General features: G+C 40.0%; 11 protein-coding genes and 1 non-coding gene across 15 annotated transcripts; 8 read left to right on the forward strand and 4 right to left on the reverse strand.

Annotated features, from left to right (window-relative positions):
- Nucleotides 1-1150: 1150 nt before the first annotated feature.
- rprd2a (regulation of nuclear pre-mRNA domain containing 2a) lies at nt 1151-19136 on the reverse strand. Its single transcript, XM_062435905.1, has 10 exons — nt 18734-19136; nt 10945-11074; nt 10535-10686; nt 10290-10342; nt 9976-10102; nt 9671-9846; nt 8712-9054; nt 6539-6739; nt 3966-4154; nt 1151-3856 (listed from the first exon to the last, which is right to left on the reverse strand). Exons 1-10 carry the CDS (start codon nt 18888-18890, stop codon nt 2148-2150), a joined length of 3237 nt encoding a protein of 1078 aa, XP_062291889.1. The 5' UTR covers nt 18891-19136; the 3' UTR covers nt 1151-2147.
- A 2026-nt stretch (nt 19137-21162) lies between these two features.
- Nucleotides 21163-27706, reverse strand: ciarta (circadian associated repressor of transcription a). Its single transcript, XM_062435944.1, has 6 exons — nt 27481-27706; nt 24444-24794; nt 24274-24349; nt 24071-24149; nt 23811-23958; nt 21163-23524 (listed from the first exon to the last, which is right to left on the reverse strand). The coding sequence occupies exons 2-6, from the start codon at nt 24792-24794 to the stop codon at nt 23141-23143; spliced, it is 1038 nt and encodes a 345-aa protein (XP_062291928.1). The 5' UTR covers nt 27481-27706; the 3' UTR covers nt 21163-23140.
- Nucleotides 27707-30333: 2627 nt separating this feature from the next.
- On the reverse strand, nt 30334-32936 carry mrps21 (mitochondrial ribosomal protein S21). The gene is made up of 2 exons (XM_062435988.1): nt 32836-32936; nt 30334-31242 (listed from the first exon to the last, which is right to left on the reverse strand). Exons 1-2 carry the CDS (start codon nt 32916-32918, stop codon nt 31062-31064), a joined length of 264 nt encoding a protein of 87 aa, XP_062291972.1. The 5' UTR covers nt 32919-32936; the 3' UTR covers nt 30334-31061.
- An 11473-nt stretch (nt 32937-44409) lies between these two features.
- Nucleotides 44410-47885, forward strand: crabp2b (cellular retinoic acid binding protein 2, b). The gene is made up of 4 exons (XM_062436029.1): nt 44410-44627; nt 46887-47065; nt 47348-47464; nt 47582-47885. The coding sequence occupies exons 1-4, from the start codon at nt 44546-44548 to the stop codon at nt 47630-47632; spliced, it is 429 nt and encodes a 142-aa protein (XP_062292013.1). The 5' UTR covers nt 44410-44545; the 3' UTR covers nt 47633-47885.
- Nucleotides 47886-53242: 5357 nt separating this feature from the next.
- scamp3 (secretory carrier membrane protein 3) lies at nt 53243-63181 on the forward strand. The gene is made up of 9 exons (XM_062435655.1): nt 53243-53689; nt 54034-54114; nt 56991-57104; nt 57532-57652; nt 57769-57897; nt 58935-59094; nt 60038-60139; nt 60703-60820; nt 62261-63181. Exons 1-9 carry the CDS (start codon nt 53636-53638, stop codon nt 62396-62398), a joined length of 1017 nt encoding a protein of 338 aa, XP_062291639.1. The 5' UTR covers nt 53243-53635; the 3' UTR covers nt 62399-63181.
- Nucleotides 63182-64189: 1008 nt separating this feature from the next.
- rnf115b (ring finger protein 115b) lies at nt 64190-70730 on the forward strand. The gene is made up of 9 exons (XM_062436003.1): nt 64190-64478; nt 65867-65925; nt 66049-66106; nt 66192-66403; nt 67198-67266; nt 67379-67457; nt 67666-67759; nt 68907-69022; nt 69255-70730. The coding sequence occupies exons 1-9, from the start codon at nt 64401-64403 to the stop codon at nt 69375-69377; spliced, it is 888 nt and encodes a 295-aa protein (XP_062291987.1). The 5' UTR covers nt 64190-64400; the 3' UTR covers nt 69378-70730.
- Nucleotides 70731-72451: 1721 nt separating this feature from the next.
- ash1l (ash1 (absent, small, or homeotic)-like (Drosophila)) lies at nt 72452-103376 on the forward strand. Of its 4 annotated transcripts, none has more exons than XM_062435504.1 (27): nt 72452-72572; nt 73633-73730; nt 76923-77725; nt 78499-82918; nt 86015-86684; nt 86859-87032; nt 87171-87265; nt 87788-87861; nt 88026-88071; nt 88308-88413; nt 88589-88795; nt 88991-89137; nt 91306-91414; nt 91538-91687; nt 92191-92258; nt 92987-93153; nt 93340-93492; nt 94228-94282; nt 94640-94772; nt 96391-96657; nt 97086-97172; nt 97336-97426; nt 97781-97919; nt 98059-98231; nt 98352-98518; nt 99086-99566; nt 100863-103376. In XM_062435504.1, the coding sequence occupies exons 3-27, from the start codon at nt 77120-77122 to the stop codon at nt 100952-100954; spliced, it is 8877 nt and encodes a 2958-aa protein (XP_062291488.1). In that variant the 5' UTR covers nt 72452-72572; nt 73633-73730; nt 76923-77119; the 3' UTR covers nt 100955-103376. The 4 variants fall into 4 exon arrangements, with proteins under 4 accessions (XP_062291488.1, XP_062291487.1, XP_062291490.1 ...); XM_062435503.1 differs by having other exon boundaries at nt 72458-72674; XM_062435506.1 differs by having other exon boundaries at nt 72458-72674; nt 99086-99539.
- A 1280-nt stretch (nt 103377-104656) lies between these two features.
- Nucleotides 104657-109858, forward strand: lrrc71 (leucine rich repeat containing 71). Its single transcript, XM_062435412.1, has 17 exons — nt 104657-104726; nt 105672-105707; nt 105811-105945; nt 106288-106395; nt 106943-107018; nt 107110-107196; nt 107390-107458; nt 107570-107729; nt 107820-107903; nt 108027-108113; nt 108229-108297; nt 108391-108454; nt 108539-108612; nt 108731-108757; nt 108866-108977; nt 109537-109628; nt 109739-109858. The coding sequence occupies exons 1-17, from the start codon at nt 104657-104659 to the stop codon at nt 109856-109858; spliced, it is 1470 nt and encodes a 489-aa protein (XP_062291396.1).
- Nucleotides 109859-110926: 1068 nt separating this feature from the next.
- On the forward strand, nt 110927-113449 carry rps27.1 (ribosomal protein S27, isoform 1; the record flags this gene model as incomplete). Its single annotated transcript, XM_062436202.1, has 4 exons — nt 110927-110968; nt 111592-111700; nt 111805-111915; nt 113215-113449. Coding segments are annotated over 4 exons (291 nt in total), but the record flags the coding sequence as incomplete, so codon positions are not given.
- On the forward strand, nt 112797-112926 carry LOC133997104 (small nucleolar RNA SNORA35). Its single transcript, XR_009927257.1, has one exon. It is a non-coding gene; the product is annotated as a small nucleolar RNA SNORA35 (small nucleolar RNA).
- Nucleotides 113450-114492: 1043 nt separating the features above from the next.
- On the reverse strand, nt 114493-120626 carry LOC133996176 (small conductance calcium-activated potassium channel protein 1-like). The gene is made up of 9 exons (XM_062435752.1): nt 119760-120626; nt 119066-119161; nt 118270-118557; nt 117506-117627; nt 116652-116793; nt 116414-116524; nt 115854-115981; nt 114867-114936; nt 114493-114720 (listed from the first exon to the last, which is right to left on the reverse strand). Exons 1-9 carry the CDS (start codon nt 120624-120626, stop codon nt 114493-114495), a joined length of 2052 nt encoding a protein of 683 aa, XP_062291736.1.
- A 5111-nt stretch (nt 120627-125737) lies between these two features.
- On the forward strand, nt 125738-139004 carry chrna11 (cholinergic receptor, nicotinic, alpha 11). Its single transcript, XM_062435904.1, has 12 exons — nt 125738-125789; nt 127657-127796; nt 128227-128271; nt 128662-128771; nt 128867-128946; nt 131860-132027; nt 132113-132307; nt 134509-134595; nt 136603-136712; nt 138267-138418; nt 138515-138551; nt 138642-139004. The coding sequence occupies exons 1-12, from the start codon at nt 125738-125740 to the stop codon at nt 139002-139004; spliced, it is 1539 nt and encodes a 512-aa protein (XP_062291888.1).
- Nucleotides 139005-141986: the final 2982 nt, after the last annotated feature.

Raw genomic sequence — 141986 nt, forward strand, 5'->3', positions numbered from 1 at the left:
GGTGTGAAGGATTTTAAATTGGATCCAAATGACAGAATTTGTGCTCGAAGTTGTCCGACTGCTTGAAGGAAAAGTACAATCAATGATTTTAAAAGTCTATTTGTTGACACAGAACTTCACTTCTACATTTTTTTTTAGAACTATTTAGTCAGTGGAGAAATAACTTCACCTACAATATCAGGCAAACTGAAATCAGATGCACATATCTACACTTGTTTCCTGTCTAGTTTGGAAACGTACTAATTTGAATGCATTGATAAATAGGAACTTTCACTCTGGAAAATACTGCAACAGGTGACTCCACCTACATATTCTGTAATGTTTACTACACCGAGTAAAATAATTACATTTTTAGGGTCGGTTAAATAAGCTGCTCACTGTCAAATTTTAAAGATAACCGAGATCTGAGAAGTCTTATTAAATGGTTTAATTCTTTAAACAAACACTGATATTAAATAATGGGAATGTTCACACAGGTAGAAGCACGCAACTCCAGTGTGGACATTCCCTCCAGGTATTAAGTGTCATTTCCTATCTTACATACATGTATATTTGAATTGCTTAATTTAAAAGACACTCATTTACTGATCATTTCTTAAGAGCAAAATCAATTTTCAGTGTTCTTTTTAGAGGATTTAAACGTGTTTAAATATTTGCTTTCCTTTGTAAATGGTCATGTCTTCTGTGCAGGAACAGCAAGTTCCTAATTTGCACAAAAAGCTATTTTCAAATGCATATTATTCAACTACTAGTTAGTATTTAAATACGTCATTACGTTAGAGGAATTAGATCTATTTCTGCCTCTGTGGGAAATGAAACGGTGAAGCCAACCTATTAAAACCTTATTGAAAACTTTGGTGGATCAAACACTGACCTCTGACTCCTACAGAATTATTTTTGTAAGTATTCAAATTGAATATTTCTTTGACTCGCATGTCAGTGCGTAATTCTATGAAATGCATTAAATTGGGTGTAATGTATTCTCACTTTTACAAACTTTTAAGAGACTGGTATTCTGGTATTTATCTGTTAATGGCTTAAATGATCATGTTTTAGTTTTTTGGCACACTCAAATGTTGTGTAGAGTTGATGGCTGATGGTTTCAAACATGGGGAAACACGGATCAGAGGAAAGAAGAAACAACACCACATTTCAAACTCAGATTTTTATTAGTAAGCACATTTAAAACGTAACTGAAGACTGAAGAGTATCTTCATCCCCTCCAAAGCAAAATGCAGCTTCTGCGACGGTGTTGGGAGTTTGAAAAAAAAACAACAAACCTCTCACACCTCTCGCTCTCCTTAAAAAAGAACTTAACGAGACGTGAAACTACCGCCGAAGGGATCTTGCGCACTAGTGGAGAAAGAAGTGCTTCACAAATATAACATTCGGAGTTGGAACAATGAAAAATAATTTCCCCAATAACGTGTATAGTAGAAGGAACAGAAACTCTATAACATATACACTGTTTTTTTCCCCCCCAATAGTTAAATTTAAATTGATGTTTTAGCTGCTGGGATACTGCTGATATGGAAGAGAAGTAGTCACTGAAAAACTAAATGACAGCAGAAACATTGCAGCAACTACATTCTTCTGCTACTCGCTTAGCAAAAATAACAAAATTTTCGGACTTAACTAAAAATGAGGAACGGTCTGTGACTTTTTGACTTACACTATGACCGCATGCACCCGCGCATACCATGCACACACTCTGACCTATGTCAAACTGATGCTCAATTACACATTTAATGCGATGCTTCATAATGGAGCAAATAACACAAAAAGTGAATTATATATATCCACCTCTTATTTCCTTTCATCTTCTGTCTTCACTTTTCATCCCAGCAGCACTCTCAGAGCCCCCGGTTTCTTTTACATCTCTCTCGGTGTTCGTCCGCTGCCGTCTATACATCTTTTATTCTTCGCCGTTTTTTCGGTCATATGGTTTCTGCTTTCCTTCAGGTAGCTGTTGGTTTCTTTCTTCGTCAGTACAATCTTATCCTCCTCATCCTCCACCTCAGTCTCTGCACCTTTATGCACCCACTTTTTTACTTTTCAGATTTTTATTTCAATGCCAGGATGTGGACCTGAGCACAGTCCTGGACCACAACCGCAGCGGTTTAAAGAGTTCAAAGCTTTAAGCTCAGTCAGTACTGCGGGGGTAGAAAGGGTCTTTTTGGGGGGAACATTGGACCAGGGTTCCCCCGTCCTCTTAGAACTGGACGTTTGCCTCTTAACCTTGGATCGGGCCCCTGGAACTGAGGAAACAGTGCCCCTGGGGGCCCTCTGGGATGAGGGTGGAGTGCTGGGTGTACGTGGTGGGGGGGCCGAAGTGGAGGCCGCATGCCAGGATGACGGATCTCGAGATGAGGTGGTGGTCTCCTAGGAGTGTAGTGAGGAGGAGGGGGGCTATGCCGTTGGTAATCAGGGGCATAGTAAGGATCTTCTGAGGGTGAGTGTGGAGGAGTGAAGCGCCCTCGATCTTGGGGGTAGTGGTGTGGAGGGCTGCCTTGCCTGTAGTACGGATCCTCTGGGTGGCAGTAAGGATCGTCTTGATAGAAAGCGCCATCACGACGGCGCAGGTCATCATGGTACCGCTCGAGATCCCCCTGGTAACGCATGTCGTCTGCGTGAGGGTGTAAATCTGCAGGGTGATGCCGTGGTTGGTCGTGGTCGAACGGCGGGTCGCCTGGATGAAACATGGACTTGTGTTGATGGTCGTGGACCACCATCCCGCTGATGACACTGTCCCCTGTGTTGGCGCTCGGCACTGGCTGCTTTGGGAGAATCATTGCGCCGCTGCTTGCGGAAGTTGGGTCATCAAAGACAAGAGGAGGGGGAGGTAACTTGGGGACAGGAGGAAGGGTGTTTCTATAGAAACCAGAGGATGAGGCGGAGCCCTGCTGGGACGCCAACTCTTGATGTCCCTGAGTTTGTTCTGCTTGGTATGGATAGTGTCCTGATATCTTGTTATCTCCAGCCCCTCCAGGCATTATCACATTGTAGCCTGTGGGCTGCTGAGAGCTCCCCTCTGGGTAAGTGTCACCATACCAACCCCCTTCATTTACCCCCTGAAAGCCCCCAACTGTCTGTATGCAACTGGCACTGCCTGGGGCTCTTTCTCCAGGCACAGGTCCCCCACTTTTTGCAGGAATTGGTTGGTAATGTGCAACAGGTGTTGTAATGCCATGCTCTGACATCTCCTGTTCACTATATGGGTACGACTGGTACCGATTGCCGTTTTGAGTCACAGCCGGCTGTAAGTGGGCTCGCTGTTGGGAATTGTTTGGGCTCTTCTGAGTTCCGGCTTTATAGGCAACAGGAACTGTTTTTACAGTTTCTACGATAGATGGCGGCTTTGTGCTGGAAGCGAATGGGAGCCCTGCTGGCTTGTCCATAATCTCATCTTGGGTTGGGGTGCCTCCACCCTCATCCCGCACTGGGGTCCCATCCTGAGTATCTGTTCCAGGTACCGGGCTCAGGTTATCCCCTCCGACAGCTGGGTTTGTGGAGAGACCCAAGTCGAAGGTGTTGAAAGCAGGGTTACCGTGCAAAAATCTGTGGATTTTAGACTCTAAACTCTTAGAGGACACGGAGGGTTCTGTCTCTGCTGTCAAATCCATGTCTCTGTGGAGAACTTGCACGAGAGCAGAAGCTGGGTTGGCAGACTGAGGGGGAGCGTGGGAGTTTGTGGTCTGCTTTACAGTGGAGCTGGATGAAGAAGGCACAGGGGCAACAGAGGAGAGAGACAGGCTCTGAGAGGGCACTGCAGATGCAGAAGAGGGAGGAATCTTGCCTGTACTTGAAGAGTCTGAAGAGACATTTGTAGTTGAGCTGCTCAGAAGAGAAGTAATGCCTGGGTGAAGAAAGCGGAGATACAGAAACACATTTTAAGTGATGCATGATATAAAATAGGTATGTAATCTGTAATATAAAATTGTTGCTGTGTGAGTCCTTATTCTCACCCTCAAGGCTGCCTTGACTTTGGCCTTGGACTTTGGACAGAGCACCGAGGATATCTGCAGGACTCACGTCCACCTTGGAAAGGAGGTTGACCAGAGAACTGGCATCTTGAGAGGCCACAGACGCAGCTGGCTTGGTCTTCACTGAGGAGCCAGTGAGGGCAGCTGCAGAGGGACTCTCCACTAATGGTCCTGCATGTCGGAGAAGGACACTATTTAATAATTAATCCCCACAAGTTATCATTGAGATGTTAGGAGTTTAGTGATAGCACTCTGAAGTTTCAAAGAAAAGATAATGCTTAAAGAAAAAGTTGAATAAAATTCAGTCCCATACAGTTCTATATTGACAAGTTATTTGGGTTTTGTTCCCAACACACATTATATCTGCAAAGTTGGTTAGTTTTAATAGTTTCAGATTTGTTTTATTTTAGCCACGCAGGTGACAAGACTCTAGGGATTACAACATTGGTTGGTCCACCACTTTGGTCCAGAATGACGTATCTGGATGGATTGCAATGACATTTTGTACAGAATTTAATGGTTCCCGAAAGATAAATCCCTCTGATTTTGGTAATCACCTGACTTTTTGTCTAGCGCCACCATGAGGTTGACATTTGCAATTTTGAGTCAAAGTCCCAACAACTACTGGATGGATTGTCATGAAAAACAGACATTCGTGTTCTGGAAGAATGAATTGTAGTAACTTCGTAAATCCCTTAAGCTTTCATCTAATGCCATCATCAGCTCAACATCTTTATCATTTAACAATTTATGAATAAATACTCACAAAACTACTCATGTTCCTTGAGCGCTAGCTTGTGTTTAATGCCAATTAGCAAATGTTAGCATGGTAACAGGCCAATTTAAAAACATGGTAAACACTATACACATAAACATCAGCATGTTAACATTATCATTTTGAAAATGCTAGCATTTAGGTGAAAAACTAATCACGAATGGCTCAGTGAGTCTGTAGACTTATATGGTATTCGTTTTTTTGTTACACAGGGAGTCCTGCTGGGTCTGGTGGACCCATTGCATTTTGGGGCTTTTAATTCAACATAATCAAACCTTTTTTTGTTAAAATACTCAGCAGATCTTTACTTCATCCCAATTGCAAGTAATATAAACAACACATATGTTAAATGTGTTCCCTTTACCTTTGTTAAATCACATTTATGAATAGAAATGTCACTCGTTTTTTTCAAAATAACAAAATGCATCATAAAGCAGGCATAACTGGAAAATAATCAACACGTACATGTACAAATGAAGGACATTTTTCCAAAACTAGTGTTTTATTTGAATTTTATTATAAATTTAACCTTACATCTGTCTGAGCAACACATTAGCCCCATTGAACACGGCCATTTTCATACCAGAATATACCATACAAAAGGTGCAGAGTTTCACCGTGTGTGTGTTTCAGAGTGTGATCCTCACACTCTGAAACTTCATCGCCATCTAAACCTTCTCTTTCTTCCAAAATCAATTGTAAGGCAGTCTAAACAGAGAATCGCTTTGCCATCTTGATCAGTTGTTGTATGGAACCACGCTGACACAGCTATTCATAGTGTCAGGTCCCCAAGATTGGTTCCCGCAAGACAAAGGGTGAAATGTGTGGGAATGTAGGTGCAGACCCGCGTCCAGTGGACCCGAAGACCCTGTATGTAATATAAATGTGATGGGGGGGTATACAGGGGGGGGTCATCAAAAATGTTTTCGGATTCATGTTCCTCACAGAAAATGAGCCAAGGCCAATGAATCTAAGTTTAAAAAAATTATTATTTGTATCATTTTTCTTAAGCTTAAAACTGAAAACGGGTCCCACAGACCCGAATACCTTATACGGGTTAAGTCTGGTTTCCTGGTAAATGCCATAATAAATACTGTGTATAAACTACTTTATACACTTTATTTTATTTTTAAACAATGAAATGTTATGACATCAGAGAAGGGCATGAAGGCATTCTGTGTCTAATGCCATACTGATCAGCAACACGGGTTCATACATCACAAGATCTTTCACCAGAAGGAATGCCCAATGAATCCTCAAAGTTCCAAAAACACGTGAGATGTGACACAGGCCTGCTTGTACTGTAGTTCGGCAAGGACGACAAGGTTAAATACAGATTACAAAGTACTGACAAGCTTGTGTGTATGCCACTGTGTTCTGATAGAAACTATATTATACAGCAGTAGTTGGTCTGCTGTCATCACCTGCTGACTTGTGCTGATTGCCGCCCTCATTGTGAGTAACAATACATTTAATACTACAGGATTTGAACTCCCCGACAGGTCCAGTATTTAAAATATCTTTGTGCCTTCTGTGAGGCATTGGCGAGTAATCGGATCTTGTCTTTGAACAGTTTACACAAAGTGATCGAGTGCCAAGCAAAAGCCGATTTGCCCTAAATTTGGGGGTTTTGTCTGTGTGAACTCAACATTAGATGTCTTAGTGAAGCATGGCCGTGAGGTAAAGACACTGGAACAACTGCAACATCAGTTTAGTTCAGACTTTTGTTCAGTTTTATTATTTCACAATTCAGCAGGTTTATAGGTTTACCAGCACTCACCGGTGTTCTTCATGACTGAATTTAAACTGTTGAGGATGGATCCAATTTTACTCAGGTCAACACCTTCCACACCTGCTGCAGGAGCTGCTTCAAGGGGCATGGCCTGTGGGACAGGCTTCTGTGCTGCTACTGATGGTTCAGTGTTTGAAGAGACTTGAATGGAGACCTCTGTGTGGGTGGGTTGTTCAATCTGCTCCTCAACTGGAGAACAAAATATGGCAATGAGAGCAGAGTTTAGTCGTTTTAATGTAAGCACTCTTGTATTATTAGACTACACCATCTGCTGTTATATATTTGTTGTTAGGCAGCAAAAATAACTTTGTCATTGTTTTCTGAAGGTCATTTTTAGCCTCAGAGATGTCACTGCTGATAAATGAATGACAAATAATCTTAAAGGGGAGGTATCATGCACATTTCTAAGTCTATATTTATATTAAAGGGCTCTACTGGATTATCCGTCAGTGATTTACACTTAAAATACTCCTTATTTATCTTACACTGGCCTTTTATGCACTTCCTCAGTTCAACCTGTCTGAAAAAGGCCATTTTACCTCCCCTCTTTTAATGGCACCCCTCCAAATGAGCCCACTCTGTTTCAATTGGCCAGCGACTGAAAGCTGCCCCGCAGCAGACTTCCGGCAGTTCAGAGGCAAAATAAACACACAAGCGGGAGGATTGTACTCCTTTATCTCATTCTTTACTCGAAGAGGAAACTTCTCAGACACATCCACATATTGTTCTGATTGGAATCTGATCTGAAACATGCAAGTAGACACGAAAACAACCTTCACAACGAAGGCTACTGAACAGACAGCAGTTTGTGGGCGTGCACAATCTGACATATTCACAAAATCATGATTAATCCCCTTTAAACAAGATATTGCTGTTTCATATTGAACTCTTATTCACATTATGACTTGGGCATGAAAAGCAAATAAACGTTTGTGGTATTCAACGATATACAAGAAACAGTACTCCAAAGCACATCGAATTAATTATGAGCAAACTAGGTCCAATGATGAAGAGCAGGAGATTTGGCTGAAAGCCCTAGACAAAGCTAGTAAATTAACTTTTAATTTATTTTTGTAAAAAATGTAAATCATCTTTACATGTGATTAATGAGAGTAAGTCAAAGGTGCAAAAACAAACTTAAGTACAATTAATAATTGCACTAATAACATGTTTTATGCGTATCAAACTGAGCCAATAGAAAGAAAACATTTATGGCAGCCTGTAGTTGTTAAAATGTACTTAATCTTTTGTTTGTTTGTTTGTTTGTTTCCTCTCTTTTTGTTCTGTGAGCTGTTTTATCCCTTTTCAGTCCTGGCATGTGTGCGGATGAGTGCAGACGTTTGGTGGGTGGGTTATAGGGACCCTAGTCCTGGAAAGAGGTTGGAAGTTTAGGTTAGGTAAGTTTTATTTTTCCGATCATTAACAACATAAATTAACAATAATTTCCATGAATAATTTCTTGAACCAATGTTCATGCAAACAAAACAAAATAAACAATAACAAAGATAAGAGAAAAAATGATAAGATACATAAACAAAACACTTAATATATATCATCATTCTTTCCTCATCCCTATATGTTTCTCTTACATATTAATTCATCTCTCTTTCATTATCTTTAGTTTTTTCTTTGACTGAAATAAAGGTGTAGACTGAAGCCTGAGCTTATTTTGTCTACCATTTTTAAAACATGAATTACATTTCTTCAAACAAAACTTAAGTCAGTAGCAGTGACTTTTAAACATGACATGACAGTAAGTGACTATGGACTATGGTTTTACTGCCACTTCAAATCTGTTTAATACTCTACTTAGTATGTGAAGGCTGTTATCTTTGCAAAAAAGACAATAAAGAGATTTTTTTTTTTTTTGGGGGGGGGGGGGGGGGGGGGGGGGGGGGGGAGTACCTCATTTTGGTTAGAAGGGGTCGGCGGGTGGTGAAAAGTGTTGCAGGAAACTGGCTGCAACTCAGATTTGAAGTGTAATGCTTTGATTTTCTTCACTAATACGTGGAGGTTGTGACTGATTCAGTGTCCAGCCTGTTCTCTGTATTATTTTAATTATGTGAGCATATTTTCTGCTACAGAATACCAAGAAGAATAATAACAAATATTTAAAAGAAGCCCTAGCCATTAAGTCACTATTAACATCACACTGGCTTACCTATAATACCCCCACCGTCCATTTCTTCATCAGAGAGCTCCATGTCCTCCACCTCACGGTTATCATTCTCCCCGAGCGTCGCAGTGTGTTTGGGGGATCCTCCGGGTGAGGACAGAGGGCTCGGAGCCGGCGGCTCTGCTTCATCATCCATAGCGGAGCCATCCAGATCTGGATCAGGACTAGCCAATTCTAGACCATGGAAAGGAGACTCGGATCCTGTTGGAGACGGTGCGTCTGCAGAGGGTGAAGGAATGGGTGAATCATCCAGGTCTGGTAAGGTGGACTTCAGGCTGTCCAGCTTGCGCTTCAGGTGGGACACCCGGTTAGCAAATGTTTGGTAGGCCTAAAGGGGAAAAGTAACAGAGAAGCAATAAATTAACAGAACAATAAAAACATAAAACAGCTTTTATCTGCTTACAATTCTGCATATATTTATATCTGTATGTTTGTTACATTATGTTTTACAACTTTCCAGTAATGTTTATAGTTGTCATGTTTGCATATAATCTACAGATCTTTTTTTTTTTTTTAACCTTTTCGTTGTACACTTAGAGCTTTTACACATAAACTTCGCACATTTCATCGCATCTTGAATGTAATTTATGTCCATACTGCCAGTTTGTCGATGTACATCATTGTCATGTTTGTTCTGGATGTATACGCGGGTCTAAAGTGCTTCTCTGCAAGTAGAATGACTAAAAGTGCAGCCTGAACAATAGTTTCCAGTTGGGCTGGACAACCAAAGTTGGCATAATTCAATTTCAGTCAGTGTGTTTCATGTATAAGCATGTAGGACTGTACATTTTGATTTAAATCAGAGCTGTAAAAAGCTAAACAACTAAAGATTCAGGTTATTTTTCAATTATAGAATTAATGAGTGAATATGTCATCTAAAGCTGTGAGCACTAATATACAAACAATACAACAAATGGCTGACTACAAACCCGTCAGTCACTTACATTTGCAACAATCTTGACCTCCTTGTACTGCATCTCATAGAAGATATCTGCGTTGGTCAGGGCCTCCATGAGAGGAGGTCCCACTTTGCTTTTTTTGTCAAAGAACTTCACAAACTCCTGTAGCTGCGCGCTTCCTTCCTCAAAGTCTCTAGAAAACTTCTTTCCTCCTGCCTTATCTGAAAGAATCAAAGATGTAGGGATTATTATTTTTGCAGGGTTTGTTAAAAAAAAAAAAAAAAACAAAGACATGAAAAAATATTACATAACAGTGTGTTGGAGAAGCTTAGACTATACAACAGTTGCACCTTTGAGTTTTTTGAGGGCTTCAGAACTGCAGATATCAACCCTCATAGCTGTCAACTGTTTTTCTCTCAGGTCCACCTCCTCCAGAGATTTCTTGTACTTGATCAGGTGCTCTATTAGTGCCTGGGGCTGAAGCAGAGGAAATAACACAACATATCTGAGTGAAGCGCCTTCTTCACATAAAAATTGGTGTTTTGGATAAACTGGGTGAACTAAAAAAAAAGACAAAATATACTAGGATTTGATTGCCGTTACTTGTAAAATAACCTAAGCGTGTTTTAGTAAGGAGTCCAGTTATACTTAAAATGTTGCTTACCACAAACTCTGCGACAATTTTGGACTGCAGATCTGCTTTGGACTCAACTGGAGCTTTAGAAAATAAAAAATTAAAATTAGACCTCACATCAAATAGCAGAATAAAAACAATCCGTAAACAGCTGTGCAACATATTTGCTTTTGACGAATAAGACTGCGTTAAATAGAAAAATGTCAGATAATTAAAAGGGGGTTACATAAGAATACAACAACATGCTGTAACAATTAAAGCCCAAATAAACTTACTTTTTTGCTCCACAGGTGTCTCAGGAGGAGACTCTTCTTTGACTAAGCTACTTCTGAGCTCGGCAATGAGCGCCCCTGAATAAACATTTCTCTCCTCCCAGATGGACAGTATCCTCTCCACCGATTTAACCACCTTGGCGTCACCTTCGATGCTGGGAGAGTGAGAGGAGAAGACAGAAATCAGATTTATGTTTTTGGAGCAACGACAGCTGTTTTATTTATTTGTGAGACGTTTCTTTGATTGAATAAAAAAACGGCAAGGACAAATGAAGGAAGGGGGAGAGAAGGAAACATTTTCATTGCTTCTAATACATTAAATCAGGACGGTCTGACATAATAGAATAATAAGGACAGTGATTTTTTGACGGAGGTGACCCCTCTATAAAATCACATCCTCATAAATTACTTACTTGACCTGCGAGAAGGCTTCAGGAAGCACCTCGGAAAACGCAGTGCGGTAAACAATGGCGTTTTTCCTTTTACAGTTCTGAATGACATCGTTAGCGAGGTAAAGCAGGTTGAGCCTGTGTGCGGCATCAGCTGTCGGAGGAAAGAGAGACAAGAACATCAGTTTGACTGGAACGGAAATGTAGAGGTTATGATTTAGGAGGAGTTAGGTCCACGTCCATGTTTGTCAATTAACAACAAAACGCCACTGTTTTTAAAAATGTTACTCTCAGGCACATTCACCTGCTGGGCTGCAAATTAAACTTATTTTAAATCAGTGGCCTCTTTCACACATAGTTCCTGTTAAATTACTGTGATCAGTAATTTAACACTGTTAGTGATTTTCACTGTTCACACACAGAGCTACATTCAGGAACATTTCTGTGCCGCGCCTTCTCACACATGTCGTGGCAAAGCTGGACTAGATGACACAAGAGACAGTCCAGCAGATGGTGTTAATGCAACAGAAGAAGGCGAAAAAAGAGAAAGGCTGAATGGACGTGTGTGCAACAGACAACTCCTCTTCTTATTTTCAGGAACATGGAGAGCGAGGAGCTATTTTTGTTTGGTGCCAGTGTTCCTCTAAAGCATTTAATATTCAACAAGTTTGTGAGAAATTTAACTCTATTACACCCTCTGTGCAGATATTTTCTGAATCTGTCCAGTTTCTTTGCAAACAAAAGAACTTGTATTTCTTGTTAGTTATCAAATCACCTGTGAAAGCACTGACAAGACAAAACATATTCATATACATCAGCAGCGACTGGTTCACTTGCTCCACATGAAAGTGTCTTTCATCAGATGAATATAACCCTTCACATGTTTCTCCCTGTAATGTTACTGCTTTCATTCACAGCTGAACCAGCATTTATTTTGAATTGTTACAATGTCTTAAGGTGAGAAACTGAGGGTACACTTCCCTGAATATCGATCCCTGCTCCCTTTCATACATGACCCCACACAGGAAATGTTCCTGAACATTTCAGGGATAGACTGCGTGTGTGAGTAATCACTTTACATGTCACTTGTGTGAAAAGGTGATAAATACAGTGATTATTTTTTAAAGATCAATCAACTAATTATTTAAATTATTATTATTATTATTATGAATTTGTTTCACTAAAAACAACAAATGAAAAATACATAGTGATATAGTGATAGTTTAGCTGTTAATCAATTGACTTGTTTCATCAATAATCATCAAAGAGTCAAAGTGATGACAAGGGACAAGAAACAGCAATTAAGGAAAAAGTAAGTCAATGGCTACAACATATTTTATTGACTATGTGACATAAAATTACACAATATTCAAACTTCCAGCAGGGCGTTAAACAACCTCCTGCAGCTTCAGCAAACTGAGCTGAAAGTGACAGACTGTAGTTGTTGACTGAAGTTTTAAAAGTTAAATTTGACAGCATTAACACATAACGTTTTTCTGGTGTGTTGTGATGAAGACCGAGCTTTCAAGAAATAATCACACACAAACAAATTATTCAATACTGCTGCCAATTCATTACCCACGTTCTTGTACAAATACCAAACCCAACTTTTACTCACACAGTTTCCCTTTTATAAAATGTACTAAAAAGAAACCTCATGAATTAACAAATTAATGCAAATATTATATACTAAGCAACACTAAAAACTGGACCAAGCATCTTGTGCCAACTTATGCTACCTGGCAATTCTTCAAAACACGGTGCTATGGACACATCGTTGTCTACTTAAGAAAGGATTCACTACAGACTGATTATCTTGTTTAAAATCAGTTAAAAACAATTTGATTCAACACACAGCCGATTAACTTAAATCCAACGGAACAAAAGCATTTTCTGTTGCTGCACCCGTCTCACTCAAATCTTCAGGAGTTACAACGTGTCCTTTTTGAGGGTTTACTACTGGGTCAACCATACAAATACACTTGAAGGCACTCACACTGTCAGCCATTTGGATTTAAGTGTTCACTAAAATAACATCACCTGAAAAATGTTGCTGAATCAAAAGATCAGCTGATCAAAAGAAAAATATAGCTCAAACCAGTTGGATAATTAAATCTTTAAGTCATTTAACAAGCAAGAAATGCCAAATATTCTCTGATTGCAGCTTCTCAAATGTTAATATTTGCTGCTGTTCTCGGTTTGATATCAATGTGAATCTTTGGTCTTTGGACTGTTGATCTAACAAAACAAGCAATTTGCAAACATCACCATGAGCTTTAGGAAAATGTTTTGTTTTGTTTTTTGTTTTACTATTTTGTCATATTTTAGCAACTATGCAATTAATAAATCAATTGAAAAAGTAGATTATTCAGTAATGATAATAATGGTAAGTTGCTTCACTTGCAATACAAACAAAAGGGGGTCTGCCTGCTGATCTGCTCTGTGGGGGCGGAGGATTCACTCTCAGGAGCTTTTCACACTTGGTATCTTAAATTTAGTGTTTACAGAAAATGTGAGAATGTGTGAAAACCTGGTAATGGTATTTATTGAATATTACTATTGGACAACACCCAGAAAATACATTGTTTCGAGTTACTTGTTTTTATTTTAATGTTTCAAAGGAGTTACCCATCCTGTACTTTGTTGCTGCTTTAGTGATATTTGTGTGCATATTTTTTTTACTTTCTTTTTCTGTAAAACTTTAGCATATTGTTGAATAAAAATGTTCAGTTTGAACAACACCTGCTTTGTTCTTGATTTGAAGTTTCCTCCACACAACAGTGACGGGCAAATTTGCATCCAAAACATCAAAACGGTCTCAATGTTTGGCTCTGTACTAGTCCTGCTGTTCTAATAGCTTACATAATGTTATCAGCTTGTGTAAATCTAAATCACATTAAATACTGAATGTTATCTGGTCAGGATATCTATTACTCCAACAGTCAATTTCACACACACAAAAAGCAAAATTTTCAATATATGCTTTACTTATATAAAACATGATTTGCTAGATTTCTCATATATCAACAGACAGGCAAGTAACTGTCAGCTTTTTGTATTTAATTCAGCTGATTACAGTTTAACAGTCTGTCTGCAAAGTGAGATGATGACTCAGACATTGTGAATAAAAGGAGAACCGAGCATTTGTTGATGCTACAATAACAGAACAAATCCAATACGTTCAATATTTAAATAATACTGCTACATCAATAACTACAATTATTAAATCAATATATATCGTTATGTTGGAAGTCAATAACTTTACATGCTATGTTGACAGTTGTATCTCACATAATCATAGATACTATAACATTATTGTGCTGTCAGAATTATTTATATTTATATACAAATTGGTAAAATCCTGTTAAAGAGCAGCATGTATTTGCTGTGACAGCTGATAGTTTCCAGACAGCGGAGGTCGTGTCTTGTAAGGTTTGTTTTATTTGATGGTATTTCCTGTCCTGACAGAGGAGACTGCAGCAGAGTGTCTCCACAGAGGAGCCCTGCAGGCATAATATCTTATGACAAACCGATAATTACATTTATGTCATGTATTACGCTGATATTAGAGTTTAAATTGGTGAGTCACATACAGCAGTGAAAAAAAAACAAGCCTTACTTTGATCTGTTCTTAGTCAAATTTGGGTTTTTCGTAACTGCAACTCAATTTCTGAGGCATTCACAACACAGTGAAGAAAGGTGCAAAGAAGCAGGTAATAATGAGCCATGATCAATGGAGCAATGTAACCAAAAAACAATCAACCTTAACACAAAAGTCCATGAAAAATCTCTCATCTCACGATTATTCGAATGTCAAAGACAGCAACAAGTCAAATACACAAACTTCTTCAGATTCATCAGAGAAATATTGTAAAAACTCAATTTCTTTTTTGTTATCAAACTAACAGTTGAAAGAAACATTTTAATTACAAAATGTGCACATTTTGAGGACTTAATGGGAATAACTGGTAATAACTACATCACCAGCAAATCAATTTCCCCTTTATTTAATTTCTTTGAAAACCAACAACTACATCTATAGTAGAAACCAGACAAACCACCAAATATTCTACACAACACAAGAACCTCCTCAGGCTGCTATAATAACACATAGTTATAATAATAACATAGTTGTCTGTTCGACTGCAAGCAGCTTTACGTGACATGAAAAGGATGAGCATTAAAACCACATAAACTCTCCATCAAATGAAGGATAGGAGATGAAAAAAGTTGCACTGAAAATAGTTTATATATAACAGTAAATGTGTAAATATTATCAGTACACTTATATGAATGTAAAATCCAAACATCTCTGTGGGGTTGGTCATCACAGCCTGCTCATTTCAGAGTTTTAATAGACATCTCTTTCACCACATTTATTCATTTACTGTCAAATACTTTTGCAACACATATGGGTCAGTGACAAATAAGGGTTGGCAAGATGAGCAATTAGAAATAAAAAATAGTTTTAAAAGCAGCATCAGGTTGGTTAAAATGTACATTTTTTATCTTTGTTGGTTTTAGGTCATTTGAAATGACATTTGCACTTTTTTTAACCAAAAGTAAGACTGGATGCTCCTGAAAACGTCCATAACAACAAAAGAATGATAAATATTAAATATTTTATCCACCTACAGTGTATTTAAGTGTACTAATAATGTAATAATTACTTCATTTTAAAACATCAAATGAGAAGAAAACATTTTTGAAATATTTCTACATTTAAATGTTAATCAATTTTGTCAATATTGAGCAGGACATATCCTAAAATATTTTCTAAATAATTGTGTGTTAAATATGCAAAATGTGTTAAAAACCATAGTGTTGCATTGTTAAAAGTTGATTATATTTATTACACATGTTAGTTTACATTTATTTTCCTATATATAAAATGATTTTTATGAAAATATACTGGTTACACCATTTGACACTGGGTTGCATCAAGTCATTGACCCATAAATCAACATTTTGAATTAAATTAAATGTTGAACACAGGTAATAACATTACAGAGCCAAGCTGGACCAGACTGGTGACACACTTAATGGCAAAATTACAGAAAGCTCTACTATTCTACTATTTGATCTTGTAGCAAAGGCTCAAACAACATTTTATAGAGTAAATACATCTAACAGTTCAATATAATAAAAAGAGATGATGTAACCATAACAAACACAAAGACATCACCATAAAGCAACTATGGACCTTAGAGTGACGTGTTAACGTTTATAAATTCACACACTGATTGCAGCGGGACAGCAGACCTTACTGCCTCGCTCAGCAAAAGACCAACAACAAACTTTATGATGAGCACATGAAACCAAACCAAAGCAGAAACAAATCCAATCATTGCCTCATCTCAACAGAAACAATGCACGGGAATGTCAAACAAGAGCTGGGGAAAGCTAAATCTGATATCATGTGGTTGTTGTAATGTATCAATTAGGAGAAATCTCAGTCTTTCCCTGCTTTAAAAACACTTCAGTGGAAGAACGCAATTTTCTAACTAATCACACTATTACCACCAAAGCACCAAAAATGTTGTTATATTATTAACACTGAGATTCACACGTTTTCTGTCAATATCACCCAGCTACACTTTTAAATTGTTTAACATCAAGAAGCATGGTTCTACTTCACATCCCAGATCTGCCAAAGTTTCTACGCACCTAAAAATGCTGGCAAGTCTCACTTTATTATTAACTTACATATTGGTTAACTTTATGGTCTATCAATCTATTAACCACTCTATGAAACGCTACGAAAGTGAAGCAATCAGATATCAGTTCAAACATTTTATAATACCTTCAACTGAAGGACAGACAATACTTTAATGTCGGAAGATAAGCCTTTACGCAACACTCAGTGTAATTATTTATCAACCTGCAATTAGAGATGCAAACGTGTGAATGCAATGACAGAGGGGATGATATCTTTAAATGTCACTTGTACTGTTTTTTTCAGTAGGATAGGTTATGGCTGCTATTTATTCTGTTTAATCATTTACTGTATTGTACTCACATTTTAACCCTTCTGTTTTTGTCCTCTCAGGTCAAAATTTAATTGACCCGGTTTGGTATGACTGTTTACAAAGCATAAGGTATAAACTACCGCCCAGTTCTATGTTAAACCTTTTTAGCCAAGTGCATTTCAACCTATTACCACAAGTTTTACACATATTTCATGGAAATTATGGTCAATAGCCCTCATTTAAATGAAAGAATACCAAATTTTTGAGTTAACGCCTTTTGACCTAAGGGCAACAGGAGGGTTTATGTCTTATTCCTTCTATTTAGTCTATGTTATTGATCTTTCCCTGTTTTATCTAATATCATTATTTTATTTTACTCTATTGTTTTAATTTTTAAACCTTTTTGTGTACATTTGTTGCTTTTACTATTTGAACAGTGATGTTTTAATGACAATCATATAAGGATAAAAAAAAAAAAAAAAAGTTAGTCCCACCAAATAAATATTATATATCCAGTCGTAAATAATCCCACTAGAAGCACCAGAAGGCAAGGCCTTTAGTGTGGCAGCTCCTACACTTTGGAACTCGCTCCCTCAGGACATTCGCCAGGCACCAACTCTGGACTCTTTTAAATCAATGTTGAAAAGGCACTTGTTCCTGGAAGCTTTTGCCAGCTAAATGTGTGTTTTTCTCTGTACTGTACTGTTGTTGTCTGTGTTTCTTGTTCTTGTTATTGTGAAGCGACCTTCGGTTTCATGAAAGGCGCTATACAAAATAAAGTTATTATTATTATTATTAGAGACACACCAGATACTGACCTACTTTTCTGACCCCCCCAGACCCCCTCAATAAAGCAAAACTGCACATTTCAGATTGGCCTTTTATTGTGGCCAGCCTAAGGCACACCTGTGCAATATTCATGCTGTCTAATCAGCATCTTGATATGCCACACCTGTGAGGTGGGATGGATTATCTCGGCAGAGGAGAAGTGCTCACTAACACAGATTTAGACAGATTTGTGAACAATATTTGAGAGAAATAGGTCTTTTGTGTATATAGACAATGTTTTAGATCTTTGAGTTCAGCTCATGAAAAATGGGAGCAAAAACAAAAGTGTTGCGTTTATATTTTTGTTCAGTTTAGTTTAACAAAGTGTCCTCCCCCAGAACATTTTTAACAGAGTAGATGTCATTTCCTGTATTCTGGTGCCTTATAACAGGTGTTTTGACACATTTTGTTTTGGGGTTTTTTCTTCTTTTTCTTTCGTTTGTCTCTCATTTATTATTACTGTTAATGATCCTTTTTATGCCTTGACATGACTGTAAACCATGTTGTTGATATTGCACAAACTGTGAACTGTAATGACTGATTTCTTTTTTGTACATTGCAAACTTCCATAAAGTTTTAAAGAAAAGAAAAAAACAGGTGTTTTGACACTTTTTAGAAGTTTTGACATATATTAGAAGACATTAAAAAGCTAAAAGTATAGAAGTTGATGATCAGTATATTCATATTAAATGAATCTACTGACATGGTAAAAGTGGGGGGTCCAAGTTCATGTAGCCTGTCTTATATCTGTTATCTTTGATATCAGATCAGGCCATCCCCAATTCAAAACTTTTCCAAAACATTCACCTAATTCCAAACCATTTCCGGGCCTGGAAAACAGTTTTTCTAATTTCATAACTTTTCCACGAATTTCATGACCGTGGGAACCCTGATCTTAAGCAGTTAAATATAATTTCATCCTCATTTAAACCCTCAGAAAGAACAGCATGGTTTGAGTTTACCCAGTCACCCACTGTAGCATCAGCAGCTAGAGAGGCAAAGCTAAAACTACTCACATTTCTTTAGACACTTGGACCAATGCCGCACGATCAGGCTGTGGTATTTCTTGTTGTCGATGCACCACGTTGACAGTCCTTGAATTGAGTCCATCGTGTTGCTCACATTTTGAAACTTCCTGTCTAAATTGGACTCCAGAGAGCCCCCCGCTGCCATGTCCAAACACCAGCTGAAGATTAGCCGCGGCTATCTCGTAGCTTAGCCCGCTCAGCTTGACGTACCGCAGACACAGTCACATTCAGCCGACATTGTAGCGTTAAAAAAGGCATAAATGTTTAATAAGCTGCTTCTAATCACTTTCTATATTTAGAAAACACCCACAGTGACCTCCTGTTTTAAGGCTAATCGTTTTTAATCATTGAATACTTGAAGCTAAAACTTAGCGCCGTGCGACATCCTGGAGGTCTGTTTACTCGTTGCTGCTGCTGATGGATGAAGGACGCTTCCGCAAACACCACACGATTATAGCGCCACCTACTGCAGCGGAGGTTTCAACACAGCCTGAAAAAGGAAGAATGGTTGGAAACAGGGTTATGATAGTGAACTAAAACTTAAACTAAAACTAGCATTGAAAAAATAATTTAGTTAACTGAAATAAAAATTAAAAAGAGAGTTTTGTAAAAAAAACAAACTAAAATGAACAATGTAAACTAACTAAAACTAAACTGAATTGCAGATAAAATCAGCTTAGCTTATTTTTATTTTCGTTTTCTTTTACTGTATTCTGTTCAGTTTGACTTCTTGAGATAACGGGCTAGTACCAGTAGATGTCAACATGGTGGCTGCAGCATAACACACAAGAAGAAAATGCTTAACGTGCAATTTATGATTTTTCTAGAAAGAAGAAAAAGTTCCAGGCAGAAAACGTCACAGCCCAATATGTAAATATTTACACTACAAACCCGCAGTAGATAAAAGTAAAAGTGTGGTGATGAAGAGTGATCGGAACATTTGTGGGATACAGCTAAAAAGGGAAAAATCCCACTAAAGTGAAAGTCCACCTTTGAAGTTCTCACAGAGAAGCAAGAGACCACAAACACAGCAAATTTTACCTCAGTGTCAGCATTATTTCATCCTTTTGAGCTTCTACCAATCAAGGCTTTCCTCCTAATACCTGAAAAACTAAAACTAAGACTAAAACTAAATAAAAACTAAACTAAAACTACTTAATCACTTGTTAAACTAACTAAAACTAAACTGAAATTTAAAAAAAGCAAACTGAAAAACTAAATAAAAATAAAAACTAATGAAAATTTCAATATTTTAATAACCCTGGTTGGAAAATAAACAAAAAGACATGACAAAGACGAGCAAACTAAATGTTGTCTACATGTTTTATTTTATTTTATTTCAATTTAAAAGTAATTTACTTTCAAATTCCCTGCTGATGATTCTGGTTTTACAAAGTTGGGTTTTTTTTCTTACTGTTTTTGTATGACAATTATTGTTTTACCCTTTTGTTGTAAATACAGAAAGTTTTGGGGGTGGAAGCAAACAAAAAAAGCTTCTCTTGATAACGCCACCTGCTGCATGTTATCTGTAACACAGGGGAAAAGTGATGGAAGTATTAAGATGTTTCAATGAAGTCAAACATGGCAATACAACCATGTTACATATTAATTATTATCATTATTATATATAAATATATATTCATATGCTGGTTATACTCAATAACAAGTAAAAGCCCTGCATTCCTAATTTTACTCAAGTAGAAAGTGCAGAAGTATTATCAGCAAAATGCAGAGAACTTTAACAATCAGTAAGTTTTCATCATGCTGGCCCCTTTCAGTCATATTCAATGACATGCTACCATTAGATTATTGATACTGATTAATATTACTATGTTATATACTGGTAGAATAGTTTAATCTATAGGGATGTTTCATATTTTCTAAGCAGATTTATTTTGAATTTAAAATATTTTTCCCCAATAGCCATAAAACTGAAATACTCAACTTATGTACGTTTTTTTTATTACAATTATTTAATAATGAAAAGTAGTTATTAGTTACCTTCCAGCACCAAGATGGTGTCTTATGGAGTTAGTGTACCGCAATAATAATTATATTTTTAAATTGGTTAATGATAATACAGCAATTAATTAGCCAATTTGAAAAAGTTATTAAAGTGATGAAAAAGTTACTAAAATGATTTATTACAGTGCATTTATTGCATTGCATTATATAACTATATCCTTTATTAATATAATGCATAATATTAATCTGTCAATGTATTTCATTCCAGAAATCAATGAACATGGGGCATTTTGAATTTTAATTGATCACATCATTTATTTAAAATATAAAAATACAGTCTCTGCATTTCTCACCCAATCAACAGTAATGGCAATTTCATTATAAGAAACATTAGCCAAGAACAAGAGGAAACACCAAGAAAGAGAAGACACATAACTCACAAATAAAAAATGTTTTACTCTAAGTTTTCACAATTTAAAAAGATGTAAAAGCTCATTGCCCGTACTGTAGGGTGCAATATTTTCTGTACCCAAAAAACATAAGCACAACACTACTCCATTGTTCTTCACCATATGAATACAATTTCAATTTTAAATACTATAACTTAGTGCCAGTGACAATGAACGGCGAAGCATGAGGAACATCTACACAGCAGCACATTTCATTTCAATGTAATATGTGGCTGAGGTCCCAATTTTATCATCCATATTAAAATAACTTTTCACATGATTGAATTCAAATTAATGATTACCTCTCTGTATTACATATATGTAAGGCTGACTGGTGACAAAACGCCAGAGATGAAACGCCATTCAACATGAATGATATGTAATTTAAAAAGAAAAAGATGATACAAAAAACCAAATATTATTATCAAGAAGAAACTGTGTGTTCAGGAATGGAAATAGTTTCATCATGTCTCCATGCTATTCCATGTTTCATAATTAATAGTAAAGCACTTGGAGTGATACTAATACAATTTATAACAGTAAGTCAGTAATCCATTTTCATGGTACACAGAAGCTGCTTTTTTTCCCCCCTCGTAATGACACAGATCTCATTTGGAGCGTTTTGAAACAACCCCAAAATACTTCATGTGAACAATAAGCCCGGGAATTCAACAGCTCCCATCTTTAGTGCCAAAATTATACATTTTCAAATAAAAAAAATTATCAAATAAGCATGTTTTGCCTATAAAAATCGATGAGTCAAGCAACTGTGAAGCACTCATCTAAGGGGTAACAAACACTTGACTTCATATGTCTGCTGTTAAAAATCAGTTTTCAAGTACTGATCCTTGTGAGCAGATATAACTATCACAACTCTTAAGCGTTGATAGATATGCAACATTTCCTCATTGTCATCCAAAGTGCAGAAACATCTACCTGTATTCCAATTTACACAAGACTAAACATATTTTCAAACATTTGTTCTATAATTTTTAATTTAAAAAAGGAGTTGCTGAAAACTCACATCCTTAATAAAATGTTTTGTTTTCAAGTCTTCATATAAAAAAAAAAAACAAGTTCACTCATTGGACTAACTTAAGGTTTGAAATCCAGTCAAACGTTTTTCCAAACATCTCACAAACTGCAGTATTTCCTGTGCAGTGTTTCTCTGCTTTATCAGAAGTGCAACTGTATCTATTCTTATTTAAATAGAGTCAAATAATGTGTGCTTGTTAAGGGCTCTAAAATACAGAATCATTCTTTGGGGAATGGAAATGCAAAATATTTTTGTTGGCACTTTTGGCAGCAGCTACTTGCCTTTGTTTGACCATATGTTACAATGACTGGTGACAATTTTTTCCCAACTGTCATTTTAATCACGAGATTTAAAGATTTTATGTAACAGTACCAGGGCTGCAACTAAGGATTATTTATATGGTTGATTAATAAGCCAATTATGTTCTCTATTAGTCGCTTGGTTGACAAAATTGTAAAAAAAAAAAAAAAAAAAGAATTGTTTAAATCTTTTTTAAAAATTAGTCACTTCGTCAAATTACCTTTTTTATCTGACTTATAGTCATTGCTGTTCTTCACTACTGCCATGAAATCTTGTATTTTGTGCTGAAATCTTGTACTTTGTGCTGTATTCCATGATATGAAAAAAATATAAAATAGAGCACAGATTGCATTAACAAAAAACATAAGTATTTCCATTTTTTAACTTAGTGAATACAAAACTTACAAACAATATATGTACAGTTCATGGTAAAATAGTGCAATACATCCAGTGTAATTGTAAGCCACACTGGGTAGTTAGGGGTTAATGAATGTCTCTCTGCATTTCTCCTCCTCTTCTGTTTTACGTGCCTTGCAGCCATCACAGACTGGCTCCACGTCAAAATTCATGCTTATGTAATTTAGACCACGTTTTACCCTCACTCTGGCTGGCATGCTGTGGCACCTCTATGTGGTAGCACTGCAGCTAAGGCCAGCTAAGGTGATCTGTAGTAATGTTGGCACTTGTGGATACTGAACCGTCCTGTGTAGCAGCCATTCTGCCACGAGGGGAGGGTGGATCAATCTCAGGCCGCTTCGAATTCTTATTTTCCGTCTTGCTGCATAAATATGATGGTCTGCTTAAAGTGCCAGTGGTCTTTGTAAACTCAAGTCGCGCTGCCCAGCAGTGTACAGGTGTTTCAACTTCTTCTTCTTTGGGAGCTTTCCGTTTTTTAAGTGCTCCGGGTAAACATGTGATATCAAGTGATGTCGCAGGCTGGCAGCTCCCCTGTTTTTCATGATCATAGTGTGTATGCCTGGGTGGGACCGTGCCAGAGTAGTCGGGTTCTGACCAGGTCGGCTTTCGTTTCTGGAATGGGAAAATGAGGCCAAAAATAACTACCATAACAAACCAAGGTCTTATACACCTTATGAAAGCTCTCAGATAAACAACAGGCGTGAGGAGTCTGAATATAAATCTAATCTGTCAAATTAAGCCTTTAACCCTGTTGTCAGCATGCATTATGTAGCTCCTCCAATTGTTTTGCTTTCTCATTTCATCTTATAATGTTGTGCTTCCTTCTTATATCTAATTGTATTAATATATTTCACATGTATTCTTTGTTGATGGTATCGACATCCATTTTGAAACTCACCTTAACTGGCATGTGGAGCTGATTTTGGCGCCAGCGTGGTAAGAGTCTGGGAGTGATGGTTTGGGTTAATGTGGGCTGAAGTGCCACCTGAGGGAACCATATTTTGAGCATCATCTCTATCTGCAGCAGGTTATGAAGGTATCTCTCACTGTAGAAAAAAAAAGGAAGTGAAGGAAAAATCATTAATATGAATGCTGTTTATTAGTGACAATGATAATAGCCCAATTTTCACTTCTATTAGGCTTGCTTCTTGGTCTCACCCCATTTCAGGCTTCTGTAAAATTCCCAGAATCCTGTGCAGTCTGTCCATGGCAACACTGTGCTGGAAACTGGTTAAACCTGCCAAAATTTAAAAAAGATAGTGTTCAAATGTAAAGTCAAATAGAGGGGTTGAATTGCAGGATGCAGTGCATTAAAAATGACAAAACATAATAAGAATGTTGGATATTTCTCAGACACTTACCTTTGTCAAATCGCCCAGCCTTAAGTCCGCGTAGAAGATCAAGCAAAGGGCAGATAAACTTGCGCAAATCTGCACACTGTAAAAATAAGGAAAAGTATTAGATTACTTCTACAACTGATCGGCTATTCTTTTGACAAAAATACTTTAACAAATGCGTAGATTTTGCCCACCTTCTGAGCGAAGGCCAGATCTCCAGGTGTAGCCGATGATGAACCTATCGTGGCGACTATGGGAGAAGGTGCTGAGTCTGGATGCTTAGTCTGACCGGTGCAGTCTCCAGACTGGTCATTCAGAGACCCGGAGAACAACTTAACTGAATGATTTGGGAAGTCATGGCAACTCCCAGAAAGCGTCAACACTTCATCGGCTGAGAAGGATTTGTGTGTTCCACTGTCCACCTCTCCCTCGGAGAAGATGTCCGCCTCGTCCTCGGTGTGCTCACTCTCGCTGAGGAGAAAGCTCGGAGTGGAAGGAAGCGAGTCATAAGATGGCCATTTGGAAGAACTGCCCAGTGAATTCATCTGTGGACAAGTAAAGATAAAAAAGAGGACATTGAGATTCAGATAATAAAGATAAATCTACAAATAAATCTCTAGATGCAACATGAAAAAGGACAAATGACTTAATGACTTAATTAAAAGACAGGCAGAGGCCCAGGCCTCCAAACAATCTAAACTGGGTCCCCACATACTACTAAAGGGCCAATCAGTAATGTTTTTTATATGGTAGATTGTTTTGGTACCATATAAACACAAGCTAAGTGTGTATTTCTGGAGTTTGCATAGGGACATTTGGATCCAGATTTTTTGATTGCTTTAAAAATAAAAAAAGTAGGGTTACAGTTTTCAGATCACATACATAAATCACACACTCTATATATGATTTTATCTTTATTGTGCGAATCAAAGCATTTACAAGGCCCAGCATCCAATCAGTCATCAATAAATCCCTCAGTCCTTAATTATTACAGGCCATTTTCCAAACTCCTCTTTCTTTCTAAAATCCTTGAAAGAGTCATTTTCTCCAACTGTTGTTCTGACTTAGTCAACTTTCAGGGAAATTAATTGGGGACAGCGCTGTTCCAAGCTGTGTCCCCAATTGGGTTAAAGCTGATTTTGGGGTCAGTGGTTGTAGTAATTGTAAGGTAAAGTATTGGTAGGGTAAGTCTCCTGGAAATTAAACTAAAGTCTGTGTAATACCCCCAAAATTGACCCAAATGTGTGGCTCAAGCAGAAACTCCTTGGGAAGAGATGTTTATAACCACTGTTGACGAAGTGGTTACCCCGTGTGACCAATAATACTTAAAGAATAATCAACATTTAACATGATATATAATTTGACACGTGAAGGTGTTCAAGTCTTGTTTTCAGCATATTTGTGGTGAATAGCATCATTTCTAGAGCAATGTGTCGTGGATTAAGAAAAGACTTCTCTAACAAGCTATAAAACTATCTTTATGAAAAGATCAAACAAACAAAAAAAGAAAAAATTGCAAATATCTTAACAATTATGACATAAATGACCACTGGGTGTCGGCTCCCTCATTCCTTGAACAAAATCCTCTTTATGAAAACAGTCTGAATAATTGCTGCCAGTCTCTCATCCTGGGCTGTCAGGTCTGGTGCTCCTCGTCCTTCTCCTGTTTCCCTATTTTTTCTGTTCTGGCATCAACTTTGTGGTCAAAGCTTTTTTTTTTATTTTTTTTTTACTTGTGCCACCGTCCAAACCTCTGGGGGCACAGCATTCGCTGACCCAGTTATTGCACAGCAGGCTTCTTTTGTTGTTGTTGTTGTTGTTTTTTTAACATCGTCACTCTGGAGGACACACTACATAAAAGGTGTTGGAGCCTTTTCTGGCTTCCACCTGCGACACATTTATTTCAAATTCCTGCTGTTGTTAAATTCTTCTGATTTGTACCTTTCGGGATCATCAGCTTATAACTCAACTTCTCTGTTCAGCACGGTGCTCTCTTCATGATCCACCACACGGATGTCCTTATATAGAGCAATGGAGGCGTGGCGGTATGCTTATTGCACATACCGGACACGCGCCTGTCAGTTTAAAATGATGCTGATTCACTAACACGCGCACGGTGCTGAGAACCAAATTGGCTGCACGTGTCATGAATCCGTTGGTGATTTTGCGCAAGCACTTATTTTTTTAGCAGAGTAAGAACATTTCTGGGCATATATTAGTGAATGTTTGCTTTCCTCTTATTATATTCTTTACGTTGTTTGCTCTATGTCTATGTTATTAATGCTGCAGCACTTCCACAGACTCCTTCACCCAAAGTGTGTGAAGGAGCGATATCACAGGTCCTTCCTCCCTGCAGCTGTCAGACTGTACAACCAGCACTGCTCCCAGTAAAACCACACAGACCCCTCACTTGGACAATTTGACAAACTGCACTTTTTCAATGTACATGACTGTGCAATATCAGTATTTTGGATATTCTACTACTTCAGTTCAATTGTGCAATATAAATATATAGATATATGTATATTTTCACTTTAAAATCTGTGCAATAACAATATCAAACTCAGGTATATTATCACTCGACACCAATACATATATATATATATATATATATATATATATATATATAATTTTTTTTTAACTACAACTGTTTGTGTACTTATTTGTTGTTCCTATTATCTCTATTGATGCTCTTCTATTCTTGCTTTCCACTTTGCTGCTGCAATAATGTAAATGCCATCACTGTGGGATTATTAGAGGGAATATCTTATCCTCATTATTATTAATCATTTCAATATTACTATAACACGTGCAGTACTAATGTAATACAATAGTATGCACACTTCACCACGTCCACCAAATCCTGGGTTAATTCAGCAACAAAAATGTACTCATATCCAGTTTTATGTGTATCTTATAGTATCGTGCCCCATGTTTGACGTTCTTCTTTTTTATTCTGTACTATATTGTATTTATTGAGCTGATGCAACGTACTTACTTTCGTTTTTTCCTTTTTATTTTTTAAATATTTTAGTTGTAAACACTGTGATATTTGCATACGACAGTTGTTCTAGCCTGTCTATTTATATTGTATCTGTTCCCTATTAAATAAACCATAATAGTATCAATAATTATAACGTCACTTGCTTAACGTTTAACAGAAAACAAGGCAGCACTTAGTGTAATATACAATTTGGAAAGAAGAAGTGTTAGTGAAGAGAGAGCTCTTACCTTCAAGACTGAGCAGATGCTGATTCACGAAAAACGACGAAACAAACGATAAAGAGGAAGGCACGTAAACGCTTCTTCAACAAGTTAAATAAATTCAAGTCTGACAAAAGTTACTTCAAAACCAAAATATATAAGTCAGTGGGCACGGACGTTTACTCTTCTTAGCTTGTTTACGCTGTGTGCCTGCCTGCTTTTTCTTCTCCTCCTCCTTTATTCTCTTCTCTACTCCTGTGTAGTTTACTTTTGTCGGGTTTCTCCTTCAGTCCGTACACAAAGTACACAAGCGGCACAGCAGCCGTTACACGTGCGGGAAACGCTCCAGCTCCGCGATTGGTCAACGAGGAATTCCATATTTTCTGATTCGCTGGGAGGCTTGACCAATTGGCAGCCACCTCGGTGCTGATTGGCTGGTAAAAGCGTGGAGCCCTCTGCGCCTCCACAAGCCGCACGTGTTGGTGGTGTGGCTGCCGAGCAAGACAGGCTTGCACATGTCAGCTGCTGGCATCTGTTGTAGTGGCTGTATCACGTTTATCTTTCTGTATCAGACCCTAATGCATCTGCAGTAATACTTTAAGGGGGGTAGGGAAATAACAACATGGTCAAGCTACTGAGGAATACATAAACACACATGATGTCTGGGAATAACTCTGCCCCCTGATGATTTGTACCTTTTGCCACAATACTAACTCCTGGTTTGGCCCTTCTCAGTTAATACTGGCATCTGACTGTCTGAGAACCACCTTCTCACCCTTACTAAGATGACCCTGGGTAGGGCCCTAGGTACACCTGCGCAAGCTAATGGACCTGTGCATTATATGGAATGGTGTTTTAATATTTTTTTCACCCCATGAACTTATACACTTGCAGTATAATGCACTCCTGTACAACAGCACCACCCACTACAACCTCAATAATAAACATTAAATATAGTTATCACCTTTCTATTAATGTCAACAGAAACTGAACATGTATAAGCTTCTTTATGGTATAATTTATGGCAGAGCTGTTGTATTGGATTGAATAGGATTGCACATATCTTTGTCCTTAAACCCCAGCATAACATCAAAGAGCAACAACATGTTTTTTTAATGTATTCATGGCTGCACACTTTTAAGGAGCAAGTGTGCACCCTCAGCAAATGGAGCCACATGTGACTTATAGGTTTCCTAATTGTAAATGTTATCCTGAAGCAGTTTTTGTTTGTGCTCTTGTTAATGCTCAAGTACGTGCGACAGACAAAGATTACGAGATATCGGATCAGAGACATATTACATCCAGAGACTGAGAGCTTTGAAAACAGCATTATATAATTGCATAACAAGATTGCTATATCCTTGAGGAGTGAATCACTTCTTTGGTCACATGCAAAAACTATAATGCTGCCACCTGCAGGAGGATGTAATAATTATCCAGTGAGAGGGCCGCTTATAGGGGGATAATGATAATGTTGACAATAATAATAATCATTATTATTACAAGTTAAAGGTTAGGGAGCAGCTGATATGGCAGAATAAAGAAGGGACTGTCAGTGAATGCAACACATGGAACAAATCAGATGCTGCATGCCACAATACTGGCTGTGGAGGGAGAGTCAGTTTCAGTTTGACTCTCAGCCAGGTGGTGAAGCATCTTTGAAGACTGGTTTAAACTTGTGCTCAAAAATGGCCACAAATGACTTAATGACTTAATTAAAAGACAGGCAGAGGCCCAGGCCTCCAAACAATCTAAACTGGGTCCCCACATACTACTAAAGGGCCAATCAGTAATGTTTTTTATATGGTAGATTGTTTTGGTACCATATAAACACAAGCTAAGTGTGTATTTCTGAAGTTTGCATAGGGACATTTGGATCCAGATTTTTTGATTGCTTTAAAAGTAATTCAACTTATTTATTGCACCAAGGTGATATTTGAGCACCACTGCTCTCCGGCTAGTCTAAATAAGTTAAGTGGATTCTGGAGTCCTGCAGTGTGCAAGCTATTTACTTTATTTCTTGATTTGCTCACTTGCAGCCCAGCACCTGGCCTCTCTGATTTGGCTGTGTGCATACTCCTATTTAATGTAGATACCATAACCATGCAAACAGCAACAGTCAATACTATCTGCTCATAGAGATACTACGGAAACAGCTGTGGCTAATACCAATAGCTATCTGTGCAGAACTGTTATCACTTTTTAAACACTTATGGACTAGTTCTGCTGACTGTGTGGACATGTCTACTGCTGTTAGCCAGCTTATGCAGTGAGCATTTGGCTACAAATAAGTCTGCTAAATGGCATTTTTGTAGACGATATCTATAGGAAAATTAACAAAAAATTATTGACTCAAACTTTTTGACACTATGAACAAACTGAAACCTTCTGTACAACAACCTACTGATTTAAAAGGTGATTATAGATTCCACTAATATTAAAGTATTGATCAAAATATTACTACATCGTGATTAGTCAACAGATACACCTGATATCACCTTTTTTCAGCTGAGCCCATACATTTTAACTCTTAAAGGGTCAATTCTCCTAATACAGAAAAAACTATCATTAGCTTCTCAGTATGTAATCATGCAGATTAACAGTTTTCATAAGGACTGTTTCTTTGTAAGATAGTAGTTCCCATGAAAACTGTTACCAGTGAGGTCTGTGAATTATCCAAACATTTCTTGGAACTTTCTTTGGTTTTAATGTAATTTTTCAATGCTTTAAGTGGGTGTAGCTGCTGTAAACAAATCAATTTCCTGTGAAGGATCATTAAAGTATCTATCTGATCTATCAACTGGAACAAATGAAACCAAAACTAGCTGCACAGCAACATACCACTAGAAGTATATAAGATTTTTTATTTTTCCCCCAAAATTTAGGTGAACCGACCCTTTAAAAAAAAAAAAGGGGGTCAGACCTCAGCAGTCGTTCTCTTTTAGTTTAAAATATCCCTTATTGACCATACTGTTTCCTCTCCCGTTGACTGAAACCTCTGGACAGGATATCAGCATGAACTGGTAACATCTGAGACAAGTGAGCATGGTGCAAATCTTTAACTCACCCTGTGGGAGAGGAAAGAGAGCAAGTGCACACAGTAAAGCTCTCTAAAGGTGAAAGCTCTTGCTGATATGGGAATTTGCAGGAGGTGGCTGATACCACACTGAGGAGTAGTGACCCTTAATTGATTGACTGCAAACTCCTGCTGAGACCACATTCACACAAAAAACAGTTTGACGTTGAAAGCAACCAAAACAACCTATTTGTTAATTAAAAGTTTGACTGGTATAAATATTTCTTCACCAACTGCAGTTTTTTCAGAACATGTTATACATTTATTGGCTTCTTCACTACTAACATGATGTTGAAAGACAATAAAATGTTCAAATAACCAAGTGTGAATATTTCTCTTCAAGCACAAGACATGCACAAACATAACAAAAAACTTGAGTCTTCTTTCTACTAAACAAGGGAAAACATGAAAGTCACTTTTCATTCAGACATGATAGTGACATTGTGCTGATTTTGTTCGCTTCTTCCACTTTGCTGGCGTTCGTCTTAACCAGTCCGCTGATACCATCTCTGTTTTATCATGTTCCATTTCGCTAGCAACCAACCCAGGGGTCATCTCTGTTTGTCCTGGAGATGAAGGCGATCTTCCTCGCCATTTCAGTGTGGTAGATTCGTTTGCAGGCCTCAAAGTTCTTCCGCTGTCGCTCTCGGCAGGGCTTCTCGTAGTAGCGCTTTCGCTTCACTGTTTCAATAATCCCATCCTGGGACAAGATCCTGGAATATGTGGAGAAAATGTGTGAATAGCTGGGACTTGAGTTGTGGTCAAGACTGTCAATTCAACAAGTAAATAAATAATACTAAATAAATAAGAGTGCTCATTCTAAATCTCCAGATTCTAAAAATTGATAGAGTAAATTATTTTCATGTTTTAAACATAAAAGACCCAAACCTGCTTGAATTACCAGATATAAAATGGAGCTTTATCCGGTCATGGAGAGGCTAAATGCATATTGACTGTATCATAATGTCTTTCAAGATTCAGCTGCAACATACCACCGGAGGTGTTAAAGCTTTATGCAGTGAACTAGAATCTAAATTTATATAAACAAATGGTGAAACTTCTTCATCTGCACGGCACTGACACAATCAGACATCCAGGACACTAAACTCTAATGTAGCTGAAAACATAGTTCTTTAAATTACCTGACAGTATATATGAATTTCAAAACTCATTACAGAAATCCAAACAAAGAATTATATTCATTACACACTTAGAAATAATGTTTAGACCTCAGAATTTATGATTTATATACAAGCTATTTATTTAATCAAATCACAAGCTTTACTTACCAACACATCATAATCACAGTCTAGAAAGCACTCAGAGTTTTTCCTTCAACAAATCAAGACTTTATAATCTTTTATTTTCACTAGAAATTCTGAATCGGCACCTGCATGAAAATGTGGATTGTGACAAACCATGAGCCAATTTTTTTTAAACCCAAAAGTGAAAGGATTAATGAGTAAATGTAACAAAGCTGTCTTATCTTATGAAAATTACTGGCTCTGGATCCAAAGCCAAAAACCCTGTTGAGGTGTGAGGTACCCTCTTACTAACAGACAGAAAGCATAACCCCATAACATTTTTTAAGGACTCTGAAATAACTATATTATGAAATAAAGATTGAGCATATTATTATAATATTATGCCTGTGCAGCCTCCACTTATGACTATTACTCTCTGCAGAAAGGCTGAATGGAAAATGGAGAAGAAAGAGGTGGAGAGCATGAGCACGAGGAGGCACAACAGCAGGAGCAATGCAGACAAGGAGAGGAGTGATAGAGGGAGCAAACATGAAACGATCAAATGGTTTTGGTTTTATTAACTTTAACTAAGATAATCACTACTAGATTCTAAATGTACTACAACTTTGGACCTGTACAGCCTCCACTTATGACTCTTACTCTGTGTCATGGAGTTTTTTGATTTTTAATTTGCATTTTAGTTATACATTAACTGGCTTCTTGAGCTGTGTTAGTGGAAGCATATAAAAACATAAAATTGCTTGATGTCAGATTTTATAACCAGACAAATGCTGCTGGTGCAACCTAAATTTGTGATACTACAGGTAACAGTAATTATAAGGTTGTAGATTCATTTCACTTTCACATTTTAACAATTTCTTATGTTATTTTTTTTTAACATACTCTTGCAAATATCAGACCAAGTTAAACACCACTGCGCATGCGCACCCCTCTGACATTGAGCGGAAGGCTAACTTAGCTAATGTTAGCCACTGTTAGCGTCTCAACAACACATCACATCTTATTTATCTACTTTAATAAGAATAAAAACAAACGTGTCACCTGTTTAAAGTTGAGTACGCAGCATCAACGTTGCCCTCTTGAACCATCACTGTCCGAGCTACGAAGCGAAGGTGTCTCGCCATGATGAGACCGGTGCGAGCAGCAACACTGACAGACTGGAAACAACTAAATATAAAGAGTTCCGCTTACAAGAAACCCTGCATCAATCAACGCCAGGTGACGCTGTACTCAACTGCTCTCTGAAATAAAATGTGCTGTTTTTTTTCTCCACATTTATTCGTTATGAAGTTTGTTATTAGGGCCCGAGCACTGACAAGTCAGTTTAATTGGAATCAATTAAGTAATCACTTAACCCCACAGGTCAATTTCCACATCTGAAATCATTATCAAATCTATTTACACCCATTTACCACACAAAGGCAGTCATCAAAGCATTCACACAAGGCCTCAATCCAGAAATGAACCCAGAAACCCATTTCAACCCCACAGTTGGTATTGTTCAGTAAGATGGACTGAGCATGCTCCCTACAAGTTACTCAGGCACTATAAAAGACAGCCTGAAACAAGGTTCGCTAGGCCTAGCTGAGCGACAGCTAGGCAGAACTTTTTTTCGTGACTAAAATCTGAATTAAAAGAAACATAAAGCCAAACAGTTTGTTAGTCTGGTAAAGATAAGACAAAGCCGACTCATACTTAAATCATACAGCACGATGTGATTCAGGAAGTTGTTTTTTAATCTGGTTTTAAAAACTTTTGTTTTTGTTTGCGATCTACAGGTTATGATTCTGCTGCTTCAATGAGCACAAATGGGGAAAAACCCCAGTACTTTCTGTGTTGTTGACAGTCACAGATGGCCATGTAAAAGGATGGCATTACATAAGTTGAAACTTGATCAACTTGGAAGTTCTTTTGCTTCAAAAAGCCACATAAAAATTCAGGAACGTTCTGATACATAACTGAGAATAGGGAGTTGTAAGAAGTCAGTATTTTTTTGTGTGTGTGTTTTTTTTTATCATGATTCAACCAAGAGGGCTGTTTTTCTTCTGTATGTTTTAACTGATGATAGTTTATTAATTTGGGATCGATAGCTTGTTTCAGAGTTCATGAAACACCTGTGAGATTAAAATAAGAATGCTGAATGTGAACACAACTCTCCTTCATGGTTTATTGGGCTATGATGAATCATTTAGAGGATTTTCAGGATCAGAGTTTAGTTTTTAGAGTTGCACAGGAAAAATCAGTAATGAGAAATATCATTTTTGAAAAGCATCTTTTTAGTTATCACTTAATGAACTCAAGTATTCTAGTGTGTGTAATCATGTCTTCTTACAGATTCCCTGCAAAATACTGTCTTTTAAAAAAAATGTTTAACCCTCACATAATAATCATATTCAAACTTTCCACAGCATCTCTTCATAATTAGTCTCAGTATAAAATGTATGCACAACAAATCATCCATGAATACCTAATCAAGGCCAGGCATGGCAAGGAGAAACATAATTTACTATCAGACTATATGATGGTCCAATTCTACACAATAAGGGGGAACATAAGGAGTTATTAATTATTAATTAGTTTTTAATAAATATTGGTCAAACACTCAGCTGCTTTTCCTATGGGATCAAACTAGGGCCATAAAGATTGTGTACCTGTAGAAATAATTTGTGCGTCTGTAAAAAAGTTTTGTACCTGTGGAAATAATTTGTGCCTGTGCAAGCATTTCTTCGACAGACAATCAAATGTCCTACCTTCCACGTGCGACATTGAAGTTAAAAGACACAACACTCAGGGCCTCAGCTGTTGCAGCTGCATTTATCTGGCTGACAAAAGGTGTTTTCTCTTTGTCTCTGACTCTCTCTCTCTCTCTCTCTCTCCGTATGTGTGTGTGTGTTACCTGTGTGTCTATGCACATTAATATGTCGCATTTCTTTGCTTTTTTGTACTCATCATATGTGTCTGTGTGTGTACATATGAGTGTCTGTGCATGTTTCCATGCACGCATTGATGTGCATGTGTGTTGCAATGTTTAATTTTTCACTATGCATGTGTGTGTGTGTGTGTGTGTGTGTGTGTGTGTGTGTGTGTGTGTGTGTGTATTGCAGCTCAGGCCTCCTACGGTGATAGGCCAGTTCCACACCTTGTTCTTCGGCTCGGTACGGATGTTCTTTCTGGGCGTCCTTGGCTTCGCTGACTATGGGAATGAGGCCCTGCACTTCAGCTGCGACCCTGATCGCAGAGAGCTCAATCTCTACTGCTACAACCAATTCAGACCCATAACACCTCAGGTATGACTAAACTAAAAGGTACCACAAATTGACATGGAGTCGTAGTCTACTGGTAGACCCATTTTGGTACTCTAATATTACAAAATGTATAGCACTGAGGTAAGCTAAGCTAAACTACGCTAAAATAAGATGAGCTAAACTACCTTCAGTGGTAGTATCAGCAGATATTAGATAATTTCACATAATGTACATCTGTCTCTGCACATATGTCGGCTGATAAGTAGCAAAAGAAACTGTAAGGAAATGACAAAGATATGTTTTAGGTAATTTAAAAAAATAGTGCCATCACCTAATTTGTCCACGAGAGAGCACTGACAAGTATAAAAGGCCCACAGCGGACCAATATTGGTCACAAATCTTTAAAGGAAAAATGTTTAATGATATTGGTGCTTGTTAAAAATATTTATCTTAATTTTTTAAATAGTTAAATTTAGCTTGTACATTCCTTACATATTGTATGAGGCAGCTGGATTTGCGAGATCACAACATGAGCTCACGTGAAAATCCATCCTGTCAGGCTTCAAGTTACACAATTATGTCCGAACTACCAGTGGTTCAATCAAATCAGTGTCACGCATGCAGCTGCCCCTCAAGGTAACACAGAGATAAACAGATGGTTAATTCACCCGCCAAGTATTTTTAGTGCCTGCACCTTTTCAAACAGTTTCCATGGGCGACTTTTTAGATGGTTCTGTGTAACCAACCATCTGGCATGTAAGGTTACAAAAACATTTGCAAAGTCAGAAAACAGAAAACTTTCAAAGGTGGTAATCAGCATGATGTGTTTTCCAAATTAGTAGAAAATCCAATTTAGGAGAGATAAAACATTGTAGCAATCATTAAATTCCACTGGGTTCCTGCCAGCCTCAGTTACAAAAGACCATACCATATTTTATTTCTTCGTTCTTGTTGTCTTCCATTTTATATATCCTGTAATCTCTTTCCACAGGCTTTTCTCATTTTCCACCTTGCCTCCTTTCTCCAGGTCTTCTGGGCGTTACAACTGGTAACAGTGCTCGTTCACGTTCTTATGCCGCCACTTCAAGCGCATTTTTGGCAGCCTTAACATACATGAAAACTCATGAAATTCTGCACACACGTCACAGCTGGTAAAAATGTATTTAATTTAATGTGATTGGACCCAAGCGTGGTAAGGGGGCTCTATAGCGCCCCCACACGTCGGGTCATGTGACCACAAATCCTCTCGGATCGGCTTGAAATTTCTATATGTGACAGCTCTCATCGGATCATGTGGAAATTAATTTTGTGGAATTTTTTTACCAAACAGGAAGTTGACCACGCTGCGTGGCGTGCACCGACTTTACGATGTTCACAGAATCATGAAACCTGCCACGTAGGTTTAAAATCATGAATTCTTTCATCTGATACCACATTTGCCCAACATTTTGCCCCAACAGCTCAGTAGCGCCCCCTAATGCCTTTTCCCACTTAGTATGTACTGACAAACTCTAAAACTCACCAAATTGGACACACTCATCAAGACTCACGAATATTATTTTTTGGTATAAGCGCAACCTTTTCAGTGCCAAGATGACTCTACAGCGCCCCCTAGAACATTAAAAGTTGAAGCCCCGCCTTCTACATACACGTACATGAGTGAAATTTAGGATTCATATATATCATGACCAGACGCACAAAAAAGCCTCTTGGACCCATACCGTAACTCCAACAGGAAGTCGGCCATGTTGGATCACAGGTGCATTTTTTCCGCCATTATCCCCATTTTCAGGCCTCGTACTTTAAAAAACTCTTACTACAGTTTTGACTCCAGAGACTTCAGATTCGAACTGTATCATCCTCAGACCTTGATGATGTAAACTTTACGACAGATTTTATCTACGTTATACCAGGTGGGCGTGGCAGTCGTTTGTTTGTATAAACAAACAACTCCTTATAATTCCTCCATACATTGTCGGATGTTTATACATGCAGCGCGTGAAATGTCACACTTGGTGACGCCGTTTCAATTTCAACATCATTGGGGATGGGTGTGGCAAGGGGTCTCCATAGCGCCCCCCTAACAGCAGGTCATGTGCCCACAAACTTTGTCTGATCTTAGTGAAATTTACAGGACTCATAGCACTCATGGGTAAACCCCCAAATTATTTTTTCTAAATTTTCACTCTAACAGGAAGTGAGTTATTGTGCATTTCCTGCGTCAATTTTCAGTTTTTCCCACATAGTTTAGACAACTTTCCCGTCTTCAGGAGCACTTTTATTTGAGACCATAATTGCCCCTGGGCGTGGCACAACAGCTCAATAGCGCCCCCTAATGCCTTTATCCATTTTGTACATTTTACCAAACTCCTACACTCACCAAATTGTACACATACTTCAACAGTCACACAGATTGACTACTGACGAAGTTTGGGATTTTTAAGTGAGAATATGACTCCACAGCGCCCCCTGGAAGATTTCAAAGTTTAAGCCCCGCCTTCTACATTGACATAGAAAAATGAAATCGACAACGCCTATGTATTATGTCCAGACGCACAAAAAAGCCTCTTGGACCCATACCATAAGTCCAACAGGAAGTCGGCCATCCAGGCAAAAATGCTCAATCTTGATGATTTTTTGGCCCTTCACCCACATTCCTTTGTGCTGAGAAGTCACCCAGACTCATTTGTTGTCTTAGTTTGCCATCTAGTGGAGACATTAACCGCATCACACAATGTTCAATTAAAGGCACAGGAGCAAAGACATCTACATGCCAGTTTTGACAGCCCTGCAACTGCCGCACGCACCAACGTGCACGTACGGCGCGCGTTGCAGTTGGGGGGAAAACTGGGGGGTGCGAGGGCCCTTCGACACTGCTTGCAGTTTTAATTTTTATTATTATTTAGAGATGTGTGTGTTGTTTTTTTATGATTTACAAGTCAGAAGAGTATTATAAAAGAAACTGTGTTTATACTTTTGGAAAAATTAACTGCAATATTTAATCCAAGTCATTTAGCACTCTGACAACCCCAAGGCTTCAAAGAATCTACTGTAACCTATGTAACATCATCTTAAAGTCCCCCTCCACTTAAAATTGAGTCCACTGTGGAGAATGATGTATTTATAAGCTTGTTTTCACATTCATCTGCTAAAAGTGGAAATTTCTCTGTGCTCTCTGAAAATCTGATATTAAGAGATGGACCTACGAGCATGATTTATGATGTCACAACTAGTTTCCTGGTCCAATATTTAACTACAGGTGTGATATGGAAAACTGACCCCTCCAGTGCACAAACACTGAGAATGGACTTTACAGTGAAGCAGGAGACATTTTGTGTCCAATAGTTAAACTTCTGAAATGAAATATTTGCATATTTACACATACTGAAATTTTTAAATGAGGGAGAAGATTAGATTTTAAAGTGGAAATTAAACTTGTTTTGTGAGAAAAACATATCAGAAACACATTATTGATCCAAGAAGAGTATTTTGATATGTCTGGATACTATTTCTATACTTAAGAAAAGGAAATAGCATACATCTCCTGAAGAGACAGAAGACACATGTTTTGAGGTTAAAACGAAGTTTCTACGCTTAAAGGTGACACTAATAAAGAGCAAAGAAAGCGAAAGACAGAACAGAAACACAAATAAATATTCTGTTCCATTTTGCACAGGGAACCAAACAGCGGTTATCATAGTAACTAAGTAAAAGGAGATGGCTTTCAGTCGAATCACAGCTTCATGAAGCTGTTGTCATAGCAACGGGGACAGAGGTGTCCAGTGTTATCCTTTCATCGGGGCCATTCTCTTCTTCTTCTCATTCCTGGGCTGCTGTTGTCCTCGCCCTTTCTCCATCTGAGGTCAGCCAGCGGTGAATGCTGGCCTGGATAGTACATCTAACTTGAATTAAAAAGTGCCTTTAAATGTCCTTTCTCTTAGTATGAAACACCCGGTGAGGTTAATTCCCATGTTGCTTGTAATTCTACACTGTACTGTATCTGCACGGTGCCACAGAGAGGAAGGCTGAGACAACCTGCGCAGATAACATCATGACTCCTTTTGTTGGGTGAATACACTGCATCATGTTTCCAGAGACATCCCTTCTGATGCAGACCCGATGAGGTATTCTTGGCAGTGTGAGTATGCGTGAAAGAAAGAAAGAAAGAAAGAAAGAAAGAAAGAAAGAAAGAAAGAAAGACTATAACCAGATGAAGGTTAAGTTTGCAATAACAATTTGTATTCCATTTGGGGATCAAAATTTCTCCCTGACATAATTTTACTGATATATTATAGTTTTTAAATGAACTATTAATTTATTTTAACTTTATTTGTTACTATTTCTTTATTTTGTTTTGTTTATTTTGTTTGTTATTCCAATTTGACCATCTACCATAGTTAGCAATAGTATTATTAAGTCTTAAAATGTGTGATTGACCTATTTTTTATATATGATTACAACACATGTACAGTGGATGGGATGGCTTGTGATAAAGAGTCTTACTGGTGGCTTTAAATTCAATTGTGCAATCCTGAATTTGTATTTACATTATCGTCGGTGCGACAATATAAGATACAGTCAAACACTGTAAATATATTATTCATATCAGAATTGAAATATTTCAGCATTAGCATGATCTATTCTGTAGAGCTGAAATGATTAGTTGATCAAATGATTGAGTTAATTGATAAAAAGTTTAGAGCCAACTATTTTTTTATTTAATTATCTGGTTCCAGCTTCTTGAATGTGAATATTTTCTGGTTTCTGTAGTCCTCTGTGAAAGTAAACTGAATATATTTGGACAAATCAAGACATTAGAGATTGTTTTTTGGTCTTTTGGAAATAGTGAACGACATGTGTGACCAATTTCTGACATTTTATAGAACAAACAAATACTACTATCGATTCATCGAGAAAATAATTGACAGATTAATTGATAATGAAAATGATCATTAGGTGCAGCCCTGCTATTCTTGTATACATTAACATGAATTCTGAGTTACACACACAACAGATTACAAGTTAAGTGTCTCAGAAGACTTTTAGTGAGGAAGTAACATGTCTCATATTTCTGTTTGTTTATAAACATAACATGTAGCCCTGAAGATATGAAACTTGCATCATCTTATTTAGATAGAGATAGAGATAGCAGCAGGAGTCAGTGTGTTGCTAATAAAACTAATATGCAGTTTGATTATAATAAACTATGTATGTCTCCTCTGTCTGGTTTCTTGATTGTTTAATTGAAGAGTCAAAATTGGTGATTTGCTGGATGGTTGCCTCCAGCTGGATTTCTTATCTTTAGCTCTTTCATTAGCAGCTTTGCAACAGGTTAATGTCTTCAGGTCCAGTGTGGGACTGGACCTGAAGACATTAACCTGTTATCTGATTGCACATTCCAGATGTTTGAAAACTGAACAGATAGCTTCAACTTAAAAAAAACAAACAAAAAACAACAATAACAGAAGAACATTTAAAGGACAGTTTCATCATTTTTCGAGTCTGTCTTAAAACAGCACTTTCAATGTGTCGAGTGATGGGGGACAAAATCCACAGTGTTTCCACACAGTCTTATTTGAAGCATTTATGAGGCTTCAGCAGTCTGAGTTAATCATATCAAATGGATATCTGCCACATTTACAGTGTTTTTACCATCAAATTCACTCTTTGTGTTTCCCTGTTGAGCTGCGGTGGAAGTATAGTAACAAAAAGAGGGACTTTGGCACTAAAAGCCTATAAAATTAAAATATGTCTACTTGATTCGACTCGTTTGGACAGCTGAATACAGTGGCCTAAGGGTCAAGTCAAGTCAAGTCAAAGTTTATTTATATAGCAAATTTAAAACAACCTCAGTTGACCAAAGTGCTGTGCAGGCCACGAGACAAAATAAAAGAACAATTATGAGTATGATAAACTATAAAAACACAATACATAAAACTATAAAAACACAATAGATAAAACTATAAAAACACAATACATAAAACTATAAAAACACAATAGATAAAAGCAAATATAGTTACACAATAAAATTCAGGACGTCATGCTCAACTAGGATTAAAAGATAATGCAAAGAGGTGAGTCTTAAACTATATATTTGAATTGGCCCCGATACTACACATTCTTACATAAGTGAGGCCTGGCAACATCATGGCTTGACCATTGCATTAGCATTGCTGATGCACATGATATATTAAGATCTATAGAGATTGTGTATGAGGCATCCAACTCTGATCATATTCCTTTTGTCATTACAATGGATTGTTATAGTCTCACTGAGCTGACTCAGCAGGTAAAAAACATCTACAAAATGGATTGGTCTAAACTCACTCATGAGAATAGGCTTTCATATTATGGAAGGCCTGATGTCCTCTTGAGTAACCTCTGTTTAAGACGCTGTCTTGTTTACTGATGTAAACTGTAACCTAAGATCTCATTGTGAGGATCTATGTGCTTTGAATGATTGTGTTGTGGGATCTTTATATGAGGCCAGTAGACCATACTGGACCAGCTTGGATTCAGGCAGGCAGACCAAGAGGAGGGCCTGTTCTTGATCTAAAAAAAACTCACTACTGCTAAATATAAATATGCAGTTCGATATATTAACAAACATGAGGAAGGAATGAGAGCAGATTCCATGGCTGAAAAGCTCCTTGATAATGATGTCACTGGTTTCTGGAAATAGGTGAAAGCTCTGAACAGGAACAATACATCATTACCTTGTACCATAGAGGGGTTTTTTGGTGGTGACAATATAATGTAGGTGAACTATGGAGGCAGCACTATTCCGTGTCAAGAATGACCCCTACATCATAGGAAAAATCTCCAGCAGCAATAATGTGCAAATCACAGCTAAAGAAGTATTACAAGCTATTTCACTGTTGGCTGATAATAAGGCAAGTGGCTCAGACAAAATTTCAGCAGAACATCTTAAATATGCAAGCCCTAAAGCAGCAATTCTTTGTTTTATTTGTTTTACCGGTTTTATGTCCCATGGATTGTTACCAGATTCAATGATGTCTGTCACTCTGGTGCATGTCATTAAAGACAAAGCAGGCAAGGTGGGCAGCATGGACAACTATCAACCTATTGCTTTAGCCAGTGTACTGTTTAAAGTCCTGGAGAGCATTTTATTAGATAGATTGTCTGCTTTTATATGCACCTCTGATAACCAGTTTGGATTTAAGGCTAAACACGGCACTGATTTGTGTATCTATGCCTTAAAGCAAATTGTTGATAGTTATAGAAGACAGAATTCTTCAGTTTGAATTGGTTTTATAGATGCATCTAAGGCATTTGACAGTATAAATCATTATGAATTGTTTTTAAAATTGAGTCAGAGGGGCGTGCCTGACAGTGTTCTAAGGATTCTGGTCTATTGGTATGCTAATCAGTGCATGCAAATCAAATGGGGAAATGTAGTCTCTGCTCCTTTTGGGGTGAGTAATGGGATCTGTCAGGGAGGTCTATTGTCACCTTGCCTGTTTAACGTTTATATGGATGACCTATCTGCCAGCTGAGAAGATGTAAAACAGGATGTGTGGTGGGTAACACTATTCTTAATCATATTATGTATGCTGATGATTTGGCAATCATTACTCCATCTAGTGCTGGGTTTCAGGAGCTGCTGATCATATGTTCAGACTATGGGGTAAAATTCAATGTGAATTATAATGCCAAAAAGAGCTCTGTTATGGTTTGTAGACCTAAAAATGGTAAGGAATTGATGTTCCCATTGTTTTATTTGTCAGGTCAAGTGTTACCTGTTTGTAAAAATGTAAAGTATCTTGGACACATCATCACTGATGATTAATCTGATGCTGAAGACATGTATAGGCAACGCCGTGTGCACGTAAATTCTTCTGGTGTTCAGACAATGTTATAATTAATCTCTTCAGAGCTTACTGTACCCCTCTTTATACTGCCCCTTTGTGGGTTAAGTTTAAAAAGGCAAGTATTCACAAACTTCAGGTTCTCTATAATGACTGTTTACAAATTCTGATGAGAAAACCTAGGTGGTGCAGTGCGAGTGAGCTGTTTTGTCATGTGTGAGTTCATTCTTTTCATGCTCTGTTGAGGAAACTAATGTATAAATTCATTTGTCGATTGAATGATACTCATAATGCTGTCATAATGCTGTTATCCAATCCTGGTGTCAGTGATGTGAGATATCAGTCAGCCATGTGGAAACATTGATATGACTGTCTCCTGTAATTTTTAGGTGTTTGTTTGTTTGTCTCTCTTTAAATGGACCTTGAGTCTAATTAAATAAAGTCTATATAAACTAATCCGTAGGCTCGGGACATCGCAGGGACTAAAAGTCAGGATATCTTGGCTTTTGTTGCTTTGAGTCAGTACCTTTAATTGTGTCAATTTCCAATGCTTAAAACACGAGTTACTGGTTCTCAATGAAATGATGCTGAAGGCACAAAACAAATATATATTCAAACTATGGAGGATTCAGTGTGACACCCGTTGCTATCAGCATATGGATTGGAGTGCAGGTGTTCTGGCTGTGAAACCGGCCATGTGTGCAGGTGATGAGCAGATACTTTGCAGTGCACATAAATTACAGATGAAATGTGATGTAACTATGAAAAAACATAATGCTAAACACAACCAAACTCTTAACAGTATGCATTAACAAACAAATTACTTGCATGGTTAGAAACAAAGTGTAAATTAGGTAAATTGTGTGGTGTTTGTCACAATTATATGCAAATACGCAATGAAAACCATTAGATTTACCTTTGTTCAGTGCCAATGAGTGATGAGATTCAACTTATTCTACCTGATAAAACGCCCATAGCAACAACAAAAAAAACTACTGTGAAATGTTGGGGCTGAAGCTTCATATTAACTTCAGATAAACTTTTAAATACATATTTATACAGAAGAAGCACTGTGGATATTGTGTCCACAATCACTTAAATTATAAATGCATTATGAGGGGATCTTCTAATGGTTAGTATGAACAAGAGGAATGATTACAGCAAGAAAATCTTATTTCAGTGTTCATTTGGACACCTGACTGTTAAGACAGCGTTGAAAAATTGTGAATAAATCCTTTAATTATCTGCTTTATCTACTCTCTTATTAACTTTCTGGACTTCTTGACAAGTAATATCACTAATATAGCATCATCCAAGAAAAAAAAACAATTAACACTCTTCCTTAATATCCGAGGTGGCTGCTCATCAACATCAAATGACTTACTGGAAGTGCATATTTCCATCTCGTATCCAAATCTTTCACCATGCCGACAGGGGTGGAGGGTATAAAACAGGGTCTGGGGGGAAAGTCCCTCCCTGACAGCGCTCTCTGCATTGGCTGGACCAGCATCGGATCCAGGCAAGCCGTCAGCCAATGAGAGGGAGGCGCAGATGCAGGCAGAGAGGAGAGGGACTCCACGGACCGGAGGACAGACACGAAGAGGGAGTCTGCAACTACAATTAGAGGTTTTTTAATCTTCTGCAGGAAAAAAAAAATCATCAGGCCTTTGTATCAAAATGGAGAAGAAAACCACAGACTTTTCAGGAAAATGGAAGATGAAGTCTTCGGAAAATTTCGAGGAACTTTTGAAAGCACTGGGTGAGTAATAAAACATTTAAGGTAATTATTCTTTCATTGGCAAGGTGAAAATGCCAAATATGGCAAAACTAAACAAGACATGGTTGCATTCATTCATTTCCTTGTATGAATAAAAAATGCGTTACATGCAAAACTCCTCTAACGTGCATGCAAGTTTGCATTTAAACAGCATATTGTTATCTGGTTTATCATCAACCCTTCAGGTCTATTGTTGCAATGCAAAAAAGCCAGAAAAGGAAATGAATGCATCCTCTGCACAAAGACCTGCCAATCATTTTGTCAGCTTCATTATCAGATGGTGATCCAGCTGGCTTAGATGTTAAAAGGGGTGCAACAGTGGTCTGAAGTGGCTCTCCTGTAACTTTCTCTGCTAACTCATGTCACTGGTATTATTAAACTACATGAGGCTGGATAGCCTCAAATCCTTTTTTGGGGGGAGAGCAGGAAAGAGAAAGAGATGGGTCAGGTAAGGGCCAACCAGTGGCATCCATTAAAAATCTGAAGACAAATAGCCTGTGGAGGAATGGTAGATTAGACTCATCTGAAGCAGGGTCCTCCTCATGCGGTTGTAATTAGAGCCAGTGTAAACGGAACTAAGCCTTGACATGGGCCCCTGTAGCCAGCCAGCTCTGAGACTGACTTTCCTTCACCGTCCTGGGCCTCCATGACCCAATCTAGGGTTGTGTGAGTGTGTATATGTGAGTGAGTGTGTGTATGTGCGTGTATTACCTCCTTTAGTAACGCTACATGAGCAAATATGGTCCGAGCTGAATGAGATTTGTGGGTTACCTCTGATCTCTCTTCAGTGAGTCCGGCTCACATGAATAATGGCAAAAACTAAATGTTCACCGGGCAGTTTATATTTGTTTCACATCCTCTCTACTCACCAGGCACACAGATGTTGATATAAGACACTTATACCATGTTTTAACCAGGACTACCATGTTTCTTTTGATGCATAAATCCCATGCTGTGTATGTCAATGTGAAGAAAACAGCACTGAAGTTTTCTATCAAACACAAATCAAGTTGCCATTGTTCCATCTTAGCCTTTTACAAAGCTCTCCTCTTTACTGGGGTCATTTATTTACAGCTCCAAACAATACAAAAGCTTCTTTGCAGCTGTGACAAGATGACACTTCAAATATGGGGCTGATAAACAACATACCCACTTCACTTGAATTTTTACTGACAAAAAGCTGTGTGAATGGTGACTGAATCATTTTGGGGTGAACTAACACTTTAACAATGTTACAGTAATTAGCGGTTTAACCATCATACCAGTGGTTTTGCATGTTGTAAAACTCCCATTTGCTTTACTGGCAACCATTTTCTGAAGCATACCACACATTTTAAGATTGATCTCCTCGGTTTCAGCTCACTCAGTGCAGGATTAAGGTGCAAAGACAACTCATTAATCAGGCCAAACATTTCTTTTTTATTTTATTTTATTTTTTAAATCATGTTTTCATTGTGTGGCAATTCAGCAGCGCAGACAGTTTTGACAACTCCTACTTGGTGTTGCATTCAAGTAAATTCAAGTAATTTAATAGTTGCCAAAAAGGCTTGGCAGTCACAAGCTGCATTGTTGGGAATAAAAAGATAATGACAAAAATAAGCAAGCATGGACAATGCGAAAAGAATGTGGTGGATATGGTTGTAACTTGTGCAAGAAAAGTTGCTCGGAAATGTTGGATAGTTTCATTGAACACAACTTTTCTGAATGTCCCCTGCTTATAACTGCATTAACAGTAGAGCTGCGAGTTGCAAAATCAATCCACAGGAAATAGAAAACTATTTTGATAATTGATTAATCGTTTTCAGTCTTTTTCTGCCCAAATTTTCTTATTCTTCAGAAAAGTGACTATTTTCCAGTGTCTTTAGCCCACTATGACAGCAAACTCTTTGGGTTGTGGACTATTGGACAAAAGAAGACATTTAAAGATGTTAGGTTGGGATTTGGAAAAAAGTGATCTGTATTTTTCACCATTTACTGACATTTTATAGATCAAACAATAATCGGTTAATTAAAAAAAAAAATCTTTACATGCATTGACAATCACAAAAATGTAACAAAAAAAGTACATGCGAAAAAAAGTTAACTTTGATGGATTAACTGTCTATAGAAAATATAAAATCTCTGCACATTAATGTTCGTACTGTGGGAAAAAGTTGGAAATTTCTTTGGAAATAATGCAAAGCCTGCCACAGCTGCCAGTTTGACATTATTATCTGTTTGTCTTTGGTCCCCTATGCTCAGGTGTGAATGTGTTCCTGAGGAAGATTGCAGTGACAGCGGCCTCCAGCCCGGCAGTGGAAATCACCCAGCAGGAAGAGAGTCTGTCCATCAAGACGTCCACCAGCGTCCGCACCACCAACGTCTCCTTCACTGTGGGTCAGTCCTTCAATGAGACCACAGTGGATGGACGTCCCTGCACGGTATGAATCGCTGTAACATTCCTATATAATGTCAATGCATGCATAACACTGGGCTGCCTGGCCAAGCACAGCAGCTCAGACACAGTTCTTCTGCATAGAAAAAAAAAAAACATGTGGAAATCATTTCAGTGCAACTTGAGTCTTGATGATAATACAGGGATCTGTTCTTCATTTTTTTTATACTAAGTGAGTGGTGAAGGCCAAGATTTACTAACCTTCACAGTGTCCAAAGCGTTCCAATGATGTCAATTATTCACATTCTTCACATATGAATCCCTGCAGAGTATTCCTAAGTGGGAAACAGACAGCAAGATCAGCTGCGAACAGACTTTACAGAAAGGCGAGGGACCCAAGACAATGTGGACCCGAGAACTGACCAACGATGGCGAGCTGATACTGGTAATACGATTTTTCTGGAGAGTGAATTTATAAAAAAGTTCAAAAAGACACTTAAACTAAGCTGATTGTTTAGTCTGAGACATTTACCATGTTAAAATCCTTTCCCTATTCTTTCAGACAATGACTGCCGGGGACGTTGTCTGCACCAGAGTTTACGAAAGGGAATGAGGAAATCCCAACACTGTCATACAATACTCCTGTTTTGTGCCTCACGCATGGTTTACATTCATTCTACTTGTTTTCCATCTTTGTCTTTGGTTCCTCTAGCCAGTCAGATTTTTTTGGGGTCAGATCATGCTCAAACAGTGAAAGGCTTCAGTCACCATTTTACTCTTTATGTGTAATATAGAAATTTCATACATTCCTCTTTTTAAAAAGGTTTATTGCAGTGTCTAAATCCTTTCTCACGTTGTTAATAAACTGTTTTATATGACTTAACTCCATGATGCTCCGTTTTTTTCCTTTTTTTTTGAGAAACCATATTCATGTTCCAGGCGTTCTTTATGTCATCTCCTCCCATTCCCTTGTCTTCCCTCTGCATATAACTTTACATCACTGTCTGCTATTCCTACTCTCCTGATTATTCCACACCCTCTCCGCTCCATCTCCATCTTTCCAGCCCACCTTGTCCTCTGTGTGCTCTCTTGTCATCGTAGCTCATAACAGTATGTGCTCAATTAGTCTGAAAAACTCCCAAAGACAATTCATATTTTGTATTGACGCCACTTTGAGAGACGTTCTGGCAAAGACGAGGAGGAAACAGGGAGTGGAGAGGAAATGAGTGAGGGAGAGAGAGGGAGAATATTTCATAGCATCAGGAGAAAGTCTGCTTCTTTTCCTCCCTGTTCCCAGCTGTACCTACTTACTTACTGAACGAGCTCAATAAAAAAAAAGTCCCTCTCCCATTCTTTCTGGCTTTGCACCCAGGTATAAAATGTAAAGAGGCTTTCTTTTCAACATGATGGATGCAAATAAAATACAGAAACAGCAGTCTTTGAAACGTGAGAAGTTGTAACCATGAGCTAAAATGATAGATTTAACAGCCTCCAGATTCCTTTACAGGCCGAAAACTCAATGCCATGCTTCACTCTGGTGCGCACTTCACCTTGTTGTGAAAAATGGACTTTCAGGGGTCTCTCAGGCACTTCCTGAGGAGAGTGCTGCGACGGTTCACAGGCAGTGATGATTTTCCCAGGTTTTCAAACAGTGCGCAGACACGCGAACCTGTGAAGTGCTTTCCAGTGTATACACACAGCGCTGAGCAAGCAGCAGAACGACCTGGCCTCCTCCAGGATGAATGCTCTCAATAACCTCATCGGTCAAATGTCTGCACAGATTTTATTTTATTTTTATGTGTCCTTATGAGTGTGAGAGAGAAAGAGGAGAGTGAAAACATTTTGTGTGACCAAGTATGCATGGCTTACACAACTTCCCCTCATATGCTCTTTTTTGTCTCACAGGCAGAAAGTATGTTTTCAATGGCCTCAGTGAAGCCTGTGTTATTGTGTAAGCGCTTGTTGAAACCGCAGCACTTTAACTGCACTCTGGGGTGGATGGAAAGTTCTCTGCTATTTGCTCAATAAGAAAATTGGCATTGAACACACACACACACACACACACACACACACACACACACACACACACACACACACACACACACACACACACACACACACACATCAAAATCATCCATGTACACTGTATTCTAAGTCTAAACGACCCCTTTGACTTAGGGTTGTTATCCTCACAGGAGCAGTCCGAAACCACCCAGTCCCTCCTTGTTAGTTGGGTCACTTTTCCACACACAACTGTTATGCCAGTTCATTCCTCAGGCAGTGATGTCATGGAGCATTGCGTTACTTGATTGGCTGAGGAATGCTGCGGTTTTTGGAACCAGGAGGCGCCCCGAGTCCAGCTTTTGATTTGGGGCCATCTGGACCAATCGTGATATGGCCTGGAGAGGAAATGATGAGTCAAAGGAGTCAGGAGCCAAACACAGATGCTGTTAGAGAGAGGGCATGATGATAAACGACGCTAAACCGACAAGCCAAGCGGGCCGAGGCAGACAACACAAGTGGTGATACATGCCGAGGCCTTCATCATTAATTATGCTGTTCAAGCTGTCAAAATGGCTTCTCATTCCTTGGTATGCGTGTCACCGCTATTTCCACCCCAGCTTTCACATGTGGGCTTTGTTTCTTTATGGCTGTCCATCAAGAAAATCTCATTGGTTGCACTGATCTTTAAAGTGCTGATTCTTAAATAAAAGTTCCTTTGACTTGCCATTATCACTCAGGCCAGTATCAGAAGCACCAATTAGTCATGAGTTCTTAGTTCTTCTGTTTTTCCTCAATATCATGACGAATGAATAATCTTTAACATTTATCCTGCCAGGACCCCCAAGTCAAAAAACCCAAATTGGGGGAACTGGCAGACACATTATCCTTATTCTGCTACGCCTTCCAATTCCTGTATTCTTTCCATACAGTGTATTTCAACGTCTCCTATTGCACACAGTTTAAGAGCACTGGTTAGGTCATTAAACATAAGTTCGCCTAGTTTTATTCAAACTTTATACCTTCTATATATACCTTCTCTTTTGTGGGACAATAAGGGGGGACCTCATCTCATGGGTTACTTATACGTTATGAGTGAGCAGTTTAACATAAGACTTATTTTTCCTTTATCAGATTGTGTGCTACGCCTGAAATGTAAAGATATGCCTTATTTTAGAAGAAAATAAAGTATTAGAAAAGGTCTAAAAATATAACTATTAAGCTTGTGTACTATAAACATGTTTTTCTTCTTCCACATTCCATTAAATAATCCATAACTTTTCAGTTGCATCCTTTTAAAAGTGTTCAGACACATACTGTGCAGTCAAAAGTTATTCAACTCCACAGAACTTTGATTTAGACTCTAGAGGAGATCCTAAAGTTTGAAGGAGATACCAAATATGTCAGGCTGAACCTTGATGTGCAGTGATGCACAAGACATCAAGAACATGCCTTGTTAATGGTGCAGCCATAAAAAACATGGAGTCTTGTGTTTGAATAGTTCAATCACTGTAAATGTATAAATTAAGGCGCGCAACAAGCTGATAAAGAATATAAATCTGACAGTCGGACAGTGTCGAGATAAGTCAAAGGAAACTGGATGTTGCAGCATTATGAATATCACTGGTTAAATGATCTAGGTCTTCTAGTTCATATGACATATAGCACTAATTTACAAGTAGTGTATTAATGTGTAGTGTGTTAATTAATATGTGAATTTTCATGTATAAATGCACCGTTCATATGTGTGGAGATGTGTTCATGGATGATCGGGTGTACAGTAAAAGGGGATTTTACAGTATGTGCACTAACAGGTATGTGTTTGTTCTGTATGTGTGCATGTCAAGCAGTCTGAACTATGTGTTTATAATGGAATCATATGACTGCCCTCATCCATGTGACCCCATCATAGGGTCACATGTGACTTGTAGGAGAAAATATATTTTTTAAAAGTCCTGCCTGGATTGTACGAAGGCATTAGGCCATGAAATAAGTATAAACCAGTGAAACTAAAGGTGTAATCCTTCCTGCTGCAGCTCAACCTATGACTTCAGGTTCGTACCATGTATGAGAAGTACAAAGAAAAAAAGGATCAAGTGCTCCTTTAATCATTTATTTTGTATACAAGCCATGATCATAGGATAACGAGAGCTGTGCTTATCACTGTGCCACATTATTAATTCCAGGAAAGTCACATTTAATAACTCTTGCAGGTAAAGACATAATAAAATATGAGGAGCAAATGTAACAAGACACGAGAAAAGGATTTTCCGTGTTTCACCTGAGGTGCTGCAACTCTCAGTTACCTGAGGTTTAGATCCTATTTCTGGATTTCAGAGGTCAAAGCAGTGTGAAATTATTCCCTCAAGGCACAAGAGTGACATCTACTGGAAGAGGAGGTAAGTATCTTTATATTATCAAACAGCATGAATGTAATAATTAGCTAGCAGTTATATAAACACAGCCACACAAAGGCAAAATCTTGCTTGCGTTTGTTTTCGGTAAGACTTTAGAGTTTGAAGCCTATATCAGGATTTGTGTGTTAATTTGTGTGTTAACCTTTCCTTACACATTGTTATTATGACAACTCTGAACACCTCAAATTCAAAATGAATATTAAATTATACGTTACGTGTTTATTTGAAAACAGTGGTTTGGATAGTAAAACAATCATGCAATCTGTTCACTTGCTATTCTCAAAAAATAATGTGTTTAAGAATAAACTGTGTAATAGGTGATATTATCTTGCGCAGTATTTCTGACACTGAACTGAAGTGTCTGCATTGTCCTTATCTCATGTTATCTCAAAGCTTAGAAGAGACAAGTTGCCTTGTCTCACTTCCCATTCGTGTCTGTTTCATTTTTAATAGGAAAAACAGAGGAAGTCCTTGTGATTGTGGGCTACTGATTAAACCTGCCAGTCTGATCCTGACTTTTAATTTGCATAACTAACTGACACACGGCAGGCCATTGTGAAATGTCTGATAAACAGACACCCACGACATGTAGTTTTAACCCTACTGTTGGGTCACCCTTTATCAAGTGGATACAACAGTGGTAAAATACTCTGTTACAAGTGCCAGTTTAAATTATTACCAGAAATAATAACTTAAAATTATTGAGAGTGTTAAAGTACAGAGTGTCCAAACATTTATCTTGTGCGCACAATTTATCATCTAATTTTCAGGGACTTTGGTGGCTCCATATTTATATTATGACATTAATTGATTATTGTTATTATTTATAAGTTAATATATAAGCAGCTGGTTGAGGTGGAGCTAATTTGAACTATTTTATCAGCTGTATTGTTTAAAGAACCTGCACACCCTTGCTGCAACCCCTACAGGTGTCACTCTCTTTGAATGTGTAAATCCCTGCATACTCCAAACTCAAGTACTGTACTTAAGTACAATTTTAAGGTACATGTATTTTACTTGAGTATTTCCATTTGCTGCTATAGCTATATAGTTATACTTTATACGTCCACTCTACAACATTTCAGATAAGAGGGGAATATTGTACTTTCTACTCCACTACATTTATTTGACAACTTTAGTTACTTTTTAGATGATGATTTGACACAGTAACATTCTGCTTACTCACTGCTTCACTATTAATAATCTAATGATGTCATATAATAATAGGCTATATGAGTCAGAAGGACCAAACTATTACTTTACTGTAATAATTTAACTATGGTGGTTTATGGTAATGGGGGACACTTTTTGCAATTCTGACTTGTTCACCATATTTATATATGAATCCAATGAAATCTCTGAGATGTTTCCTTGTTTTTGCTTTCTCATCAGAAAGGTTAAAAAACTAGTAGCCTGTATATTCACATGTGTAATGTTACACAATATAACTTATACAGTTATGTGTAAGTTATATAACTGTATATTAGTTAGCTTTAAAATAACTGAATAGAAAAAGTGATAAATGCACTGGAGTCTAGTTGTCCCACATTAGTCCCTAATAATCCACCCTACATCAAGCTCATAATACTTATGTACTTTTACTTGAATAGGATTTTTCATGCAGTTTCATGCACTTTTCCTTGTAATGAAGTATTATTACACTGCTGTATTGGTGCTTTTATTTAAATAAAGGGTCTGCAGGTGTGGCCCCGCCCCCGTCAGTCCCCCACGTGTTCCTCTGCCGCAGCAGCAGTCACATGACCGCATCTTTGGCTCAGTACTTCCTGTACCACGGAGAAAAAAAACAAGAGACCAGCCAGCCAGACAGACCCCTGACTGTCGTAATTGAGGAGAAGGGGGGCGTGAAAAGAAAAAAAACCCCAACCAACACAACCTGTCTGTAGCGTTTCAATCTGCGTTCACCTGTTTTTGTTAATTAAACTGCGGAGAAATGAACATCTGCGGGTAGCTGGAGCTGACTGGACTCACCGACACACACCGCCCGTCCTTTCGCTTTCAGAAAAGAAACAAACGCCAAGATTTAATCAGCAACAAAAGGAAGACCAATTTAACCCGCTGCCCCCTTTTCATTCCTCTCCTCTTCCTCTGAGGAACCTTAACATCAGTAGCAAGTGGTGGCTACTTGACATTAGCTCCGTTTTTTCCCCCTCCGGCTCCGTCTCCATCAATACAACAACATGTCAAAATATACGAGCTTCCCTGAGCCCACGGACGACCCCAACCCTTTTCAGGTAGGTGATATGTGACAAATAAAAAGCTAATATTAGCATCTAGCAGGTCTGTAATCACGATGAAAGGCACTCATGTTGGATCTGTGTAATAACCGGCGTGTTGTTGCTCATGTGACGTGTGTGTGTGTGTGTGTGTGTGTGTGTGTGTGTGTGTGTGTGTGTGTGTGCCTTTTTTCTTAGGCCTGTCTTAATCTATGCTCCACTTGTAGCTCTTGTTTAACAATGAACGCATGATTAAGAAACTGTTTTTGTCAAATGATGGATTAATGCTTGTTATGGCTGTGCTAAATTAATAATTGTTTTGCTTGTTTTGTTTATTTTTTTGTGTGCTGTTTGTCTGACAGGACCCTGCAGTGACTCAACACAGCAGCAACACAGGATATGCCACACTGGACCTTTACAACCCATTTGATAAAACCACTGGGGTGAGCAACATTTGAGCCTTATCTATAAGATAATAGGAGGATAATTATTGGTAATGCACAGATCATGTTAGATATAACTCTCTCTTATAGTGTCGCGTGGGGCTGGAAGTAACCTTTATGTCACTTATGAGTAATCAGTTATTTGTGTGGTCAGCAAATTGTGAAAAATGTAGCAAGAGCACAGAATATCTTGTTTTGTCCAACCATAGTACACAACCCTAAAATGATCAGGCGTATAAACTATAGAGTGCATTATTGATTAATCTGTGGGTAATTAGTTGTTTGGTCTATAAAATGTCCAAAAATGTCAATCACTGTTTTCCAAAGCTGAAGGTGACATCCACAACCCAAAAACATTCAGTAGGGGTATAAACTATAGGGTGCAACTAATAATTATTTGCATTATCGATGAATATGTTGTTAATTAGTTGTTTGGTCTATAAAATGTCCAAAAATGTCAATCACTGTTTCCCAAAGCTGAAGGTGACGTCTCCCGTTGTCCCGACAGCCCATACAGTCCATAACCCAGAAATATTCAGTTCACTCTCACATAGGACTTAAAAAAGAGGATATATTCACATTTAAAAAGCTGTTATCAGAGAATTTGGGCATTTTTCCTTAAAAACATGACAACAAAACTGGCAAAATAATTGGCAATAGACTTATCGATTAATTGACAAATGGTTGCAGCATTTGGGGAGCTGGAACCAATGAATGTGAGTCATTTTTACTCAAACAATGAGCTTAATCAAATCAGTATTTGATGATCCAAAGACTACCTGGCCCCAAGATATTAAATATATTTAAAATAATGTGACACGTAAGCACAAAACTGGAAAAAATGTAGCTGTAGATGTAGACACAAAGAAGGTTTGTTCTATTGGGGATAGAAAATCAACTAAAAGAACCGGCTGCTTTTAAGTTTGTAAGTCACAGCAGAGCTTTATTACCCTGATAATCCGACTGAATTGCCATTTCGTTTCACTTCTCTCACTTATTCTATTTCAATCGCTGAACAAATCAGAGATGTGAAGCAGCGATTCAGAGGTTTGAAACTAGGGTAGAAAAATAAAGAATGTCCTCTTCAAAAACCTCAAGACTGAGTTGCAGAGCAGGACCCACCTTGACACATGTTTTATGTCAGTTGATCTTGTGCCTTAGTGGTAGAAAATTCAAATTAAATGAGCCCAAATCAGTTGACACACAGTAAAAAGCTCTCAGGGGTCGCTTGGTTGGTCATCCAGCTTTGAGTATAAAGACTGGATTGTGCTTTTATAATAATAATAATAATAATAATAATAATAATGCATTTTATTTAAAGGCACCTTTCAAAGCACTCAAAGACACCTTACAAGGCACATAAAACACAACAACAGTACATCAAAGCATATAAATCTGGAAACATTTAGTGCAAAGATAAAGAATAAATATGAATGTGACTATAAAGTGCATCAGTGCAACAAATAAGCAAGAACATGATTGCATAGTTAGTGTGAGACAGAGTATGCCACTCTGAATAGGTGCGTTTTCAGGCGGGATTTAAAGGTGGAAACAGAGTCAGAAGTGCAAATGTCTGGCAGGAGAGAGTTCCAAAGGCGGGGGGCAGATCGGCTGAAGGCTCTTGACCCCATGGTAGTTAAGTTGGCAGATGGGGCAAAGAGCTGGTTGGCAAAGGAGGATAGGAGATGTACTATGGTTGCATAAATACTCAACAAATCTAAGATCAGGTGCCATGAAAGCAGAAAGCAGACAGAAAAGCTGACGTATACACATTGTTATGTGAGGTACACCTCAGCTGCATTTCATATATTACACTGAGTGCTTTTGTTGCTAGGAGACAGCTTGGATCCCTGTGAACATCCTGTCATCTGTTAGTATTGCTTAATACCACAGCGACAGGAAATAAACTCTGACTTTGGTGAGGATGTTTGATCAAAATTAAGCCGGTCTACAGTCATTGTGAAACTGTGTGCATGAGCAGAAGCTTCGTGTCCACTCCCAAAATTATCCACCGTTAATTTTATTGCACGCCCTTTTGTAACGATGTTTTGACAGAACGCAGACTCACCCACAGTTTCTGTTCTCTGTCTGGGACTGTCACTGTCCTCTAGCCGTTATATATATCCGTTAGTTACATTGACATGTTGTGACTGTGAGCCATAACAGCGTAATGACTTACGACACATGGTTAAGGCAAATTTATGATGATGAAAGACGGACAACACTCTGTGATAAAGGAAACAATACATAGTCTTTTTACTTGTGTTAGAATAAATCTGTGCTCCTAGTTTTAGGGAAGTTATCCCTGAAATCTCTAAATGTTATTGCACGGGAGCCAAAAGTGTCTAACTGCAGTATTTTGGTGTACAAATGAAAGCTCTTATCTCAAAAGCCTGGAAAAGAAAACGAGATGGATTATTTACTCTGTATTTTTCTGATTTCTCAGTCCCCCCCCCCCCCCCCCCCCCTCCCCCCAAGTTTGTTGTAGACATTAAGGTCTAAAAATAGGATTTATTTTTGAATATATACACGCAGCTGTCTGGAAGTGGTTTATACACATTTTGATGTCTTTAAAGTGTCTGGGCATAGCTGTATGCATAACAGAATAATAAAACTTCATTCATTTATAAGGTTATTCATTCATTTTAAAGTTATTTTATCTACTGTGCTTCCTACATGTGAAGTTACTCATATTGTCAGTGTGTTTAAAAAAGGAAGACCAGTTTCTGTCTGGAAAGTAGGGCATGCATCTCTCTTCTAGCCTCTGACGTTATGACACAGCGCTCAACCAAATAAATCCAGGTTTAGCTCAAAGCTTGTGCCACATGATGCCAAAACTGATGTATGATGTTTGTCTTTTGCTAAATATTTTCTAGCCTCCGCCACCGTATGAAGCCACCTCTCCCTCTGCTCCGTCTGTGCCTGCGCAGACCCCACCCAGCAGGACCACTCCCACTGAGCCTCGCAACTATGGCTCCTATAACTCCCAGGTACACATCCTGCTGTGTAAAGACACTTGTTGCTGCACATTTTGTCACTTTAGATCGAGGGTCAAGCGTGTGATCCTTGAACCTCGGTGTCATGGAAGAACTTAATTGTAATGATTTATTATTGCAAGGTTTTTCATGGATCCCATTATGATTATGGGAAGAGACAGAAACATGTCCTTTGCACCTTCACCTTGACCTCATTCGCATCAAAACTGTACCTAAACTTGAGCATTTCTTACCTTGTACCTAAACATGAGGGCTACATAGAAAACATTTGACATTTGACACATGAATTCATACTCTTCTGTGTAGTTTTGCACATAATCCTTTCACATAATTCATTATTTTTGACACAAACAGAAGCTTTCTCTTCAAAGCGTGACATGCAGTTCTGATACATTAATTAACTTTTGTCTTACCGTGTCAGACTGCAGTAAATGCTACCACAGCGGAGCTCTTGAAGAAGCAGGAGGAACTCGAGAAGAAAGCCCGGGAGCTGGAGAGGAGAGAGCGGGAGCTTGAGTCACACAGCTTGGGACCCGGAGCCAGTAAGAGGCGATAAAGACAGGGTTTTGGGAATGATTAAATACCTAAAATAAGCAAGATTTTATGTATTAATGATGGATTTTTGATTGTAAAATTTCCGCTTCGTTCTCTGTTTCAGCTCGTCAGAATAACTGGCCCCCGCTGCCTTCGTTCTGCCCCGTGGGCCCCTGCTTCTACCAGGACATCAATGTGGAGATCAGTCAGCGCTTCCAGCGTACCGTCACCGTCATGTACTACTTCTGGATGTGTGAGTTCCTGTAATTCCTACTATGTGAATTCCCAGCATATTGCAGAGTCATAACGTTGGCGTCATTATGTAATATTAATGAAGTCTTGTAGCTCTCTCTGGGTTTTTGTTACGGTGCGGGTGGAGGAGGGTTATGTGGAGTGAAACTACACTAACGATAAAATCTGCACCTGTTGACACTGAAGATCTATCAGTGGTGGGTAGTGTGTTGTTTTCAAGCAAGAGATGCACTTATGCAGGCGAACTAAGAGCTGACTCACGTCTGTGTGTCCTCCGCTCTGCTCTCTGGAGTTGTAATGTTTGTGCAGACTCTGGCACTTAACTGCGAGATTGAAGACTTTGGCAGGAACCATTTGAAATCATCGTTCACTAAAGGTTGAACTCAGACATGTGCGCAAAAAACATTTTAAATTGTTATGAATTAATCACTTTTACTTAGTGAAAATGTGTAATTTTGTGTACTTGTAGTGATGATTAAATTGTTGAAACAGTTTGGTTAGGTCGTCTCTAGTAAGAACTGATATATAACATGCTTCCTGTCAGCATTTTGTGTGTGCTGCTATGTTTTAGTTAAGTATCATTGTTTTTGGATAACTGAGTTCATTTCAAAAAATCTCTAAAGATCAAATCTCTAAGATCAAAGTCCTACAACTACAGAAGTTAACCTGAAGCATTTTTATTGTGGTTGTGAATGTGTCTTTGTATAGAATGCCTTTTCAGTCGTAAAGGGAAACGTGAATGAGAACATTCGCAGACAAAGGGAAACGTGATCATGAAATGAACAAAAATGAGACCAGCACAGGATTTTGAAAAGTTAGCAGGTGTAAAACAAATAAAAAGTGACATAAAAGCAGGTTATAAAACATGAGATATAAGACATGCTTGAAAAAGTAAAGCTTATTCTTCTGACCTTTTCCTGACAAGGGTTTTCTTCTTGGGTGCGAGAGGGGCAGTTTGAATTTGTGATTTTATTCTACCAGTCTTGTTCATCTTCTGAACACTGTGTTTTCTTTATATCCCTGTTTATCAATGTTCAGTCTGCACTTGCACGCTGCTCTTCAACCTGATCTCCTCCCTGGCTAATTTCTGCGTGAACCCCTCCGGTGGTGTTGGCTTGGGCCTCGCCATCCTCTGGGCCCTCCTCTTCACCCCCTGCTCCTTCGTCTGTTGGTATCGACCTGTCTACAAAGCCTTTAGGTGTGTACGACCATCTTTAGGGTAAAAGAATGTGTTGAGGAAAACTTTTACGTCTAACTTTCATCTTTTAGGAGCACCCTGATAGCTGAATGGTTACTGTGCCTGTCACATATCTGTAATGTCCCTGGTTCAGTTCCAGCCAGGGACATTTGTTGCATGTTGTGTGTCTCTCTCCCTTGTTTCTTGATTTCCACTTCACTATCCTCTGTCTAATTAGGTCAAAAATGCCCCCAAAAAAGATCCACCTATTTTTATTCACTTTAATTTTTCAAAAACTCTAAAAGCACCTCAGACCTGTTCAGGCCTTAGAATAGTTATATATTCAGGCAGGTACTCAAAGGAACACTAAAACAGGTTTTTCTTGTTGTAATCATTCCTCCTGACCTTTTTAAAAGATCAAATTGCACTCACAATGCAATTCAGCCTTTGTTTTGAGCAAAAATGTATTTAAAAGTTTATCTGTTTATTAATATGAGGATTCAGCTGTCAGAGTTAGTCAAATGAAGTGAATATCTTCTACAGTTTTTGGTACAAATTTCTATCTGTGACTTGAAATTGACTTGATTTGACCATTTTGGACAACTGAAGCTTCTTATTAGCTTTAAATGAACTTTAAATACATTTTTACATGAAAGGAGGACTGTGGCTTTTGTCCTCTATCACTTACATTGAAAGTACATTATGAAAGGATCTCTCAATGGGCCCGAATGAACAGGAGGAATTATGAACCTATTCTTTTAATATGTGTCATTCACAGCACAAGAAACATGTAAAGAGAGAGAGAGTTACCAGCTGATTTAATGATAGCACACTCACATTTAACTTTTTATTGAGGGTATTGGTTTCTCATGAGTGCATAAGCTTGTTATTAAAGCAAAACTAGAATAAGTATTTAGTTGTTGCCTCATTTTGATCTGTAATGTCTATTGTTTCCCCTTTCTAGGACTGACAGCTCCTTCAACTTCTTTGCCTTCTTCTTCATTTTCTTTGCCCAAGTGGTCGTCTTCGTCATCATGACCATTGGCATCCCTGGATGGGGTTTCAGGTATGATCAGTGATGAGCAGGAACGGCACAGTTGTAATTAATAATCTAAATGATGGCTTTGCTCTATTTAAATGACCTAGTTGTTCCAGTATGCACAAAACCAGTTCCTTGAAATTGAATGCAACCATCATTAATGCTATAAATCACTACCTGTGCTTTTCCTGCTGTGATATCAGTGTCATGGGGGGAAAAAAGCAGTGATCATATCCTCCAGACTTCAGGTGGAGGTGGTCGGTCTCCACAGTCAGTGTGAAGTGTAAATGCCATCTGTACAGCTAGCTCGTGTCCTTTCAGGAAATATCCACAAGTCGAAAATGGCACTTAAATGTTATTTGTCACCTGACTGGAGATTTCGTTAACCCGGCCTGTCGTCAGTGTGTGTATGAAGATAATGAGAGCACATAATTAATACCAGCTTTAAATGTCATTGTCTAGATAACTTTATTCACACATACTGTAGACTAGCTTTTAATTTCCAGGTGTAAATGAGGATATTAATTGCCTTTTTTTTCCTCCCCCTCATATCTTTTTATAATCTCTCCCATACTTCTGTCTCGCCTCAGCGGGTGGATTGTGAGTCTGGCTGCTCTGAAGACCAATACCGCTGTTGGTGCGATCATGATGATTAATGCCATCTGCTTCACTGCCCAAACTGCCATGGGGGTTGTCATGCTGAAGAGGGTGAATGCTGAATTTATTTGTTTAAGATTAAGGTTTTATTTTGTTTGTGAAAAATACTGGATATTTAGAGTATGAACACTGGTTTACAAATTACATAGAGTATATGTAAATAGGGACAGAGTATAAGCCTTGTATAGTGTGATTGAGCACATCTACATGTATGTTGGGTCCAGATTTTGAGTTTTATCCTAGTATTGATCTGCCAGAATTCAGAGTGTGATTCATTACATGAAGCATAAAGAAACCTGCTTATTCATATCCTTGTTTTCATGATTACAAGGTTTCTGATCATCTGGAATCAAGTTTGACTTAAATCCTCAACATGTCTGCGACTGATTACTTGAAACAAGTTTCGTTTCTGGCTGACTCAATTTGCTGCATTTAATCTCTCCATTTGATCATCAGTAAAAGAACACAAGAGCATTAGTTTTACTGTCAAACGTGAGTTGATAATTCACCTGCATACATTACACAATAAGATCAGAAACCTGGATATGGTGTTTCACCTGCTAAAGTATGAGAGAGTCCAGCCAGTATATCCGGGTTTCTCAGAACTAGGACTCTGGAACCAGGATGTGATGATTACTTGTGTAGCTCAATAACCAGGATACCCTAAAAACCGGATACCAGATGTTAACATATAAACAAATAAACCCCTGGAAAGTTAAGGAAAAGATAGAAACTTGATTCAATTAATGTAGTTTTCGAAATTAAGGCAACTGCAAAAAAAGGCAGGGAAAAAAATGTATAATTGTTGAATCCAGGACAGAAGTGAAGTAGAGCTACAAATATTAATTGATTAGTAGAAAATGAAAAATTAACTACTTAAATGAGTATTTTCTTTCTTTTATGATGTTAAACTGAATATCCTTGGTATAGTGGACTGTTGGTCAGGACAAAAAAAAGACATTTCAGGATGTATCGTAGGATTTGCCAGACGGTGATCACCATTTGTCAGTATTTTCTGACATTTTATAGATCAAACGCCTCAATGATTAATCAGGAAAAATAATGGTCAGAATCAATGATGAAAATAATGATCAGTTGCAGCCCTAAAGTGAAGGACTAGTTGATCCAGGCAAAATAATACTCAAACCTTAACGTGCATTGTGCTTGTATATATAGTCAGTAATGTTGAGTAGTAAATAATAGAAAATACTTTGACATGATCTAGTTGGTCATACTTTCTGAAATAAGGCAAAGAAAGAGAGGAAAAGCAAAACTGTCGAGCTCTATGTGCAGTTTCCACCTGCTCCGTTCACCCGCTGTGCCCACAGCTGGTCCACCTACCGTGAAGCAGTCAGTAGATAACAAACGGTCCAAAGAATAGCCACTATATCAGGTTCTGGGTATCTTTTCCACCCTCACAATGCTCATAATAAGATGAATGAATTGGTGTGTGTATCGAGTGTCAATGCGCTGTGTTCTCCTCTTCTTCAGGTCCACAGTATGTACAGGCAGACCGATGCCAGCTTTCAGAAGGCCCAGGCCGAGTTCGCCACCGGAGTCATGTCCAATCAGGCCGTACGCCAGGCCGCCACCACCGCTGCCCAGGGGGCCTTCACAGCACCTCGATAGAGAGGGGTAGGGAGGGTAAGAAGGGGAGGAGGGAAGGCCCTTTCACCCTGATAGAGGATCTGTTTGATATTTATTTCCCCACTGGTGATTAGAATTTGAAAAGGGGGGGGTGGAATCTGAGTCTATATAATTACCCCGGGGCAACTTAACACCAGGGCACGTGCATGAGACAGAAGTGGGGTTGTGTAATATGTGAAGGTGTACAGGACAAGTTAGCTACTTTGCCAAACCAGGAGTCAACATATCGTAAGTGTTGGTTCGAGGCACGGAAAGACGGTGTGAGATGTGAAAAACTATAAGCTGTGAGCTAAACCAAGTGTCAGTTAACACAGGGAAAAAAGGTTTTTATATAAGAAGACGAGCTGTGTGCCAAGTCGATCATGTTTGGACAGTACTAGCCTGGATATTTCCCTTTTATAAATGGCTTGGATGTACGTTCTGTTCACGAGAAGCCAGGTGTAGAACAAAGTGTAAGAGGAGCTGAACACTGAATTATTGCCATTTTAACATTTGATCCATAACTAAGTGGCTCAACTTTACCCAAATGCTACTTTTTGTTGCATTAAGTGTTAAACTAACATGTTGTTGTTGTTTTTTTTGCGGTTACTGCATATGAGAATGCCTATTTACCTTATTGCCAAAATCTCTCACACTGTAATGAATACCTGTTGTTTTGGTTACAATATCTCTGTCACTGTTTTCGTTGGTGCTGTCTGTGGTTATTATGATTATTACATGTCACTGTCTTGGTTTTAATAAAAATATACTGTCATGCTTACAGAGTCTGCTGCAGTCTTTGGGTAATGTTGCTGATCAACGACAAGGTACTAAAAGGTCCTCTCCGTAGTACTGGACTGAAATGCCTATGTCATGTTAATGTCACATTCTTTATGTTATGTAATAGACTTTTTAAATCTCACCAATATGTTTATCTAAGGTGAACTTAAAGTGTTTTATTGTAGGACTGCAACTAACAACCATTTTTATTATCGATTTAATCTGCCTATTATTTTCTTCATAAATAATAATAATAATAAACTTTATTTTATACTACTTTTCAAAAAGTTACAATGTGCTTCACAAAGCAGTAAATACACAAATGATAAAATACTTACATTTTAAAAGAGAATTAAAAACAGTTTGATGAGTAAAAACCAATTCAATGCAGGGAAAAGACAAGAATAGACCCCATATTTAAAATTAAAAAAAACTTCAGTTAAGAGTGAAAATTTCCCTTTTTAATTTCCCAGAGTCAAATATGACCTCTTCCAATAACTTGTTTTGTTTGACCAACAGTCCAAAAACCCAAAGATATACAGTTTACTGAAATATATGATAAAGACAAGAATTAAATCTTCACAACTGAGGAGCTGGAACAAGCAAATATTTGACATTTTTGCTTTGAAAAATTGCCTAAAATGATGATTTGATTGTCAAATTTGTAGTTATGTTTTAACTGAGTCAAACCTCCCATTTTAAGCAAGACCAGTCTCTTAATATATCACACTGTTTGTTTTGGTGGCACTGTCATCAGCTGACATTTCATACAACCTTTGACTGTAATTCTGTTGCTAGGAAACAGCTTGGGTCCAGTATTGTGCTCCCTCTCCATTTAAAATAGCTGTTCATGTGATCCGGGTATGAAATTGAACCACATTTTGGCTTGGGAGAGAAATGATCCCTCTGTAAGCATTTTTTATTCTCTGGCGACACCCAACACACTTGAAGCAAACTGCATCCATGATGTCATCCTGACAACTTGTTGCTTCTGTGGCTGTGGGCAACCAAAGCAAGTCCTATATATATATATGTATCCTTTTTAAACGTTAGGTATAAAGTGACTGTGAGGATGCTGTGTTGCCTTCTTGCTGTTAGATGGCAGCATTATATCTTATATTAATGTGTCATCTGCGGCACCTTCCTGGACTGAACTGGCCCGTTGGACAAGCGTCTGAGACTTTTATGGGCACACCGACGTCAGGGACTGAGCTTCACCGTGAAGATGGCGGAGGCTGCGGACAGACCACAACACCGGTTTTTCTGTCACTGCTGTAAATGTGAAACAAACCCCAAACTCCCGGTGAGTCACTTTGGAGAGTGTTTTTCTTCCACACATGCTGGACTGGGATTGATCATATGGCCCACCGGGGGAGGAATCCAGACTTTACGACTTCTTTCTCTTTTTAAGATACGCAAAAGTAACTTTGATTTATTTTTAAACTGTTTGCTATAACAATATATAACTGCTGGGATCATTAAAGTCGCACACATGTGACAGGCTGCTGATGGCTGTTAATGTACGCACAACATGCGCCAAGATCTTACATTAGAGAGAGAGAGAGAGAGAGAGAGAGAGAGAGAGAGAGAGAGTAAAATCTGGCGATTCACGTTGCCATATTTAGAAGCACCACTGTTGGCCACTTTTGTGTCCAGTTGTCTACTGTCAACTGCTTGTGAGAGACGTCAGAGGGGGGCTGACTGGCAGGGTGTCACCACATGCGCCACCAGCACTTAACAAGCTTCATATATCCTATACCACAGAGCCGCAAATAGATAGCGTTTTAACTCCTATAGACCTATATTTCGCCGAGTTTTTGTTATTCATTGAAGCCCAGCTGGAGGACATAACTGTAACTTTGACTTATTTTGCTGTAGATGTTCAGTATATATCTCCTGAATGAATGGCACTATAGAAATCACTGCTGGGGCGCATTTGTTGAGCAACTGAGACTTATGGCATGCTATACGCACCAGTGTTGTTGTAGCCTATGAAAGACCAGAAGCGCACGTGTCTGTGTGCGTAAGTGAGAGATTGGATGTCAACACCATATGGCTAAAATTATGTAAATACCTCTGTCTACATACTTTTGTTTACTACTTTGAAATGTTTTTCTTTGGGCCAGCCATTGTTGATAGTTGACAGTAGAGACATGAAACATGGGGGGAGTGGAGGTGCATACCAGCATAAAAATGGTGATGATGGTGCACCTGGAACCACTATTCCACAACATTTGAGTACTTTTAGTCTGGGCGCACTGTCATGGTTTGAGCAAGGCCCCATAAACTGTATTTGAAGTAACTCTTAATGTTACAGCATATACATATAATAGTGTGCTTCCAACTTTGTGGCTACAGTTTGGGAAAGGCCCTTTCCTGTTTTAACATTACAATGCTCCCATGATCAAAGCAAGGCCTATAAAGAAGTAGATGATGATGACTGAGCCTTGACCTAGACTCTACTCTGTATTTTTGGGATGACCTGGAATGGCGACTTGGAGACATGGAGTTTCCAACATTAGTGCCTTACCTCACCGATAGCTGAATGGGAGAGTGGAGGCTCAGAAGCTGTTATGAAAGCAGATTAATGCCCATAGTTTTAGTATGAAATGTTTAGTAATCATATGTGTGTGTTATGTTTGGTTTGTCTACCTACATTTGGCCATTTAGTACATTTCTTTTATCTTCAAGGATTTAATCTGCCCCAGGTGTGAATCTGGCTTCATTGAGGAGGTGACAGAAGACTCCAGGTCAGTTTTGAGATTTAACTCTAGTTTAGTCTTCTTTATGATAATAATACAAAAAACAGTGATTTAGAGTGTCGGGCTCTTGTTTTTCACTATACTAAAACTGATTTTTGTTTTGGTCCTCAGCCTCCTGGAGAACAGCACATCAGTGGCCAGTGATGATTCAAATTCATTGTTCTCAGAAGTATGTCCTGACAAATGGCATTTTAATAAGAACACTCCTCTTTCTCTAAAGCTTTGACACATTGCTTCTCTGGTCTCCCTCCAAGTTATGGCAGCTGCTGTTTATGGAGCGCTCTGCCCTGCTGTCGCATCCGCCCTCCTCAGAGTCCGACCCAGGTGACAGTGAGCAGGTATCTGCTGGTCAGAGCCGTCTTTCACCGGTGTTGGCAGGAGCTGCTGAGGTCACAGAACCGGAGGCTCCTTCTCAACCTGAACAGGAGAGGTCAACCCGGCCTGAGCAAAGGCCTGCAGTGGAAGGGTGTGTGGACAGAAACAGCAACATCAGCATTGTGTGCTTAACTCTGAGAGTGTAAAAATCCCTCAGTATGCCTTTTATTTCCATATTACTTTTATTATTGTGCTGTGATAAATGAAGACGCATAAAACCACCAACTTACAGTATACATTTTAAAAACAGAAAGAAAGAACAAAACCATTTTTGCTGTATTGATAGGTTTGTGTACTACAAGTTTCTACAAGTTTGAAACTCATTTTCCAAATGTATATACATTTTTACATTGGATTGATTTACTTCACACAGTTAATATTACATTTTAATACAAATATAAAGATTACCAGCCAGGTTTTAGGGGTTTACCCTCAATATGTGTCAGTATTCAAATTAAAACAAGTTCTACATTTCTGATGGTTGAAATGTTTTCTTTTTAAACAGATTCCTAATTCCTGCTCCCATTTCAATAACAATAATACAACATAATAATACTAGGTTTTGCCAGTTATTATATTATATATTCATAAAGCTTCAGTATGTAAGCATCCCTGTGTAATAATTAGAAACATTATTCTTTCTCTTGTGTAAGTGTGGGGTCACGAGTACTTGGTGCAGTTGGCTCAGTATCAGACTACAGTGTATATATGCTGTATAACGCTCCTTATCTGACGCGTGCTTTGCATAGTCACTTGCAGCAGCTGCAAGCACCCGATGATTTATAGCCTCCAAATAAAACCATGCAGGCATGGCATGAACAGTGACTGTGTGTAGAGTAAACCATGTTTTCTGAAAGCACATTTTCTGTTTTTGCCCTGTCCAAGGATTGTGCAGCAGTTTTTGGCCGGCCTGTTTGCCAACAACGGAAACCCCGGTGCTGCACCAGCTGCACTGTAAACGCGCTTTTTACATTTTCGATTCACATCATTTGCTTTTGATTTCATCTCACTTTTGGGTAACAGCCTCTCTTTTTCCTCCCCCGCTCTCTTTCTGTTTCTTTCTCAGATCCAACATGCTACAGTTGCACTCAAACCCTGGGGATTATGCGTGGGGTCAGGGAGGTCTGGACGCTGTCATCACAGAGGTCAGTGATGTCAGAGATGGTGATTTGTGACACTGTGGGAGCGTTACTGGTTTTCTTTCCTTCTGCCTATTGTACATTTTATAAGGCACAAACTAGAAAGCAATTATTACCATCTTCTCTCCTGATTTTGACGCAATCTTTCTTTGGTTTCCCCTTCATAACTCCACCAATATATCCATAATCTTTGTTTCTTTTCCCATTCACCTAGTTATTAGGACAGTTGGAGAACACAGGTCCACCTCCTGCTGAAAAGGAGATGATCTCCTCCCTGCCTACAGTTTGTATCTCTCAAGAACAGACAGGTGGGAATCCCATCATGACACACTACATAACGTGATCAGTACATCTCATATTAGGAGCTCAGGTTGGTTTTTACATTGAAATCCTTTGTTGGTATAATACGGTGTACAGTAAGGAATTTATAAGCCTATCTCTTTCCTATCTGGCCCTTTCCTCCTTTTTCTTCCCCCCTTTTATCTTTCCTCCTTTGATCTTCTTTTCTTCTCTCCTCCTATCTTTCCTTTCTTTGTCCTATTTTTCCTTCCATCATCCTACCATTCCCTCCTTGATCCTCTCTCTCTCTCTCTCTTTCCTCTCACCTTTGCTTTCTTCCCTCTTATCATTCACTCCCTTCTGAAAACTTTCCTTTAACCCCTAACTTTCATTCTCTGGTTTCTCATTCCCTTTCCCCATCTTGCCTTTCCCCATCCTTCTTCCTTCCTCTTATCTTTTATAGCCTCTTCCCATCTTTCCTGTCCTCCTCCACCTATCTCTCCAGAACTCCTATTATATTCCCTTTCTCCTCCTAAGTTTCCTCACCTCCTTATACCTTTTCCTTCCTTCATCGTACACTTAACACTCAGTCAAGAGGACTGTCGTTATTAACATTAATGATTCATCAGAAACCTTTCAAACGTTTAAAGTCCAGGATGTGCTGGAGACTGCTTGAAAAAAAAACTGTCTTAAAAAGGAGGTGTCTTTGATTAATAAGGAGCTGCTAAAGAAAAGTCAAAGCAAGCTCTGTTGATCAAAGTGAAAGATGCAGCTCACTTAAATTTGGACCTGACAAGAGAAAAATGTTATTGATGCATCAAAATTACTTATTCTATTACCTATTATTCTGAAAAATGACATATTGACTATTTATAACATTGAGGTGACAACTCATGAAGACTGTAGAAAGATGACTTGTTGTACTAAAGCTGCTAAATCTTTACTCATGTATCATTAAACTGGGTCAGCGACACAAAATGATGGAGGACTGCATTACAAATGTATCACTTTGTGACACTGTGATAGCGTATAGACTAGACCTGCCCTTGTCTTACACATCTGAGGTGTAATGAATCATTCAAAACTTTATGACTGATCTACTTCTCCCTGTCTGTCTGTATCCCACGCACACGCTCACACTCTCTGTTGCTGTGTCTTCTGTTGTGTTTTTCCCAGCCTGCAGACTGGAGTGTCCAGTTTGCAGGGAGGAGTATTTGTCAGGGGAATCTGTCAGGAAGCTTCCCTGCCTCCATTACTTCCACAGTGAATGTATAGTGCCTTGGCTGGAGCTGGTAAGGATGAGGAGTGGCTGTGGTCAGTGGGCTGAGGGTTGAAGTCCTGTTTGATTTGTCATGAAGGTTTTAACAGTGTGTCATACATCCTCATTGAAACCCACAAACTTTTTTGTGACTAAAAAATGTATCAATGTTTTTACAGGGCGTACCATACATTACAGTTGCACTACTGATTTTTGATTTGATGGTTTGAAAGGCTCACACTGCTCACTGTCTTTCCCTCTCACAGCATGACACCTGCCCAGTGTGCCGCAAAAGCCTCGAAGGTGTCGACAACAGCCTCCAGCCCACATCAGATCCCCTAGAAGCTCGCTCCATCAGGACAGAGCAACAGGAGAGGCAGGCGATCTGAGAAACGGGCCAAGCAACTCTACCTCCTTAACTGTTTTCAAAAGGACACGCTTCTTTCTTGTCTCAGACCTCAGATTTCCCTCCATATGAGCTGACTGCTTTTTAGATAAAATACATTACACGCATCTTTAACTCTTACTTGTTTCACGCATCTCTGCTAAGGACCTTAATGTGTTTTTTTCCTCCATCATATTCTCCATTTTCATGCTACACTACACTAAAGGACCTGGCAGTTTGCTGACAAGATGTGGAGGTGATGTGTCCTTTTCGCTACTCTGCTCTCTTAGCTGGTTTTCTGAATGGCTGATTCAGATGTCATGAACTAATCACCACTGAGCTGCTGGTTGTTTTCAAAATAACGGGAATTCAAAGAGTTATGGAGTAACACTATTATACGAAGACTGGCGTTTGAAACAATTTCTCAGCACTTCTGAACTTGTACCCTTCTCCACCTGATGTGATTCAGCATCATCCTCCTCTTAATGTAAAGCTGTTATTAAAGCCTAACCTCAGTCTCTCCCCCTCCGTTCTTCTCCCTTCTCTGTTCAGTAATCAAGATGGGTTAACTTTTGTTTGAACCTTTGTACTTGAAAATTGTACTTTTTTGCACATTGAAGCTTTTCTGTTTGGCAGTTGTGTATTGTGACCAGCAGTGCATTGTTGTAACTGTTTAATAGACAGCTGGTTCTTTTTTTCTGATCTCAGACCTCAATGTAATGAAGTGGAAAAGATGAGTCAAATATCCCAGTACACGTATAATACTGCAGAATATAACCCAATAGATAATAATTAAATGGAATAACGCAGTATCATAGATTAGAAAATAGGCTGCAAATCTTGATTTCAATACTCACTAGAATATAATTGTATAAAGCAGAATACAGCAACATACAATATAGTGCTGAAACAATTAGGAAATCGTCCAGAAAATTGTCAACAGTTTTGATAGCTGATCCACTGTTAAATCATTAATGAAGTGTAAGTGCCAAACCTTAATTGGTTTTGGTTTCTCTAATGTGCAGACAATGTGGTGATGTGTCACTTTTGGATCTGGGAACTTGTGGTCGATATTTTATTCCTTTTTTGTGTGTGTGTGTGTGTGTGTGTGTGGACATTTTACAAATGTGCCATACCACATTATTAATTTGAGTGGGAAAAGAGTGCTGCATCACATTATTATGTTCCCTATTGATTACCTTTGGGATTAATCTTAAATCTTAAATAAATTGTCAGAAGACTGAGTCCAGTGAGGCCTGACCAATACTGGATTTTTGGGGTTGATGCCGACACTGATATTAGCGAGTCAAAAAATTCCAATATTGATATATTGGCTGATAATCTTACACATAGTACATGAACATACATTTTAAACATACACTTTTTGCAATGATCCCTCTAATGTGGTTATTAAACACTTATGACAAGTATATGTGATCGGGGCGTGATATTTTACAGTTTAACAATAAACTTTATTGTAGGTGGAAAATTACATCAGTGCACTGAAACAGTAAATTTCACTAGGAAATATAAATATGAATTACCATAAATAAAAAGCAGTAGAAAAAGGGGGGATGTTTCTGGCACAACTTCACCTACTTCCAAAGTGCATGAAGAAGGAAAAAAGTCTGAAGACAGTCAAAGCTCCAGCAACACTCGTAGTATAGGAGAACTTTATTAACAGACCAGCAGGGTCCCTGATGAAGGGCACAAGCCAAAATGCGTTGGTCTGTTAATAAAGTTCTCGTATACTACAGGTGTTGCTGGAGCTTTGACTTCCTTCTATAAATAAAAAGCAGACAGAACAAAAAAACATATATTAAACTTGAATTAAGAAAAATAACCCAAAAGATAAAGTAAGATAAGAAACACAGGATTTAGTATTTAGTATGTTTGCTTAGAAAATGGTTGAAAATTATCCTTTATTAGCTACAGTTCAGTTTAACAATAAACCTTATTGTATAAAATGACATCAGTGCACTGAAACAGTAAACTTCTCTGGGAGATATATTTATAATTTACTATAAATAAAAAGCACACAGAATACAAAAAAACGTATTAAAACATAAAATTCTGCTTATATAAGATATATTACATACCAATCTGAGACAGGCCAATATCAGCTGACAGTTATATCGGTCGGGTTTGGACTCAAAACCCCAGAGATAAACAATTTGTAAGATAAGAAACACAGGATTTAGTATAAATGCTTGAAAAAGATTTGTATTATATTTCAGTTTAACCTTATTGTATGAAAATTACACCAGTGCACTGAAACAGTAGTAGGAAATATATTCATGAATTACTATAGCCTAAATAAAAAGCACACAGAAAAAAAAACTTGAATTAAGAAAAATGATCAAATAGACCTTTACATAAATGTTGAGTAGGCTATATAACTTTTTTTGACAGGCCAATATCGGCTGACAGTTATATCGGTCGGGTTTGGACTCAAAACCCCCACATATAAACAATCAAGTAAGAAAAGATAAGAAACCCAGGATGTAGTATTTGACATGTTTGCTATTTGATCTATTATATTAGAATAGTTTACAATACATTTTCCTTTTCAAACTAATTGGGCTCAACTAATTGATTAATCGACTACAGTCTCTCAGCTCTGACACACTGCAGCGTGATGTTTTATTTACAGATCAAATACTTGTATACTGTATATATATATATATATATATATATATATATATACTGTAACGTGATGTTGACACTGTGGCTGCTGAGAGAACAGGCACTTTGACAGTTGACTGTTGCATTCCTCCCCACCTCCTCCTCCTCTTCTTCTCCTCCTCCTCCTCTCCTCCTCCCCAAATCACAGCTTTTCCGCGGCAACCGAAAATAGTGAAATAATGTGAACACAGACATTTTTGTCAATGAGCAGGGAACCGCAGCAACCGCGTAGCCTACAACCGACATTTGCTCTCTCCTCCTCCTCCCTCTCTCTCTCTCCCCCTCCCTCCCTCCCTTTCTCTCTCTCTCTCTCTCTCTCTCCCTCCCTCCCTCCCTCTCTCCGGGACTGAGTATGCCCGTGTTGTACTGACACAGTAGCGATACGGGGCTGAGCAGACATGGAGGCCCGACTAACGAGAGAGGCCCTTGCTGACACATCCAGGCCCAGCTAAACACCGAGGCGAAGCGGGATTTATCGGAGCATCTCGGGGACATATCACGGATACCAGTTGCTGTAAGGGAAAAGTGGATTTATCTTGTTAAGCAGCGAGGAAGAAGAAATAGAAGATCCATTTCGGGTCTCTGTTGATTCAACGCAGCCGCCATTTTGTTGACAGTTAGTGTTTTTTTTTTTTTTAATAACCTACACGGCGCTTTGCATTTGTTTTTTTTTTTTCTCACAACCATAATATAACTCGCCACCTTTTCAATTTTTTTTACGGGTGTATATTTCAGTCGTTTTAATTTATTACGCTTGTCTTTTTAAGGCGACCTCGGGGGGGTATTTTTCTTGCTTTTTAGCTGACCCTGCTAGTGCATCGTTAGCCGCCGTAGCTGAGATGTAGTAATGTTAACACGAGTGCCTGAGATAATGTGACCGGAGATGTTACATTATGTACATCACTCGTGTTGTGTCATAATCGCTCGGTTTACACATACTGTAGAAAAAAAGCTGTAGGCATTTACTACACATTTTGCAGCCTACACAAACACTGTATAAGTTGAAGCCTTGCGGTGTGAAAATGCACCTTAAAATCGTCCCTCAAACCGGGCTCCTCTGATAGATGGCTAGTTAGCCATTGATGCATAATGTAGCTCAGGCTGTCTATCAGTGGATGGTAGCTACTAGCTTGTTACAAAATAAACACATCTTTTCACAATGCATGGTGTTATAACGTTATATTTAATCACTAAAGCTGCGGCGGACATCCTCGATATTTAACCACCTTTGCTTGTTGTTGTTATTATTATAAAATATGATAACTATATATATATTTTTAGGTGGGATGCTTTTGCACTGTGCTTACAACATCTGCAACTAGGGTTAATCAATATTTGCAGGTAGCTGAGAGCTCCGTGCATTGATTTTGGGTTGAGATTTTTGTGGCCACTTTAAAGCATTACCACTTGAAAACAACACACACACACACACGTTTTTGTTATGTTGTAATAATAGTGTCATAAAATGTTAGACAAATTACACATGTCAGGTTAGTCACTTTAGCTCATGGTATCAACACTATCTTATGTTTTTTTCTTTCTTTCTTCATGTTTTTTTTTTTTTGTCACTTTAGCACTTGGGGGGGGGGGGATAATGTGGCCACCACGTTGATACACACGAAGGGAAGACACAGCCAAATAATGTGAAAACCGTTTCTGGACATTTACACAGGTGAGTGCAATACCGGTGTGATACACTCTTTATCATTATTATTTATGTTATAGAGTTGCTGTTGTTATTGTTGACATAATCACTCAAATTTGCTCATCTGTCTTGTTTTATGAGCCCTCTAAAACTTGACTTTCAATAGCACGAGTTAAACCGTGTGTAAAATAATTTCTCGGCTGCATGCTAAAGTCAACCCCCTAAGGGCGTCTTATAGCTAGCAAGAGCATGCCTCAAAGCCTGGGTTTCCTTTTCGATTAAGACCGGTATTATGATTATGACTAAATAATCATGAATTTGTAGTGTAGTTGCTGCGAAAGATTGAGAAGCATGAGGGGCAATTGTTGACTGCACAGGAAACCGAAAGCAGATAACGTTATGTGGTTTGTGTGCAGCCCTCCGCTTGTAAACCACGTTTTTTTCTTCTTTTTTCTTCTCTTGTTTCTTGCATGACTGGGAAACCGTAATTGATTACATGCACTTTATTTTAAGCCAGTTGACAACAGGGAATAAGCTTCACAAGGAGGGCTCCTAACATGCATTAAAAAAGGGGATGTTTTGCATGCTGCTGATCAGACTTACACCTGTCATTCAAACCGCACTCCTTCATTTCTCTCGTGTTACAAATGATATTTTTATAAGCCACATGCTTTGAAGTGGAGGGTGTGTGCTCAGGTTAAGCGTAGCAGCGATAACAAGTTGCATTTCGGGTCAAAATTGGCATCTGAAAAAGACGACTGCATGTGGGGAAACAGTTCAAACACAGTGCCTACCTACCTACCTGTCCGATTTATTGCAGCTTTTACTGCAACAATTAGTCGCTCGTTTATCTTAGATTTAGCAACCAGTATAGTAGCCTCTTTACATTAAAGCCACGATCTGTTATACAATTATGTTTGAGCACTTCCTCTGGAGGATGATACAAAACTAATGGTAGTAGTGAAGGAATTTGGCTGCGTGCCCTCCTCCGTACTTGGCTCCCCCTTGCTAATGCCGATGGAGTAAAAAGCCCATGAAAGTGACACGGAGACGCCAGCCCTCATGTGAATGATGTGGGGGGTGGGTGGGTTTGGATACTATTGCTATGGCCAAAGGGAAATCAGCAGTTATGAACAACGTGTGCAAAAAAGTAAGGAGGGAGGGAGTAAGGGAAGGGGAAAGAAGAGGAGGTGGGAGGGGAGGAGAGGGGGGGGGGCGCGGGAAGTTGTTTACTACGTTCCTGTCTGCGCTGCCATTTCTTAGCCCCGTTGGTCTGATATTGATTATTGATTGTGCATTTTTTTTATACTAATTTCTTGCATCTTGTTCTCATCTTCAATGCCCATTTTTCTCCCCCACCTCTTTCTTGAACTTGTGGCTATAATAATTCAGAAAGTGAAAGCAAACAACAGAGAGTCATGACTAATATCTGTCTTTTTGAAACCAGTAGTGTTGTTGTTCTGTTGTTTTGCATTATGACTGTAATAAGGGCAACGGCTGTAATGCGTCACCTGCTGCGCAAATACAAAAGTATGTCTAGGTTAAACGTGAAAACAATATCCTGTAGTCTTGAAGCTTATCAATCTCAAAATAGAAAGCCGTTCAGCTTAGTATCAGATAATTTGCAGGAGAACAAGTGCCGGTAAATGGCCTGGCTTAGCTTGTTAGAGGTGAGAGGAATGTTTTGACTCTGTGAGAGGCTTTTCTCTAGATTTGTGTCAGTATCCTCTCACAGAATTAGGTGCCACAGTGGCTTGTTTTTTGGCATGGTTGCTGTCAAGGCAGCGGAAGTAGCTAGTATCACAGCAAGCGTTTCGTATTTAAGAATAAGGAGAGCATTTGTCACTCTGTGAGAAATACACAGACCGGAGTTTAGGGGGATGGTGGGTGAAATGTGTTTTTGATTAAAGTAGGACCACAGTGACTTTAGTTTGTGTGCTGTTCCTGCTGCTCTCCAAGTTTGCGAAATAGAGGAGGAATAGAAACGGAAAAGCTTAAAGAAAACGGTGAAAGAACACAGAGATTGATGGAGTATTGAAGAAAAGAGGGAGGTGTGATTTGAGTGTGGTATGTGTAGCAAGGGGGTTGGGGGGGGAGTGTGCAGTTTTGAGGCGAAATGGGGTGAGTAATTGAAGTAAACACAGAAAAGAGGGCGTGGAGGGGGGGAAATACAGACCAGACTCCAAAAAAATTGGGCTGCCTTCTTTATGATGTGGTTCAACAGAAAATCTCTACTACTGTTTTCCACAGTCATAATCCAAAACAAACAGTCTAAGACTCTAAGACCCCCCCCCCTTTTTTTTTTTTTTTTTTGCTGTGACGTTTTACCGATGTGACGACTTGTATGACTTTCCCGGCGCTCCATTAAGTGGCTCCTTTAGTTCTCTCCACTAATGTAGGGCGCAGAGAAACCGCCGGCACGTTGACGCTCTATCACTCACTCTCAGTTGCTGCTGGCAAAGGCTGCGAAAGGCAGCCAGATCCTCTGTCTAGTCCCAGAGGGCTCAAAGTGCTGAGGTCACAGTTTTGAATTGCCTCAAAATGACTTCACCCAGAGAAAGCACCTGCTTGGGGGCGAATCTGCATTAAATCACTCAGTGGACACAGAGAGCTGTAGACGACTCCATTGAATTGGGCCGTCCTCTAAGGAGCACAATTAGGAAAACTGCTGTTCTCTGCTGCTGCTGTGCCGCTATTACATGCACCCGTTTTCACTGCGACTAATGAGGAAAGTTAAAGGATTAGTCATTTGGCATCTTATCCTGTAACACCTTGCTAGGATGTGACAGCACTGTGAGGTTACCTATTGACTCTGAACCTTTTTGGGAGATTTGTAAGTTCTCAGGTGGGCAATTCAAGTCCTTGAGCCTTAAGATTAGATGTTCTCAGGTAGAGGAGCTGAGGCTGTGTAAATAGGTCACAGATTGTTACAAATTGTTGTAGCTGTGAGGACGAACACACCATATAAAGTCACCCAGACAGGATGAAGGACAGCCTCTAACCAAATAGATGATAAAAATTGTTGCCCCCTTCGTCTGCTCCACACCATGATTCATTATAAGTCACTTTATACTTCTCAGTTGTAGGGCACTGTTTTAAGTTGATGGTCTGTGTTGCGATAACTAATGTGGAATTTGTTCTTGCCCCCTCCACCCTCTCCTTCCTTCGCTCTCTCTCTCTCTCTCTCTCTCTCCGCTCTATCTTTCTTTACCACTACAGTTGAAGGACGGAGAAAGAGGGCTGGACAGCCGAGGAAGGGAAAGAAGCCACCTCAAAACAAGGAGAGCTTCACCCTCACCGTTATCCCCCTCCCCCCTTTTCCCCCCTTCACCCCCTATCCCATTCCCTAACAAAAACTCTACCCGGTATCCACAGCTTCCCCTCCCTTGTAAACCTGCACAGTCCCTAAAGTTCTGATGGATCAGAAGCTTCAGGGGGGAACTGCAACTCCACCCCCTCTCCTCTCAGGTGCTCCCGCAGGGGAGCGAGAGAAGGAGGGAGGGGGTGGAAAGAAAGAAGAGGATGAGGACAAGAAGAGGGACAGGGAGAAGGAGGGAGCTGCCGCTGTCTCTGCTATCGCAGGAGGTGCGGGAGCAGGTGGACCAGGAGGCGCCGGCAGTGACCAGTCCCACTTCTCCATCAAGGAGAGCAGCTTGTCCGAGGGCAATGTCAAACTGAAGATTGGCCTCCAAGCAAAGCGCATGAAGAAACCCCCGAAGATCTTGGAGAATTACGTTTGCAGACCAGCCTTCAGGGCCACCGTGAGGCACACAGGCCGCGGAGGAGGTGGCGCTCGAGGAAACCGCGCAGCAGCAACAGGTGATGGACCCGGCGTTCAGAGCCAGAGTCCTTCACACGTCAGGGAAAAAGAGAGAGAGCAGAGTCCAAGTGTCAACAGACCAGCCCCAACATCTTCATCTACCCCCTCCGCTAAAGCTGCTACACCACCACCTCCTGCTCCTCCTCCCGCCAGCACTACCACCGTGTCACCCTCCCAAGTGAATGGGAGCGCTCCAAAAAGGGTAAGGAGGGAAGACAGTGAATTTTATGTATTTTGATTCTGCATTGAATTCACACACCACCACCATGTTCACCAGTGTAAGTTTCTGTGCCTACGCTGTTAAAAACTGTTATCAGTCATCTGCGAGGCAGTGGTCCACAACAAGGTTAGCCTAGTAATCACCATGTTATTGCACAGATTAAGAGTGGAGCATAAATTGTTCTTTAGTTTTCTTTGTGTTCTGTGTTGGCCTGTCTCTATTCATCACACACTACCCCCCCCCCCAAATCTCCCTCTGTCTGTGTCGTCTATCCTCTGTCTCTGCCTGGCCACGTCCTCTACACCCCCCTCCCCTACATGACCCCTCTCTCCGACTCTCTCTCGTTGTCCCCAATCTGACCCTGATAAGTGTTATTGAGTTGAGTGCAACTTCCCCCCTGGGCAGGCTCAGGAGGAAGCATCGGACAGAAAATCCTATCAATGAATAGCAGTTTGTAAAGGGTAAAAACGTATTGCTGAGTGATGAGTTTGTACTTCTAGCTGTGGCTGTTTATGGGCAAAAGTGTTGAGGTTGAGTGGCATTAGGGTCATAGCTGCTCTTAATTTTGCCACTTACATTCCGAATTTGTCATTAGATATCAGTTTATCATTTTATTACACCACCTAATAAATTGTTCAAATGTTGAGAGACAAAAGCTAATTGCTAAATGTATTTCTTATATGTAATAATTAATGATCAATTACCACCTAATAACTCTCATTAATCACATCTTGTCTGTTTTTATTTTATTTTAGGGTCCACCAAAGATGGATTGCAAGTCTGATACAAAGCCAGACACAAAAGCAGCCTCCTCCACATCTGAGAGACCCCTTAATCTTCACCGCCCTCAACCAGACAGCAAAACACATCCCTTTGGGAAGAAAACACAGACTCCACTACCCAACCCTCGGACATCTTCACCTTCTCCACCACTACCTGCATCAAAGGAACCCAGCTTTGAAGGTGTTAAACCTCCTCAGTACACCTACAGCACTGAAAGTCAGAGAGACAAGGAAAAAGGTGTTCAAAGTTGGGGAGCCCCGACAGTCACTGAGAAATTGGCTCAACTCATAGCGACTTGCCCACCATCAAAGACCCCTAAGCCAGCCAAACCTGCAAAGACTGACCCCACTCCTCCTCTCCCAAACTCAGGCTTTATGGCCCCCACAGCCAAGCAACGAGACAGAGCTATGGCTAATAGGAACACGTATTCAAGAATGATCCACCTTTCTCCACCACCTCCTGTGTCACGGCCGCCTGGTCGGCCCTATGGTTCTAGGAACAAAGACAATGTTATGGAAAATGTACCCACCATGACACCACTGAGGAGGGAGGACATGGATGGGGCTGGGAAAGCTAGTAGCAGCAACAGCAACAGCAACAACAGCAGTCGCAGCAACAGCCCAGCACTCACCTATGGCAATAACCGGCTGTCAGCCATGTCAAAGGACAGCAACGACAACAGCAACGTTAGCATTTCTAAGCCACAGTCACGTCCCAGTCACTGCTTACCGCACACCACATCTTCGCCGTCTTGCCCCATTTCATCCTCTTCCACCATGTCAGCTGAGCAGAGGACAGTGAGTGCAGTGAGTCACCTGGGCTCTCCTGCTCCCTCACAAGGACACCACGCACGAGAGAGTCCTGCCCATGCAGAGGAAAGCAGTGCAAGTGATAGAGAGCAGGACATGGACAGCCCCAGAGACTTAACCAAGTGCCCTCTTCTAACAGGAACAGGAAAGTCAGAAGGGAAAGATAAGGGGGCTAGTAATCAGTTACTGCGAGTTGAGAGGGGGAAGAGCTCTAGTCCAAGTAAGCGCAGTCCCAACCAGGATAGTAACCGACCTGGTCGGACTAGCAGTCCCCCTGAGTCCATGAGACAAAGGGCACTTTCCCCACCAGAGCCAGATGATGATGATGATGATGATGATGAATGCCCACATTCGCCTCTTAGAGATGATTCTCCTGATTCATCCATAGACTCTCTCGCAGAGCAGGACAGCAAACCCCTTAAAAAACGCAGAGGAAGAAAGCCCCGCTGGAGCCGTGTTATGAACAAGACGCAGAATCAGAGAGCAGGCCAGGACAGTCCCTTCGACCAAACCACCATGCCTTTATCTTTAAGCTTGGAAACGCCACCACCGGTTAAAAGACCTGTGGGCAGGCCTCCCAACCCAAATAAGGTAAAACCAAATCCTGTGCCACAAAGTCCAGTGTCACAGCTCTTCCCCCTTCTCCCCCAGCCCAAGAAAAGGGGGAGGCCAAAGTCCAAAATGCCGAGGCTTGACGGCCCGGCTCATGGGCGCCCCCCTAGTAAGATGGCTCCTTCCAAGGTTTTTTCATCTTTACTGAAGTCCAAAGAAGAGCAGGACCCCCCTGTTCTTCACCCAGAGGTCGACCTGAATCCCCCTAAACCTATGCCTAGAAAACGTGGACGCCCTAAGCGCCTTCCCCCTACCTTACCCCAGGAGGGTCAGCCTCCCACACTGGCTCCAGAGGCAGGGGACATGGGAGACAAACGTTTTCGCAGCAAGGGAAACGGGCAGCTTATCATGAAAACTATCATAGGCAAGATCAACAAGATGAAAAGTGTGAAACGGAAACGTATTCTCAGTCAAATCTTGTTAGGTCCGAGACCAGAAGACCCCCCTAAAGTGACCAACAGTGGGGTGGTTGGCTCTGTAGAAGTTGCAACCCAATCTTTGTCCTCCCTGGCTGCTTCTTTTGGGGGGAAACTTGGGCCCCAAATTAATGTTAGCAAAAAAGGCACAATATACATGGGTAAGAGGAGAGGCCGTAAACCAAAAGCTATGAGTAATGCCTCAGCTTCAACACCACCACCAGAACCCTTCCTGTCACCAAACACCACTTCCCCTCTCCATCACCATCAGTCACAGTCCCAGCAACAGCACCAGCTATCCTCTTCAGAGGTCTTCCCCTCCCCCTCCCTCTCACAGTCTAGTGGAGGCCACAGTCCCATCAGCGATGCCAGCTTTGTAGAGCCAGGTTCAGTGCACTTTGCAGGTCACTCTCACTATTCAAACCCCCATCATAGCCACAGCACGTTCTCCTTCCCTCCCCCAACTTTTTCAGCCCCTAATCCTCGCCACACAGGGCTGGGTTCCACGGCATCATCTATGGCAACAGCAGCTTCCCAGAAAAAGTCATGCCGTGGATATCATCATCACCACCACCATTACAGGCAGCACTACCACTACCATAAGCTCTCTCCTCCCAGGCCGCTCCATCCCACCTCTCCTGCTCCCCTCAGTGAGCTAAAGGAAGCCACTCCATCACCGGTCAGTGAGTCACACAGTGAGGAGACAGTGCCCAGTGACAGTGGTATAGGAACAGACAACAACAGCACCTCTGACCGTGGTGAGAAAGCTGGAGGCACAGGTGGCTTGGGTGGAATTGGGATGCCACCCGGGATGGGCAGTGGCTTATTAATGCCAGGGGTCATCGGTTCAGCGATGGGTCCAGGGATTGGCCTCAACTCCAGAGGCAGGCGGCGACACTCCGCTGTGCTTATGGAACATCCCTCACCCTCTCCATCACCCCACGGGGCAAGGTCATCACCCGATCCCCGGAGACCTCACCCAGCAGCTCCCGCCTCCTCCTTAATGGGACACAAAGAAAAACATAAGCACAAGTGTAAACGCCGTAGCCATGGATGCCCTGGTTATGATAAGCTAAAGAGACAGAAGAGGAAACGCAAGAAGAAGTACTTGCAGTTGCGCTCTCGGCGGCACGACCCAGACTTTCTCGCTGAGCTGGATGAGATTGTTGTGAGACTGAGTGAAATACGGATAGCACACCGCACCACGGGGCACCGCCTTGGCAGTGGAATAGGTATGGCTGCGGGAACAAGTAGAGTGCCAGGAGTGGGGAGCCGGACCAGCAGTGGCATGGGAGGCACAGGCGGCCCTCCACCACATCATTATGTCCACAGGGACCTCCTGCCTACAATCTTCAGGGTTAATTTTGGCAGCTTCTACTCTCATCCTGCGTACTCCTGTGACCCATTGCACTATGTTCGTAAACCAGACATGAAGAAGAAACGAGGACGGCCTCCCAAACTGAGAGAGTCCATGTCTGAGGTTCCCTTTGTACCTGGGCTTGGATTCCCGCTCTCCAGTGGGGGCTTCTATCACCCCTCCTACAGCGTTCCTTACTCCTCTGGGCCCCTGGGGTTGGGGTATTACAGAGGCTTTCCTCCAGCTAGCGCTCTGTATCCCCACCCACACCACCAGTCACCCCACACAGCCCCATCCCACCACTCCCACCATTCACCAACTTTCCCCCCTCCTCCCCCAACATCTTACATGCACCATCACCACCCCTCACATCTCCTGCTGAACCCCTCCAAATTTCATAAGAAGAAACATAAGCTGCTTAGGCAGGAGTACCTGGGAGGAGGAAGGTCGCCTGTGCTGTACCCACCCATGTCCTCTGAGCTTTCCTTCAACTGGCACCACAAACACAAACACAGGCACAAACACAGAGAGCGCTGTGCCGAGGAGGACCGGGAGGAAGCACCGAGAGGAGGATCGGGGAGCCGGGCTAGTGCAGGGATTTCTGAGGCTGGATCATCAGGGAAAGGAGAGCGGGTAGGCAGTTTGGGAATGGCGGAGTCTTTACAACGATGCCGCTTTGGACGAGACACCTCCAGTAACAGTGCCAGCAAACAAACAGCTACCACCTCTGCCAACTCCCCTTCTTCTTCGTCATCCTCATCTGCGGAAAGGTACAAGCGCAAAGAGAGCTCAATGTCCTGTCTAGGGCCCTCCAGACTAGCACTGGGTAGCAGCTCAAAAAGCCACCACCCAGTAGAGTCCTGGTTCAGGATGGGCAACTCCGAAGCAGACTATTCTAAGCTTTCACGGAGTCATGTGGTGCCTGGTCAGGGTCCCTTCTCAGATGGACGGGCCGAAGACCCCGCAGGTTGCTCGGACAGCGAGGATGAGGAGCCACTCTCGCCCACGGAGGATGTAGATCCCAGAGACCACGATTCTCCAAACCTTACAAATTTGTTTGCCTCTGCTCTCACTCGCACTGCCATGAGGGGGAATAGGAGCAGAAAGACTGAGGTAGCCCCAGAGAACTCCGGCTTCTCCCGCATGGACCGACCGATAAGGAAGGACCGCGCAACATCAGCTGAGAGGAGAGAATTAGGTAGGTTTGATTTGGTTGGCTTAACTTGTAAAAGGATTTCTATGAATGCCCACAGCAGAGCATCTACTGATCAGCTGATACACAGGTTACTACAGCATCTGCAGTTAATTTAAAATAAAGAAAAGACTGTCTGTCTTATAACCAGTAACTCACAGAGAGCTATTTGCATTTATTTATTCACAGACGTTTCATTCACTGCATTTAAATCCCATATCATTCTTGTCACCCTCTAAGCTTTTGAGCTCAATGAGATATTCTGCACAGAAAATCTTTTGACCCAAATTAAATTTGACATTGTGAAAGGTTATTGGAGTAAGTTGTGCACCAAATTCACTTTCCAAAAATAGTTGGGATGACATTGTAGCAAGCATCCTGTGGCTAAATATGATTGGCCAATGTCTGATGAGCTTTATGGCTCGGCACAGCTATGGTGAAAACTGGCACAGTGTGCAATCAATTTGATCCGGCACTGATTCCAGGACTATGTATTTAGGCAATAACCCCTTTCAGACGTTGCCATATGGCACAGCAAGTGAGCTGTGAACCCTTTTTTTTAATCCTCAGGCTCAGTGAAGCCTGCGTATCTCTTGAAAAGCATTCATAGAAGCTGATAAATCATGTAGTTGTTACCTCTAGAACCATCCATACCTCAGTTGTGGTTGGATCAAACGCCTCTGGAAATAGATATGTTCTGCTTCTTTAGCCCTCCCAGCTGTCCTCCATCTGAAGAAAGAAAATACGAAGTGGAATAGGCCACTTATTTTCCTTTTGAAATACATTGTCTGACATTTGGTAGCGCTTACTAGTGGTTACAAGCTTTAAAGGAAAAAAAAAAGAAAAAAAGTAATGACTTCTACTGACTCCACTGTGAATGTGGATGGCCACAGTTGATATAACATTTCTGCCAGAGCTAATCTTACTTAAGGGGTGGAGTGTTTTGTTAACATGCTATATTTAGTAGAAATCCCTCAAAAGCCCACAGTGTGAGGTATAGTCCTATCCTTCAATACACCAAGCACCTGCGCTCAGCAAAAACTGCTAATGTAATACACTGTCCCATTAGCAATGCTCTCGCTTCATCTCTGTGACTGATGCGCTTGTGTGTTTATGTGTGTGTGTGTGTGAGCAGTTGTAGGGTGCATGTTTCTGTGTGAGTATTACTTAATGTTTATGTGCATGCTCTAAGGTCCATGTTGAGGCAGCATGGTGCTGTTCAAACCAAGCCAGGGTAATCCTGGATTAGAGCTCAGGACTTGGGGTCAACCAACAGTCACAGACAGCACTGTGGAGGTAGAGGAGGCCATGGGTGGGGACTGGGGCTGGCACATTAGACAAGTAAGGAGTGATGGAGGAAGACAGATGCACATTGAGACAGAACAGCAGGACTTGTATGAGAGGCCCAGGATGGGGTGTAGCATTAGAAAGCAGGTGTTATTAAGTATGTTTCCATCCAAAATGTGCAGATTTTAAGTTTCTCTTTTTGAAGTGAAAACAAAAGAAAATGTAAGTAAATGTGTGTTTCTATCAACTACTGTATTGTGTCATATGTTCAGCCTGCTTTGCCTGAACACTGCGCTGACTGATGTTTCACACTACCATACATGATAACCCATCACGACCACATGTCAAACCGTTCACACATGTTAATAGGACACGGGTCAGGCAATGGGTGAAACTGGTCCGCTCTGATTAGCCAGTGAATCTGTCATCCCACATCGACCCTCTCTTACCTGCTCAGTTGGGTTACATGTGCGCTCTTTGATCTTACAGTGGGTAGTCCACATGGGTCACTGGACAGGGGGGAAACCCCTCTTTCACTGAGCCTTGACTCATTCCTGACACATACCATATGGTGCTGATAGACTTATACCAGTAATATAACTAGTAAAAGTATTAATGTCCAGAACAGTTCTCTCAGAAAAGGTGCGCTTAAGTGATTCAATCTGTTACAGTCACCCTTTTTGCACATCTTCTTGGTATCAGTATACCAACTCTTCTACCTCAGCCAAGTGTTGAGACAGTTCTGTAATATTTAGGTGAATTTTCATTGAGAATTTCTACTAAACAGATTGAATGTGCTCAAAATGGTTGGATGGAAACGTTCTTAATGAGTGTCAGTAGAACAATGAAAAAATGAGGAGCAGCTTACAGGAATAACACTTCTCTCTTCGTCAAGGGTGAACAAGCTACAGAAATATAAATGTCATTAGGTCATTAAATTTGAAAGTATGGGGGAATATGGGGTCTAGGTTTGGGTTGTCTCTCAAGACAGGGATGAAAAAGCTGAAAGAAGTAGAAATAACAAAGAAAGGAGTTTTCTAAGGTCAAACAAGGGGGGCGGGGGCACACAAGCACAGTGTTAATGGGGAAAAGGGATTTGAAGAGTCTTGTAATGTCAAAAAAAGGGGGTAGGTAGAAAGGGGAAAGCATGGAAGGTACGGGTGAAGTATGTTTAAGAAAAATGTAAATGAGGATGGAGGAGGTATTTCTAGAAAGATAAATGTAAAAACTCCTGTGAAGGGCAAGCTGGGGGGAAGAGGATTGTAGCAATAACAACTGTAGAGGCAGCGATGATCAATATAGGTGACAGTTAGGGGGAAACGAGAGATCTGATTAGTTTGGAAGAAAAGAGAAGTTGAGAACTGATCAACACAGCTAAGAGATTGTGACAAGATAAGAGTAAGCTACTCTGTGTACCTTCATTTACCATCGAATGCTTGTTGAAAATAGCAACTTTGAGGCAGTGTTCTTTTATGTTGTGGCAAATGCTGATAAATATTATTAGAAGGTGCCAATCAAACCCTGCTGTTGCCTCCATGTGGCTTCAATGTGGTTTTCTCAGGTTCAATGTCCAAATCAGTAATAGATTATTTTGTCATATATTCATCTTAGGTGTGAAAAGTGTGAATTGTAGAGTACACAGTATTCTTTGGGCCACACAGCAGATTATCGCAGAATGGTATCCTACAGCTACCTGTAATTGACAGCTGTCTAAACAGTCTTAATGTTACATAAAAACATTGAGAAGTGCTAAGAATTACTTGCTTAAGGTGTGTGATTTGTAGCCAAAGCTAATATCGCTGTTTCTTCGACTAGGGTCATCAGGTATTCAGACAAGAGGCGGTGTCCTCTCGACCCCTGAAGGGCCCGACGTATCCCTGCACCACCGGCAGCAACACCATCACCAACCTTCTCTGTTTCACTCTCACGGCTCTGCCTCCTCCGCCTGCCTCTCCCCCTCCCAGGACTGTTGCCTGGATGCCTCCCTGCCCCACCACTCCCATCGGGCACAGCCATCCAAACACAGCCTCCACCACGTCAACAAAATCCTGCGCGCAAAGAAACTACAGAGACAAGCTCGCACAGGAAACAACGTGGTCAAGAAGAGGGGCCCCGGACGTCCCAGGAAACACCCATTACCCTCCCCGCCGCCATCTCCACCCCCTGTAGTTGAGTTGAATCCTACCCGACAGAGGGACAGAGGGGCAGAGCGGCCAGCGGGGAGCAGGGCGTGGGAGGGGGACACTGTTACAGATGCTATTGAGGCAGTAGTTCAGGGCCAGCGTAGGAAAGGTCAGAAGAGGAAGCACTGGGAGAGAGATGGGGATGAGGAAGAAGAGGAGGCAGAAGAGGACGGGGAGGTAGAGGAGACTGAGGAACGATTGCAAGACAGAGGAGAGGAGAACCTGGGGAACCTGGTGGCAAGGTCCAGAACTGGGTCTGGAAGGAGTTGGCTTACCCAGGACGAGCTCAATCACTTTCGGGGGTAAGCAGATTTTCACTACAGTGTTTTTGTTAAATCTTTATACTTTAACCTTGACTGAGGGACTCAGACAAAGATTCAGAGTGAGTAGTAGTGTTAGAATTTAGTGTTGTTATATATAGGAACATTTATTAAGTCCAGTCGTCACTAGAAACCAAGTCATGGTTCTAATTTTAGCTCAGTGGAGGGCAAGCCAGATGGCCACTGCTCCCCAGAACGCCCCGGCACCGTCTCCAGGGAACAAGCTCCACCCATCCCAATACCCACCCAACGGGAGAAGAGAGCAGCCAGACCTCCAAAGAAGAAGTTTCAGAAGGCGGGGCTTTACTCTGATGTGTACAAGACTGAGGAGTGAGTCCCAAAGAAATCTTAAACAAAATCATCTCTTTCTTCTTCAGATATTTATTTTACCAACAAACACACCATATTCCGTTTTTCTGCACTGCTCTTGAAGTGCTTTTTACATTTCACTGTTTCTGTACCTTTTAGCCCTCGGAGTCAACTTCTGCAGCTAAAGAAAGAGAAGCTAGAGTACATACCTGGGGAACATGACTATGGATTGTTTCCAGCTCCTATACATGTTGGTGAGTCTCAGTGTGGATCTCTAATTTTTTTTAAAACACAGGATTTGAGCATGTAATCGTTACCAAAATGAATTGAGTAGTAAACTTTAGACAGATCTTCATTATTTAAATTTCCTGACATTCTTGATGTTAAAGGTTTGAATACATGTCATGTTTTCCATATGCAGAAGTAAAAGCGGGAGCCTGTATTATTAAGTTGGTTGGAGAACTTTGTTGAGTTGAACCCAGAAAAGCTCTTAGCAAAGTTACCCAGATAACCCAATAAATGTGGTTTTGGGTACAGGGCTTTACTTTTTCGTTTTCTACAGGCTTATAATTTTAGCTCTGACCTGATGAAAAACACACAAAATGCCCTTTTTTCATCAAGAAGTTAAACTTTGTTTTTATTTAATATTCATGAATCATGCTCACTGCTACTGGTATATTTAATCATGACTATACTGTTCCTTCTTCTTTTTTTAATGTTTTTTTAATTTATTTTTTATTTTCCCTTCCCAAATTTTCTTTTCTTTATTTTTTCAGGGAAGTACCTGAGACAGAAACGTATTGATTTCCAGTTGCCTTATGACATCTTATGGCTGTGGAAACACGATCAGGTAATCAATCATGTTGAGAAGCAAGTGTTGGAGAGTTTTTCCATCGTCAGAGTAAAACATTGATGAGTGGTTTCAGAAGTTATAGCATCAGTGGAGCCCCTCATAAGTTTTTTTTTTTTTCTCTTTAAATTGCTCTGTGTTTACCATTCTGTTTTATTTTTCAGCTTTACAAGAGGCCTGATGTCCCCCTTTATAAAAAGATCAGATCAAGTGAGTATCCAGCTTCGTTTTAGTGATCCAGACAGAATGTAAAGCCAGATCAATTCATTCACCTCCACTGTATTGGTTGCCTTGCAGATGTGGTTTTGACTCTTCCTCGTTGTTAATTATATACACTGTTTGCAAAACAGGAATTAAAAGTATTTGATGTTCTCATTGCTGGTAACACTTCTTGAGAGTGTTGACAACTGTTAATCTAAAGTTATAATCCCCTGTTTGTGTCTCAGATGTCTATGTGGATGTAAAGCCTCTCTCGGGTTATGAGACAACTACATGCAACTGCAAAGCTCCGAGCATAAACGAAAAAGGCTGCCTGGATGATTGTCTTAATAGGTAAAAAAACACAATTGTTGGAAGTAGAGCTCATAAAAATGTCTTTCAGGAATCAGTATTTTGAAATGTATCAACAAAAGCTAGCAGTTTATACAAATAAAAACATACAATTAGATCACTAATACAGTTCAGTTCTTGTTATACATTTGTGGAAGTTAACACGTCTTTTCTCCAGGATGAGCTTCGCTGAGTGCTCTCCCAGCACCTGTCCGTGTGTCGAGCAGTGTGACAACCAGCACATCCAGAGACACGAATGGGTCCAGTGTCTGGAGAGATTCCGAGCCGATGGCAAAGGCTGGGGCATTCGCACCAAGGAGACTCTCCGCTCTGGGCAGTTTATCATTGAGTACCTGGGGGAAGTGGTTAGCGAGCAGGAGTTCAGGTGAGACAATTTGGTCACGTACTGTGAAAGAAATTGTTGTTGTTGGTAGTTCTGCTTTGATAAGTATGTAGATGTGAGAAGATTTAACATATTCTGCCTGTTTGACGTCAGTTATTCTTTATCTGCACATGTAAATTAATGAAGTGTTTCCTTTTTCCTTTAATCTTCCACTTCCTCTACATTACCATGTTTCAGGAGCCGTATGATGGAGCAGTACTTCTCCCACAGTGGCCAATACTGTCTGAACCTGGACAGCGGCATGGTGATTGACAGCTACAGAATGGGCAATGAGGCACGCTTCATAAACCATAGCTGTGAACCCAACTGTGAGATGCAGAAGTGGTGAGTGTCACGGCAGCTTTAAGCCAGTTCTCTCCTTAATGTCCTTGTGGTGCTTTTGGGTTCTCACCAAAGTCCAGATTTGGCTAAGCCTATTCAGGATAGAGTCTGAGTGGTTGTCACAACTTGTCAGATAATCGAGGCACAAACTGCACCTGTTTGACTGTGATGAAAAAGAAGGAGCACCGCTTAGACTCACACGGGATGTAGAATTAATGGAAATGGGAATGGTAACGTGTCCCAATTACGAGTGTCAGAAAGGTGCGTTTGTGGAAGCCGGATGAAGAGCCAATACGGACAAAACGTTGCCTTTTTAGTCCAGTAAAGCTCTCCAGATTCCCATTAGGAGAACCAGATTAGTAGGATTTACCACATTGCAATGATTAGACTCTGGTACATCATCAGTCACAAAGAATAACTTGAAGGCAGACATACTGTTGAACAAGTGAAGCTGAGAGCGCTACATTTTTTTGGGAGAGGAGGGAGTGAGAGTCATGTCATTTGGTTAACGACCTGGAAAATAGTCAAGCCTATAAAGTTTCCTAAATTGCTGTTAGCATATCTGATGATTTGGGTGAGATAGGCAATGTGTTATTTGCTCTGAAAGAGGCAAACTGAGTATAGTGAAAGTATGAGAAAGGCTAGAAAGATAATGAGCATAGAAATAATAATTTATGGTATGATTTGATAAAAATAACAAATAGAGTTGAGGGCCAGCCAAACCACGAAAACTCTTTTAGTACTTTCATTCATGACATTTCACATTCAGAGGTTACAGAACAGGTTGCAGGGAATCGTGTAGCTTTGTGTGTATTTTCATACAAGTAGCTTCAGGTTCACATATTAGATTTTTTCATTTATTCATCACAGTTATACAGTGAAGATACTGTAACCAAAGGTGCGGAAGAAAAGTAACAGTATATGTTAATCGCTAGTTTGCTGCCCTAGTTTGGTTGTCTTACATGATACCTTTTAAAAGGGACACGTGTAGCAGGTGCACTTCATTGTAAATGAGACTGCTCTGCCTCTAAACCCCTGGTTGTGTGGTGGTAATCTGATGAGATCAACTCAGCCACTCTCTGCCAGTGTTCAGAGAACTAAATGGCTTAAAGGCCTTGCACTACGCCAAAACAATTCACTGGTTTCCTGAGGGATTGTTCTCACAGCGTGGTAAGATCCACTGCAACCGGAGACCTGGATGAGCCGGCCTCGCTGGGCCTGACTTTTCTAAGTGAAACCTATTTGATTTGTTGTGGTTTGCCTGAATATGGTGGATGTGCAGAAATGTGTCATCACAGTTTAACTCTCGGAAGATTTGATTGAAGACAGCTAATGACCTCACAGAGACGACTATGAAATCGTAGCCTCTGCCCTCCAGCATAGACCAGCTCATAATCTAGGGCACTGGTCGGTGCAGTGTGTGCGTGTGCGTGTGCGTGTGTGTGTGTGTGTTATTTAGAGTGGCCGGGCTGAAATAAAAGACTCCAAAAGGATGGAGGATTTTCAGCACAAAGCCTAAAGAGTCATCCATCTTGTCACAGAAGAGAGATTACATGCAACCGGGCCTTAGATACAGCTGTAGTGCTTGAAGACAATGCGCTGAACCAGCTTTTTACCCCTATAGAAGGAATAAATTATCAAGAGGCTGGCAAATAGAATAGTGAGCTTTATTCTTAGAAGAAAAGCTGGAGCACTGCTTCTTTTGGAGAGGAGAAAACGTGTTGAGTGGTCGCCAAGTCGAGCAAATGAGAACCAAGACAGTACTTTTCTCTTTTTGTCCCAATTTATAAGGTCTTAATTTAATTGTCATTCTGATAGTGATAGTAACAAGTTGTATTTGAAAACAAGAGAGGAGCTTCAGGCAGAGAATATCACTTTCTTACCCCAATACCCCTTTTACATGAAGCTCCTAATAGTTTTGTTTCAGACGTAAACAGAGTATGACTCTTTGGTCCATGGACAAACGTTGAGTATGATGTGTTGGACTGTTTGCCCTCAGTCATTGAGAGAAAAACAATCGGTCCTTTAACTTCAAATTGGCATATTTATAGTAGTACATTTCAACAATTGTTTATTTAACAAATGTCCTTGTGCTTTATGACTATGTGTAAAATTCATCGTGTGGATGCTGCACTCACTCATTCCACCTTTCTGTGACTTCCCTCCTTCAGGTCGGTGAATGGAGTGTACAGAATCGGTCTCTTTGCTCTCAAGGACATCACCAGCGGTACTGAGCTCACCTACGACTACAACTTCCATTCGTTCAACACAGAAGAGCAGGTGAAGCACCATCTCTCACCTCCTCATTGAGAAATACTCAGGATATTTTATGTTCAGGACAAGACTGTGACCTTTTTGCCTCAACAATAATAATCATTTATTTATTGTGCTGTTGCCCTACAGCAAGTTTGCGAGTGTGGCTCAGAGAGCTGCAGGGGCATCATCGGAGGGAAGAGCCAGCGTATTAACGGCCTGCCCGGAAAGACAGGCGGGACTCGGCGACTGGGTCGACTCAAGGAGAAGAGGAAGTCCAAACACCAGCTCAAAAAACGAGTGAGTGACGAATCTTCATAGAAAAACTGAGAAGCTTGTGTTGGTATGAATTCAGTTGTGGTTAAATGAAAACTACTTCCAACTGTTATCTGCCTCAGTTATTTCCTGGTTGATAAAAGATTTGTCCGACTCTGGCACTGTCTAGTTGAATATCAGGTGCAGTGTCTATGTAGGGCATGAAATGTTTCTGTGTCTCAAAGGAACTCTTAGTCGGGCCACTAAAAGTCTAAAAAAACAACTCTGAATACCTTCAGACAGGGTATACTGTTGAATTAGGGCTGAATGGTGTGACCTAAAATATAAGTATATGTATATTATGGTATATTTTGAATATTGGCTTTCAGCAATATACATTATAGGTTTAGGTAAGAAGTTTTCAAGTAAGTCGTCAAATTCTGATTGAACTTGTTAGATGCTTGTTAAATAGCTGAGTAGTGTTTAACATTGAGATGGACACAGCGTCTCCTCAGCTCCAGCTTTAACGTGGCTTTCTTTTTCTTCAGGAGGAAGAGTCGAGTGACAGCAACAAGTTTTACCCTCATCTCATGAAGCCCATGTCCAACAGAGAGAGGTATGCACACACAAACACACATTTAAGTAACGTGAGTGAAACAAGCGATAGATGGAGGATGCTTGATCTTATATCATGATCAGTCTGTAGATGCCTGTGTGCAGATATCTACACAGGGGTCCTTTTGTCAAATGCTCTGGGATGAAGTTAATAAAATGTGGTCACAGGTTATAAAATATTACAACACACTCATAATTTTTTATTATTTCCCCTCATATTTATTTGGCTGATGTCAGACTACATTTTTACTAGCAGATGCAAAGCAAAGATTTCCATGCATGCCTCAAGGAAATCTTACTTTATTGCTTATTTGTGTAATGAGTGTCTTTTAGACAAACGCTCAGAAAAATGCCAGTTCCATAATTTCCATATAGTATGCCAACACATTAGTGCATCCTCAAATATATATGTTTTAACTTATTGATGAAATATTACAGCATAAAAACAATTTTTGACCTTAATGAATTTATTTCAATCAATTGAAATAAATCCGATGCATGCAGTCTTTCTCAACCTGAGTACTTCCTTTACAGAATGGTGTAGTGGTAACCGAGATTCCCCATTTAAAAGAAGAACTTCCATCAGAGAGCAAAGTACATCTGACATATAAAGTGTGAGGTGTGAGTGTTAATTATGGATACGCGCTGTCTTTACAACACAGACGTACAAATGTTAACTCTCTCCTGTCCTCTCTCTCTCTCTCTCTCTCTCCTTCCTTCAATCATTAGGAACTTTGTGCTCAAGCACCGAGTGTTTCTCCTGAGGAACTGGGAGAAGATGAGGGAGAAGCAGGAGTTGCTCAAAAGAGAGGGTGAGAGAGATAGGGATGCCAGCAGCCTGTCTATATACACCCGCTGGGGAGGAGTCATCCGTGACGACGGCAACATCAAGTCAGGTGTGTGCAAGTTGAAGAATGTACAGAAAAAGTGATTATACATTTGAGAAAGCAAGAAAAATTGTGGATTTTCCTGTTGAATTTAAAAAGACCTGATGATGTAACTTAACTGTAAATGATGAAAAATGAAGTATAATTGGGGAAAAATCTATCTGGTAATGAATCATATCCCCGCTCTGTTTCCAGATGTGTTCCTGACGCAGTTCTCAGCCCTGCAGACGTCGCGGTCGGTGCGCACGCGGAGACTCGCCGCCGCAGAGGAAAACACAGAAGTCACACGCACTGCTCGCCTGGCACACATCTTCAAGGAGATTTGTGACATGATCACCAGCTACAAGGGTTAGTTTCTATGTGAAGAAGTATAGTATGCACCTTTGTATCTACGTGTTTAGATACCCCCAAAAAATTCACAGCTGTGTCTGTTTATTCTTATGCCCTCTATGCAGTTTCACATTTGTTTCATATCCATTACTCGATCCCTGGCATGCACACACACTCAAACTCAACACATATGACGTCCAGAACCACAGGCAGCTTTTTCTTTCTTTCTTTACTTGGAAACAGGTGAAAGCAGATTGTTTGACTTTACATACAATGTAATGGAAAGACTGCCGAACAGTTGGTGTCTATCCTCACATGCACACAGTTAAACTTGTAAATACTGCAGTATGGATGTAAAAATATATGATAAGCAACATACAAAATGCTTCATTATTGACCTTGGAAAGAGTAGTTTAACAAAACTGCTCAGCATGAGGTCCACTTACTGCACTATCACTGTTTTCCATTCACGGTTTTTATCACAGTACTGTAGCATATTGATTTATGTGACCCACATTTAAATATTAGTTGTTGATTGGGTTATTGCTCTAAAGATTCATGTTTCTGAACATGCAGCCTACTGGAGGCTGCACTATTCTGTGTTATATCCTCAGTAGTATGACCTCTAGGTCTTATCAGGCCTCTAAAACACATCTGTCAGTGCCTCTACACACAGCTCTAATATTCACATAAGGATCAAGCTCCGTGATTGAAAAACGATGACAGAAGTTTTATTATTCTGCTCTACTTCAGATTCAGCTGGCCAGACACTCGCTGCTCCGCTGGTGAACCTCCCATCGCGGAAGAGGTAAGAGTGCAAACCTGCATATCGCCCGGTTCATGCATAATGTTTTAATGTTTTCGAGACAGCAGTGTTGCAATTGTTATCTGTCCTGTCAGTGTACAGCACCCACATAGTGTAACAGTTTTATCTTTCCGCCCCACATTTCAGCCGTGACAGTCTGTGCTTTGATTTTCATCCACTGTTGATGGTTATCACAGATTGTGTCAAAACAATTACAGCTCATTTACTTGTTTGGGACTATGTGTGTTCTATACATACAGACTTAAAAACACCAAATACTTCAAATTGTTGTTGATTTTGCTGTTGCTGATTAACCAGACTTGCAGAGACTCACTGTGTTGCTTTTTTGTATGCTATCAGGAACAGCCAGTACTATGAGAAGGTGTCTGACCCTCTGGACCTGAGCACCATTGAAAAGCAAATCCTCACCGGCCACTACAAGACTGTTGAAGCGTTTGACACTGATATGCTCAAAGTGTTCCGCAATGCTGAGGTAGGCAGGTGTCCTGTCAAGTGATGCCATTATTTTTCTATGAGACAATGAGAACTGCAGCAGAGCCAGCTGTTAAATGAACAGTAGTGTACTTGTGCCTTTTACATCCACAGTTTCATAGCTTTATCAGTAAAGTAACACATGAAAAACAGAGTATTTTAAGGACTGAACTCCAAACTAGGGGTAGTTTAGTTATGTTACTAACTGAGGCTGAACAATTTACAGCCCCATAAAGTTACAGGAACTGTGGAACCGGAGGATCTAAATTTAAGACCTAAACTAGGAACTAAAATTCCCCTTTGTGCATTTACTCTTTGAGTTTCCACCTCGTCCGAAGAACCATGAATATTATGCAAAGTCCTACTTTTTAGCCTTTATAAACAGAATACAAACATTTGATAAATAGTTTATGACACATTATAATGAAGTTGTTAGCAGATATAAGTACAAAGCATATATTAAATGTCGGTATAATGCTTATAAATGCTAGGGGGGCATAAAATAGAGTGCTACCTGGTGATTGAAATGTGAGGAAACAGGAACAGAGTCATGGTGTTCTTTGTATTTACAGTTGCATGACTGGTATTTTAATTGTAATGAATGAATTGAAAAGAGACAGAGGTGTAAAAGGAGAATGAAAACTTCAGACCTTGTTGAGTGTTTTCTGAATGTATCTCTTTGGTAAAGTAACTATCACAAAACTTCTCTCGTTCCTCCAGTTGAGATGGGGTTGATGTTCTTGAGTTCTTCAAAAAGTTCTTGGTCCACTGTGAATTTTCCTGCGGTGGACACCTGTTAAAGGATCACTGCCAACTGAGACTCACACCTAATTTTAAATGAATTTGTACAACGTCATTATACAAGTCAAGTGGATTAACATCCATAATTTCAAAATATTTAGTTTCAAACTAGAAGTTAAATCAATGTTATGAATTGGTTCATTTTGTCAACAATAATCAGAAACACCAACATTAAAGCTAAAGCTGCTACAACATCCGGTAATCATTGAAAACCATCTATCACAAGAACACTTGTGAGTCTCTTTATTATGATCCACAATTCTCAAAAGCTAACCAAAATCAAAAAGCCTCATCAAAATGATCACTAAAGCTGTTACTGTGCAGCTCTGTCACATTATTCCTCCCACTCACTCAATGCATTTCTTTCTTCCGCTCTCAACCACAAACACCTCCCAAATGGGATTTAACTTCACGACTGCTGATCCCCTGCTCACACGTTGCAGGCCCTTTTGATTTACATCTGTATAGCTTAGCCGTTTAAACAAGTGCCACTTGAGAGCTCTCAGAGGAGCTTACTCCTCCAGTCACAAGTTTGAAGTGGACATCTAAATTAGATTCACCCTTTGCTCCCAAAGCCCCTTTTGGCTCACTGAAAAAAGGGAAAATGTGTTTTTTTGTTAAATTGAGAGCCATGGCGGGTAGACTAGTTCGTGAACTTTTGACAGCTGCAAAAACACATACATTTGAATGTACGTTTCTGTGTCACTGATCAGCTCAACATCTTGTATTGTTGATTGAATGATGAGGGTGTGATCGTGGGATGAATTAAGATGATTTCCTATGAATTAATTTATGTTTTGATCTTATTTTCCCACCAGAAATACTACGGCAGGAAGTCATCGGTAGGCAGGGACGTGTGTCGGCTGCGGAAAGCCTACTACAGTGCTCGTAACGAGGCTGCTGTCCAGATTGATGAGATTGTGGGCGAGACAGCCAGCGAGGCCGACAGCTCAGACTCGCTGGAGCGAGACCATGGCCACCACTATGGAGGACCAGGTTCCCACGACAAGGACGACGACGTCATCCGTTGCATTTGTGGAATGTACAAGGACGAAGGCCTTATGATCCAGTGTGAAAAGTGCATGGTAAGAAGCAATGAGACAAAGGCATGTTGCTGAAAATGTTTTTCATAAAATCTATACTTTAAACCAACAAAGACAGAAAAATGTATTTTCCATTTGATTATATATTGTATATTATCATTTATGTCTTACTGGCTTAAGTTACAAAGGATATTGTCTAAAGGAGGGTGCACAGTCTGTCTTTTGTTGTATATTTTTTCTTATTTTTAGACAAAGAAAACAAGGAGGGTTACAAATATTGATGCAGCCCAAGTTCAGAAACCACAGCTGTGGATTAAAACCTAGTACAGAGGAGATTGATACAGATGTGATCCATTCACATCACTGTTTTTTTAAAAGAGTGAATCACTGTCAATACCAGCTGGGGATTGATTGGACAATCTGTTCTTTGCTTTCTATGTGATTCAACATATGTTTTTCTGTCTTTCCAGGTTTGGCAGCACTTTGACTGCATGCGGCTGGAGACTGAGGTGGAGCACTATCTGTGTGAGCAGTGTGAGCCTCGTCCTGTGGACATGGTACGCCTATTCCTCTGAAACAGCCAGAATATAATGTTGTATCCAAAACAGTTTTCCCTCTTAGGACACTGAAGTTAATGTCACCTTTGTCTCTTTCAAGGCCTAATAATTTGTCACCAGTTTTTCCATGTAGTCTTACATACACGTGTTGTTGTCTCTATAGGAAGTTCCCATGATACCCCAACCCAGCTACGCCCAGGCCGGCTCTGTCTACTACATCTGCCTCCTTAGAGATGAGCTGCTGCTACACCAAGGTATAGAAACACTAGAAACCAGCAGTCACACGTGTTTGTAACTGTTTAGTTAAGGCAGTTCAAGTGGATTTTGTTGTGGTAAAGGCTATACTTTGTCAGCCACTCGTTGACAGTGTGTCATTAAAACATGACGTTTTTCATGGAAAAACAACAGTGAAGTGTTACACTGGTGAAGTGACCCTAGAACAACTAAGTTTGCTATGTAATCTCAGTGCCTTTAATTATTTTTACTTGTCAAACTGTGATTCTCTGTAAAGATCCAAACAAACAACCTGTCAAGTTAAATATGAAGCGATCAATTTCTTGTTGAATTGTACCAGTGTGGACAAGTAACCTGTGAGTTTCTGTGTACAGGTGACTGTGTGTATCTGATGAGAGACAGCAGACGCACACCTGAAGGCCAGCCTGTCAGACAGTCTTACCGTCTCTTGTCTCACATCAACCGAGACAAACTGGACATCTTCCGAATTGAGAAACTCTGGAAGAATGAAAAGTAAGTCACTCAGATGTAGCTTTCTGAACAATTAACCTGATATATGTATAGATAATATGCATATAATGTATAATATAGCTTCTGATTATTGATGTGCTTATCAGTTTGTGTTATATGTATATCTATTCAAACTCTGAAGGGGTGAGCGGTTTGCCTTTGGCCACCACTACTTCCGTCCTCATGAGACGCACCATTCTCCATCACGGCGGTTCTACCAGAACGAGTTATTCCGCATGCCTCTCTACGAGATCATCCCCCTGGAAGCAGTGGTGGGAACCTGCTGTGTCCTCGATCTCTACACCTACTGCAAGGGTAAGGGAACACATGCTGATGTGTGATTAGAGGGTGACGGTTTGAATCGTCAGTGAATTCTCTCAAATTCTCCCAGTTGTGGCATTTCCTGACTACTACAATTTTAATGTCCTCCTACAGGACGGCCCAAGGGTGTGAAAGAGCAGGACGTGTACATCTGTGATTACCGCTTGGACAAGTCGGCTCACCTGTTCTACAAGATCCATCGTAACCGCTACCCAGTCTGCACCAAGCCATATGCCTTCAACCACTTCCCCAAGCGGCTGGCACCCAAGAGAGACTTCTCGGTGAGTGATGGGGGTTCTGACAGGGTGGGGCTGCAGTGCCAGGATCTACTGCTACCGACTGATTTATAAATACTTCAATATATTTTGAGAGAGGAGGTTTTATTACAGCTTAGGACACATTTTCAACATCTTCTCTTGCTCTCAGTGTTTAGCTGGCCTTCAGAATAATCACATGTGAGGGTAAAGATAACCAGAAACAACTGAGACAAAACCACACCTGATTTATGGTAGTTACATCTCATCACTTGTTTGCACGTTTACAGCTTTATATTTGGCGTGGATTCTTTAGCACAGTGTAAACTAGAATGCTCGCAGACTTAATGAAAGACTGATCCTAGTCTGTGGTAGCTCTTAGCTTTGTGTTTATTTTTGTTTCTTACTCCACAGAGGAACAGGTCGCTGTTAGGTTAAGTGATTTTCCAAAACTTGCCTGTGATCTGAATTTCCTGGCACTGATTGTCCGTTTGCTAACCCTAACCATGTGAAGCCTAACTTGGCTAAATGAAACCATGCCTTGTATTTCTGAATCGTCTTTGATGCACTTCTGATGGTGACATTTTTTTGTAGCCTCACTATGTTCCTGACAACTACAAGAGGAACGGGGGCCGCTCGGCCTGGAAGAGCGAACGACCCAAAGGAGCCGAAGGCTGCGAGGACGACGGCTCTTCCTGCGACCGGGGTGACGACTTCCCAGCCGATGCTGAAGAGAGGAGAGGAGCTGAGGATGAGATGGACATGGCTCTAGAGGATCCTGAACTCCTATCGGGCAAGCCCCGACAAACGGAACGTGAAGGGGAGGGAGACAAGGACGATGAGGAGGAGGAAGAGGATGGTCAGGAGGCTGAAGAGCGAAAGGAGCTGGAGGAGGGTACAGCAGAGAGGATAGGAGAGATGCTTGAGCTCCCGTCCTCCTCGGCCTCCTCGCCGCTACACCACCCAGTGCTGGGCAGGAGGGAGGCACAGAGGGAACGGCTCAACAAGATTCTGTTGGATCTGCTGCACAGAACACCCAACAAGAATGGTGAGGGACCAAGCACGAAGCAGGGGGGTAGGTCAACAGACGAATAAGGGTTAAAGCTTCAGATCGCTTGCTGTGACGCATCATTTTAACATATCGGATAGCATTTTTTGTACCTTCTCTGAGTGGCAAGAAACGGTCCATTACACGGAGTTGGGAATGAAGAGGAAGCACTATCTGCACTTCAGATTTTGCTGTTATTCTTACTTTTGTCATACTGTTTTTAGCAATTCTTTTAACAGATGGGAACCCCCCCCCTCCCTTTTTTTCCTTCTTCTTCATCTGCTGATTGTCAATGCTTTGTCCAAACTGCAGTGAAGTCTGTTCCTCCCATGCAGCGTTGCAGTCTGTTGCTTCATTGCTTCAATCTGCTGACAGCTCAACAAAAAAATACAAAATCTCCAATCAACTTTTAACAATAACTCACTGTGGCTCTGGTGATATTCTGTATTTTCTCTTATAGTCAACAAATTCCCTGAAACTAAAACCAACTATTAATTGATTCCATTATCAAGTACCGTCTGTCTTTCCAAAGCTTGATAGAGAATTTTTGTCTGAGCCATAAAAGCTATTTAAAACACATCCTTTGAGTCAACCCCACATACTTGATCGTTCTGCCAGAATAACTCACTGGAGCACCAAATGTGTATTAATCCGCTGCTGAAAATAGTCCCCGAACAAAGTTACTAGTTCCCCCGTTGTTTGAAGAAATTACTGAGCCTTTAAAAAAAATGAAACTCTAGATGTGTTAGCTGTTTAGGAGGAACCAATGGTCAGATAGTATTTAAAGACTAAAGCATTGTTGGTCTCAAACTCCTTCTGCAGCTGCTTCACAGTAAAAGCCATCCAAGTGCACCACCATGTCTTGTTGTCAAGCGTGAAGCAGCTGCAGGAAGCACGGAGGAAGAATTTGCTGTTAAAGCGTTGCAATGGAACAGATTAAGAAACAATAGGCTTTTATTTGTAGATGAATATTAAGAACAGGAAGAAAGGAGTGTAACAAAACTTGGAATGACAAGGACTCTAGACCAACCCCGCCCAAAATGTCACCAGAACACCTGAGCACGCCTGTCGAAAGTCCGATAGGTACTTTCAGAAAGTCACAGACACTTTTGGACACAGCTTCCCAGGCTTACAGTTCGAAAGATGGTTACCAACTATATCAGACTTTTTTTTTGAGCACTTTGAAGATTAAAGCATCAGTAGCAGAAGAAACACCTTTGCCTACCTTTTACCTTTGCTGCTTCTTTGATATGAGACCTCACCTGTCAGCTATTTCTGTCTAAGCTCCTAAGCGCTCCCCCTCTTTCTGTGTTCTTCCAACAGCCATAGATGTCACTTATCTCCTGGAGGAGGGCGCCGGGCGGCGGCTACGGCGACGGACGCTTGGATTCGGTGATTTTGTTTGCAGAAAATAACGTTGCCATGTGCCTGGCCTTTCACTTTGTGAGCAAAGGGGGCAGAAAATTAAGAGACAGCAAGAAAGGGAAATGAGCATTGTTGGCTATCCAACCATTAAAAGGACCACAATGCATCCCTGGGGGCCTCTTCCAGCTTACCTCTTCCAAGACTGTCATCTCAACTCTGAGAGGGTGGAAGGGGTTTGGAAACGCTGACTTTATGGCAATTTCAGCTTTTTAAGAGTTCTCAAGGAGCACGAAGAGGAAGCCGACCCAGACTTCTTGCTTATTTAAGTAGTGTGATGCAAAACCTTTTTTTTTTTTTTTTTTTGTGTTGTTTCTCATTTTGGGAAAATGAACATAGGAGAAATAACCCGTGCACTTAAATGCATTGAACATTACAGACATGGGTAGATGAATTCCACTAGCAAGCATCAGACATGAAACAAGTGGTACTGAATAGGGACAGACTGAGAGAGGCGATGGCTAGTTGGTTTCAGTTAGTGGGGATGAAAATGCTGGCGAATTGCTCCCCCTAGTGCGACCTAGCTGCAATGACGAGATGTAACAAATAAGATCTGCGCCTGGACCGAAGGGGGATGATGATGATGATGAGGAGGATGATATAGGAGAAATGTAAGTTGAGCAGTGTGCTCAGATGCTGCTCATGAGAAAGAAGGTGGTGAACTGCACTTTTGGTACCATGGATATTGTGAAGCTCTTGTGTAATGTATCTATAATGAAAACACACTAACACTCTCACAGTATTGGATGATGCAGTCTGAAAAAAAAAAAGCGAGTTAAAAAGTCTATTATCTTTTTACTGTTATAATGTAGTAACTCATTTAGGAACAGAAGAGGCCAGGGGTGTGTTTGTTTTTAGAGGAACGGGAGGGGAGGCAGGATCGAGTGTGCGCTTTTGTCAGTCAAAGTGTCTTGTTGGGGTTTTTTAATTTTTAATTTTAATTATTTTTTTTCGTGAGGCAGTCAGCTTCGCCCCTCTTTTTTGAAGTAACATGATTCACCAGCTTAACTAAATCAGGCGGGCGGGGGGACACCGGCTTTAACTGTAATGCCTTACACAGCCGTGCTCTCCGACTGCCTTGCGTGAGTGTGTGCGTGCGTACACACTTATCGTGTGTCTGTACCAGATTTCTTGAAGATATACCTTTTTAAAAAAAAAATGGAAAAAAAAAATTAAGGGCTCGATGGCAATTAACAGTTTTAAGAAACTATGGAAAACAATACTTAACATGAAATGTATCGTGATGGTCATATTTTCTTATATTCTGTGAGACGGGTGGGGCGGTGTACACTGTATATTGGGAGGGGAAGGGACTTAAGATTTTTCCTTTTTTGTCTTTCGACTATGTTCCTGGTTGCCATGGAGAATGTTTTAAAAGAAATTGATATTTGATGAGATTTCTTTTTTCTTTTTTTCCCCCCCGTAAATGCCTCTGCTAAAAAGGGACAACCTGCAATGTCCCAATGCGGTTAACTGACAGAGAAGTGACGAGAACGAGACACTGATAGAGGGAGAGCGAGGGAACGGGAAAGCTGTACAGTGCCAAGTTAATGTATATATTACACACTTTACATTGAGGAGTGTCTCCAAAAGCAATATCGAAAATGGATTTTGTTTATTATTCTACTGTACAGGACTCAGCCCTAAATGTATTATGATTATTATAATAATAATATTAAATTTTTTGTTTGTATTACTATAATGAAGACACTTAAGCTCGGAGGAAAAATGATTTTTTTAAATGTCCAGAAAATCCCACCATAACTGTCCTGACGACGTAAAAACTTAAGTTGAGTTTTGTTGCCTATAAATGAAATTCATCTATGTACTGCATGAGCGAGAAGAATGTCAAATGGACACAGAAGGCATTGGGACATGACGGTGACTCAGCAACAACACCTTTGTCACTGAATATTGTTAATAATATTACTTTTTGAGGAGAAACGTACTCCTTGTTTTTTGCTGCAAAGTGTTGAACACTAAAAAAACAAACCAACATAAAAATGTTATGATATTTTTAAAAGGTGACAGAAACAAAAGTAAAGCTGTCAGCCCAATATCATGTTATTATTATTATTATTATTATTATTATTTTCTTTTCTTTTCAAATAGGAAATGGTTCCGTTTTGTGATAGCGGTCATTGTATGATGCTTGTACTTGTATTTGTGTGTTTTTGTGTGATTTGTTTAGTTATTTTTAGACAATCACAAAATAAGATGCAAGCATTGTAAATGGCAGACTGGCGGACATTTTGTGATGTGTACAGTTTGTCAAAAAAAACTTCTTCCACTCGTTAAAAGTTTGTAATTATGATTCTTAAGTCATGGAAAAAAATGCTGTTGGTTTTTACTTTTTGTTTTATATTTGTTTTTTTGTTTGTTTGTTTTTTTAATAAAAAGCACTACATTATTGTGAATACACTCGATGTCGTTATGTTTTCGTAATTCACACAAATACACAACACTGTAGTAACATGATAGTTTATTCAAATCCTAAACTATGATCTGTGAAGTGTTTAAGACATCTGTAGTGATAGAAAAGCAGAAAATCCACACATTAATAGAGTATAGTCTGAGTGATACAGACTTTTTAGGGCCGATACTGATATTAGAGAGTTAAATTCCAATATATCAGAATATATACATATATAAACACACATTTTGCAATGATCCCTACAATGTGGTGATCAAAAACTTTTGACAAAGATATGTAATGGAGGAGTGATATTTTACAGTTTAACAATAAAGTTTATGGTATAAAATGACAGAAATATAGGCATATATCAAACTTGAATTAAGAAAAAGGATCAAATATACATAAAATGCTGCCTATATGAATTAAAAACAAAACAGTATGTCTGTGACAGGCCAATATCGGCTGATATATTGATCAGGCTGTGATATAGAGAATATTTGCCATGGTTTGTTTGATTACTGACTCAAATAACTTTTTATTTGAAAAGATAATTATCTGTAGATGGGGTTTATTTATTTCACCGCTACAGTTTCTCAAAAATAACCTCATAATGAAACCACATTTCCACTGTGTGTTCACTTGTAGCACAAGTGAATCTGAAAAAAAAGACGATGAACCTCTTTACATTTCATCTATTCATATAGCTTTAACAACATTATACAGTCTATTTCATAATATGTGATGGTTCAGCTGATAAAGCCTGATAGTATAGTCAAGTTAGATTCCTTCATTTTTATATACAAGTCTGTTAATCTTTCTCACTAGTACAGATAATATGAAATACAAGCATAGATTGTCATACTAGTGTAAAAAAACAACAACAGAAAACATAAATTTAAGTTCTTGCTTCAATTGAGCCACAACTTACTGAGCAAGTTACAGTAACTCTCGCGTGATTACACAACTACTATAAAAGAGTTCATTAACTTAGATGAATGGTGTGGTTAAATCTCAGCAATACTACAACTACTATCGCACTAACTACATTACACACTTTTATCTACAAACATTTACTAAAGCTTATCTTAAACGCTACCAAGCCCTAAAAAGAAGATAAGACATGAAGAGTTTGCCAGAAAGAAGTCTCGCGTTGGACTCGGCGTTACCATAGCAACGCCACTGACACCCACCGCTACGTTTATGGCTACAGCAGCACAGCGGCGTTAGCGTGCTTTTACTATCTGATGGGTTATATATATTTAACTTTTAAGACACAACAATGTCCAGAAAGAAACACGGAAAAGACAAGACGAACGCTGGAGTCGATGAGGGAACCTCGAAAAATGCAGGTTAGACGACCCAGACTTTCATCAACATGGTAAAAAGCAGCAGGACACTGTTAGCTGTCCACTGAGGAGTAGTATAGACTGTAAATAAAGAAGAGCTACAGTATGAAGAGTACAAAATAAACGTATGAAAGCCCTAAGAGAGACGATTTGATATATTTTTTAAGCCAAAGTTTGCATATACTAGTTAGCTTTAAAATAACTGAATAGAAAAAGAGATAAATGCACTGGAGCTTAGTTGTCACACATTACCCTTATCCACCTATGCCTTATTCCTACAGAGTACCACCAAGTATTGTAATGCTTATACTACTTAATGCACACTGGATCATATTTTTTAAGCTGACATTGAGGCTATAGCATGTGTAGTATGGCTCTGTAAAGTAGCTAGAAACAATTTAATGTCGAATAAATACAGTGGAGGAACATGTATTGATACAGAGTAGAAATATAAAGTAGCATTTGCACTGGAAATACTCAAGCATTACTACAATTACCTTAAAATATATAGTTTAGTACAATTTCACTTTAGCTACAGTAAATGTACAAACTGTAAATACTTTATACCACTAAAACAAAGTAATGTGATTTCATTTTGGCAGGTTATAAAATGTGCAGCTTTTGAATTTTAATGTAGTTTTTCCATCAAATAGTCAGTTTCCTAACACTATTACATGACTTTTCATTGTGGGATGTCATGAGATCATATTGTATACATTTTATTTAGATGTCTGTCTGCAGAATGACAACTTAGGAGTACATTTTAATGACTTGTGACTTTACAACAAGCATTAAAGCATTTGTTCATTAGCTCTACTCACATTATTGTCATTTGAGAAAAATGGAAACTCTTGATTTTAGCATTTTAATAATGTAAAATGTCAAAATACGTCAGTCAAACTGCTTAATGTTGCGTACTAAATATCTGCCCTCTCTGTTGTTTTCCAGGAACGACTCCAAATGAAATGCCTGCTCAAACCTTTGGTAAGAAACAGTATCGAGGCTGTTGTCCTCTGTTTTGGTCTTCTGTGACGATCGATGTTCGCATGGTAAATAAATGCTATTATATAAACCCGCTGTCCCACAGATGAATATCAGTGCTCGGGCAATGTGGAAATTGACTTCCCTGCGCTTTGTGCTCTTCTGGATATGAAAGATATCCCAGATGTCAGCACCAAGCAACCAGACTCCTCCACTGCTGAAGCTGAAGGAGGGAACACAGGTAAAGAAGAACTCCTCAAGATCTCAACAGATTTGAGACAGACAGAGTTAATAGGTGTATTTTTTTCAACTTTGGACAGAACCATGCTAGCTGTTTCCACCCGCGTCCACTCTTTATGTTAAGCTAGGCTAATCAAGTCTCAATGTTGTTTTTTCAGTGATAGTAAATTGGACAATAATGGCTGTTAACTGGAGAGTTTGTTCTCTAATAGAGATAAGTCCAAGTGTGATATCTGTGAAATGAATGCTGTATATGAGATCTAAACGCACAACAATTGTCAGTTTTGTCATCCCAGCTTCATATTATCACTGCTATTTATAATTAACATAAATGTACCTTCAGAGGAAAGCCAGTCCCAGATAAACGCCGAACCTTCCTGGCCTAAGCCTTGCCTCCAAGTGGAGCTGGAGAATGAAGACTCACTCAGCACCAAGAGCATGAAGGTTTCCGGTGAGAATAAAACACAACACCCCCCCACCCCTTCCCTTTTGTGTGTGTGTGTGAGACTTGTTTTCTGCTTTTCTGTTGGTTACTGTGACTTCTTGATTCTCTTTTTTTGCTAAATTTGCATTTTCTTGTATTTAATTCATACCATTTACAGAACAACTTATTTCAACAGTATCTGCCTGTACTATGGATGTTTTGGACCATCACAATTGTGTTTTGTTAATTTGATGTTGATGTGCATCCAAGGAAAATTCAATAAAACAAATCTTGAAAGAAATAATAAAACATAACACAGAAATAATTGCAACCATATTTTACTCTTATTTGAAATTTAATTTCTCACTTTCTGCTTTCTCATTTGGCTTTCTGAGCCTTCTGCAGCCAACTGTGATTATCTGTAATCATGTCATTCAGTATTTATGTGTTTAAATGATGTAAATATCATATTGTGTATCATGTCAGAGATTAAGTGACATGGATTGTCATTGAAACTTCACAGCAGCTCTGTATCTTCTGTAAATACATTATATAATTTGTCATGAATACACAGGATGGAAAGTAGATGGGCAGATTGCCCGTGTGCTGAACAAGATGCTTCCCTCCTTGAGCAAGCTGCAGAGCCTTCAGTAAGTAATGAGCTGCTGGAGAAAAGAGTCTTCATGTTACAGGGCGCCTGGTGCATCTGTCACTGTTTTGTTTGTTTGTGTAATATTGTCCCCCGTGTTGCAGGTTTTGGCAGGCCGGCCTGACAGATCGAATGCTAATCTCCCTCATGAACACAATATCGTTGTGCTCCAACCTGAGGTGAGTGGATTCTCCTGTCCGCCGAACAGCAAATCCACTCGGATTCACAGTAAATCAATCTGAGCGAAAGCATTGGGAGCTAAATTTGAGTCTAAAAATGTCAAAGTTGCAGAGAGAGGTATGCTGCAGCATGTTAAATGTTATCAGCCACTGCAGGGTTACTGATGTGTTCACACTTCTGTGTTTGTGGCAGGGTTGTGACATTAGATGGCAACACTCTTCCCGAGCAGAGCTACCACCTTCTCTTGTCTGAAGAAAGCGTGTGAGTCAGCAGTCACACATCTCACATGAAGCACAACACTCGAACACACCCGTTCATACAAACAGATGCACAGATATGCCAGATTAATTTTGGGTGTTTCTTTTGGTCAAGCCTCACTCACTTGTCCCTGCGAAATAACCGGATAGGAGACGAGGGCGCGCGTCTGATTGGGTCCGCTCTCTCAACGCCCAGATCTGCTAACAAGAACCTCTGCTCACTCAACCTAGCATTCAATTGTATTGGCGATGCAGGCGCTGCACAAATCGCACAGGTAAAACCTTGTCTACTGAGCTGTTTTAACCTTCTGTATGTTACCTTCATGACAGCTAAGATGTTTTCTCCATCCTCTTTTGTGTCTCAGGGCCTGCGGTTGAATCGTGCGTTGCTCCTTCTCTCACTGTCCAACAATAAGATTAGAGATTCAGGAGCCACTCATCTGGCTGCGGTATCCATTTACATTTCAAGATTTTAACTCAGGGGATAATGTATTTAAATCAGTTGTTAAGTTGTTTTAAATTATGTTATGTAATGGGATAAACCTCCACCCCTTCACTGTGTCAATTTTCAGATACTTGGTGAGTTTGCCCTAACTCATGAGGAAGTTGTGGAGAGGAGGAAGCTGCTCCTGGAGAGGATGCAGGCTGTAAGTGCGACGATGTCTTTATATTAACACCCGAAAATGAATCCTGACTATAAACACTGTTCTCACTCTGTTTTTTTAGACATCTTTTGAGGCTGATCAATCCTCTGCTGATCAACTGCCCTCTGACCAACTTCCCTCAGTACCCGGCGGCACTTCAGCGAGCAAAGGGGAGAGCAAAAGTACCTCCAAAAAAAGGGTAATATGCTTAAAATTAGTAAAACAGACAGTAAAAGTGAAAGTTAAGATGTAAATGAGCTGACAAGTAATCTTGGTATCTGTTAAATTACAGGAAGCAGCCAAAAAAGAAGAGAAACCGCCTGCCAGCAAAGAGAACCCAAAATCTAACAAGAAAGGTTATTTCTCCTGCTACTGATACACACTTGTTCTATTATCCTGTGACAGCAGAGGTATTCACTTTTTAGCCTTTTTTTTCTTAGCCTCTGAGCTAAAGGTGCCTCCAAGTAAAGGTGGCAAGTCGGGGGGAAAACAGAAACAAATATCTACACAGGAGGTACCAGAAACATGTTCGCTCAATCTCTGCACCTTATGTATATAAACACACACAGTATTATCCATTTAAAGGTTTAATCTTTTTACTTTTTTATGTGTTATATTTTGTTTTGCAGCAGGAAACGTCAAACGCAGCCCTGAATGAGGTTTGTTTTATGCAGTTTTCTTTCGCGACACAATGTTCTTGGTGATGAATATGATTTAAACATACAGCAGGCTGTCATGCATTCCTTCAGCTGTCTCTTTCTCGCCAGCAGGTCGAGTCAGTGGAGATAGTGAACCCCCTGCTGGACCAGTCTGTGCAGCACAGGGACACACAGCTCATTCTGCCTGGAAACACGACTCTCACCTGCCTCAACCTGGCAGGTCAGTGACTGGGTTTTTACATCAGCTTAAAAGACAAATAAAATACTAAAACACTTATCATCTAAATTATTTACAGCACAACCACAGTTAAGTTTGACAGCAGGGATATTTTCAGCAGTCATTAATTGTGAATATCAGTTTCTTCAGTAATCATAGTTCAAAGGTTTCCTCAGATGGAGTTGGATTAACATCAGTTTATATATATTTTTTTAAACATGTAATGCCATCCCTCTTTTTTAATCGCTGTGTTTTTGATTAAACTGTATTGCTCTTTTTTTTCTTTTCATTTTTTTTGACCATACTTTTAGAGAAGTGCTAAATATATATAATAATTTTACCTTTTATATTGTGAATTATTCAGATAAAAGATTCACAAGAGGTTTATGATTTACAGGTCACTTCAGGTTAATTAGATTTTTCCAGGCAAGCTGTGAGCTAATTAGCAGCTACTCCTTCTGGGCTCTGCACAAAATAAATTATGAACCTTATTAAGGACTTTCACAAAGCCGTTTTTCTTTTGAGTAAAACTGTAATGATCGTGCTGTGTGTATTTGTGTAGGAAACAGAATAACGGAGCAGTCGCTGCCTCTGTTCCTGTCGTCACTGCAGATGCAGGCTGAGGGTGGAGGTCTGCTCCGTCTCTGTCTGCAGGTGGGGTTCATGTCAAGTGGACTGTTTAATAGTACCTAATTAAAGTACGTTCTCCTATGTATATACTATGAAGATGCTTTGCATTATGATTTCTGATCTCTCTCTCTCAGAGGAACCACTTCCCTCCAGAGTGTGAGTCTTATGTGAAGATCAAAGAGCTGATGGCACTCAGAGATCCACTCAACAAAAACACTTCTGAACAGCCGGAAGAGGAGGGAGAGGGGGCGTAGTGTCGGGAGAACGTTCACTTTTACAGACTGTATTTTAACTGACTTCACCATACCGTATATTTTTACAGTTATTTAATAATTAAAAAACATTAATATGTTTTAATATTAACATTTAATGTTTTCTTCAGCTGTTGTGGCTTTGTACATTGTGAGATGAAGAAATTAAACTGACATCACTAACAGATTTCCCACCTCAAACTTCGGTTTGTGAAAAGTCCTCTCCTTCTTTAAGTATGATACATTTGCAAAAACATAGCAGAAAATAAAACTTATAAAAAAGGTAATTTACTCTAAGTTAACTGAAGTACAATGATAGACAATAATAAAACAATAAAAACGTACACATAGCCTACCTGCTAACTAGCGATGAAACTACAGATGAATAGAGATAATTAAAAAGTTCATAAAATGTGGTAAAATGTAAAATAACCTTTTCGTGTAGTACTGGAATAACAGATTAGCACAGTAACAAGTTTAACAGTGTATTTTATGTTTTTTTAAATTATTTTGTGTTAATGAGTTATGCTAAATGCTGCACTTGTTCACTTGAAGGTGTTTTTATATTTGTTTCATGGTGAAGCTTATGCAACGTAATGTCGTTCTGCACTGTATCCTTGCTGAAATTGTGTTGAATGACAATAAAATAAATCTTGAATCTTATGTTAACCTGACAATTTAGCCATTATTCTGTAAATAAACAATAGAAAACATTATCAACTCGAAGTCCATGTACTACCTGTTTACTCAGTTATAATGAAATCAGATTGTATAATTCATTTTTTCGAGCACATAATGATAAAGTAATACTTTTTTTAACCTTTTTTTTCCTTCTTTTTAATAAAGTTTAAAATAGTTGATTATCGCTGTGCATATTTTGAGGTTCGGTGTGTTTATTAGCTTGTAAAGAAAATAAAAGCGATTTAAAATGTCCTAATGCATCCACAAGTAAACCACATTGAACAGGGTGGAGTCTCGACCTCACCAATATGGCCGCCGCACCGTGTTAAAGTCGTCACATCCGGCTCTTGCTCAAAGGAACAACCAATATCTACCCGTCGCTTCCGGTAATGCCTCCTTTTCGGCAGCGGCTATTTCCTCGCCAACATGCCAGTGAGTATCCGCAGGCCTTTACAAAATGTCATTTTGACCATTTAACGGAGCGTTGTGGGGACGCCACACGACTCAATGTTTTCGTAATAAGTTAACGATGCTGTTGGGGCCAGTTCTGGTCGCTTTGGTTGAGTTTTGATCCCAGTTTGACTCGAATAAATCTGCACATTTGAGCGCGTTGCGAGCGCATTGTGACACAAGATGGCTGCGCACACACCGCAAACATGGAGCCAGTTGAGCAGAGGATATGAGCATTAACGCCAGATTACACACACGTGGCTATTAATTTACGCTATTTGGATTGAAAACTATATTATTTTTCTGGTTTATAATCAATTGTTTGAGGAATCTGCAAGTTTGAATAAAATACGTAACGTTAGTCTGCGTTACCCAATCCACGATATGTAGGCCAGCAGCCTTAGAGGCGTCTCATCAGGACAAAACGACCATACTTATACTTAAATATAATAGTTTAAAAACAAGTAATACATTAAAAAGACGATAACATAGCGGTTTATCTTTTTTTGTGTGTAGTCGTGTTTTTAAGTGATAAGTCAACATTTCTCATTAGGTTAAAGTAACGTTTCCTTTTGTTAATTACTGTTTTTTATTCATTTCTGCAGCTCGCAAAAGACTTGTTGCACCCATCCCCTGAGGAGGAAAAGAGGAGGCACAAGAAGAAGCGTCTAGTTCAGAGTCCTAACTCTTACTTTATGGATGTGAAATGTCCAGGTATGTAACTTAAAAACTGAAAGCAAAATGGAAGTCTACTTAAGTTTTTACAATGGGAGAAGTTGGCTGTGGGGGTAAATTTCTCCTTATTGTTTAATTTACAGGATGCTACAAGATCACGACAGTGTTCAGCCATGCTCAGACAGTCGTTCTGTGTGTGGGCTGTTCAACAGTCCTGTGTCAGCCCACTGGCGGCAAAGCACGTCTCACAGAGGGTCAGTATCACCTGCACTATCAAACAATATTATCAGTTGAAACATCTGGTGCCACAACAGGGATCTTGTGTTATTTTGCAGCCCGGTGTGCTGTTTGAGTACTTGAATGAGGCGTTAAGTTCATTTTTTTCCCCTTCAGTTAATGAAATGTGAAATGTCTTGTAGGGACCTGATAAGCATTTACACCCTCTGGTCTGTTTTATTCAATTATTTACACCAACTTCTGTCATGGGACTGTTTTCAAGCAGCAGCAGCAGAAGGCAACATTTTCAAGCTCTTCTGAAACTTTCAGAACCAGTTCAGATCACTTTTTAAAATAAACAAAGCACTGACAGGATTTGGTCATTATTTCTTTGCACCAGACTGGACTGATTAAGGCTTTTCTTACTTGGTGTTTAGTCTCTTTTCACCACAAGCTCTTCAGAATTGGTGTAAACTAAATGCGGTCCAGGGCGTAAATCCTAAATTAGCCTCTTTTCTTTTGGCTTACCTGTTTAGGACTGAAAGTGAAATCTGTTACTGTTATTTAATTTATTCAGCTGCCAGGTGACCAAGTGAAAACTACATTTCTCACATTGGGTGTCACATTAAATATAAAATACAATATTAGAAGAACAAGAAGACAGACTTTTAATTCTTAATTTCTTGAATGATGATCAGTCAATCCTGTTAAGATCCATGTTGCTTTTATTGAGATCAATCTAACAAATACTTGGTACTTAGCTCAAAAAGTTATAGTCTCATTTACCAGCTACTGTGACAGACAACACATTCATTTATCAGAACAGTTTCACGGGTTTGTGGCATTGAGCTGGCGTTTCAAACCCTGAACAGATTATTTGTATAATTTGTGTTCATGTGAAGTGTTCAGAAATTTTTGACCGCACTGCTAAGTGACTGGACTTCCTCTATCGTGGTCTTCCAATCTCATTCCAGTGCCAGAGCAACCTCAGTTTGCAGAAGGGTTGAGCTAGACCACTGGCTCCCCCCTTTCGAAGGCTGAGAACAAACATATTTCATGTAGCTGTTGGTTGCGTAGTTCATGTTGTAGTTTAAAAAAAAATCTTTATAATGAAATTGTTCTGGTCAGTTTTGCTGTTAAAGCTGCCTGGTGTCACCTTTCTGTATGTAAAATAGATGTATAGTATGTTGGTGTAATCAGTCACATGCTGGAACACGATGACCCTTGTATCAGCGCTGTGTAGGACAATGGCGCGTGTGCACCGCCCGCACTATTTCTGTACTGTAAGGCATCTGTTTTGTCAGTGGTTGTCTGACTGTCATTGTTTCCTACGGCAGGGTGCTCATTCAGGAGGAAGCAGCACTAGCTGTTCTCCGCCGGAGCTGAAAGGGAGAGGAGGGGATGGACCGGTTGATATCAGCACCTTTGAGCCAGCGGTCTGATCTATAATGAGACCTGAAGATAAACTGGACAGCGGATGGGAATCTCCACTGTCAATGTTGACAGATCAGTTGTTGCTGTAACTCCACCCTCCAACCCTGTCTCTCTTAATAAAATATTGTTTTGGCTAAATGAATGGTTTTTGTGCTTACTTTGGGAAATAATGTTCTGTGCTCATCAGGATCGGTCAAACATTTAATAAAACAGCAATCCTTATTAAAAATGATCTTCACAATGGTGCAATATTACACCTTAACACTCCTGTTCCTGGGACAATTTTAAACAGGACAAGAAGCGTTAACTCAATAAGTTATAATTACATTTAAATGAGGCCTGTTGATCATTTTCAAAAATATGTGTAAAACCTGTGGTAAATTGGCTAAGAAGGTCTAATGTAGATGTGGGTGATAATTTATACCGTATGCTTAAACCGTTAAACCAGACTCAATTTTGACCTGGGATGACAAAAGTTGTACGGTCAACAGGAGGGTTAATAATACAAATTTTATTCACATTTCACCAGTTTTATACTACATGAGTAAAAAGTGCAGCATTGACTATACAGATGAAGCTACTCACTGACGGGGGGAGTGATTGAGTCCTCAAACTTTTCGGGTTCTGTTGTTTTCTTTGATTGAGTGAGACACAAAGTCAACTTGATTCCCCATAATTGATTAATTGGTCTATAAATCATAATGAGTGAATTTACATCCAGTAGCTCAAGGTGGTGTCATCAATGTTTTATAAGATCAACAGTGGAAAAACAAAACAAAGTAAAATGTACTAATAAGAGAAGCAGCAAATTCTCACATTTGAGAACCTGGAATCATCAATACAATCTCTTAAAACTGTTAATTATTGAAGTAGTTGGTGATTAATGTTCTTTTGATTTACTAATTAACTCACTGTAGCTCTAGTATTGATTTATGTTCAGTTAGTGGCAAGCTTAGTCTATTCACATCTGTCCAGAAAAAAATTCTACAGTTTGATGGTATTTCTGCTACCTATTTTTAATACAAATCTACACTCTTCATTTCTATTAACACTTATTTGTCTACCTCTTTAAGAAAACACATCCCCAAAAAGAGTTTCACTGCATAAAAAGCAGCAAACTCCTCAGAGAGCATCTAGCAAAGCATTCAGTTCTTCTCCATCACCTGTGCCCCGGCGTCTTTCTACCTGTCTGCGCTCACACTGGCAGTCTCTGTGTTCCCCTCCCGCTCCCTGAGAAGGTGGCGGATGGAGGAGTTCTGCGTTGACAGGGTGCTGGACAGTAGCGGCATCAGACTCCTGAAACCCTCCCTCAACTCCTGCACATGCTTCTCCAGGCTGCGGATGTGCGAGTCCAGCTCCCCCCTGCAGCCCTGCACCTCCGACAGGACGTCATACATCAGACTCTGCATCTGTGTTGGGGTTAATGTCCCAGGTGGTGCATTGTGGTTCCGCGTATTGGAGAGAAAAAAAGAGGCAGAAAGTGAATATTAGATGATGCTTTGTTGAGACGTTTACAGGATGGATGTGAAATGATGCGTACACTTGCCTCTCTCACCTTGCAGAGATCTACCAGTGTGTTGGCCTGGTCTGCCAGGACCCTCTTCTCCATCTTCACCCGCCGCAGCCTGGAGACAAAATTACTTACACAGGAGGTGGCACAGGAAGTGTTTTATAATACAATCACGACTTATAAAATATGAAAAGGGATGAGAGGAGAAATGTTAAAGGTCAGTTGACCCATATCATGGCCAAATGTACCATATGGTACTGCTAAAGGCCCCCTCCGTATTATATTATTGTAACAACCACTGATGTAGCTGGTTGTGGTGAAGCTGATTTGAACTAATTTATACACTGTTAGGTAGTTTAGTCAATAATAATGCTTCATATTTTATAAGTTGATCATACATTTTCTATTTAGAAATGTAATTTGTAAAGTACCCGGTAACTGTTAGTAAGTATAGTGGAGGAAAATGTCCACTATTTCCCTCTGAATTATAGTTTTATTAAAGTATAGGACAGCAAGAAATGGGAACACTGAAGTCAAGTATTTAAAATGTGTACTTAAGTACTGTAAATATACTCAGTTACCACTGGTAGAAAGTAGCTCCAATTAAAAGTGTTCTAAGTAATGTCTGTGAAAGATCCAGACGTACTAAGACACTGTTTAGGGTTAAAAAACGGAAACGTTAATGTGTTTTTTCAGTGATTCGGGTAAACTAACCCTAACCCTAACCCTTTTTCAGTGACTGGTCATTAAATCTTAACTAAGCCTATTGCCTCACGATACATTTATGCACCTAATTTAGTCATTTCCTTCAGATTACTGCCAAGATAGGAGGAACATATTTTTTTCAGTAGTATTGGTGTAGTATTTTTTTTTAAATAGAAAAATACTATTTTAGGTGTTGAACAATAACAAATAGTTAAACTTTTTTTTTTATATTGAACAGTATGAACATGAAGTGAAAACAGTGAGAAACTGTTGTTCTTGCACTGTGACTTGTGCAGAAACAGGTTTAAATGAGGGTAAGTGTCTTACTGGTGGATGGCCAGCAGCAGCTTCCGCTGGTGCATGCGGACTCTAGAGCTGTCCTTTTCTCTCAACAGCTTAGTGTGTTTGTAGATGAGCCAAGTCTCTCTCAGCACATTTGCTGCTGCAATTTTTAACTGGTGACAAAAATGTAGAAAAATCACTCAGGAGAGGTATTTTATGTTCATGGACATAACCTGAAAGCCCTGTTATTTACTGCACATGCTGAATAGCACCAACATAAATTCACCTTTTTCCTTATACTCAGCTTTCAAGCCTGGTTCTTTCCGGTTCTTACATTTTCTAAAAATAAGTGTTGATATCGTCAAAGAACAAAGACCTGCTGCTGGAAAATTATGGAAACAAGCTGCTGTATGACGTTGTTTTGCCACAAGGTAAAATGAACTCCTTACACACACAGATTCACATTTTTTTGAGAGAAGTGAGTTGATGTGTGGTATCTGATGGCTGTTATTGGTCTACAGTATCACAATTCTCAATGACTGGTTGATAATACGTCATATTATCATTAATTTATCAACATAAACAGATTGGAAATGTGTATTTACTGTCTTGGAGATGTGGGAGTCCATCATGAAATTGTGAACATGTTTCTCTGCTCTGGTCAGCTCCAGCTTCCTGGCAACCACGGCGACCACCAGGACTGTGCAGCCTGCTCCCTGTGAGAGATTTGTATTCAGGATCTGAACTAATCTGATGTAAGTTTAAAAAAAAAAAATCTGAGATCCCTACAGAGGAAACTTTCATCCTTGTTTATGTTATCAGTGCAGTATGTGCTTTTTTTACCATTATCCCAGTGAGGAGGCAGATGCTCCGACCGCAGTAGGTGTGAGGGACCACGTCTCCGTAACCGATGGACAAGAAGGTGACGGAGACCATCCACAGGGCCTCCATATAGTTACTACTCAGGTCTCTGTAGTTGTGATGTCTGCAGGATAAAAATGAACTAAAGTAAACCTGACTATTCTGATATTTTTTCTTTGACATTGATGTCATGTTGATATCTTGACATGACAGTAGACATGACTCCTAAGGACTTTGTTTCATTATAATATTTTCAGTTAGCTCATATTTGGTTCCTTCTAGTCCTAAATGCTGCTTTACTGAATGTATTCGACTGTTGTAGCTGAATCTACTTTCATATTACTGATTATTTTTTTATCCTTTTCAACATCAAGTCAAGCTTATTGTGATGTATATGAATATATATCAGTAGGGAGGCTGGGGGCAGTTGTAACACTTTTTACATTTTCCTTCTTAACTCACAGAATACACTTGACATGTTTTGATATTATAGACCTGTATATGTGCACTAACTAATAATATAAAAGTATCATATTTTCACTAATAAGGACATGTCATATTATGGTTCAAATTATTTTAAATATCAGGCAATGTATGCATTCACAGCAAAAGTCTATTTAAATTTTTGCAGAAGACTAGGCTATTTCAGTGGTCAAATACATTAATGAGTTGATGTGTCAAGAACAGAGAATTACATATACAGTACATTAGAGCAAACGCTGGTTTTGTACTCCATAAGTACAAATATTAAACTTCTGTATCTGCCAATATTTGGAAGATTTTTAACTACACACTTTACAATAGATTCATCTGTAGTCTGACTTTGCATCGCATACCTCTCACAAACATGTAAACCCCACGCTGCCACAATCCACAGAGAGACGCTGAAAATCATCAGCACAGTGCCGGGGTAGGTGGTCATTAGTGTTTTCCCCACAAATCGGGTGTTGAAGTGTATCTGAAGATCACAAAAAAAACCTGATGCATTACGTCATCATTTTGACAGTAGGAGCGTACTTGGTGAGACTATTTAGGATAGCACCTGTCAGATTATGGTTATATAATACAGAGGAGATGAGGGATAAGAAAAATTGTTCTCATCTGGCTTGATACATGGATAGCGGGTTTGGCATTGCGGCGGGGAGACAAAGGTCATTTTCATCACTCTTAAATAGCATCAATAAGGGAAGGGATTAGCCAGGTGGATATTATCAACTGTGGGAAAGAGAGCAGACAGACAAAGGAGAGCTAGTGAGGGACATAATCAGCATGTGAAACCACTGGGATTCATGGGAGGGAAACTGTGATAGTCACACCTCAAGTGTCACACGTCTACAGACCTCTCGGCCCACCTAGACATAAGACATAAACACATGTGCATGAAATGTTCATAATAGAAGCCCAGAAGTCCAAATCATATTGCCAAATAAACTATCTATCCCATTTATCCCATGAATCACATCCCATAAGCAGGTCAGAAAACTTTAATTTTCTCTCTAATTAAAAGTGTTATGATCTTATCACGGTACTATCCAAGGCCAAAAACCGAAGTCAAGGCCAAAGCCAGATTCTGAAGGCAGACCAACAGGTGGTCCCCCACCTTGTTGAGCGCCCCGATGCTGCGGGAGGCGGTGTCAGTGAAGAGGCGGCTGTGCAGCATCATGGCCCGGCCCAGCAGGTAGAGCCTCAGGAACATGGGCAGAGCCAGGATGATCTCCAGCTCCGTCTCTGACAGCGACGGACGAGTCACGGTCTGCTGGAAGTACGACTGCAGACCCACCGGGTACGGATGGATGGCCACTACTGTCAGTTCCAACGCTATCAGAGCCAGACGCTCAGTTGTCATGGCAATCCGCCAATCTTCTGCCCCGATGTCGTTAACGTAGAGCTACCAGAGAGATAAGAAAAAATGCATTCTGATGAAACTGAGAAGCTGACCTCAAGGTCCAAGATAAATCTGTTAGATTACTAAAGATTACTAAAGGGATGAGAAAGAAAAAAACATATTTCTGTTTCACACAATCATGTTATTTTCCTGACTTTCCTATACGTTTTGCTTTTTTCTTGTAAATACCAGACACTGCCACCTTTCAGGATTGTATAAATCCCTCAAATTAAACAAGCTGAGAGGAATAAGCAAAAAGTATTGGAGTCACTGATAGAGAAACTTCAGTTCCTTTATATGTAAATCTGCTCTTTAAAAAGAAAAAAACACATTTTCAGTTCCTCGTGTAGTGACTGGCCAAACATCGAGGACATTTGAACCAAGCCATGCATGCCAAAAATAAACAAATTAAAAAAAAAACTTTTCCAGACACTTGTATGAATTTGAATCACTGGAGGAGAACTTGGGGCAAAAATAACCCAGGTTATGTAATTATGGAGAGACGAGTTACCTGCACCTCACAGTAGTGGTATGCTATGATGAGGCCAACCACAATGACTGTTGACAAACTGATGACAGCCTTGAGAGCGAGAGAGTAGATGGAGCTCTGTGGGTGACAGTAACACACACACACACACACACACACACACACACACACACACACACACACACACACACACACACACACACACACACACACACACACACACACACACACACGATATCATTGTCAGCTGATGGATATTGTTTGTCATTACGAAGCTCAATCTATGAAATGGCTACAGTGATCCTGTGTAATCTTATAATCTTACATACATTTAGATAATCCAGCTTGATATAATAAAATAATTTTATGGGCATATTGTGCGTTTTCCTGTAGTTGCTGGTAGATCAATCAAACAGTTATGATCATGATTGTGGAAAAAAAAGGTAAATTTAAAATGTACACAGAAGAAGCACAGTACAATATGTGAATACAATGAAAGGACATTACAAATGCACTGACAACAGTGCTTTCTGTTATTTCTAGATAACAAGATATGAAAAAGCTGAGGCTTTGAAGAAGAATAGTGATGGGTTCTTTTCTCAAGATAATAACTGCAGTCGTGCAGCATGATTTTTTTTCTTTAAAAACCTTATTGGACTCCGCTTCTTTCAAAAGTTTTTATCAAGGCCACAGACAAGTTTTCTTTTGATGCTCTGACCTTGCTGTAGACGCTCCAGGAGAGCTCCGTCTCCATCACCATCAACACAACGCCAAATAACCCCACGGCCAGAGCGCAGTCGTTCAGCTGCTGCCTTTTCAGAAACAGAGCCCTCCTGTGGACCAGCCGCCAACCGATGTTGTGGGTCTTCCAGTATGGGTCGTCCTTGGTGTCCACCTTATGTTTTGGGCTTGGCTGCGGACTGGGATTGGTGCTCTGACAGGGACACTCAGCTCCTGGCAGCAGTCCTCTGGCCTCAGATGCCGAGGGGTCCTGACAGTACTGAGAAGACTCATTGTGAGACTGGAGGTCATCGTCTTTGCTGGTGATGATGATCTCTGGGAGGCTCTGGCAGTCGTGCATCTCCAAGGAAACATTACCTGACTTCCGGCGCCCTCTGCTCTCTGCATCCTTGACATCTAAGTGCGACCTGCAAGGGCTTTTAAAGGGTGACCCGCAGGGAGAAACGGGGATGTCACTGAAAGAGGTGACCTTCTCCTGGAGTCTGTGAGATCCTGCATTTTTGGCTTTGCACTGATGATTTCGATCCTTGTGTCCTGGATTTTGTCTACCCCCTCCTGATCTTTTGTCACTTTTCTTCTCTTTGCCTTTGGCTTTGTCCGCCCTCCTGTTGGAGCGAGGTGAAGGCGTGACATAAAGCTGGCCGTTGTATAAAGGTGTGGTGGCCATGGCCTGGGTTCTGTCCAGCCAAACAGTGTGATCTGCTGTTTGGACGGTGTGGTGTATCCCACACTGCGGGGTGCAGGCCTGAGGTGGAGGAGCCATCCTCTGTGGGAGGAGGGGGCGCTGGTCCTCCACCTCGTCTCCATCCACCACTGACGAGTTCATAGAGGCCGAGTGCTCCATGATGAGAGAGCTTTTCACCAATTCACCAAATCTTTTTGAGAAGTTTGAGCAAAGATGGAGAGAGAGAGAAAGAGAGAGAGAGAGCGAGAGAGAGAGAGAGAGAGAGAGAGAGAGAGAGAGAGAGAGAGAGAGAGAGAGAGAGAGAGAGAGAGAGAGAGAGAGGGGGGCAGAAATAGATAACAATATTAGACACTGAAGTAGTTTAATCAAATGAGAACAGCAAAACTGTGGATAGGGTTCAATCATTAGTAGCTTAGTCAACAGAGAAGAATATATTATACTTATAGTATGAAAAAAGGTTCATAGCAGTATTCTTAATTGTATTCTTCTGTATTAATCTGTCAATTTTAAATGATTTTATTTTGGATTTGCAAAATCTCTTAACAAATGTTTACAATCACAAATGTTTTCATATGAAATAAAATATTTGGTAACCACCTTTACTGATGTGTAACCTAAACATGTTTTAGGTTAAATCTTTTCTCTCCATTTACACAAAGTTAATTTCTATTCTTACCTTTTGAGTCAGGTTTTCCCGGTCTACAAGAAATCTGCCACGAGAAGAAAAGAGGCCTTAACTCTTATGTACACGATGTTTTATCTGATATCTTTCCTGAAGTATTCTAGTATACAATCGTCTTCTTAACGTCACATCTGCCTGAATCGCAAAGAAATCCTTGAGATAAAACCCTGCCGCAACTCCAAAGACTCAAGCACTTTCAATCAGAGGGTTGTCCAAAAATTAAGGTCAAACACAGTAAAAACGAATCCAGCCGCAAAACTGTCCACCGGTGTGATCAGATCATAATATTCCAAACGGCTTTGTTCTGTCTGTAAGAACTTTCATGCAATCCATTAGCAGCTTCAGCATTATGGAGCCCCTCCCATGGATACAAGCAGAGGTTATGAACTTCTCCTGCATATGACGACATGTGAGGTAAATACCCATGTAGATCCATTACATTTTCAAGCATTTATACCCTTGTTTGGCCCCATTTCCTGCTTTACCATTGTCCACAATCTGGGTATCTTCCTTAAAGCTGTGTGGGGCTTAATGACTGCAAAGACTCTAAGTTGCAGATGTTGCATGGAGCAAAGGCAAAGAATGAGTCATCTGTTAGAGGTTTTCTAGTCCGGATTGTCAGATTTCCTCCTCCCTGTGGGTGCCCTAGTGTAAAAAGTCTGATCCTCATAGTCTGAAAAGAATGACTATTATATCACTTTTCATGTCAAATTTTATCAATTGGTGTCATTATGGTCATGGGAGAGTTCCAAGTGGGTTATACAAATGAAAATAAAAAACCTAATCTTCAAAGGAGAATATAACGGTCCTCAATATCAATTCAGCAGATTAGTATTGCAGATTAATCAAGTGAGACAGAGATCGGATACTTATGAGCTTATGAAATATCAAATATGTCACCCATAACCAAACAATATGCACAGAGTGGGGTTGAGTATTAAGCATTAAAGTCATAACAATGACATTCACCATCATTTATTTATCTAAATCCTTGTGACAGATGGGTGTACAGATAATACAGCTCCCACCAAATGGAAAGGCCCAAGGAGCAAAGGGTGGGCGGAGCGCATCCGGATAGTGTCGGGATAAAGAAAAGCATTATCTAATCTGAAGACAACATGTATTTAAAGAGAGAGAGAGAGAGAGAGAGAGAGAGAGAGAGAGGGAGAGAGAGAGAGAGAGAGAGAGAGAGAGAGAGAGGGAGGGGTAGGTAGAGGACATCACTGTGCACAGGTGGGAGGATAAAACATGGTCTGATAAGCCACTCTGATTTTTACTACTTGAGACGTCCCTCCAGATGTAAAGTAGATTAATTATGCTAAAACTACTCCGCTCCCCAAGATTTAGCCAGATGCTGCTGCTGCTGCCGCTGTCTGGATCTTTTGTTTTTGATATTCTGCAGACACGAGGCTCCCAACTGTCTGTGCCTTGGCGCGTGTCTGTCAACATCGAATCCTTGTGGATGGTAAATACAGACTGTATCTCACATCCTTGCAGAGACCTAGAATGTAAAATATGACTGTTTGGTTTGCTAAAATACAGCAAAGCCAAAGCAAAATCGACACTACTGAGAGAGAATGTGCTTAAATTATGTTGTCCTCAAGATGCTGAGAGGATATATGCACATCTGCAAGGCTTCAAATTAATTCAAGCCCACAGCCAAGTGCTTGTAAATCCTGGCTGTTGCTGGTACCTAAGTATGTCACTTCTTCTTCCCTCTGTGGCCAGTAGCCAGTGCATCTTCAATTAGTCTTTTCTATTGCAAATCATCCTTTGGCTGCTAAGAAACTGCAATTAAATTGGGATATTTTGAGTCCACTAATTGCTGTGGCTGGTAAATGGCAATTTCCTGCTTCTTGCCCTGAATCTTTAGTGAGTGCCAGTTCATCTTCTGGTTGGAATATTAATTGCTTAAGTCTGATCCGTAAGGTGCACAGGTCAAAAGATAAAATTTGGATGCCAGCAGTAGTTATTAATTTCTATATTTTATAGGCCAAATGTCACAGAAACGGTTAAAGGAGCAGTTAAATTAATTTGGAAAATATGCTTTTCACTCTCTTGCTGTGAGTTAGAAGATTAATACCACTCCTGATAATGAGTGGGATGGATCTTCTCTTCTAGCTTTTGGCATGAAAGTGAGCAGTATTTCCTAGAATTAAAGTAAACGCCAAACTATCACACCATAACATTTTATTGGATAACAGTTGACTTTTGTTCAAACTGCTGCAGGGTTTGTTGTGGCAGAATATAAATGTCAATTAGAAGAACTTCATTTAAGACAAAAAAAAAAAGGTCCACCCTGGCAAATCAGACGTCACAGACGAGTGGATGTATGTGCTGCTTTTGTCAATAGCAACCTATTAAGTGTAGGCGACGTGTCAGCGTGAGAGCCGGCCTAATCCAATCAGCAGAGTAATTAAAAAAAACACAGCACAGCAGCCCTGATGGCTGAAATGTCAGAGGCGGTGTTCAGCATTTAACACAGAGAGGGGCGAGCTGTAGTCATGCCAGGTCAGAGCGATGGCCATCACTGCTGCTGTGCAATTACAGCCTCAATCGGGACCAAAAGTAGAAAAAAACAGCACATGTGCAATAAGTGATGTGTGGCATCATATTATTACCAGCATGATGTGCATAAGCCTCATTCTCTTCCTCCAACTGTCATGAATATGGCTCTAATCCACACCCTGCTCAATGTTTTTATTCATCTGCTGCTATTGTTTCCTAATTAGCCCTCTTTTATGGCATTGGCTCATCTTCTTGTTTCACACAGCCCAGAATCATCCTCTTTAATTAACACCATAACCTCTACCCTTCCAAAAAAACCAACACTGTAATGTCAGTGCTGCTGCGCTCCAGCCAGCATGCAGTTGGCTAACAAACCACCAGATGTCACCCACGCCTCAGTGCCTCCAATCTGTATTTTTATGAAGCTAGTGAATTTTCTTTTTTGGCACACTGTCACACTGGTGCTTGGTGCATAACAACACAGGGAGCTTTTTCCCCCCCATGCTCGGAGATGAACTCAAGGTCAATTTTGTATGTATTTAAGCAGCAGTATAGCAGGAATACAGCAGCAACAGGATGCTTCTTCTGTGATGATACATTGCTGAGGCACACCGCCTGTCCTCCACGCCACGCTTGGTGCAGTTTTCTGTGCTCTAACTGGTGACTTAGCCATCCTTATTTTCGCCTCCAAGGACCACTCTCCATCCTCTGTGTGCAGCCAAGCATGAATCTGTGGCTCGGGACTGCTCTGGATGTCTGACAGTCTGCCTGGGAGAGGGGTAATTCCGAGGGGCAGTAGAAGTAATAGGGTAATCTATTATACAGCCCAACTCCTTCTTCCTCCTCTCTTGCTCCCCCCCTCCCCTTCCTTCCTTCTCTCTCTCTCTCCTTTGGTTTCTCACCGCCTCTGCCCTTGCATCAGCATTTCGTGAGGACAAATGAGAAGTAGAGTTTAACTATGCACTTTCCCATTGCCCTCCTGCAGAGCCCAGCACTTTCTCAATTAAACTGGAGTCCATGTGCCCCACTGATTCAAAGCCCACCCCCCACTGACCGAGGGAAGCTTTCTCACACACATACACGTGCACACACAAAAACACACTCGTCGGCACACCCGGTCTCCAGTCCAGCGGTGCGTGACCATCACTGCTGTGGTCTGTTATCACATGCGTGACCAGCTGCCATATATTTTTGATACATGTCAAACATAAATGTTAACCAGCCATAACACACACACAGAGTGAAAGATATGTAAGAGAGTGAAAGTGAGCAAGGTTTTCAAAGAGTAATTAATCTTCTACAATTTTTCTTTTCACATAAAAAAGCAGGGGAGGGATAGACTAATTGGGCATAAAAACACGCACCAAGCATCCAAAAAAGGTTTGGAAATGAAGATCCCTCTGCCTCTGGGAGTATGTTTTTCTGCAAAAATTGGTCACTTCTCTGCACTTAACAGCCCCCCCCCATGTGTTACTGCTGACCTGTTTGGGAAGCCTAATTTCCCCTTTTTGTTTTTTACAATCAATTCCCTGTTAGAGTTAATATAATTTTATAATCCTGTGCATCACCTGTTTCTGCTGTGTATAATAAGGTCAATTCATGGCGACAGATTGATTAAAACCTCTCCTTCCTCCAACCTCCTGCTCTTACTTCAACCCTCTTACCCCCCATCCCTGACATCTTTCTCTCTCACGCTCTCCATTTTAGTCCCACCTCCCTAAGAGACAGGGAGCCAGAGAGAGAGAGAGAGAGAGAGAGAGAGAGAGAGAGAGAGAGAGAGAGAGAGAGAGAGAGAGAGAGAGAGAGAGAGCTCACAGCCACCATCTCCTCCTCTTGCGCTCCCTCACCCCCCTCTCTTTCTCCCCCATCTTCCAGCACATGCTCACACTCCTTCCCACTGATGCCGAGTGGATGCAGACCGGGGGTTTGCCAGCAGTTTTCTGACTCTGTCCACCCTCTCCTCTCCTCTTCCCCCCACCACTCCTCCACCTCTTCCTCCTCCTCCTCCAACATCCGGAGCTTCTCCTCTTCTGCCTCCTCTCCTCTCCTCTCCTCTCCTCTCCTGCTCCTCAACACCAGGATGTGGCACTCGGTGGCTCTGCTACTCTCTGGATTCTCTGCTTTGATCCACGGTGAGCCCGCCCGCCTCTCTCTGTCTTTCAATCCTATCTTCAAGAATCAGAATGCAGCAGCGGCACTTAATTTGCAAAGTGTGATTTTTATAGGAATTCAGGTATTGGCGTCATTGACTTGTGAAGTATGAAACACAACAAGAATTTAAAGTAGAATCTTTAAAAAAACGACTCCAGGAGTGGAAAAGTGAGAATCTGGCTCACCTGTTTGCTTGCTTGTTTACATTTTGTTTTTAAAAAAAAGATTTGTAGCTTGTTTTTTTGTCTTTTTCTGGATACACATGCTGACTTGACCTATAGGTTGGATGCCTCTGTGTTAGATGTTTTAACAGGCACATTGACAGACTGTGCAGCGAGGCGTATGACAGGAACTGTGTGTAAAAGAATCTGATTGCAGCAGTCGTAACATTTCGCTGCCCTCCTTTTTCTTCAATCCTCACAAGTCTTCTTTTCTGTCCAATTCTCCGTGCGTGTCAGGAGATCTCACCCCGCAGAAAAACAGGTCACAGTTCAATTGAATTGCATGTATAGATCGTCCCTTCCATCTCGCCTCCCCTGTTGTGCTTGTGGACGTGTTGCTGCAGCCGAGCTGACGGAGCTCAGAGCGGCAGAAAGTCGTAGCGGGATGTAAAAGGCTGACAGCGGATGACAGAGCTGAGGATGAGAGCTGGTGAACTTTCCCCTTTAGGCATTGCAGCAAGCAGAGAAATGCTCAGTTCAGTTTGTTTGTTTGCTTTCAAGAGGAGCTTTTAAAGCAGGACGCAAAGGAAATAAGAGAAAAGGAGGCAAGAGAAGGCAAGTTTCAGTATAAATTGCTGCAGACTGAATTTTATAGATACTAGATATGAAAAAACATAGCACTACAAAACCTTGAAGCCTTATATTTCCCTAAAATAAGATTCAAAGTGACTGTCAATGTCCCATATACCGTATCTTCTGCATCTGCTTTTCCCAGCACTTTATGAAGGTTACATAACAGCAGACTGAGTGAAATGTTTTAACTACTGCACTGAGTGGGGAAGTCTTGTGGATGTTTTGAGCATCATTTTTCTAATCATTACCCTGTACTTCAATATGAAGTACATAACATATGTAGAAACTTTGGGATCTTGACCAGGAAATTATAGGCAAATTCTACAAATATGGATAAAACTGACAGGATGGAAAACAGAAGAAGAAACAGTGATACATTTAATCACACTCCCCCTCTAAGTCTATTTGTTTTCAAAGTCCATGAGCATCTTAATTCAATGTTCTATGTGTATTACCGCAGAGCATTTCAAACTAACCTAATTAGACATTTATTAGTGCCAATTATGCCCTGATGAGGTTTCCCACTATTTGTAATTACATTCTGTTTACGAGGTGTTCTCCGCGCCCACTCTGATTCTTTCTCTTCGTTATTTTCAATATTAATGTCAAAGTTCTCCTCCCTATTTAATTTGCAAAGCTTAAACCGTAAAAGTTGAGATAAGTGTGACTCATGGTGACAAAAAAAAGTCTGTTTTCATTTAAGCAAATTTCATCACGACATTTCCTGTTTCCCTCTCTCTTTTTGTACCTCTTCTTCTCTTGCTAATCTTTGCATTTTGGATGAATTTATAGATAAGAAAGTCGTCCGATCTCTTGATTAAATTGGCAAAATGTTTTAAAAATGTTTTTCTTTCAGCATCCACGTCTGCTTTCCCACATTTGATATCTGAATCAGGTTTTCCTTGAAGATTGCTTTCATTTTCATTCACGTCACAGTAATCACAGTCATTAGAAGCTTTAGAGGTTAACTAATTATAATAGTTTGTAGTTTAGCTTGTTTTGGAAGATTTTTCCTTTTAGATTTGAACTCTCTCATATTTTTCTGTCTGTCCAGTGTCGCTGCAGGGTCCTCACCAAAGGAACCTGCTGAAGAACCTCCTGAAGGATTACAACCGGATGGAGCGGCCGGTGGGCAACGACTCCCACCCTCTCACTGTCGTCTTCTCTCTCAGTTTGATACAGATCATGGATGTGGTAGGTGTCAGGCTTTCTACAACAGCAATGGCTCCCAAACGTATGTTGATAATCCACCAGATGCCTGTCAGGTGTGACTAAATATAGTTTCTGTATTTGAATATATGACAATGCTTTAAGACATTTTTTTTCCAGGGATCACTGAGCATTTACAGCCTCCAGTTTTGTTTAGGTAATTAGTATGGAAATTAAAAACATACTTTGGTGTTAAGTTAAGTATTCTGTTTGTTTATGCCTGAAACTGTGATAATAATGTTTATAACAGCAGGGTTTTCTTTCATATTTGTGGATTTGTTTGTGGATTTGCAAGTAAAAATGTTTTTTCTATGCAACAACTAATCCTAAGATTTTACTCCCCGCCTCGTGATTTACAGAGCAAATGTTTTCCTAGAAGAAGAAATACACTAATACTGATTTAAATGTTTTGCAGGATGAGAAGAACCAGGTGCTCACTTCAAACATGTGGCTACGGATGGTAAGGACCCCTGAGGAGACCGAATGCTTCGGGTGATAATGAATTTGCTGCTCTTCTAGGTTGAGGTGTTTTTCAGATTTTTTAGTGAACTAGTTTACTTGATGTTTAACATGTAAATTAAGTTCTTGACCTACAATCAGTGAATCCCATGGTAAAATCTTGTAGATGAAAGCAAGGCTGTGCAGGAAAATCTTGCTTTTTCACACTAAAGACATATGGGAGTAATGTTTTTCTTGAATTAAATCATATCCTGTTCAGTGCACAGCAGCACAGTGGAGATAACTTATCTGCAGTCCGCTGGGATTCAGGCTGTTACTTTGTGTGTGTGTGTGTGTGTGTGTGTGTGTGTGTGTGTGTGTGTGTGTGTGTGTGTGTGTGTGTGTGTTTAAGAGCTGGTTCGATCACTATCTCCAGTGGAATCAGAGTGAACATCCCGGAGTTAAAAACCTCCGCTTCACCACAGACCAGATCTGGACACCAGACATCCTTCTGTACAACAGGTAAAACACACATGAACAACTCACACATAGACACACATACTGCATTTCGACAAGTAGAGTGCTAAGTTCCACCTTCCTCCCCTGTCCTTCCTCAGTGCAGATGATGACTTTGACTCCACCTTCAAGACCAACGTTCTGGTGAACTCCAGTGGCTACGCTGAGTATCTGCCTCCAGGTTTGTCATCACTCGTTCTCATTGATGCTTTCACTGTCGTTCATCTCTTTCTTTTCCTTCCCATTAATTCCTCAACTCCCAACGGCAGCATCTCATTCTGCAATCTCTGCATGTCTCTCCGTTGTTTGTACACTTGACATTAATATTTTATTAGTGTAAAACAGCATCCCTTGTTACTCACTGGTTACAGATTCCCACTGCTGTGAGTATCACCTATAAATAGGAGACGCTCGCTTCCTCCGTTTCCTGTTTCAGCCTAAACGCAAGACCCGTGCAAGCCTGTGAAGTAACAGCTCCCCAGTGTATCCACAGGTCTTTACTTTGTATTTTCTCAACCATTTCTTTATACACCAGATTACGGCTGTCTGAGACTGAATCCCTGGTGTTATGGGGTGCTAAGCTGAAATGGCCCTCTGAAGTAAAAGTCGAGGATTGCAGGCTGCCAAAGCCACCCAATCATTTCTGTCCTAGGGGGTGGCTGAATGTAAACACAGCTCTTTAATGCTGTGATTTGGACCGGAGCCAATTAGGGTAAGAGAAAACTAGTGTTTCAGTTTGGTACAATAAGAAGTAGTCAGGCTTTGCCATAACACGTGATGAAAAAGATAGCAAAAAGAGAGCAGGAGAGGAGAGAAAGGACAAGAAAGAGCAGCAAAACAGCTTTTTTATCCCTGTATTTGCCTGTACAAGCCGGGTTGCAATGCCTGAGGTCTTTTGGGCTGGTTATTATCAGTAAATAAAAGGCAACAGGTCTGTGGGTGGCAGGCACAGAGCAGGGGCTTGACACATGGTAAGTAATTCAAAGGCAGAGGATCTCAGGTGTCTGCTGCATACTGCTCGTATCTTCTGAAGTAAGGGTGTTATCTTTGGGTTTAATGGTAAGACAGGCAATGAGATGTAGCAGGTTTTAGCTAAAATCTGGATCAATTGACATTTGCAACAAGGTAATCTTGACTCTGGGTCTTGAAATGCCTTCTGGGATGTGCTTTTTTAGTAATGGAGTTTTATTTTGGGCGCTGTGCTGCCAGAGAGATCGCTCCAAGCTGCAGAAAAATTCAGGTGTCTTGTTTATGAGTGCTACTTCGAGCTTACCGGATATCTGTGAGAGGCAGGTTTACGAAAATATACTGTGCATAAAGGTGCACAAAGCAGGAGACTGCTTTTTTCTCATCAGTGTAATTTAGGGTTTAGTGCCTCAGGAGCTGATAATGGGAGTAATTATGAAGACGTCATTCCCATGAAGCAAAGTTACAAGTTACAAGTTACATGTATAACTGAATTTTTAGAGAGCAGAGACTGTATAAGAAGAATAAATTATAGCTGCTATTTAATTCGGCATGGTTTTTTGTGATCAATATCTCCTTTGTAAACAGCACTGAACCTGCTAGCCTCCTCTCTTCTCCAGACTCTGCTTTCATTCCTCTCTCAAGGCTGATTTGCATGTCGGCAGGCTCATAATGAATGTCTTTGAGGGCTGTAAAGCTTCACTGGCATTTTGCTTCCGCGTGCGTCTGAACGTCTCAATAGGCCTTATTCGTTCATTCCAGTAATTAAACACTATGTAGCACAACTTTTGTTCCTGGGTAGTAAGTGTTATTTCTTAATTACTTCTGCCTAAAGAAAATAGCTATTATTCTCTTTAAACTTTGCTTTTGTAACCTGTAATTGACGTCTTGAAACGTACATATTTCCAATGGGAAAACAGGCACATTTGCACATTTTCATTAACATAAAGTAAGAAAAAAACAACACATGAATCAAAATTAACATGTATTTATACTAAAGTTATACAAAAGCGGCAGAGTCCTTTGTGATGGGTGAAGAAGCTGGAAAAAGCTTCCTCTGATCTACACACTTATCTAAAAAGGTCCAATGCTTGTACCTAGATGTCAAAAGCTCGTCACTGGATTTTGTGAGACCGAGATCACAGATCAAGAGGTTGGGATAGTGTGAACTGTATTTATACTATTTATATGACTAGAAAGTTCTCAAAAGTTCTGTATCAGCTACTCTGCACTGAATTGTTCACTGTCCTAGTCAAAAGAGACACACAAGACAAAATCTGAAGGAAATAAGAGTCAGTATCTATACTTTATAGGCTTAAGCAATTAAGAAATAACAATTACTACCCAGGAACAAAGAAACAAGTGAATATTTGTTACAAGGTGTTACTCAAAGAGTTTGCCAGCGACCACTGTGAGGATCACCGTGAGGATCACTGTGATTCTTGGATTCTTGGGTGGATACAAGTGTGTCTTCATGATTTTGTGCTTCCGTGTGCCTATGCATAAGCCTGCGAGTGCATTCATTTCGCATAATATAAATGGTAATCTGATTAGGATGCTGTGGAGAATCTCAGCTTTCAGTATCGCCGCTCATGTTTTCTTCCATCGCTGCGGCTTAGCTAACAGCTGTGTACACAGGCGGAGGGCAGAAGCAGCATTTGTTTGCAGAAGGGAATATCTGAAAGTTTTGAGTGACAGTACTGCTGCCAACTTTTTCTTTGATAGGAGGCTGTTTGTAATCTAGTCTTTGCTTTCACTTCTTCAGCCTCCGAATTCAATTAGAAAGCTCTAAACTCTCTGATGCACAATATTAATAAAAATAGCAATGTGTGTGTGCTCTCTGTATTATTTTCTACATCACTGCTATTTAAAAATGTAAGGTGGCTGAGAGTTAAGATGTCAGTCTTGAGGGCTGCTTAGATATGAAATGAATGAATGATTTTCTCTGCCAAGCAACTTGATATTCAGACCAGACGTTCAGCATCACAAGAGCTTAAGTGGTCCTCTCATACTCTTTTCTCTCGTCACCTTTGTACTGAAAACTGGGGGTCAATACTGTCATTTACTCAGCTGATTGCGTAGCATCAATTTTCTGCCTCCTGTCCTGTTCTGCCTGGCTTTTTCCCAGGAATCTTCATGAGCACATGCAACGTGGACGTTCGCTGGTTCCCTTTTGACATTCAGAAGTGTGAGCTGAAGTTTGGTTCCTGGACGTATGACGGCTGGCTGCTGGACCTCCAGATGAACGACGCTGACATCTCAGGCTACATGCCCAATGGAGAGTGGGACCTGATAGGTGAGCTGGGTGAATTTCTGGCATTTATTCATCTCAACAACTTCATGCAGGTTGTGTCAATTTATTTCTGTTTCCATCCTTTCAGGAGTTCCCGGCACCAGAAATGAGATTTTCTACGATTGTTGTAAAGAGCCCTATCCAGATGTGACATTTGTGGTGACAATACGGAGGCGCACGCTCTACTACGCCCTGAACCTGCTCATCCCCTGTGTGCTGCTGTCTTCTATGACCCTGCTTATCTTTGTGCTACCAGCTGACTCTGGGGAGAAGATCTCACTGGGTAAGTGATCATAAAACAGGAAATACACAGACAGTGATAAATTATTACTGTACAATAATGGTAATATACTGTAATATGGCATATGACAGTGCGTGTCAAGTAGATAAGTTCATAGCACCGTAGTTTATTTAAACAGAATAAGTTGTACATCGAATCTATGAAAACAATAATTTACACTTTGTGTAAAGATGGTTGTCTTGAGGGTCTGATGTGCAAATGAAAAATAGACAGAAGTGTTACTGAGATTAGTATCTGTATTGTAATTACTGACAAAACAAAACCCCACACATAAAAACAGTAAGAGTAACTGTGGTAATTTGTAAAGTGTTTTTAACAAAAAACGAAAGATGATGCTGTGCCGTATTGAAGAAGAGTTGTGCGCTCAACATCCAAACAACTCACGGGGTGCCAATGAGCAAATCAAATCTCCAACTGGGTTGCTCTCAGTTGAACGTATAGTGCACAACTGCTTGAAACAGAGAGTTCACAATAAGCAAAAGAGACAAAAATAAATAAATAAAGTAGGGGCACAGATGACTACAGGGAGGGATGAAAGAAGCAAAGGGAGAGGGTTAGGAGCTGCAAGACGAGAGGGGATTATAGGATGAAATAGAAAGTTAAGAAACATGAGAGGGAGGAGGAACAGAGACAGATGGGTGTGGGAAGGCGGTGAAAAAGAAGCATAGACAGGAGATGAATTCGGAGAGGATGAGAGAGGACAGCACAAAGGGAGAGGGAGGAATGATGAGGAGGGACAGGTGGGAGACAACCAAATCGCACTATAATAAGCTGGAAGAGAGAGGAAGCAGCTCTGCGATCATGCAGCAGCTGCAAGTAAATTTTAATATCTGTTCAGAACCGTTTAGAGCACAAGATAAATGATGTTCACCTTATTGGGATAATAAAGACTCCGCACAATACAGATTCCACATCTGACCTTTCAGATTAGTCAATAAATTGAGCAATCGACCGAAGATTTATCTGCAACTATTTTATGATTGATTAATTGTTTCAGTTATTTTTCAACCAAAAAACAAAAAACAAACACTCTCTGCTTCTCAAACATGAGAATAAGATCCTCTTGTCCATTTTATATCATTGTAAATGGAATATCTTTAGATTTTGGACTGTTGTTTGGATAAAACAAGCATTTTCCACTGTTAGTGACATTTTAATTACAACATGAATAATGCAATAAATGAAGAAAATCATCAGCAGATTAACCGATGATGAAAAAGTTGCGGCCTGATTGTGTATTGTGTGTCTTTGTATCATTCAACCCTACTTATGTAACTCACCCAAAAATGTGGATGAATTGTAACTTTTGTGGCTCATGTCTGAGTGGGAGTGAAGGATGAAAAGGAACAAAGGAAACAGCGACAGTGTTGTCAAAGCATATTGTTGACCTAAATACAGGATGCATTACGCAGCATTTCTCTACAGAAATAAAAGAATGCTAAGCCTTACACACACGGCCAATTAACCTATTGATGTAATTAAGGCTAGTGAATTGATTACGGGAGAGAGCTTACACACTGCCTTCCAGGAAAATACTGTCACTTGGCTTGATGGAGGAGACTTGTGGACCAAGTGGCTGGTCCTTTAGTGCTACAGGAGCATGCTTTTAAAAAGAATAAGTGTCTAATCATGTCTGAGGGGGAAAAGAAGCAACACAAAAGAAGCATTTTTAATTTTCTTAATATCCTTAAAGGGCATTCATATTTTATCTCTCTGTCTAGTAGTATAATTGAATGCCTTTGCTTCGGGACAGATATGCCAGCAAAGCACTCCTGAAATTCTGTCTGTTGGAGAAGTGAGATAGATAGTGTGGAGGTGGGTGAATTAAGATGGAGATGAGTTTCAGTCCAACCGTGTGTAACGGGTGTGTTCACAAGCATGGCCGAGACTGAGCTTTGACAATTTAAATAATGGCTGTTTGCTGCATGGAAGTGCTTTTTGTGGGAGAGGTACAGACTGTAAAAAAAAGTAATTCTCTGTATGAACATTAGCCTACGTGGTTTACATAAATCGAACTTGATTTCATCTTGAGTGTGATCATTTATCAAAATACCAAAACACACTAATGTGGTTTCTCCTAAGAAAGTGCTGCTGCTACTCAAGGGAGGAGACTAATCCTTGATATTGATTTTTTAACAAAATGTGGCTCCAGCATAAAGCTCTATCCATCTGTTTATTTCCAGGCATCACTGTCTTGCTGTCTCTTACTGTTTTCATGTTGCTGGTCGCAGAGATCATGCCAGCCACATCTGACTCCGTCCCACTTATAGGTATGTGTGAAAGAGTGTTTTCATGGGTGATTTACATACTTCTGAATGGACTTTTCAGGCTTCATAAAGTTCTACTAATCAATATTTTTATATTAGCAGTGGATCTAATGACAGAGCGCCAAGAGAGAGTAATCTCCTAACCCCGAAGTTCCCTTCAGGAGCTTTTCATCATCTTTCAGCTCATTGTTTTGGTTTTATGCTTTTATTAAACTCTCATCAACTTGACACCAGCTGCAGCAGGCAGCTGTTGTCCATTAAAAAAAAGGAGTTGATGGAGACCAAAACAGAGCTAAAAGAAGAGTGAATATTCATCAGCTTAATGATAAAGTTGTGTGATCAGATGTGTAAATAACTATTTGCTAATGAGTCCGTCACACAGTATCAACATGCAAGTAAATATTGGGCTTTTAAGCTTGTTACACTGCCCCAAAGCACATATTCGAAAATGATTTAATGAGTGTCAACAGCAAATTCATACTCCTAAAAAAAAGTAAATATATGTTGAAAATACTGTATAAAGTTTCCAGCTGACGGCGATAATAAACATTTTATCTTTCATGTTTATGTTTTCAGTTTGTCCCAGAGGGCTTTGCAGTTTGTACCCTGCATGGCAAGACCCTCAATTTGAATGAGGAAAACCGAAAAAAATACAGAACAACAACATACCATCATGTACTAGAATTTTTTTAAATTTATTTTAACCATCTGCTCGCCTTAAAATTTAATTGACGAAATTGATTGTGGGGCCACTGCTTGAAAGAAGGTTTAGTGAGCTACCACTGCAAGCCAGAGACAGATGTATGGCCGTCTTTGCCTGAAGACATAAAAATAGCCATAAAAAATTTGATGAAAAAAATGCAGTCATAATCAGAGTGCTGCTCTCAGCATAATTGTATTAATTAAAAATAGCTACACTGATGCAGTTGCATGTTTTAATGTGTTAGGTGGTTTTACATACACAAAGTAGTATGAATGAGGCCAGAACGACAACAAGTTTTTGGAATTGAAAACAAAACATGAACTGAAAAAGGAAACACTGGCATTGAAACATTTTTATTGGAAAAAGTTGTATTGGCACTGAAAAAGAAAATACACTGAAAAATAAAACGTGGGCATTTAAAAAATTACAATCTTACAGTCCTATGACCTTATATTATTTTATTAAGCTACATGACAATTTGGATTTTACTATACATGACAGACTGAATGACATTATTTATTGGGGGGGTTTTGTGAGGAAAAGTGTTAGTGGAGCTTTGAGTTGAAGTTATTTTGTCACAGTACAGTCAGGCAGGTTTGTTGAGTACTTGACAAGTTCAAGTACAAACTTCCAATGACAGGAGGACGATTAATAGAATAAAAAAATGTACTGATGTATTGATATCTGTACACATTGAGCCCCAAAGGCAGCACTGTTGTTCTATCCAGTAAAAACATGAAGCTTTACTTTACATTCAGGCAAACTAATACAGCTATAACTAATTTCACACAGATTTCATCTGAGACCAACATTTATCTTCCAAAAGGAATTAGAGTATATATCTAAAGTCTACGGAGACATTAGAGCCTCTATCTACATAGTTAATTTTCTTTAAATGGCTGAGTTTTATTTTTCAGTGGAACATGTTTTAGTGCCAATGATTCCTTTTTTCTAGTTCAGATTTTGTTTTCCATGCCAAATTTGATTTCCAATGCCAAAATGTAACTGTAGCTGGTCTGGCCCCATAAGTAGACAGTGGTGTCAGCAGTAGGTGCCAGTTTGGTTTTAAGATATTTAACATAAGCTGTGTGTGTTATTCTTGAGTATCTTGTGAATACGTTTCTGTAAAATAATTTATTCTCACTGTTCTTGCAGTGATAGACACAGAAGTATTTATCATAAACTACATGTAAGAAGATAGAATATAACCGCTATAACCTCCGAAGGACCAGTAGGAATTACAGTGCAAGTAAAACGTCATTAAATAAAATGAAATATAACTTTGTTCTTCACTCTACTTCTCCTAGGCCAGTACTTTGCAAGTATAATGATCATCGTTGGGATGTCAGTCATCGCCACAGTGGTGGTTCTGCAGTATCATCACCACGATCCACACGGAGCAAACATGCCTAAATGGGTGAGGCTGAGCTCACACTCTTCATCTTGACATATGTCACACATTCCAGCTTATTAAACCTTGTAAACAGTTGGTGTCCCAGTCTCACATATCACTCATTTAATTAATCTCAATTTCAGCATTAATGTCACTCCTCGACTCTGCCATTTCCAATAATATTTGATCTATCTCTTGGTGCGCTACTTGTGCTCCTCTACCAGTTTCTTTTCTCTTTATATTCTTTGACTTCCTCAGCTGTGACTCATCCGGCAGTGTCAGTCTGCTCGAGTGCGTTCATCAAATGCCTCGCCGCAGACTCTAACAGAGGAGTGTGTTTCAAAGCGTTCTGGCTATGTGGGCGGATTCGAGTTGACTTGTTCCTTCTTCTTGTTATTCCCTCTGTTTCATGCTTAAAAAATGCATCAAGACATTTTACAAAAGTTTAGTTCCAAAATGAGATATCAAAAATATGAAATATGGGGAAAAAAATGTCTGAAATAAAGGCGTGAAATACAAAAATCATACACATTTAGTTAAGAGAATGATTAAGAATAATGTTTTAAAACCTGCTCTTGGCAAATAGTAACATTTTCTTGTTTATCAATACGTGTTTGGCATTTTAAGATATTAATGATTTATATTTCCACTGCAGAGAGAAATTGACAGAGGCCTGCATTTATCAATAACTGTACAAATAGCTCAGTTGCATGAGAGTGCAGATGCTGCATATATCAACACAATGCAAGGACATTCTGTTGATGAATGGTCTGTTCAGACAGTCCAATGGCCAATTAACAAGCTAATTGATGTGGTTCAGAGGAGGGCATCGAACCAGCACAGTTTATAATTGCAGCCGGGACAAAAAAAACATAAACAGCAACAGCAACAGCAATAGGCACGTTTACCTGGCCACTAAACACACTTGGTGGAGAGTAATTGAGCAGTCATCTGGACATTAGCTTCTCATTAGAAGCCAGACACCCATCTGGATGCTGTTGGGCCAATAAGCCCTTTCAGGGGACATGTAGTCTGTTTCCAAGGGTTTTAGAAAATGTATAGAATAGCGTAGAAAAGAACAAGGTTTAAATTCTGTTCCAAATTGTGAGTAGATAAATCTTCTCTTTAGCCTAATGCGGTAGTTTACTGAAACACTACTGCAAGCTTATTACAGTCATGAAAAACTAATCTGACAGTCAATTTCAATAATCCCACAGTTTGAATTTAAAGCTGCCTTTGTAAGTATCATCTCTGCTGGGAATCCAGTTAAAGCAAAAGCCCTCTTTTGCCTCAGGCGCTTTCACTGGGCGTCCCTGGCGAGGATCTCATACTTCTACTTACACGAGTGCGGTTGCATTTTGTAACACAAATGTAAGGTTGGCAACAGCACCGATGTCAATCCACAACAAATCAGGCTATTAGCCTAGCTTAACTGGAGTTATGTGGAGGTCACGATGCGTGGGTGGTTCTCAATGGAATCGGCTTTCTTATGTTTCTTCCGCTTTCTCTCATGCTTATATTATCACTCCCCACACCTCTCATCTTTACATATATATATATATATTTTTTTCTCAACAGGTACAGCTCTTCTTGCTGCAGTGGGTGGCCTGGTTTTTGCGTATGAAGCAGCCCGGGGAGAATGACGACCCGGAGCGGCCCCCGTGTGCTCCCCATCTGCGACGATGCTCCTCAGGCTCCCAGAGTGGGAGCATCCCCAACCCTCCAGATCCCACCTTTCATCCCTTACACCCACAGAACCTGGCTCCTCTCCAAACAGGGCCCCTTCATGTGGGACACCCTCACCTCCACGCCCAATCCAGCGCTAACAACAACGGGAACCTTCTTTACATGGGCTTCCAGAGTATGGAGGACCCTTCAATGCTCTCGGAGTCTGTCCAGAGGAATAACACCGCCACTGGGCTTCCTCGAGTGGCAGGGAGCCCACCTCCGCACCTACCATCTCAGTTCTGCATCTCCCCACCACCTCCTACCCCCAATATGGATACTGTAGGATGTCCCAGCACTGTCTCCAGTGCTGGAGGCTTTGGCGGTGGACCGGGAGGGATAGGAGGGTGCTCAGCTGCAGGGATAGGAGACCCCCAGCTTCAGGCTATCCTGGAGGAAGTGCGTTACATGGCAGATCGTTTCAGGGAGCAGGACGAGACAGAGAGCATGCTCGACCAGTGGAAATTTGCAGGCGCTGTAATCGACCGCCTATGTCTGGTGGCGTTCAGTGTTTTCAACATAATTTGCACCATCTCGATCCTCATGTCTGCTCCCAACTTTGTGGATGCTATTTCCAAGGACTTTGTTTGAAAGCTAAGAGGAAAAAATGAGGAGGAGAAGCGTGAAGGAATGGATGAGGAGGAATTAAATATAGGATGAAGGATGGACTGGGCCTGGATCCAAGGAAACCCAATTTCCTGTGGACTGTAGGCTTTGTGATTTGTGATTGCTAGGAACTGGGAAATGCAAGGAAAAAAACCCAAAAAACAACAAATGGTTTTCTTTGCAATACATTCTGTTTTGTAACTGAAATATGAGAAGAAAACAGATGAGAAAGGGGGTATAGAAAGAAGTTAAAATGAGATTAGGGTGAGCAGGGTGCTTTATCAGATCCTTGACAAGGTGATATGGATTGTGGTTAATTCAGAGACTTTCACCCAAAATTACAGGAAGATGAGTCAGAAAAAGAAAGAGAAGTCCAATGCAACCTCAAGTAAGAAAGCTCTTAAAGAAAGGGAGAGATTGAGAGAGTAAGAGGGAGAAAGAGACAGATGGGTAGAAAAGGGCCAGATAAATAAGACAGACGTTCGGCTGTTTTATTTACTCGAGTAGGGAGGACAACCCCTCATTCCCACATGTTGAGAAAAGACTGCATCATTTAAAGTGTTGTGAGAAGGAGAGGTTCGGGAGAAGAGAAAGAGACATTTATAAGGAAAGACAACAAAGAGTGGTCGTGAAGGAACTTTATCCCTTGTGACTGTGGCAGAGTTGGGCGGCGTAACCGGCTTGATGCTCGGATATACAAAGTGGACTGAAGATCAAGAATATCGCAGCAGAGAGACACAGAAGAGGATCTCATCTATTATTCAATCTCATCCATCTAATGACCGTCAAATTGAAAGACCTCAGATAATCTTTAGGACGAATAAGCTTTTAAAAGACTCTGCTCGCAAACCACTTTAAATTTCCACGGCCGTATCTCCTGGAGACGATTGCCAATCTGCAACAATCAGCAGAGATCAAAAGCTCCTGAGCAAAGGGCACAGTACGCAGTGCTTATCACGACCGGGAAACTGAATTAACTGGTCATCGAGAAAACAGTGGCTAGTAGCTGCACCACAGTGGAGCCCTGACCTAATCATAATTCATGAAGCAGTCACCTAACTGTATCTGGCAAATTCTGATATACCAACAGATCTCATTGGATTTCATATCAAGGGGTTTAATAAACGAGAGGAGAGGTCAGGTCTTTATAAGAACACAGGAGGCACAAAGGGAGGGAAAAGATCATTTAAAATTCCCCAAGTTAATATCGAGAAGCAAAACCCCATCAAATTTCTGTCAGATCCCTTCAGGGGTTTCACAGCTTCATGAGTGATTTCATATCTATCTAAAATGAGAGATGATATTTTAATAGAGCTACATTTTCATGAAGTTGACTCCAGTTGGTGTAAGTGGTTAAAAGTTTAAATAATCGAGCTACAACCTTCAACCCAAGATTTGTGGTCAACAGCAACCACAAAAATACAATTAAGCTTCAGTGAGTTTAGCTGTGAGGTAATTAAACATATTATCTTTCTTACATGGTCAGACAACCATGAGGATGACCTTCTTTTGTCTCTGTATGCAGTCTAAATGTATGCTAAATGTAAGGTTTGCCCAAATCAAGTTATTGATTGATGTGTATGGGCTCAAGTAGCTGCTCCTATCTAGGGCTGCAACTAATGATGATTTTCAATATTGATGAATGAAGTATTTTCTCAATTAATCAATGACTGGTCTCTAAAACATTTAGTAGCTGTAATCATTTTTTACCCTTAAAAAAATAATACTCCCAAAACAATTATTAAAATACTTTATTAAAATTTTCTGTTGACTGACTAATAGAGTCATCGACAAATCCCTGCAGCTCTATGCTGTATCAAATAAAGGGAGAGGCACTATTAAGATTTTCTAAGCACGACCGTCTTGTTTGATTAAAATACAAGTTGTAATAGGTATAAACGATTCAAAATTAATAGAGTGATTAGATTATATCAAATTTTTGAGTCCATGGCATGTAATGTTTAATCAATAATCCCTCAATACAATTGTGTCACACAGTATATGATGAAGATATGAAAATTACATTAGTACAACACAAAGGTGATTTAGAGCTATGCAAAATCTCATTTTACTCCTCACTATTGATTGCCTATCATATATAGAATAGTGAATGAGTTAAGGGAGGGATTTTGGACAAAGCCCAGCATTTTAACGGAAGGGAGAGTAATACAGGATTGCTAGAAGCAAAAGAAATTCACATCAAACAACTATTCTCCTTACAATGCAGCACAGGTAATTGCTGAGTCTCCCAGTGCTTCACTGCTTCAAAGATTGTATCAAATTCATTTGTTATAACATTAATTTTAGTGTGGATTGAGCTGCGGTGCATAGCCGCAGATGATAAATATAGATGTCAGGTGAAGTAGTTCCAACTGTAGGTCTTTGTGAAAACAGTAGCAGTAGGTGTTATTGTTTATTGTGTCATGCACATACAAGACCCCAGCCAACACAGCCCACACACTCGTTTTTATCAGAGAAGAACATAACTGGTGAAAACAGATGTGTTAGTATTAAAGCCTCATTGCTTTCCCCACATTTGAGTTGCTGCTACTTTTCCATCCATAGATACACATGAAATGAACAAACTAAGCTAAGCTCATGCATACATTCAAACTGCCAGCAGATGCATAAACAGGCATCCTGACTTTTGGAAAAGTCCTTCAAAAACCCCAACAATCCCTTAAAGGAACAAGACTGTATTTTTCTTATTGTCAAAACTCTAAGGAATACACTGGCTCAATTTAAACAGATTTGAGTGCATCTTTTTAAGTAATTCCAACTCGTCAATTATTAATCCTAAGAGTCTTTTAGAGTCAGACTAACTCAATTAGTTTAGTACAACCAACATGATTTGCTTTGACCTTCAAAAGCTTAATTAAGTTGCTCTGACTTCATATTGATTCAAAAGCTGTGACGATATTAAGTGGTCTAATTACTTAATTTAAGCTTTTCTAATTGATTTATTTT

The sequence above is a fragment of the Scomber scombrus genome, chromosome 16 (genome assembly GCF_963691925.1).
Source record: "Scomber scombrus chromosome 16, fScoSco1.1, whole genome shotgun sequence".
Classification (NCBI taxonomy): Eukaryota; Metazoa; Chordata; class Actinopteri; order Scombriformes; family Scombridae; genus Scomber; species Scomber scombrus.

Excerpts from the sequence above, each read along its gene's own strand:
- rprd2a (XM_062435905.1), bottom strand. The coding sequence starts at position 18,890 with ATGGCAGCGGGGGGCTCTCTGGAGTCCAATTTAGACAGGAAGTTTCAA. Across the intron at positions 10,343-10,534 it reads GACACCTGTGGAGCAAAAAA|CTCCAGTTGAGTCCAAAGCA; the intron begins GTAAGTTTATTT and ends TATTTTCTAAAG. Across the intron at positions 10,103-10,289 it reads AAATTGTCGCAGAGTTTGTG|CCCCAGGCACTAATAGAGCA; the intron begins GTAAGCAACATT and ends CCTCTGCTTCAG.
- ciarta (XM_062435944.1), bottom strand. The coding sequence starts at position 24,794 with ATGAATTCACTGGGCAGTTCTTCCAAATGGCCATCTTATGACTCGCTT. Across the intron at positions 24,350-24,443 it reads ATCTGGCCTTCGCTCAGAAG|TGTGCAGATTTGCGCAAGTT; the intron begins GTGGGCAAAATC and ends TTATTTTTACAG. Across the intron at positions 24,150-24,273 it reads GGCTGGGCGATTTGACAAAG|GTTTAACCAGTTTCCAGCAC; the intron begins GTAAGTGTCTGA and ends AAATTTTGGCAG.
- LOC133996176 (XM_062435752.1), bottom strand. The coding sequence starts at position 120,626 with ATGGAGCACTCGGCCTCTATGAACTCGTCAGTGGTGGATGGAGACGAG. Across the intron at positions 118,558-119,065 it reads ACCACTACTGTGAGGTGCAG|CTCTACGTTAACGACATCGG; the intron begins GTAACTCGTCTC and ends TCTCTCTGGTAG. Across the intron at positions 114,937-115,853 it reads CTGCTGCTGGCCATCCACCA|GCTGCGGCGGGTGAAGATGG; the intron begins GTAAGACACTTA and ends TTTTGTCTCCAG.
- mrps21 (XM_062435988.1), bottom strand. The coding sequence starts at position 32,918 with ATGGCGAGACACCTTCGCTTCGTAGCTCGGACAGTGATGGTTCAAGAG. Across the intron at positions 31,243-32,835 it reads GCGTACTCAACTTTAAACAG|GATCTTGTCCCAGGATGGGA; the intron begins GTGACACGTTTG and ends CACATATTCCAG.
- chrna11 (XM_062435904.1), top strand. The coding sequence starts at position 125,738 with ATGTGGCACTCGGTGGCTCTGCTACTCTCTGGATTCTCTGCTTTGATC. Across the intron at positions 125,790-127,656 it reads ATTCTCTGCTTTGATCCACG|TGTCGCTGCAGGGTCCTCAC; the intron begins GTGAGCCCGCCC and ends CTGTCTGTCCAG. Across the intron at positions 138,552-138,641 it reads TTTACATGGGCTTCCAGAGT|CTACCATCTCAGTTCTGCAT; the intron begins ATGGAGGACCCT and ends CCACCTCCGCAC.
- rnf115b (XM_062436003.1), top strand. The coding sequence starts at position 64,401 with ATGGCGGAGGCTGCGGACAGACCACAACACCGGTTTTTCTGTCACTGC. Across the intron at positions 65,926-66,048 it reads GAGGTGACAGAAGACTCCAG|CCTCCTGGAGAACAGCACAT; the intron begins GTCAGTTTTGAG and ends TTTGGTCCTCAG. Across the intron at positions 67,760-68,906 it reads TATCTCTCAAGAACAGACAG|CCTGCAGACTGGAGTGTCCA; the intron begins GTGGGAATCCCA and ends TGTTTTTCCCAG.
- ash1l (XM_062435504.1), top strand. The coding sequence starts at position 77,120 with ATGGATCAGAAGCTTCAGGGGGGAACTGCAACTCCACCCCCTCTCCTC. Across the intron at positions 93,493-94,227 it reads CATGATCACCAGCTACAAGG|ATTCAGCTGGCCAGACACTC; the intron begins GTTAGTTTCTAT and ends GCTCTACTTCAG. Across the intron at positions 97,427-97,780 it reads TGAGCTGCTGCTACACCAAG|GTGACTGTGTGTATCTGATG; the intron begins GTATAGAAACAC and ends TTCTGTGTACAG.
- crabp2b (XM_062436029.1), top strand. The coding sequence starts at position 44,546 with ATGGAGAAGAAAACCACAGACTTTTCAGGAAAATGGAAGATGAAGTCT. Across the intron at positions 44,628-46,886 it reads GGAACTTTTGAAAGCACTGG|GTGTGAATGTGTTCCTGAGG; the intron begins GTGAGTAATAAA and ends CCCTATGCTCAG. Across the intron at positions 47,465-47,581 it reads ACGATGGCGAGCTGATACTG|ACAATGACTGCCGGGGACGT; the intron begins GTAATACGATTT and ends CTATTCTTTCAG.
- lrrc71 (XM_062435412.1), top strand. The coding sequence starts at position 104,657 with ATGTCCAGAAAGAAACACGGAAAAGACAAGACGAACGCTGGAGTCGAT. Across the intron at positions 107,730-107,819 it reads GCGCTGCACAAATCGCACAG|GGCCTGCGGTTGAATCGTGC; the intron begins GTAAAACCTTGT and ends TTTGTGTCTCAG. Across the intron at positions 108,298-108,390 it reads AAAGTACCTCCAAAAAAAGG|GAAGCAGCCAAAAAAGAAGA; the intron begins GTAATATGCTTA and ends GTTAAATTACAG.
- scamp3 (XM_062435655.1), top strand. The coding sequence starts at position 53,636 with ATGTCAAAATATACGAGCTTCCCTGAGCCCACGGACGACCCCAACCCT. Across the intron at positions 57,898-58,934 it reads CATGTACTACTTCTGGATGT|TCTGCACTTGCACGCTGCTC; the intron begins GTGAGTTCCTGT and ends ATCAATGTTCAG. Across the intron at positions 60,821-62,260 it reads GGGTTGTCATGCTGAAGAGG|GTCCACAGTATGTACAGGCA; the intron begins GTGAATGCTGAA and ends CCTCTTCTTCAG.